General features: G+C 39.1%; 8 protein-coding genes, 1 long non-coding RNA gene and 2 pseudogenes across 12 annotated transcripts; 5 read left to right on the forward strand and 6 right to left on the reverse strand.

Annotated features, from left to right (window-relative positions):
- The first annotated feature begins 1,375 nt into the window (after positions 1 to 1,375).
- LOC133745200 (protein SLOW WALKER 1) lies at positions 1,376 to 4,334 on the forward strand. Its single transcript, XM_062173221.1, has 2 exons — positions 1,376 to 3,161; positions 3,878 to 4,334. Exon 1 carries the CDS (start codon positions 1,471 to 1,473, stop codon positions 3,103 to 3,105), a length of 1,635 nt encoding a protein of 544 aa, XP_062029205.1. The 5' UTR covers positions 1,376 to 1,470; the 3' UTR covers positions 3,106 to 3,161; positions 3,878 to 4,334.
- Positions 4,335 to 7,811: 3,477 nt separating this feature from the next.
- LOC133707542 (WUSCHEL-related homeobox 8-like) lies at positions 7,812 to 11,386 on the reverse strand. Of its 2 annotated transcripts, XM_062133194.1 has the most exons (4): positions 11,037 to 11,386; positions 9,928 to 10,287; positions 9,582 to 9,622; positions 7,812 to 8,648 (listed from the first exon to the last, which is right to left on the reverse strand). In XM_062133194.1, exons 1-3 carry the CDS (start codon positions 11,227 to 11,229, stop codon positions 9,600 to 9,602), a joined length of 576 nt encoding a protein of 191 aa, XP_061989178.1. In that variant the 5' UTR covers positions 11,230 to 11,386; the 3' UTR covers positions 7,812 to 8,648; positions 9,582 to 9,599. The 2 variants fall into 2 exon arrangements, with proteins under 2 accessions (XP_061989178.1, XP_061989177.1); XM_062133193.1 differs by lacking the exon at positions 7,812 to 8,648 and having other exon boundaries at positions 9,364 to 9,622; positions 11,037 to 11,385.
- A 13,646-nt stretch (positions 11,387 to 25,032) lies between these two features.
- Positions 25,033 to 26,316, forward strand: LOC133744643 (NAC domain-containing protein 2-like). Its single transcript, XM_062172716.1, has one exon. The coding sequence runs from the start codon at positions 25,033 to 25,035 to the stop codon at positions 26,314 to 26,316; it is 1,284 nt and encodes a 427-aa protein (XP_062028700.1).
- A 3,582-nt stretch (positions 26,317 to 29,898) lies between these two features.
- On the reverse strand, positions 29,899 to 33,676 carry LOC133744166 (arginine--tRNA ligase, chloroplastic/mitochondrial-like; annotated as a pseudogene).
- A 155-nt stretch (positions 33,677 to 33,831) lies between these two features.
- LOC133744167 (HMG1/2-like protein) lies at positions 33,832 to 35,551 on the reverse strand. Its single transcript, XM_062172310.1, has 8 exons — positions 35,435 to 35,551; positions 35,307 to 35,355; positions 35,025 to 35,129; positions 34,776 to 34,833; positions 34,584 to 34,628; positions 34,403 to 34,483; positions 34,238 to 34,318; positions 33,832 to 34,160 (listed from the first exon to the last, which is right to left on the reverse strand). Exons 2-8 carry the CDS (start codon positions 35,345 to 35,347, stop codon positions 34,143 to 34,145), a joined length of 429 nt encoding a protein of 142 aa, XP_062028294.1. The 5' UTR covers positions 35,348 to 35,355; positions 35,435 to 35,551; the 3' UTR covers positions 33,832 to 34,142.
- Positions 35,552 to 42,129: 6,578 nt separating this feature from the next.
- LOC133707470 (uncharacterized) lies at positions 42,130 to 46,587 on the forward strand. The gene is made up of 3 exons (XR_009845126.1): positions 42,130 to 44,986; positions 45,621 to 45,755; positions 45,961 to 46,587. It is a non-coding gene; the product is annotated as an uncharacterized LOC133707470 (long non-coding RNA).
- Positions 46,588 to 47,227: 640 nt separating this feature from the next.
- LOC133707469 (uncharacterized) lies at positions 47,228 to 48,607 on the reverse strand. The gene is made up of 5 exons (XM_062133040.1): positions 48,443 to 48,607; positions 48,160 to 48,343; positions 47,862 to 48,068; positions 47,592 to 47,783; positions 47,228 to 47,508 (listed from the first exon to the last, which is right to left on the reverse strand). Exons 1-5 carry the CDS (start codon positions 48,523 to 48,525, stop codon positions 47,374 to 47,376), a joined length of 801 nt encoding a protein of 266 aa, XP_061989024.1. The 5' UTR covers positions 48,526 to 48,607; the 3' UTR covers positions 47,228 to 47,373.
- Positions 48,608 to 78,133: 29,526 nt separating this feature from the next.
- LOC133744464 (uncharacterized) lies at positions 78,134 to 82,309 on the forward strand. 2 transcript variants are annotated; one of them, XM_062172570.1, is made up of 10 exons: positions 78,135 to 78,621; positions 79,117 to 79,159; positions 79,285 to 79,363; positions 79,458 to 79,503; positions 79,609 to 79,707; positions 80,176 to 80,244; positions 80,320 to 80,677; positions 80,768 to 80,916; positions 81,222 to 81,642; positions 81,724 to 82,309. In XM_062172570.1, exons 1-10 carry the CDS (start codon positions 78,247 to 78,249, stop codon positions 82,062 to 82,064), a joined length of 1,980 nt encoding a protein of 659 aa, XP_062028554.1. In that variant the 5' UTR covers positions 78,135 to 78,246; the 3' UTR covers positions 82,065 to 82,309. The 2 variants fall into 2 exon arrangements, with proteins under 2 accessions (XP_062028553.1, XP_062028554.1); XM_062172569.1 differs by having other exon boundaries at positions 78,134 to 78,621; positions 81,222 to 82,309.
- A 14,247-nt stretch (positions 82,310 to 96,556) lies between these two features.
- LOC133707142 (uncharacterized) lies at positions 96,557 to 99,749 on the reverse strand. The gene is made up of 5 exons (XM_062132682.1): positions 99,585 to 99,749; positions 98,837 to 99,186; positions 98,467 to 98,730; positions 97,943 to 98,328; positions 96,557 to 96,805 (listed from the first exon to the last, which is right to left on the reverse strand). Exons 1-4 carry the CDS (start codon positions 99,681 to 99,683, stop codon positions 97,944 to 97,946), a joined length of 1,098 nt encoding a protein of 365 aa, XP_061988666.1. The 5' UTR covers positions 99,684 to 99,749; the 3' UTR covers positions 96,557 to 96,805; position 97,943.
- A 214-nt stretch (positions 99,750 to 99,963) lies between these two features.
- On the forward strand, positions 99,964 to 117,718 carry LOC133743405 (protein argonaute 1-like). Of its 2 annotated transcripts, none has more exons than XM_062171338.1 (23): positions 99,964 to 100,088; positions 101,194 to 102,214; positions 102,320 to 102,683; positions 102,763 to 102,989; positions 103,080 to 103,226; positions 103,319 to 103,452; positions 103,578 to 103,687; positions 103,828 to 103,934; positions 104,051 to 104,192; positions 104,269 to 104,385; positions 114,563 to 114,670; positions 114,754 to 114,825; positions 114,932 to 115,054; positions 115,157 to 115,316; positions 115,416 to 115,675; positions 115,761 to 115,903; positions 116,056 to 116,118; positions 116,205 to 116,268; positions 116,382 to 116,517; positions 116,624 to 116,697; positions 116,779 to 116,873; positions 116,964 to 116,995; positions 117,131 to 117,718. In XM_062171338.1, exons 2-23 carry the CDS (start codon positions 101,199 to 101,201, stop codon positions 117,331 to 117,333), a joined length of 3,897 nt encoding a protein of 1,298 aa, XP_062027322.1. In that variant the 5' UTR covers positions 99,964 to 100,088; positions 101,194 to 101,198; the 3' UTR covers positions 117,334 to 117,718. The 2 variants fall into 2 exon arrangements, with proteins under 2 accessions (XP_062027322.1, XP_062027323.1); XM_062171339.1 differs by having other exon boundaries at positions 104,269 to 104,340.
- A 19,832-nt stretch (positions 117,719 to 137,550) lies between these two features.
- LOC133743406 (uncharacterized) lies at positions 137,551 to 141,021 on the reverse strand (annotated as a pseudogene).
- Between the last annotated feature and the right edge of the window lie 2,618 nt (positions 141,022 to 143,639).

Raw genomic sequence — 143,639 nt, forward strand, 5'->3', positions numbered from 1 at the left:
TTGTGGGGAAGCTTGTTTGATGATAATGCTACTACGCACACCGTTCTCCGAGACTGAAAATATTTTCCAAATTTATTGCCTACTCATACTTCTGTGACAACAATATCAGGCCAATCTAACCTAATAGAGGGCCATGGCAAGCCCACTTTATGGTGTCCAATGCTACTGAATTTACCATTAACGAGACCTTGTACTCTCCACGTTCCAGACAAATGTTATTGAGTTTTAAGGATATTCGAGTCAATGGTTATCATGTTGAAACCACAGGAAAAAAAAAGTGGAATATCTTTGGATAACCTCCAACTTGTATGGCCAGAAGCATACATTAGAGAAACTAAGATGCCTCTTGAGTGGTTTTCACATAACCTCAATTAGAACGATTGAGGCAAATGACATAGTTAGCCAGAAGCTATCCAATTCGAGCAACTACTTGCTACGACATGACCGTTTCGGACACCCAGGTTAAAGTATGATGCGCCATATATCCTAAATTCATCCCACGGGCATTCCCTTACTAATAAGAATCTTGTGTTTAGCAACACACTATGCCAAACTGCTTGCTGAGAAAATTGAATGTAAGATATGCAAAGACTGATAAAGACTCCACCTCTATTCCTCTCATTTTCTCTTTTTTGTTTAGAGAATTTTTATATACACATCTCAATTTGTTTAATACACACCCCAGTTTTTTGAACAATTTTAAATCTCAAATTTACCCTTTTCTCAAGTAATACAGAAAAAAAAAATCTGGGTTCACCAGAAGAACACAGCGAGTCCACCAACAAGCAATCATGCCAAAATTCATTGGCAAAGAAGAGATTTAAAAACCAAACTATTAGCATCTAATAGAAACCCAAACGGTTTTTAGTTTCCTCTACGCAGCAGTATCTAGCTATCTTGAAGAGTTGTAGATGTTGTTGTCTTATTGATCAAGCTCAAACCTTCAAAACTCTTTATATTACAGTACATACAAGAACATATAATGTTCGGTCATCATTTCATTTGGAATAGTGGCAAATAAACAAAAGGCATGCACTAGGAACTTGAGCATTGGAAGAACAACTTTAGATCACAGGACCAAAATAATAGTATTGAATTGGAAGAAATTCAATAATCAATCATTAATCAAAGAATTAAAAACAGAAAATAGGCTGGGATGGAAGAGGAAAAAGAGAGGAAGAGAATAGGTTGTTATTGCAATGACTGTATACGTTGGAAGAAAGATAAGGGATTGCAGTTGGGTATAGAGACAGAGGAAAGGGAAGGGTAAAAAAGGAAAAATTGGAGCAAAAATGACAAAAATATGTTGACGGGTGTGTATTAAGAAAAAAGGGATGGGTATATTATATAGGACGCGTTACGGCGCCGTTTGGTGCATCTCCCATCTAAACTCCAAAACCCTAACAAAGAAAATTGCTTAAACCCTTGAACGCCTAGAGGCACAAGATTTCTTCTTCTTCTTCTTGTTCAATGGCGGAACCCCAAATGTCCAAGACCTTCCCCGTGAAACCGAAGCAAAAAGCCAAGCCTCGCACCCCAAAACAAACCGCAGAATCCAAGTACTGGTCCTCCTTCAAAACCAAGCAAATCCCTAATCTCATCGCCTCCATAAACTCCCTCACCTTCTCCCCCACCGCCCCTCACTCCTTCGCCGCCGCCCACTCCACCTCCCTCACCCTCTACAACCCCCAAAACCAATTCTCCCGCTCCTCCAACATCTCCCTAAACGACGTCGTCTCCTCCGCCTCCTTCCGCTCCGACGGCCTCCTCATCGCCGCCGCCGACCTCTCCGGCCTCGTCCAAGTCTTCGATGTCAAAACCCGAACCCCCCTCCGCAGGCTCCGGTCCCACACCCGCCCCGTCCGCTTCGTCAAGTTCCCCCTCGCCGATAAGCTCCACTTGGTCTCCGGCGGCGACGACGCGGTCGTCAAGTACTGGGACGTCGCCGGCGAGACCACGATTTGCGACTTCCTAGGGCACAAGGACTACGTGCGCTGCGGCGATTGGTCCCCAAATGATTCCAACATGTTCATCACTGGGTCGTATGATCACACAGTGAAGCTCTGGGATGTGAGGGATAAGGATTCGAGCTCCGTGACGGAAGTGAATCACGGTAAGCCGGTGGAGGACGTGATGTTCTTGCCTTCCGGCGGCTTAATTGCGACGGCCGGAGGAGACTCGGTGAAGATTTGGGATTTGATTGGAGGTGGGAAGCTGGTGTATTCAATGGAGAGCCACAACAAGACGGTGACTTCGATTTGTGTTGGGAAAGTTGGGAAGCTCAGTGGGGAAGAGGCTCAGCAGTACAGGATTTTGAGTGTGGCATTGGATGGTTACATGAAGGTTTTCGATTACGCGAAAATGAAGGTTACTCATTCAATGAGGTTCCCTGCGCCGCTCATGTCAGTGGGGTTTTCGCCGGATTGTATGACTAGGGTTATAGGAACTTCGAATGGGATAATATATGCTGGGAGGAGGAAAAACAAGGAAGATGTGGAGAGTGGTTCTGATGAGGAGCTTACCAAGTATGAAAGGAGGTTGAAGAAGTTGGGTTCCGGGAATGCTTTGGGTTTGGGGCCTGTGGCGGAGGAGCCACGGATTAGGGTCTTGAAGCCTACTAGTTTTCGGTATTTTCAGAGAGGGCAGTCAGAGAAGCCGTCTGAGAGAGATTATCTGGTGATGAGGCCGAAGAAGGTGAAGTTGGGGGAGCATGATAAGCTGTTGAAGAAGTTTAGGCATAAGGAAGCTCTGGTGTCTGTATTGGGGAGGACTAAGAATCCGGAGAATGCTGTGGCTGTGATGGAAGAATTGGTGTCGAGAAAGAAGTTGCTGAAATGTGTTTCGAATTTGGATTTGGAGGAGCTCGGAATGTTGCTGATGTTTTTGCAGAGGTACTCGACCATGCCAAGGTACTCGAGGTTGTTGATGGGGTTGACAGAGAAGGTTATTGAGATGAGGGCTGACGACATTAGGGCTTCTACAGAGTTGAGGGGTCTTATGAGAAACATTAAACGTGCTGTCGAGGAGGAAATACGAATACAACAATCTTTGCAAGAGATACAGGGTGTGATTTCTCCTTTGTTGAGGATAACTGGAAGAAGATGAAACTTTCTTCTCAAGAACCATTTATGAGGCGGCTGCTCTGTGTTTACCTGCTTCAGGTGTCTTTATCTATTCTGTTTCTCTAGAATCTAGTGTATTGCAATTTTGTTTCTTTAAAATCTAATGCACGTTTTATCTTCTTTCTTAGTTTGAATCTGGGTTATCCAGATAAAGAAATTGTGAGCTCAATACTTCCTATTCTCCAATTCAGTTTTGCCCTTAAAATGTGCTCAGCGAGTTGTGTATCCTGAGAATGTTTTGGTTTACCAACCTTTATATGAAATGATACGGGTTTTATTTCATATTTTGCACTCACAATTGTTATGATTAACTGTCTGTTTGGTTCTTTGGTCTTCAATGAATGGTACATATTTTCATGTGAAGTAGAGACATGGTTGTAGTTCTGTTCTCATGTTGCCTAAGATGGCCAAAGTCCAAAAACAATAAAACTACAACTTGGCTACAACACTATGAATCCTCGAAAACCCAGAAGCATCATATAGAGACGATCATCATCTTTGCAGCTGCCCAAAACTGTGGTAATTAAAGTTGATCCTCATAAAGAGGAATTTAGATACTCAGAACCACATTTAACCTCAGGAGCATGAACACCAGTTGTCCAGGGAAATAACCCCACTTCAACCACAGAACTAATCCAAACATTAGCAGAAAAGCCTAGAATCCAAATGCCATTTGAATCCATAATACCACCCCAGCACCAATCCAAACATTCCCCAACTTCTGTAACATTAATGGCATTCTTTTTGTGCTGCAGATTCCTTGATGAAAGTCAATCTTGTCAATATTTCATTCTAGTTGAAGAGTGCATGGTCCCGGACAGAGAAGGGTTTTTGAGATGAGGGCTGATGTGATTACAGCTTCTAATCCGTTGAAGGGTCATGTTAGAACATTAAACGTACTGTTGAGGAGGAATTACGAATACAACAATGATTGCAATAGATACATGGTGATTTCTTCGTTGTTGAGGATACTGGAATAAGATGAAACTTTGTCTCTCTTTGTTTATCTGCCTGAGGTGTCTATCTATTCAGTATACTGTTTCTTTGAATCGTGTATTGCAATTTTCCTTCTCTAGGATCTAATGTATGTTGTTTCATTCCATTTCTTTTTCTTACTTCAAATCTCGGTTATTGTTGTGAGTTCAATGCTTCCTATTCTCCAATTCGGTTTTGGTTTACCAACCTATATATGAAATGATGCAGGTTTTGTCCCATGTATTGCACTCGCAATTGTTTTGAGCAACCATCTGTTTGATTTTATTTTATTTTTTTGGTCTGAACCTGTTTGATTCTTTGGTCATCAATGAATGGTACATATTTACATGTGAAGTAGAGATGGTTCTAGTTTTGGTTCATGTTGCCTCTTAATTTTTACCAAAAAGAGCAGAGCTACGACTTAGCTATAATAATGATTTCTCAAAAACCCAAAAAAAAGGCATCATCTTTGCAGCTGCAAAGCAAACAGAATCACATTTAACCTTAGCAGCATGAACACCAGTTTTCCAGGCTAAGTTTAATCCATGAAACAACCCCCACTACAAGCACAGAACCAGTCCCAACATTAGCAGAAAAGCGTAGAGTCCAAATACCATTTGAATCCCTAATAACACCCCCAGCACTAAGAGATTCATCCCCTGAACTTTTACTTTCATCAGTATTGAGCTTGAAAGTATAAATCGTAGGAGGGCACCAATGCAAAACAGTGGTCATTTTCAATTTTGCCTGAGAGGAATTTCCATCGTATTGCATTGCAGCCAATTGGGCAGGTGAAAAAGCAGCACCAAACATAAGTTTACATCTCCACTTCCAAATATACCACAAGCTGATGCAGAAAGTAAGAAACCAAGAAGTAGATTTAGAGTTGTGAGCTTTAGCTTTCAGACGAGCAGCTAGCCAGCGAGGCCTCAAAATCTGAAGATAAAGTAGAGAAAGAAACATTATAACCAAGCCTGATCCAGATTTGTAGAAAAATCTTGCATCCTTGAAATAAATTATCTAAAGACTCAATGTGCAGCTTGCATCTTGGAGAACTAGGATCACTGGATAAACGTCACCGGATCCATTTCCATTTTTCAGAACCTTGGAACAAAGAGAGGTAAGCATTTTTCACAGAAAATTTACCAGAGGCATTCAAGTTCCATATGGCTCAATAGAACTGCTACCACGGAATCCTGCATGAGCATAAGCAATTTTGTAGATGATTTCTTGTGGATGGAACTGAATCAAATTACTAAGATTGCAGCCAGAAGAAGTATCGTAATGCTGAACAGGTAGCATAGTGTCACTCGCGGATAGGGTTAATAGTTGATAGTCAACTGTTAAAGTGCACAGGCAGCCCAAGTGTCATGCCAAAAAAAAAGCGCAGACTTCCCTTCACCTATGCTGTGTACTTCAAATTTCATACATTTGATAAAATACTGACCCCATGGACACCTCTATACTTTGAGGAACAAGAAGAGTTGGAATATTCACCTGCAACAGGCTCTTGTCCTTCAAATATTTGGAGAAAGAATTTCATGCCATAACCCTTTCTCCTTTTATAACATTCTCCAGCAGCTGTGTTTCTAGTCTTCTACACCCTAAGCCCTTAGGTCTACAAACAGCATCCCAATTGACTGAATGCACCTTGGCTTTTCTTCAGCATGTCATCTAAATGGGAAAGTATGGTGACCTTATTGATGCTACTGTCGTTATAGTATGAGTTTTCTGCATTAACCTGCATGGCTGAATTGCCAATATAAGGGCATTAAGTTTTTTCATATGTCTTCAAATTATTTAATGCAACTTACGTCGGTTGGGCTCTTGATCTTTTACGTTTCATTTCAACGAGTCTTGCTTTTAATATGGCTGCATTTAGTGCTAGGCATTGTTCCATACTAAAGCATAGTTTCTTGTATCTGTAATAAATGGATGCCCCAATGTTTCTATAGTACTTAGAATCTTAACATTCGTTTCTCTGTTACCTGGATGTGTTCCTTATACATTAGCCTAATTTCATGTATCTTGTTATTAATTAGTCCCACTCTAATAACACCGATACTAGATTTCTAATTCGACCTTTCTATCCACTCCTATGCTTATCTTAACTTTACTCTTTGGTTTATTTGTTATTCTTTTGAACTAGGTAAGTATTTGATTTCTGTATCAGTTATTGACCATGGCAGACCTTTAGATAACAGGTTTTACTGAATATGTATTTTAGCATCGTTTGTTTATGCTACCTCTGGAAGTTGAAAAAATATTGTGTGTAAAATTATATATGACTTCCTCAGAATCATAAGTTGAAGTAATGTTGCTAGGTATGCTGTCCACATGTTGGGAGTGAAGTACATTTCCAAAGTTCTTGTATATTTCGCCCTTAGCACAACATTCTCAATTAAAATGAAGGAACAATCGGAGACATGGGATGGAAGCAAAGTTATTTATAATGTTCATGGGGAGAATCGGGATCTGTCATTGGGTAGACTTGAGTCTACACTTTTTTTTTTTTTTTTTTTTTCTTTGAAACAAAACTCTAGTATTTCAAATTTGATGAAATGTATCTCTCACAAGTCACAATCACAATGCTGTGTCTTGGATCACTGGCATAGCCTAATTATGCTGTTTGCTAAGTTTCCCTGTATAGATTTTTACTGTACTTTGACCATCTTAGTTTCGATCTTGACAGGATATATCAGAACCCTGTAATCATATAAGGGCTACCAGAAAAGCCTTCTGGACATCTCCAAGTAATATCAAAGCTTCTTTAGTGTTCAGGATTGACATGTTCAATTTCTAATTAAGCTTTCTACTGCCAATATGCCTTTGTGTTCCCCAAGTTCTGTAGCATTACTGGAATTCTTTTCGTGCTGTAGATGCCTTGATTCCTTGATGAAATTCAATCTTGTAAATATTTCCTTTTAGTTGAAGAGTGCAATTCAAAATACAATGGTAGCATGGTATTGAAATGCTTTTGGTGATTGTATTAAGATGCTAGGCAAGAATGTAATTACGGTGAAGAATGTTGATTGTTGTGACAATTGTGAATTATAGCATGATGCGCAAGTAAAATCTCAAGATGATTTTGCTGGTGGTGAATTGGCATGAGTGGAAAATGCAGACAATTGCAAGAAAGTTATTGATCTGAAATGCAATCTACAGAAAAAGTCGAGGTAATATTGATTCCCTGATCAATGTTTTATAAATTTTGATTGTGGATTTCCAACTCAAGTTGAAGTCTGATTCTAGTGCTTTGTTCTTGGGCTTACTTCCTTAAGCAGAGGGTTAATGACTGGACTTGTGTGCATAACTTAGTTGCACATATCTGCCTGTTCATACTTGTTATGATGATGACTGACTGCTGATCGAAGTGTGGCTGCTTTCTAAATCTGAGGATTAGTGACAAGAATGTGGACATATGATCGTGTAGCACACATATCAGCTCGGGGAGACGTCAAAGATGAAATGTTGTTGAAGTTAAAGTCTCTATAATGCTGCATAATGCATAATAACGGAAGAGGCTTATATCTAAAGCAGAGAGTTGACTTCACATCTGATTCTATTCTACATTTCTACATAGATGCAGATGATTATGTGCTGTTTTAAACTATTTACACTGCAATTATGAGGAGTCATTACTAATGAGGCATCAACTGGTTTACCCTCTGCTATGATTTCTGTCTTCTATAGGCTTTTAAACTTGAGGTGTAATATTTCAAACAAGATTCCTGAACTCATTTGGCATTTTCATCACCTTCATTATTTGAATAGTTGATCAATGTTCTTTTTAGAAATCATAAATATTCCTACAAGTCATTAAACAAGAGTCACCACATTCATACTAGATCATCAAAGCAAGTAACAATCAAGACAAACAACTGCAGAACATACTAGAAAGCATTACCAATTAAACTCCGTCTTAGGAGTGTCACCGTAAAGTAGATCATCCATTTTCGAATGAATCAATGTCTGAGCAGGACCACCACCACCACAGTTGTTGGATGCCTGTGAATGTTCTTCGAGTCTAATCTTCTCAATTAGATACTGCTTCTCTGCCGCGGCTTCCCTCAATTGTTGTTTCAGGTAGCTGTTAGCATATTCTTCTTCCGACACAAGAGCAATCTTCTGGAGCCTCAGCACCTCTTGTTTTGCCTCATTGGCCTTGAGTTGGAACATATCAGCCTCTGCAAGTTTAAGCCTCACAATCTTCTCCAGCTGTTGGACTTGCATCTTCTTTTTGTGCTTCTCCAGCATTAGTTCTACATATTTCCTGGTCTTTTCCAGAAGTTCCCTGTCACAAGCCTCAACAACCATTCGTGCTCTCTCGTACATTCTCATCTTCTCATCATCATCAGCTACCATTTCCATCTTCACTGTGGCAATCTTTTGCGGGGCCATCAGCTGTTCACCCACCTCATTTTCAAGGATCTTTGGAGACTCTACATGAGGCTCAAGCTCTTGAGGAAACATTGAACAGTTTATCATGGATGCATAATCAAACTCCTTAAAAATGTGATCCTTGAAAAGTATGGTAGAAATTTATTCCTCCTATCAAAATGATACTAGTTTAGATACTAGTTTAACTGTATAAGGCTAAACTAGGAAGGATATCCAATACCATAATGCATTGAAAAATCAAGGATTACAAATGTATTTTCTAATGTATGCCTAGTCACTTAATCGACTCCTGATTACATAATCAAAGGCCAATTAACTCATCATTACATAATCAATGTCTCATCCCCTAATCGACATGTTATTGAGTCATAATTGCATAATCTACTCCTAATCTCCCTTTAATCAAAGCATAATTACAGGGTAATAATTGGTAAATTACTTTAGTAACCAAATACATACTCTATACTTCTATAGTTCATCCGGCTTATAACATCTTACATCTATAAATGTTCAAATGTTTTGCTTGAATGACCACGGCAGTTTTGTTAATCCCCATGTTTCAGAAGTGGAACAATAGTGGTCTACAAGTCATTTGCAGTTGACCAAGTGTTTATTTATTATGTTGATGTTTGAATTCATTCTACTTTAACATAAATTTGAAGTCCTGCATCACAATATTTTAGCTTGTCCACACCCCATTAACATACATTATGCAAAATGTATACTAAAACTTGACTTATTTTGCTGCACTATCTGAAATAATATCAATGATTTTGAGAACCCAGTTCACCAGAACCAAATTATAAGGATAATACATTACACCAACCATAAATTTAAATCTATCTGTCACCTAAGAGCTAATGAATATTACCAAAGAATGGAACTTATATTCTTATTTGTATAAACGTAATGTTTGCAAGTAATCTGTGGTTCATAAGTTTAATATTATAAAAGTCTGCTCTAATATAGCTACTGCCCATTAGCCTCAACTTTCATAAGCTTCAGCTAAAACACAGAAACAGAAGAACTTCAAAACGATATCATCCAACCACGTCAACTCTTCAACCACGGAAATAACTGTACCTTGGTCAAACTTCCACATTACCATTTGAGATTCTCATATCCTGCAAAGAAAACCATTTGGAATATAAGAACAATATGTGAGTTTACATCTAACTGTATTGATGCAGTCATGCAGACATGCATGACTGCATCTATTTCATATTCACACCAAACAAATTCAAAGGTCAATATCGCTTGCAACACATTGCAAACAACAATTAAAATGAAAAAAAAAAACCAAGCAGTAGATGTAGAGTAATGATGACACTTTCAAGACTCAAACTGCTGGAATCTTATACTACAAAGTGAAGGGAACGTGGATTATTTTCTATATGTCTGTGCATCTAAGTAAAGAAATTTTCAATACCTGAATCAGGACTTTGAAAGTACATGTCTTCCGGTTTTGTCTTCTTATCCTTGGGAGAAATAACTTCGGGCTCTAGATCTGATTCTGTAATGTTCCGTGCTGGCACCGATTGCTTTCTCTTTGAACGAGCTCTTCTGTTCTGGAACCAATTGTAAACATTAGTTTCGGTAACTTGGCCATGTTGTGAGAGTTCTATGGTAATCTCTTTGACCCTGTGCTTTCCTGGAGTTCCATTGGCTTCATCATAGATACGCTCAAGGATTTCAAGTTGCAAACTTGTTGGCGTCCACCGCTGCCTTGCAGTTACCTTGCTGCCACCAGATGCCATCAAATCGCCATACACACTTCCCATCTTCGCTCCTGGACCAGAAAGACTGATGAATATGACAATATATTCGACAAAACCCTTCACAGATATGCACAAATTATGAAATGAAATTAAAGCATATCACAACCTAAAGAGCCACCAAACTCAGTAGTCCAAACAAAGTGAATCAAACAACCTTCATTAGAACTTAACTTCACGAAATGTAAATGTAAAATAAAGAAAAGGATAGCTCAGAAGAAACATGGTCCCAATGCCATAAACGCTTCGGCCTACAATAGTACTTAAGGAATGGGAAGAAAGAGCAGTGAAACAAGAAAACGAGAATGCAGGAAATTAACAGCAAAGAACAGAAAGTGCAAGTGAAACCAAAACCAGCAAAGTCCAAAAATCACAATACAAATACATTGATTTCCACCCTTACCACATGAGTACATGACTCATGACTCTAGATTCAAAATGGACATCTTCTTTTCTCTCTAGGACAACAAAAACGACATTTGGCTTAGGATAGACCAGAGCAGAGCCAAACCCAACCTTAACAATTGCTTATTTAACATTAAAGTCGATACAATCTTTGCATGCTTCACACAATTCCCAGAAACCTAAACAACATAGCAAACCATAAACCCAATGAAAACCAAAACAACAGGTCCCCATTGCGCACTTCCACTAAACCCATAAAAACCTGTCTACAATAACACTAAGCATAAACTGTAAAACCCAGAAAAGTAGTTGACTTAATGAAAGGTACAGTTGTTGAAAATGTGAGTAAGAGAAGAACCAGAAAGATCCTGTTGGGCAGTGAAGGCCTTGTGCATATCAACAAGCTGCTCACAGATGACGGCGTAGACGGCGATCTGTTTCCGGAGTTGCTCGACTTGGTCGTCCGTCATGACCTTCCTGCAAAACCCATCTGGGTTCTGAGTCTTCAGCTTCTCCATTTTCATTGCCAACACTCTTCTCTGCCCCTCCATTCTCGCTTTTGCTTCACCTTACTTAGAAACCCATTTTCTATGCGTCTGAATTGAGTCTCTATTTATATAAAGAGCGAGAGAAATGTAGAATGCAAGTAATGTTGAGGAAAGTACCAAAAAGGTAGAAGGAGAGGCGTAATTCGAGTCCGTGGTGTTTTGACCGGGAGTAATTGCTGTGGGTTTTATAAGGTATGACTCATATGACAGCTTTTTAACCGATATTAGCAAGGAAAGAAAGAAAAAAAAGATATCTTGATTGGGAAATTATAACATAGGTTCTGGATCATAATACACGTGATGGTCAGTGTGATATTATTAGCTCACGTGACTCGTAGTGATTTTTAATTGGTCTCTTAAAATTTTTTCTTTTTCTTTTTTAACCCCCTCTGCATGGTCCCCATCACATTCAAGTAATATTATTGGTTGAGACCACTACATGCCAGTGCCACGTGGTACTCCGCGACAATCTCCTCGTAAATCCCATTATTATACACAAAATCTGTTTGATTAATTTAGAGGATTGATTTTTTTTTTTTTTTTAGAAGAGAAGAGAAGAGAAAATTTTTCATTAAACTTATCTTTTTTTTTTTTTTTAGTTACGGAGGGCTAAAAGCCACTAAGCAAGAACAATTCTCGGTTTCAATAGACCCTCTTTATCTTTTTGGAGTCTTCCCTTGATACAATCAGGCGATTCCTCAAAAAAGTGTTGTCCCGCAAATTCAATCTATTACAAATATGAGAATGACATCATAAAACCTCAACTACTAGATCGAGAAGATGACCTACTCAAACCCCAAATGCATAACCGGCAGTCACAGAAACCATGAGCTGATAGAGCCCAACCTCTAACCACACTAATCGCCGTTGTAATTGGGTTACATAACATTATCTTACCCCAGGAGTCTCGAATCATCCTTAAAGCCAATCTCCAGAAGAAACCTACCATCTTTCCCACTGTATCCTGAAACCGCCAGAAAACATGCAAGTGCAGCTCCCCATTAAATCGAAAATGGAAATCGATAAATTTGACATTATCTATCTATTTATAGCATATTCATAGGTACTGTGTAAAAAAAATTAATTCGATCCGCCGTCATTTCGACATCAAACAAAGCGGTCAACCCTTTATTTTCTTATACTTCCCAAAGAGGAGGTGAACCATGAGGAGATAAACTTCTCAAAAATTTTACATTAGTTGATATAGCTCATACCCACAAGAGAGTGAGAGCTGACAGATCGAAAAAAGAAGTTGCGAATGAGCGGTTATGAGAATATTAGTTTTATGTGATATTTAGGGTTTAGGGTTGACCTAGATATCGAGACCCAAACGAAGACGAAAATAGCTAAATTTTTTACCATAACCATTTCTTCTTATCATGATAACATCTAACGGTCAATTTTGATGAATTCTATTTCCTACACATTGCTCATGGAAGGTATACCTTTTTATACAACTAATAATTAAGTTAGACCACAGTTGTAGACATATAAAGATTTTTTGCAATCCAAAAAATCGAAGTTGGAAATCGATAAATTTAATTGACATTACCCATCTATTTATAGCGTATTCATAGATACTGTGTAAAAAAATTAATCCGATCGGCCATCATTCGAGATCAAACAAAGCGGTCAACTATTTATATGCTTATAATTCCCTAAGAGGAGCTGAACCATGAGGAGATAAATTTTCCAAAATTTTGCATTAGTTGATATAGCTCATACCCACGAGAGTAAAAATCTGATCCGCCGTCATTTCGATATCAAACAAAGCGGTCAACCATTTATATGCTTATACTTCCCTAAGAGGAGTTGAACCATTAGGAGATATACTTCTCTGTTAAAGTAAATCCAGAATATGTGTCTGGCCCAAACTCTAGGTTACTTGACCTAGTGGTAATAGGGTTTTAGAATTAGAGATATTCTCGGAAATATTCATAGATACCCGATTAATTGTACGATTATTTTTCCTTGTACAACTCTGATTCTATGTCTTGTAATCCTCTATATAAAGAGACCCCTATTATCAATGAAAGCACGACTCAATTCTCTCCCAATTTTGGTTTTCCTTAAACACTTTATCAGCACGAAAGCCCTAACCCTGAAACCCTAAATTCGTAGCCTTCAAACCCTAGCAACCACCGCCTCATATATTGAAGTCCTCAATCCCAGGATTCCAGAACCGGCGGCGGAACCACCAGAACAGGCTGGAAAACTACTGAACTGGCCACCAGAAGTATAGGTTGCACCGGTTCACCACCTTTCGGACCTCCGATTGCCACCAAATTTTGCCACCAGCAGCGCCTCGATCCCAGGATCCAGGACCCGGAAACAGAACTCTAAAAACCGATCTAAAGGCTGCAGAACCGGCCTACAAAAAAACCGGCAGAAGAAAGAAAAAGAAAAAAAAAAAAAAAAAGGGAAAAGAAGACAGCCCAAGCCCAGAGGCCCACTGACGCAGCCCACTGCCACGTCAGCAACCGGACCCACTACCACGCCATCACAGGGACCCACTGCCACGTCATCACAGGGACCCACCTCCACGTCAGCAGCAGACCCCAATGCCACGTCAGCAGCAGACCCCAATGCCACGTCAGCACCAGTCAACGCCGGTTGACCATTTTCGGTCAACTTTCCGGGCACTTTTCCGGCGACTTTTTCCGGTCAAATTTTCTGGCGACTTATTTCGAGGTATTTTTTACTAAAAGTTCCCATTTTTTGAAGTTTTTATTTCTTTTCTCTTATTTTTCTCGAGGACTTGCAAACTCCCTTCTTCTACCCCCATTTCTTCATCATATGGGAGACCTAATTAAGCCGAACTGTGGGGGTTCGTGCTCACTCCAAGCTTGGAGCTTGTTGAGATCTCTAAATTTAGAGTTTGTAGAGAATTTATGATCGACCACTTACGTCATTGTTTCCATCTAATCCAATACCTCTTGGAATTGAATTTCTTGGAAGCAATTACGCTCAGAAATTCCTAATTTCTTGGAAGCGATTACGCTCAGAAATTCATAATTTCTTGGGAGCAACTACGCTCAGAAATTTTATATGTTTTCGTGGTAGCCTTTTACGCTCCAAAACTAACCCTAATTTCTTGTTCTCTTTCAGGATGAGTAACCTGAACAAATTGGACTTTGCTCCATTGGGAACAACTGGCTCTGGATATCAGAGGTGGGTTCGTGATGTCCGCCAGCATCTCAAGGCCGATGGAATCCTGGATATTATTCTCGAGCATAGTCAGGATGTGCTAACTGTTGAGCAAGCTCAACCTTTGGAAGAAAATAGAGCAGCCTTAGAGGCAAATAAGGCGAAAGCCATCATCATAATGACTCGTCATATGGATGATTCGCTCCAGTACGAGTGTATAAATGAAGAAGACCCCATAAGGCTGTGGCTCTCACTCGAAGAAAGATTTGGCAACTTCCGTGACTTCCTGCTTCCTGACCTGGAAGTGAGATGGCATAGCTTCCGCTTCTGTGATTTCAAGTCTGTTCTTGACTACAACTCAGAAGCACTTCGCATTAAATCCTTAATGAAATTTTGTGGTAAAGAGAACACAGATGCGATGTTGATTGAGAAGACTCTCTCTACCTTCCCCGTCTCTACATTGATGGTTTGCTAAGAACTATCGAATCGATGTTACTACAGGATGGATCACAAGGTTCTATGAGCTTGTTGGAGCTATGAATGTTGTTGAAAAGCATGACAACATCCTTGAGAAGAACTATAATTCGAGATCCATGGAAACAGAGCATATTCCGGAATCCAATTATAGTCGCGCCCCTAAGAGAGGGCGCCAAGAGCGAAACCCTAATCTTAGGGATACTTCTGGACGTTTTGGTCCATATAATCGCTCTACCAGGGAAGGTAACCGCCAAAATAGGCGAACACGGAACCGAAGAGGTCAACGTGGAAAGAGAGAGGGAGGCAACGCCTTTGGCCATGTTGGTAGCGCCACCAACACTAGGAGCCATCTAAATGACGCTTTCAAAGCGCCTCAATCAATGGAGTCTGAGCGAAGAGATGTATGTTCTCGATATGGAGTATCCAGTCATTGGGCACACATTTGTAGAGCTCGTGAAGAAATTGTCACCGCCTACAAAGCATATTGTGAAGCAAGAAAAGCTCACTATGTAGACCAAGAAGATCAAGAAGATGATGTAGAGTGAAGGGTTGAAGACTACAAATCTGGTTGGGATCAATAGATCGCCAATTCTGTTTAAGTCTTTATTTTTCCAAGAGATGTAATAGGCAATTGCCATATACTTTGTAGTAAATGCCATTGGTTTAGTTTTTCTTCACATAGGCTCATCCAAAATAAGTATGATGTCTAGGAAGGTTTTGAGATAAGTGGTACTTAAGCGAGCTTTGCTCCACCGACATCTCTCTACTCACTTGGTCATATGTGTTTTGGAGTTACCGAAAGAAGTCAAACGACTACCTTTAATTGCGTAGCGTCGTCTGAGAGGTGTCGTCTGATTCAATTTTTGTAGTAGTATTTGTTTTGCATTAGCTAGCATTTGGATTATATTCTCCTAATGGTTAAGAGACAATGATGTACTCCGTTGGCTTATGAATAAAATCTCGAGTTCTTTTCATTATGACTCCATTTTGATTTTGAGCATATTACTTTGTGACTACGATGGCTGGGCCATCAGTATTAATTCAAGGACATGGAATAGCCCAAGTTCCCCTTGCCAAATGGCACCTTGATTACTGTCACAAAAACTCTCTACGCTCCTAGGGCAAATCGCACTTATGAATAGCCAACGGATTCCATGCGAAAACGCATGTAGAGAACGGAAATGAGTTCCTTTGCAATACCTCTAATAATTGCAAACAAATACGCATCTTAGAGAAGTTTATGTGTCTCTCTAGTGGACTCTATGTCACTATTCGAGCTATTAAATCCAATAAAGTCATAAGAGAAGATCTCTTGGATTTAGACACATATTGGCTTTGTCACGATAGGATAGGTCATCCTGGTCCTGATATGATGATTCGTCTACTAAACACTTCGCACGGACATCCATTCTCTTGAGCGAAATTAAGCATGAATCAAAAGTTGATTCTTGGACTAAGTGTGACCGCCGCCGCTGTCCACCACCAGCCTAGGGCTGACACAGTCCCTATCCATGACCAAGGCCGGCCCTGTGAGTTTGGAGGCTCAAGGCTAAAAAAAATTTGAGGCCCCAAAACAAATGCTCAAACCATTACGAATGCACTTTCTTATTTCTTCTCAAAATCTAAATCAGAGGTCTTTATTGCCACTGACTAGGAACCCAAATCGAATTTGTGGTAATTGGAATGCATGCAAGAACTCAAATTTCTGCCTTTCTGGTGAGTAATTATACTCAGCCTTTGAACAAAAATCATTTCTTAAACCCAGAAGAAAAAAAATAGAAGAGAAAAGCAAAAACCGTGAAATTGATCACAACTCTTACCAGGTCAAGCTATTTAGACACCAAATTGATCAAAATCTTAGTAGATCAAGCTACCCAGACACCAAAGACAGAGAGAGAAATAGCACAACCAAAAACCAAAAACCCAAACGATAAGAAGAAACTGATGAGAAATAAGGAATTGATGACAAATTGTGTATTAATTTAGAGAAAAATCCAAACCAAATGAGCAGAGCAAAAGGGTTTAATTACAAGGAACGGTGAGGCAATGAGGTTGCTGCATAAAGGCAAAACAGGGGGGCTACGATTGCCGGAAGGCAGCCAAGATTCTGAATTGAATTCAAAATGATCTGGTATGCAATATTATACTGTGCTTCTTTATTTCTCTCTTTCTGAACTGAGTTCAAAATGTTCACAGACTAACACAACATATCAAAGAGAAACCCACCCTCCCATTGCCAGATCAAACCAAAACCCAGATAACTCTATGACCCTATTGACCCACATCAGTTCGAAACTTCAAATTTTCTTCTGATACAACCCGAGTCAAGTCATACTACATCTTTACAATTCGATTAAAAACAGATCAAATTTCTTCTATGCAATTTTGGGTTGTGAGAATGAAGAATGAGAGGAAAAACAGAAGAGAAAGAGATAAAAAGGGGGAAGAAAGAAACTGAGGATGGGGGATTGGAGGTGATAATGATGTGAAATTAAACTGGTGATTTGTTTGATAAGAACACAAGAGAGGGAGAGAGAGCTCTGGAAGGAGAAGAACAGGAGATTGTAACAAAATAGAAAAAGATAAACCAAGTTTTGCTATCTTTTTTTTATTATTATTGCAGGTCTACATTAAAAAAAATTTTGAGGCCCCCTTAAATATGAGGCCCTAGGCCTGGGCCTGCTTCGCCTAGGCTCAAGGCCGGCCCTGTCCATGACGCCATGGATGGCGTCCATCATGGTGATGGCACCCTAGGTGATGCTGTAATCACCAACTTTGCTTCAAATAACGTTTCAGACGCTCAGACCAAACTAAAATCCTCATTAGTTGCTTTTAAAGTCTCTCGCTCGTTTTACAAAGCCTGTTCATTAGGGAAATTAGGACTGAGACTGTCCTATGCAAAGGATATGAAAATACTCATTCTGTTCCTACATAGAATCCGTGGGGATTCTGTGGACTAGTTCAACCAACCTGCGGACGTTTAAATATCTCATGATGTTGGTTGACATGCAAACACGCTGGTCACGTGTCGTGCCATTGTCCACCTGTAAATGTTGCTTATGCTACACTCTTAGCACATATCATATGACAACGGGCTCACTCCCCGAATCATCCTATTCAGTCAATTGGATTTGACTATGCTAGAGAGTTTACATCGAAGACTTTCGATGGATATTGCAATGGGACTGATGTTGGACATCATATTCTCATGAACACACCCAAATGGTCTCGCGGAAACGACTACAATGGTAGTCAGGACATTGGTAATGCGCACCACTCTCCTTATATCTGCTTGGGGTGATGCAATATCTCATGCAGCTATGCTAATTCGTCTACGACCTACCGCCACTCAATGTATCTCTGCGTTATAGCTAGTGACTAGGTACAAGTATTTCGTACTGACGCATATTTGAGTGAGCCATTTATGTGCCAATTGCTCCGACACAGCGCATTATGACAGGTCCTTACAGACGAATGAGCAACTACGTTGGATTTGAGACTCCGACAGTCGTCCGCCACTTAATGCCCTTGCAAGGTGATCTCATTACCGCTAGATTTGCGGGTTGTCACTTTGATGAGACAGTCTTCCCATTGTTAGGGGGAGATAAGAACACGAATGTTCAGCAGGAATGACAGGAATTGTCATGGTCTGTCGTCCCCACTATGTCTCATCTCGATCCCTACTAAAGTGACGAGATCACACATATCTGCTGCAAACATGGCTACAAGGATGGACGTCCCTACGAGAGGACGTAGCGCCACCCTACACGGAAGTAGGCATGGCGCCAACTCCAAAGAAAGTGGCACTCTGGCGTTACAGGCCATGGCCCCAGCTAGGATGCATGGGAGGCTCGTGGGTTCGAATGATACTTTGGCACAACCCAATCCTTGGATCTTCGACACTCAAAATCCATCTCGTGAGTATCTTCAGGATTATGGTTATCGTTGAGAGATGCCTCAACGTCAGAACCTATTCTTGAGAATATAGAGCTCTATGAAACTTACACTAGTGTACATGAGACATGGGATAGAAACTCCATCATAATTGATGATGTAGTCGCGCATGAGTTTGTTGAGTCCGATGATATCGAACCACGCTCCGTTGATGAATGAATGCCAACGTAGAGAAATTTGGCCTAAATGGAAAGATGCGATCCAAGTTAAGATGGATTCTCTAACGAAGAGGAATGTTTTTGAGCCAATGATGCCAACACCTCCTAACATAAAACCTGTTGACTAATGGGTCTTCGTTAGAAAGCGTAGTGAGAAAAAGACATGGTAATCTCGCTTTATAGCGCAAGGCTTCTCACAAAACGCCCTGGAATCGACTTCGATGAGACATATTCTCTCGTAATGGAAGTCATTGCATTCCACTACCCTGTCAGTTTGGTAGTTTCCGAATAACTGATCATGCAGCTTACAAATGTGGTCACTACGTATCTCTATGGGGATCTAGATACGGAATGTACATGAAGGTTCATGGTGAACTTTATTTACCCAAGTCAAGTGGCTCTAGACCACGGAGCACGTTTATAATAAGGTTGAAACGCTCACTAAATTGACTACTTGATTGGGAAGGGATATGCCCACGCGTTTCCATAACAAGTTTCGGATTCTATCGCGGTTCATGTTGGACATGATTTTCATTGGAAGCCCTTAAAGAGTTAAGGGAAACCGCTGAACACTTGAAATCCTATTTTGAGATGAAGGATTTTGGGAGAACATGATTATGTCTCGGTTTGGAACTTGAGCATCGTGTTGATAGATGCTTAGGCATTTTGATAAGGTCAAACCTTCAAGCACCCCCATGATCGTCCGTAGTCTTGATCCTGAAAAAGGATCCTCTTCGTCCGAAAGATGATGACGAAGATGTGCTACAGGCAGAAGTGCCTTACTTGATTACAATAGGCGCATTATTGTACTTAGCTCAATGCACAAGACCGGACATCTCGTTTGCCATGAACTTGTTAGCTAGATATAACTTAGAGCCAACGCGACACTATTGGATTGGTGTAAAGGATATCTTTCGGTACTTGAGATGTACGATTGATATGGGTTTGTTCTATCCCTACAGAGAGATGATGGATTCGGACCCATCACACACCAAGAACGCCGCCAACACTGGCCTGCATCCACTATCCCCATCCCAAAACGACATGTGTTTTGGAAGGTTTTGCTGATATTGGGTATCTCTCTGACCCACACAAAAGTCATTCCCAAACTGGTTAAGTGTTCACCATGGGTAAAGACCATGATATCTTGGAGGTCTACAGAACAGACCCTAGTCGCTATATCTTCGAACAATGCAGAGATTATTGCTCTTCACAAAGTGGTTCGTGAATGTATATGGATTGGATCCATAGTTCCGCATGTTCGAACAATTGTGGTTTGAAGTCTACCACAAATGAGCATACGAGCATATAGGATAATGTTGTTTGTTTTGAAGTAAGGCTACATCAAAAGCGACAACACCAAGTATAATCAGCAACAACAAACTCTCCTCAAGATTAAAGTGAACTAGGTTCAATTTGAGGACAGTGCGGCAGGCTTGCTCACTAAGTCATTGCCTAAATTCCACTTTCGGGAAACATGTTGGTAGCATCATTTGCGGAAGTTATCCAAACTCCCATGACCGTAGTCATCAGGAGGAGTTGCAGACATTAGGGGGAGATGTCTACATGTATGATCTCGAAATGTGAAGGGTGTGTTGTGCTCTTTTTCCCCTTCGACCGAGGTTATTTTTGTCCCACTGGGTTTTTGTTACTCGGCAAGGTTTCTAATGAGGCAATGAGAGGAGCACCACGTTTGGGCGACACAAGGGGGAGTGTTCAAGTAAATCCAGAATATGTGTCTGGCCCAAACTCTAGGTTACTTGACCTAGTTGTAATAGGGTTTAGAATTAGAGATATATTCTCGGAAATATTCATAGGTATCCGATTAATTGTACAATTATCTTTCCTTGTACAACTCTAATTCTATGTCTTGTAATCCTCTATTATCAAGTAAAGCACGACTCAATTCTCTCCCAATTTTGGTTTTCCTTAAACATTCTCAAAATTTTTACATTAGTTTTATGTGGTATTTAGAGTTTAGGACCTAGTAGATCGAGGCTCAAACGATAAAGCAAAATATCTAAAATTTTGACCATAACAATTTTTTCTTATCATGATAACATCCAACAGTCGATTTTGATAAAATCTATTTCCTCCACACTGTTGCTCAAGGAATGCATACTTTTTGACATAACTAATAAAGGGTTAAATACTGTTTACTCCCTGACCTTTCAGGGAAAAAACAGTTCAGTCCCTCCCTTTTTAATTTCACACGTTTACTCCCTCATCTCTCAATTTTGGACCAATAGGTCCATTCCGTTAACTTTCCGTCCAAAAACTCTGTTAAATTTGTAACGTGGCAATCCTTTCGCGTCAAAAGACTATTATACCCTCACCTTTTTTTTTTCATTCTTTTTATTCTTTTATATATTTTTGGATTAAATTCAGTTTAGTCCCTCAGACTTTAGGCCAAACATCAGTTTGGTCCCTCATCTTTTTTTTTAATCAAACTCATCCCTGATCTCTCAAATTGCATCAGCCTCGTCCAAAATTTAAATCCGGCCCCAAATGTGACGTCATCTGCTAAGCTGGAGCAGACAAGGAGGTCCCACAGGAAGGGCATAATGGACATTTCGTATTTAATCTAATTTCTATTTTTTTTCTCTTATTTTCTCTCTCTTCTCTCTCTTGCTCTCTCTCACTCACATCTGAAACAGAGAGAGGAGCTCTCTCTCTCTCTCTCTCTCTCACATCTTAAACATATCCACCGGCATTCGGCCCGCCTCGTCCCACTCCCAGCTATCCAAATCCAGCCTCAGTATCAGAATCGTCGAGCACGTGAAGAGCTTCCACTGGCTCCTCCACGGCGAGCCGACGTCGCAGAGCGCGAAGACCGAGTCGACCACGAGGATCGGGCTGCGGGGCTTGGACGGAAGATTGGAAGAGAATTTGAGCCAGTGGTTGCCGGCGCCGGCGGAGAAGTAAAGCGCGGCGAGCTAGGTGAGGACCATGACGTGGGTGGCGGAGTCAACAAGGACGGAGCCGTGCCTTGACCAGGCGGAGCCGAGCTGAGGCAAGGTGAGGAAGCGGCAGGTGAGAGGGTTGCAAACGACAAGGGACTTGGTGGAGTCGGGGGAATTGGCCCAGAGGTAGAGGAGGCCGGAGGAGGAGGCGACGGGGTGGGGGGAGCGGAAGGAGAGGAAATCGAGGGGGAAGCGAAGCCAGCGGTGGAGGTCGAGGTTAGAGGTTGGTACTTGCTCTCTCTCTCACTCCACCATGAGGGTGTGGAGTTTGGTCGAGGGTGTGGAGGTGGTCGAGGGTGTGAGCAGAGATTCATGGTGGCCGGCCGGTGTTCACGGTGGCTGGGAATATGTGTGAGTGAGAGAGAGAGAGAGAGAGCTCCTCTCTCTGTTTCAGATGTGAGTGAGAGAGAGCAAGAGAGAGAAGAGAGAGAAAATAAGAGAAAAAAAATAGAAATTAGATTAAATACGAAATGTCCATTATGCCCTTCCTATGGGACCTCCTTGTCTGCTCCAGCTCAGCAGATGACGTCACATTTGGGGCCGGATTCAAATTTGGACGAGGTTAATGCAATTCGAGAGATCAGGGATGAGTTTGATTAAAAAAAAAGATGAGGGACCAAACTGATGTTTGGCCTAAAGTCTGAGGGACTAAACTGAATTTAATCCTATATTTTTTTTTATCTCTTCTTCTTCCTTCTTTCAGCTCTCTCTACTCTAGATACCTCCCTCTATCTCCTCTGCAACCTTCCCCTTCTTCTTCAAGTCTGAGACTTGTCCAACACTACCTCCAACACTTCCTGTACCCCCCTTTCTTACCTCTCTCTCTTTCTACCAAACCCATATATAACTCCAGTAACCCATCCCCACAGCTCTCTCCAATCTCCATCTTTGACCTCCCTCGTTCAGCCCAGGATCCAACCCCTCAACTCCATTTCAACCAACACCGCTGCTGTCAAATCGATTTCATCAATTTCAGATTTTGGAGCTCCCAATTTTCAATTTCGATTTCATCGCTCCCCTCACTCTCTTCCTACTCATTTCCCCATCCAATTCTATACTCCTCTGTTTCTACAATTCACTACTAAGCAACCCATCATCACTCAAACAAAATTAGCCTCACTGCCTCAAGCTCATAACAAGTTCTACAGAAAGAAAGAAAGAAAGAAAAATAAAGAGCAACATTCATCTTCCTCTCTCTCTCTCTCTTTTCTCTGACTAGTCAATTCACCGAGACCAATTCATAGCTCAAAAACGACAACCAACACTGCCTCCAACAAAGTCCAAATCTTTACAACTCCTCAGATTCTTACCTTCACGAATCGGTCCAGCCCGATCCCGATCTCGACTTGGAGAAATCTCCGCTCTGGTTGTCGTCGTCGTTGTCCTCAATGCTGTCTTTCGAAGACGCTCTCTGGCCAAACATGTAGTACAAAATCTGGGTTGTGGGATTTGGTTAAGAAAGTGGGTCGAGTACTGCGATGTGGATGTTGTTGGTTTTGGTGTTGAGCTTGAAGAGGTCGAATCAAAGAGTAATGAGGTCGAATTAGAGAGAGAGGAGATCATAGAGGAGCAAGAGAAAGTCTTGACCAACGACGTCATTTAGGGTCCTGGGCCGCATGCGCTCCGACAAGGGCTGGTGGTGGGCCGCGGCGGTTGCGGGTTTATCGGAGGTAGTGAGCGGCGGGGTTTCCGGGACGAGAAGTTTGCGGTGCTTGGGGAGTTGGGAGGTTGGGGTGGACTGTTGTTCTTCTGGTTCTTGTTTGCCTTGGGATTGTGAATTTGTGGATTGGGAGAGGAAGAAGCGATTGAGTTTGGGTTGAGAGGTGGCGGTGGAGGAATTGCGGTTGAGAATCCAATCGGTGGCTTTGAGAGCGGAGTTGCCGCCGGTTGCGGCGAGGTCGGTGGGGAAGCTCGAACTCTCTAATGGCGGAACCCAGAAAGATCCTTCTTTGAGGAGTTAAACGACACTGTTTTACAAGCCTAAGTTGTGAGGATTGATGGGATTTTGCTGGGATTTTGCTGGGATTTGAGGAGAAGGAATTGGGGTTTTGGGCAACCAGGAGGTTGTGAGAGACGCCATGAATGAAGAAGCAAGGGCGTCCAGGAAAAATTCGATGGGTTATTGGGATAAGACGAAAAAAAAATGGGAATTTGTTTATGGAGAGAGAAGAGAGGAAAAAGACATTTTTACTCTTGATTTAACGTCAAATCTCAACGGATGGACCTATTGATCCAAAATTGAGAGATGAGGGAGTAAACGTGTGAAATTAAAAAGGGAGGGACTGAACTGTTTTTTCCCTGAAAGTTCAGGGAGTAAACAGTATTTAACCCACTAATAAACAAGTTGGACCATATTATTAGACATATAAAGATTTTGTGCGATCCAAAAATCGAAATTGGAAATCGATAAATTTGACACTACCCATCTATTACTCATATGAAAACTGTATAGTCCTATATTTATTTTCTGTGGGATCATATATTACAGGGTCCTTTCCAGCCGGAATCAAACGATGAGCTAAGGCGTACATTAGAGAGATCTTGTAAGGTAATATTGGTATAATGTTCAATTGTTCATGAGCTTAATCCAAGGTTTATCGATCCCATATTAATCATCACCCATATTGTTATTGGCATAGATTTGATTGTACTGACAATATATTTTTTATAGTTCCAATTATTAAACATTACTCCGTACACAATATGGATAACTTCTCAAATTTTTCCCCTGCCAAATCAAAAGAAACGATTTCTAGTTGAGATGTATCATTGGCTATCAAATCAAGAAAAGAAAGAAACATGCAGCAAGAGTTTGCACGAGAAGAAAAATAGAAATCGTCTATGACTTGGAAATCCAATTGGCCCACGTAATATATGAAGGGGAAACGCTACTTTCAAGTAGGTTCCTTAGCGTCCAAGTCATTTTCTATAAATTGAACCATCTGAAACCTATTCATATCTTCTTTGCAGCAAAAGTCATCTGAAGCCCTAGCCATAAGTTTCTATAAACCGATTCATTAAAACCCTAGCTAGCTACTCGTCTTCTTTCATAAACAATTCTTTACGAAACCAAGAAAAGCAAGAGAAACATGCAGCGAGAGTTTCCAATGGAGAATAGCAGAGGCAATCAACTTCCTGGTCATAGGTTCTGCCCCATGGACGATGAACTAGTTCTCTTCTATCTCAAGCCCATGTTGAGCGGACAGAACGTGCCCGGCAGAAACCGTGTGGTGTTCGACTGCGACCTCTACAGTCAACAAGAACCTTGGGAGATATGGGAGGCCTTCAAGACCAGAAGACCACACGACTTGAGGCTCAACAAGGACATTTACTTCTTCACCCAACACAAGAAGATGAGTTCCACAGACAAGCGCGTACGCCGGAATGTTGGAAGTGGCACCTGGAAAGGCGACGACTCCGGCAAGCCAGTACGATCTGTTGAAACTGGTCGTGTTGTTGGCTTGAAGAAAAGATATACTTACAAGAACGAAGACTCGGTGCACAACGGCTGTTGGATCTTGCATGAGTTCTACCTCGATCAATCACTGAGAGACAAGAAACATAAGGTGAAAGACTATGTTCTTTGTCTACTACGAAAGAATGGTGAACCCAAAACCAAGATCGAAAAGAAGAGAAAGCAACGTGAAGAGGAAGAGGTTCTTGATAACAATTATGCCTTTGATGATGGAGAAAACTCGAACATGGAGCAAGAAGAGTTCCATGAGCCACAAGCGAAGCGACAACGAACCGTGCCATCCATTGATAATGCACCACTAACAATGCCATCAGAAGATGATGCTGCATTCGTAGCTGAACTAGAAGAGTCATTGGAATGCTTTAAAGATGATAATGCACCACCAACAGTGCCATCAGAAGACGATGCGGCATTCGCAGCTGCACTAGAAGAGTCATTGGAATGCTTTGAAGATGATAATGCACCACTAACAATGTCATCAGAAGATGATGCTGCATTCGCAGCTGAACTAGAAGAGTCATTGGAATGCTTTGAAGATGATAATGCACCCTCAGAAGCTCACGCAATTGGCTTTCAAGTTGAGGAAAATGGTGGACAGCAACCATTAGCAGCCGAGGTGCAGGCAGGCCCTTCATTTGGAGACGATCATGGGATATTTAATATGCTGCAGGGGGAAGATTTTCTCTTGGAGGAAATGTTAGAACAAATGGGTATAGAAAAGGAAGAACCAGTTCTTAATGGTGTGAGTAGTAATATAGATGTGGCTGAAGACGTGGTAAACAGCACCCTTGTGGAGGTCCCAACTGATGAGCAACAAAAGACAGCTGATAAAGATTGTTCAGATTGGTTGGAGTCGATCAATTTTAGTCCTAAGGAAAACAACTTCTTTTGGAGTGAAATGCAATGGTGTTCGTAGCTGATGGACATTGGCATGAAAAGCTCTTAATTGCCTAGCTGTTAAGGTTAATTGACAACAATGTCAGTCAATTTTGTCTTAATTTTCTGTATATAAAACGCGTGGTACTCTTTCCTTTGTCCGGGGTTTTACCCGGAAAAGGTTTTTACGAGGCCACATATATTTTGCGTTCTCTCACTTTTGTAAGAAAGTCTTATATTAATGAAATCCTCAGACTTTCATTAAAAATGAACAAAGAGTTTACATTTCATATTCAACTAAATGGATAAAAGCTTTTATTAGACTCCAAATAGTATTACCTGCAATTGGTTAAATTTGTGAACCAGTAGGTGCAACATTATTTGTGAGGAAATGTTTTGTTCCTCTTGATGTCACCGCAAGAAGTTAGCAGATGGCATGGTAACTAATCTCAAGATTTATGCAGCTAGTCTTAAAAAGATTATTCAAAACTTGCATCTTTGTACTTGTATTAGACTACTTTTGATGGACTATCAACTTCTAACCCTCAACTATCAAAGGCGGAAACAATTTGGATTGGAAGGTGATAAAAGTAAAAATCTCAAAATGATACAAAGTATATTTACGAACATCAAACCCATTCCTCTGGGTTGATGCAATTAGCATGTAATAGTTTCCATTCTTCAGTTCCCTCTCTTCTGGTGCTTTGGGTTGATGCAATCTTTACACTTAAATCGGGTTTATGCAGGAATGTAGAAGACTTCAAGTGTGTTAGATTGCATGAGAGTGGGTGCTTAGTCAATGGAGCTCTACATTGGATATATAGAACAGGAGAACTCCCAATTCCCAATTACATTTGCACCCTTCAATTTGTACAGATTCTTCATACACTGCTCATTGAAACCAAAACTCCCAAATGGAAACTAGATGATATTGAAAACTTCCCAACCTTACATAGACAACAATACAATGCGGTGGTATATCATTTTGTAAACAACTCCGACTTATGCTCTCACAATCTCTCTTAATTAAATATAGCTATGAACCTAGACATTTAGTTTCAGATTACATTGATAAGAAGGAAGTAACAATTATCTTAAAAGTAGCAAGGATTTGCTGGAATCCATTTGTCATAGACAGTCATCTTTGTAGTACATGTAGCTTCAATTGGAATAATTAAGAGTATTTGATAAGCTGCCCTATTTTGTATGATGCAACCTCATGTCTCTTATCACAACTGTGTGTCTGCAATCACCCTGGTCCCAAGTAGAAGTCTTGAAATCAATTAGTTAAATAGCCACATTATAAGAACAGAACTATAAACATGAGTGGAGAGGAATTGTGTATAAAGAAAACTAGACATTAATCATCGTTTTAGTGCAGTTACCACAGGTTAACAATGCAATAAAGTGAATAAACCAAGGTCATTGTGGTGGTATTATCTTGTGTCGGAAATCTAGACTTCTTAATGTTAGTATTATTGATTCTCATGCGTGTTATATTCATCGTCTGTAAAAGTTATATCACTTCAAATGTTGCTTGGTCTACAACCTTTATTTATGCTTTTCCATAGAAACATAAACAATGTAGCCATGTAGGTAATGTTCTCTATCCCAATTCAACAATCTAAAAGTGTACGTTGTTATACTGTTAAATGTATAATATCGACTGCCTACCTATTGAACATTTCCATTGGCATCACCATAAGAGAGGGACAATATATAATGTAAAACTAGATTACAAACAAGCTCACACAATTACATGTTCTTTATTGACTTTAAACATACCATTGACGTCATAAGTAGAAGCCATTGCTGCAGCTGCAAAAACAAGGATGAAGACGAGGTTGAAGTCTTCTGCTATTCACCAACTGTAGCTTCTGAATGGGCAGAACACAATGCTTGTAAAACGGTGGTGATAACAGGGACCCTAACCTCTTATTTATACAAGTACTAGTCCTAAGAATCCTCCCATAAAGGTTTTCTTTAAGGATCAAGTATTGTATCTAAGAATCCTAATGCATCACAGTTTAGGACTTTCTTGTAGTCCAAATAATGGATTCCTAATCCAATGATAAATACACTATCACATTAGATATCTAGGTTGATTCTTTTCCAAATCCATGTTGTATACGATTTAATGTATTTGATGGTTTCCTAGTTACTCTAGGATAACTTGTGATGAGTCCACTTTTGATCTTACATATAATGCTAACAATAAATTACATACTCAACCATCCTGGAGGGGGAGATTGGTTTGTTGACAAACTGATAGATTCTATAAGAAATTGACCTAATATATAAAGCAGTCGAATAGAATTTAAAATGCATTAATCATGAAGATTTTCACATAGAGCTAATTATGTAATTATGTAAGTAGATACAAATTATAGGGCATGAAAAGGCTATAGAGGTGTAGTGTACCTGGTGATAGTATAGATATCCAGCACCAAGTTAAAATCTCAAGTTGCAAAACTCTGTCTCTTGTGCATATCAGCAGCTTGGAACTGAGGCAAGAGCCAGTTATGTTGCCTACAACTGCTTTTTTCTTCTTTTGCAATTTTCCAGCTAAAACATGCTCCACTTTCTAGATTTTAAGAGCATCATCTCTTGAATTTCTAAGCCAATCAAATATAGATTCACTATAATATATTGGAGAATGATCCCTCAGGTCGTTGTAGAATGTGTCCTACATAGGATAAGCACTTTAATAGGATTAAGTGGAAAGACCATCTTCATTTGAAACTAAACACTAAATGGATCCAACTTCTTACTTCTATGAGGAAATATCCTGAATGATTATGCCTTTCCTTCGCCAAGGTGAGCTATCAGTAATTCAGTACACAATCAAATATGAATAGCAAAACCAAATCACTAGAAGTAGAAAGAAGCCACATAAAATCAGAGAGTTTTAGGGGTATGTTGTATTCAATATGGAATTCCAGACTTCATATGAAATGTTTTTAAGTAACAGGCTCTGAGAGTTCATGAATTTTTATTTTCTATAGGAAACTCGTTGAATTCTACAGAGTCTCCTAGAGTTAAATATAACTTTTACAGATCGAAGTTGTGTATATTACAGTCAAATAATCGATGTCACATATATATGGAGAGACTGTGGAGAAGTAGCTATCCTCAAGCTTGTCTGATGCACTTGCCGAGCACAAAATCTGATCATTGACTATATCAATTTGTTCCGCATGCAAATAGTCTAGATTCAGTATTAAAACAGCATATATGGTTCGTTTGATGAATGATTGGCAAGATTTCAATTTGAACTTCATCTGGTAATAAATGAAAGCGCCTCAATTTGAACTTTATCTGAAAAATGAAAGCGCCTCCTAACATAAAAAAGAAATATCAATCTATATGTGGTCAGTTTCTTACTACACTTACGAACAAAGAGTCAGGGAGAAGACTTGCTCAAGTTTCATCTTGTAGTTTGTGTTCCTTGCATACCGAAACCCTGTGCTGTATTTTGAGAGACTATGTAAGATCTGGGATCCGAAGTTCATTCCTTGGTTATTGGTAATCTGGAAGTTCATAATATATGAAGTGATGATATACCTTGGTTCTCTATTTTGACTTTTGTATGTTGGTGCCATTTAATTTCTGTCATTTCATATAGAGAATGTAAATCAAAACTCTACACAAGACAGAATTCACTTAACTGAGTAACTAGGCTTCTGAAGATACAGGGGTAGAAGAAAAAATCCCTTCTAAAACTATTAATTTCAAAAAGATAGAAGTAAACCTTAGCTACTACATAAGAAGATTGCAACCTCTGCTCCATACAGTTTAATTATAGCTTGTAAAGCATTTCCTCATCACTAAGGCTGTTGCTTCACAAGGCAACAGTCTACTTGTTTCCTGTGAACTCCCAACAACCTTGCAGTCTTCATAGAACTTAGTGAAGATTTCTGATAAACTGTAGAGGTAGTCAGTCAAAACATTCGGCAATAGAGTGGTGCAGCTCTCCTCCACAGCCTCAGAAAATTTTAGCAAATGAAGCGCCAATTGCCGTTCCCCAACATGATCCAGCACAATTTCTCCTGTTCTTTTCAATTCCTCTATGTTTCTGCCAGATTTGCTCATTATAGAACAGATCCGAGCATGTAAACTGCAGTGTTTCCCTTATCATTTAGCATCTGATCAAAATCGAACTTGTATTTGCTACATCTACTATTCTTCAGGTCAGCATACTTAACAGCACCATAACCAACAGCCTCTGCGGTTCGCTCAAGCTCATCTTCATCCCACTTTTTACCTTTAGCTTTACCCCGCTCAATTAGAGCTGCTTTGCTGCGGTTCTTCGCTTCATCCAGTAAATCAACTAATCTAACCACATTGGCGCAGCAAGTCCGGAGGGGTTTGGCATCTGCTCCACAAACAAGACCAAAACCAACATGGCTAGCTTTTGGATATAATGACCTGCCTTCATCAGCTGGGAGCCAACCTGCACACTGAGCTGCCTTGAAAATCTTATGCAAGTAATCCTTCTGGGATGTCTCATTACCAGTAACATATATAACCCACTCAGCTTTCTCTTCATTTAGCCGATACCAAAGAGCTGCCAAATCGGTTGTCGCATAGTTGTAGCCTCCATCACTCTTCACAACAATCAGTGGAACATTACAACCTTTAATAGAGATCACAAGAGGCCTTAAGTTGCACTTTTGCATTGCACTCTTGCTTTTCCCTTCCTCATCACTTGCAACACTCTTGCTTTTCTCTTTCGTATCACTTGCATCACTCTTGGTTTCGTTTCCATTGTCCTTAATCAACAACTCTTTGTCAGTCAACTCCTTTAAAACCCCAGGAATATACTGGTTGTAAAAGCTTTCTCCCTTTTCCTCCAACTCAACTCCAAGGCGTTGATAAATCTTCTGAAATTCTGTCCGACTAGTTTCACAGATTTGCTCCCACGCCTAGCGGTACTTGCGGTACTTAGACTTCCCACTCTGAAGCTTAACCACTGCCTTTCGTGCCGAATCCTTAAACTCGGGATCACTTTTAAATCTATCATTGGCTTCTTTATGCAAAACCTGCAGATCTCCAATGGCTATTCCGCTAAAATCTTCCAACTCCGGGTACTTTTCCACAAGGGACTCGATCAAAATACCAAACTGCGTTCCCCAATCACCTACATGATTCCTTCGAAGAACTTGAACGTTCGAAAACTCAAGCATGCGTGCTATTGTGTCCCCAATGATGGTGGATCTCAAGTGACCAACATGCATCTCTTTTGCTATATTTGGAGACGAAAAGTCCACCACAACCCTTTTCATCTGCAGCTGCGGCGCCCATGTTTCAATGCCATCAACAAGCATCTTCTGTAGAGTCTTAGCCATCCAACTCTTTGACAATATAACATTCACAAATCCAGGCCTTGCCAGTTGCCACAGAGCATGATTCTACGATTTCGGATTGTGGAAGGTTTTGAATTATGGCATGCCCAATAGACTCAGCGTCTTTAAACTCATTGCCCTCCTTTGAGTCATTTCCTTTTATTTTGGTCCATAAAGCCATGGCATTGTTGCACTGATAATCGCCATGTTTCCTTGTGGAGGCTGCAACAGACGGTTTAAATTCCCCAGAGACTATTGCTTTCAGTGACTCTTCAAATAGTTTTGCTAACTGTCGCTTTACATTCCCCAAATTCTGTGCTTCCATAGCTACAAGAATGGGGTGTGTATGTCGGAGTTAGAGAGTGAAAGCAGAACCCCTCCTTGTGATATCAGCTTAGTAAACCCATTCCTGTTGGTGGAAGGCAATTATGCCTTCTTCTCTGTAACCGACAAGGATTACAGGTAATCTACATCGATAAGGATAGAACTTCATTCATCAATTGGAATCCAAAACCTACTAGTAAACAATTCTCATACCCTTTGACATTGTCAAAATCTAGGGGAAAGTTGCATCTTCTCCAAATCGATCAAAACTTGCAACTAGTAAATCGTAGCTTGTTCAACTATTATGAACTCTGTCTTTGGATCCAAGGAGTAATCGTGTTTGCTGCTAATGTTTCTGCTAATCCAAAGCTTTATCAGAACACGAGTTCAGAGCTCATTTGAAGCTAATCCATCTAAGCTTAATATGGATGGTTCTCGCCTTCTCACTTTCTCAGTTAATTTGAACCTGTTGATGTCGGTGGAAATTTCATTCTGTGGATTGATGATATTTCTAAACGAAAACTTTTTGAGTATAGATTGAAATTTCAAAAATTAGGGTCAATGTTAAAGGTTAATACTTAAAAACTATTATCAAACATATTTTCAATATCGCTCAAATATGAAGTATTTAATTTCAAAAAAAATAAAATTTATACCCTTGCTTGAAGCACTTAAAATTGATGCCCATGACTCATTGACAGTCCTAGATACTCCCCTTGGTTGCTAACTTGGAGAGGTGAAGACACAGAAGCTGAAAAAAAGTCGGTTTGGACTTGGCTGTGGCTAGCAGAATACTAATCTGATGCAGTGGAGGACAATTATCATCCTTTAGTTAGGTGCTGATTGCAGACTCCAGCTACAATAATTCAATAAATACCCCAGCATAAATTGAGAGTGAAAAAAACAGATACAACAAGTGATGTAATCCAATAGACCAATACCAATATAGCAGTGGCAGCACATACCCATACAAGTTTTACTAGTTGCTGAACAATAGTGCTGAAATAAACTTTTGACCATACATCTCATAACCATAACATTTCATACCTATAATACTGAAACACATGCTCAACAGACAAAAATAGATCGCTGCAAACTCATCACAGAAAACGAACAATTACTAACTCGTACATGCTACGCCCAAGACAGTCTGATAATGAAAAATGCCAATAAGACTGAAACAGAAAGCAACACCAGCATCCTTGATGGATTCACAATGGTTATATTCATATATTGCATGTCCCTTCAACAGTATCTAATATAAGTTTGACTCAAACTTATAAAAGAGCCAAAAATTTACAAACCTATGTTATCATAAGAGACAAATATTGTAATCCAGGAAAAGAACATGATCAAGTTCAGGTAAAAGCGAAGATTACTTCAATCAAGGGTGCAGCCTTTGCAGATGTTAGAGGACTTCTATCAAACACATCATGCAAAATAAAAACCCAATGGTTTTGATAGATATTTCATAACAAATTCCACGACTGCAAGTGTCCCACTTAAGCTTAATAGAGAAAGGTCCACTGCGAAGGTAAGGGTTCTATAAATCCTACGATGCTAAAGTTCACTACATAAAAGCATTTTTATGTTTATTTCAGCAGTGGGAGGGCTGAAATGAACTCTCTTTCTATTACATTTTCAAACTTTTTCCTACAGGACCACAATTTTTAGAGTACATAAAAGCATATAACTTCCACAATTACACAACATGACCCACCATAGCCATGATAATAAAATTTTAATCACATTCATGTTTAAAAGCCATCAAATCATTAATCAATTAAAACTTGCAACTAGCTCACAGGAATTAATGTTACAATTAATTAATCGTAAAGACTTGTTATAATCAATTATAACAAACAAGAGGTGAGAAAAGCAGAGGATCAACAGGAATTAGAATTCATATATCAAATCACTGCATTATCATAAGAATGTAAATCAAACAGTCTAGCTGCTCTACAGAAGATAAATTCACTTAGCTAAGTCACTAGGCTTCAGAAATTACAGATAGAGTAAATCTCCCTTCTACAACTATTAATTTAGAAAACAACAGACAATTAGATAGAGGGAGACGAAATACATTTTCCTTAAAGGAAAGAAGGCGAAACGAAAAGTAACATTGAATAATCGAACCATCACATGGAATGATCAAACAGTCACAAGCTAGATCCCTATGTTATCCTTGTGCCATTTTCTACTCATCATCATCCTCCTGAAAATGACAAGAAAAGAACATCAACAACTCCACTGATAAAATAAATAATCACAAAAGAATGAATGGAAACAAACCTCATCACTCCCTTCTTCATCTCCATCCTCATCATCATTCACCTCAGATCCTTCTTCCTCCGCTGCAGTGTTGCCTTCAGCCTGATAATCAAGCATGAACCAATAAGGATAACAATCTTATGCTCAACAGAAAAGGAATGCAGCTACAAATTACAGAGGAATTACCTGTTTCATGTTATAAGCCTTCATTAACTTCTCATACTCAACCTTCCTCTTGTCTGACTTGGCCACATAAGGTGCCTTCTCCTGAATTGTAAAAATAAAAGATTTTAAGTAAAAGCAGTCTGCACAAATCAAAAATCACAATGTAACACCACGGGTCCAATGTTTTTCACGTGATACTTACAGCCTCAGACATTGACTTCCATTTTGCACCAGCAGCTTTGCCCACCTGAAATTTAAAAATTAAACTTTTAGGATTTACTGAATAGACCAAGAAAGTACCATACTGCCTTTTCATTCTTCAAAATTCAAAGTAAAAACAGCTCAATGTACTACTCGTTGACTGGCATATGTATCGAATAAGCAAAACACTTACAGCGGAAACTGCTTTGTTGTTGGGGTTTTCCTTATTGAACTGCTTCCTGAACTCTTCCCTGTAAAGTCATCAAATTAATTAAATTTTATATTTAAAAAAAAAAAAAAAACAAGCAAAAAGTTTGACCACAAAATATAGACAAAATCTATCAAATCTAACAGGTTCAAAAGCAAGGATAAAAGCTCGAAAGCATATTCAACTGAGCAGATCACAAATTGAGAAGAAACGAAAAAGTCAAGAGTTGCTTACATGAAAACGAAGAAGGCACTGGCCGGCCTCTTAGGCTTGTTAGGGTCCTTGGCCGCCTTCTTACTCGCTCTAGTAACCTTAGCAGGCTTCTTATTCACAGCAAGCCTACCACACCACACGAAAAACCAACCAAATTAACAACAGAAACCACAAAACCATCGCGATTCAACTCTATAAACTAGCGCGGGGCCACGAGTACTCTCAGATCTAGAACACGAGGCACCAGCGCAAGTGAGTTTCGAGCATGAACAAAAAAAATTGACCGAATTGAGAGAGACTTACTTGGAGTCGGCTTTCTTGGTGTTGGATTTGCCTCCTTTCATGGCGATTCCTGCAGTTTGAAGATCGGATCAGCTGAAATTGAAGCGAGAGCGTTCGAAAACCGATGGCAATAATGGAGGGGGACCTACCTGGTTGGTGTAGGGTTAGGGTTTGAAGGAGAGGGAGATAGAGAGAGAGAGAGGTGTGCGTGTGGAAATGGAAGGGACTTTGTTTTTGTGAGACCCAAAGGCGGAGAGTGGGAGATATTATTATTAAGAGAGAAAGAGAGAGAGAGATTTGAGGGAAATTGAAATTCAATTGCGCACGAAATGAAAACGTAGGGGTTTAGGCGGGATTTTAAAATTCATGCCACCTCACTCATCCACGACCTCTCTTCCCATTGGATTTCCCCCGCGTTGGACCTAAGCTTTTTTTTTTTTTTTGACAAAGGCGTTGGACCTAAGCTTAGCGGCCTTTAGCCTTCGTCTTTTGCTTTCGGCTTTTTATTTCCCTTTGTTTTTTTTTTTTTTTTTTTTTTTTTTTGAAATAGGAAATCGACGCCAACCTCTGAACTGAACATAAAACCGGTGTAGTGTGTTTGTTGGAGTTTGGTGGCGAAAGTGCTATTCTAGAAAGAAATTAGTCCTGTTAGTTATGCATTGGAAGCTCTGTGTCCAAAATATGGAGAGACCATATATATTGATAAGAATCAAGAATGACATATCTCAATGTTGTGTATCCAAGAGGATAGAACCTTGCTCCATTAGAGATTGTTTCTTTATAAGAGCATATGCCGTTTTCCTTGAGATTGTGCTTAAGATATACTTTTTCAACAAAATTGTATTGTCTGTGACTATTAGAAGTGAACATTGGTCTTTCTAGCTCTGGGAACATCTTCAAAGTCTTTAACAAAAGCGTTGTTAGCAGTGTTTAGAGAGCATTCAAACTCAATGACTTCATAAGCATGTAAGGTACTACTATCTTTTGGCGCGCGAGGCAGTTAGCAACCATGTTGTTTTCCAATAATATGCTTGAAAGAGAAGGATTGGAAGCTGCCAATTAAGTTTCTACAGCAAGAAATAAGAGACAAAAGGATGAAATTAAGGAGACATCAATATTCAGCACAAGCTTAACAAGAATGGCATAATCAGATTCAGCTTCAAGATTTCGAATGGTACATTCCATAGCAAGTTTAAGGCCATGAAATAGCCCTCAAGCTTCAACATCAAGAACCTCACCAATACCTAAATTAACTCGGAAACCTTTTATCCAATTGCCTGAAGAGCATCTACTAGTTTCTCCAATACCAATTCTTCCAAAAACACCATATTTAGAGCTATCAACATTGAGCTTGAACGCTCTAGGAAGAGGTTTCATCCAACGAAGCATACTAAGACGATAGATCTTGATCAGGGATACTTATGTTTAAGCATTGATCAACTCTTTAACAGCAACAGCAATAATAACTATAGCAAGATGTATAGGTCTTTGAAACTTTTTTGCAAAAACAGTTTTTTTTCGCCACTTCCAAATGAACTGACAAATAAAGACAAAGTATGAGCACCATTATAAGTTTAGATCACTCATAGTGCAAATGAGTATTTAACTAAGGGAAAAATCTATGGTACATTAATGTACCAATACATCAAGTAGACTAGTTCGATACAGAGATAGACTAACTCGATATAGAGGTAGACTAATTTCAGATCAAGTCAAGCTAGTTTACTTATTCATAGAGTTAGTCTACCTCTATTTCAAATCTAGTCTACTTGATGTAACGATATATTCATATACCGTCTACGAACCCTTAACTAGAGTGCAATCCACTCTCCAAATTACAAATCACACTCCCTTTTATTTCTTAAACTAAATTTAATTTGCCTCCTTCAAATTTAGGTCGAAAATCGTGTTAGTCCTTGATTATTATTATTTTTTTAATCAAGTGCACTCCTGCACTTCTCAAATTCATCTCCTGTGTCCAATCCTCAATGCTCCGTCTACGTCGTCAAATGATTACGTGGCACCGACAGTCTGACACCTTTGTTAGTAGTTCAACGGTTCAACCCACATAAAGGGCAAAATGGACAAACTATACAATGCGTCATCTTCTTTAGCTTGTTCATTGTCGCGAACTACTCCAATCTCAGTCTCAACCCAAAATGGAGGCAACCCACTTAACAGAATATACAAGATCACTCATGCACTCCACACATCTTATCCAGGCCCACAGTGTTTGCACAACACCTCAAGGGCAACATAGTAAGGACTACCTCGATCCAGCACCCGATCGCCGACACTATACCGTGGCAAACCTCCGCTCAATTCGACTTTGAGCTTTTGGCAATCTCTTCAAATATCAGTGAACCTCACATCCCAGTGATGAGATTCTTGAAATGAATTCGAAAACACATAATGGAAAATAGTGCTGGGGACTGAACGACATCGTCCTTTAAGTTAAAGAGGCAGTGGATCAGCCGTTGGAGGACTCGGCTGTTCAGGCGGTAGTTGTCCTCGTGGGCATGGAAGTTGAAGACAACGAAGTCAACCCCGAGGAACTTGATGACGAATTATTCTTGGTTATCTCTGTAACTTGGGATTTTTGTTTTTCTGTTGATATCTAATTTAAAAGTCATGGCCTCTGTTGAATGTATGACTTTTTAGCTGTTGGGTAGGCCTGGAAAGATTTTTCTTTGCATGTTTTAGGACCTTTTTGTGGTTTTTGGTAGGGGTGGGCACGGTTCGGGCCGGCTCGGTTTTGGGCCCAAACCGTTTTCGGACCGCCCATTTCGGTTGGGCCAAATCTTAAACCGCAGCCCGATTCATTTTGAGGTGGGCCGACATGTTCGGTTGGGCCGAAATAACGGTTCGGGCCAGTTTGGTTTCGGGTTTTTTTAATGGGCCTAATTAACATATTTTTTTAAACTAGTTGTCCAAATATCCAAGCCCAGTTTATTTTTTTTATTTTTTTTGGTTACAAGTCCAGTCTCATATTTAGTTAACAGATTTAAGTCCATTTCCAATTTAGCAACATATTTAACAGCTTCAGACTTCAACGATAGATTAACACCAATTCTTCAACCTAATTGATATGAACAATAATCAACCTGGGAAAAACTAACAAGAACTAAAGAAAATGATAACTTATTACAGACCAAATAAATCAAAATGCCATAGTTAATTCAAACAAACAACAAAAGATTAAAGGTTCGATGATAGTGTTTCAATTCCCAGCTTCATTTCTCTTGGCTCCAGTAGATGAACACCATTGCAGATACCTCTGAAAGCCACCGATCCTAGTTTACAAAGATACAGAAGTATTAGAACATCAAATTTCACAATATCTCAATAGTCTAATAATCAAATCCTTAATCGAACACTAAATCAAACACATGCAATAGCCTGATATTCAAACCCAAAATCGAAGACATGCAATACCAAAATCAGAACACTAAATCCATGATTCATTCATTCAATAGCATACAAATCAAACCCAAATCTTTAGAAAAAAAAAAAAACCATAATCATTCAATCAAAGTTCAAGAGAGAGCGAACCCCAGACGGCTAGATCTATAACATAATTTATACTAAAAAGGTAGAAACTTGCCAAGAGAGAGTGGCGAGAAGGAGTCAAAAAGAACTGAGGCCTTACCGAGTCCATATCAGTGATGAGACAAAACGGCGACGGCGGCGTTGTGCAAAACTGCAGATTGAAGGAGGTTTGAAGGTCAGCGTTGTGCAGATCGAAGGCTGAAGGTCGGCGTTGTTGAAGGCGGAAGGCTGAAGGCTCGGGTTGTGCAGATCGAACTCCAGTAGTTCTTCGAATGAGAACGGCTGAGTGAGAGAGAGGTCTTCGAGTGAGAGGCTGAGTGATAGAATGAGAGGTCGAGTACTCTCGCATAGACCTAGGGTTAATTTGTGATCGGGTGCGAGTGAAAGTATGTGGAACCTTATCTAGACCACTAAGAAATTAACACCTAATAAAATTAATAAAAATAAAAATATAATAAATCGGCCGGTTCGGTTATTTCCGGTCGGTCCAAAGAACAAACCCGCTTCCGACCCGGTCTGATCCGGTCCGGTTCGGAAAACTGAACATTTCCCACTGTTTTTTCCGGTTCGGTAACCGCCACTGTTTTTCCGGCCCGGTTCGGCCGGTTTTGCTCGCCCGGTTCGGTTTTAGCCCACCCCTAGTTTTTGGGATGAGATTTGATCTGGGTATTTAGTGGGTGATTGCATTTTTGTCCTTTTTATTACAGAGAGAGAACGTCACAAACAATATCCAAATTTTAGTTCATTCATCACAATGGTACCTCAACTTCATAAAGTATCACTTTGGTACCTCAATTTCTTATTTTTGACTACAATTCATACATGCCGTCTTTAACGCTGTTAAGTCAAATCACGTGCAATCACATGTACTTTTTTAATGGTATTTTGGTCTTTCTCTCTCTTCCTCGTTCTCTTTACTCTGTTGCTTGTTCTGAAATTATGCACACTCTGCATAAACTAAAGCTAATGGGTTCCATCACTTCCATGAGTGTCCACCGGTGGTTCAAGGAAACAAAAAGAAGATTGCAGGATTGGATCATGAAGAGGAAATCAAGGAGAATCGTCTCACTGATCTTGAGTTAAAAGTGGTATTCATTCCATATCATTCATATGATTTTGAAATTGATATGCATATTCTGAGATTGAGAAGAAGGGGAAGCTTTGGAGAAGATGAACCTCGTCCTTCCCATAATACCCTTCCAAAAATGGCACATGGTAGCCCATGTGATTTTACTTAACATTGTTATGAACGAAGGTACTAATTAATGCTAATCAGAAGATATGATTTCAGGTACCAAAGTGATAGTTTATAAACATGAGGTATGAAAGTTTTGAATGGCTTAAAGTTTGGGAACTATTCGTAACATTTTCCCTTACAGAAATAGAGATGGAGATGGGTTTAGGTGGTGGGGTTTGGAAAGATGAAGATAAGGCCATGGCGGCTGCAGTTTTAGGCACTCGGGCTTTCGATTACTTGAGTTCGAACTCTATGTAATTACTTGAATTTTCTTTATTAATTTCTTGTAATTTTATTAAAATTAATGAAGGATCAGTTTGTACAATGTCTTATTCTTGTGCCTTGTTTTTATGTTAATTGTGAAATAAAAATATTTCAAACGAATAATTACTCGGAACGTTTTGTTTTCAAGAGTTCAAAGGTTGACTTTTATTTGTTATGTTTTTGTGAAGACTTTGTTCATGGAAGTCGTAGAGCACATAAATATGAGTTCGTAGATATGCGGCATGCTAATTTTCATGATTGTATGAAAAAGTTACGATCAGCAGAAGATTTACTAGTTTGGGAAAATTTTCAATTTATTGAAAAATTTACAGAAAAAGCCAAGACTTTCAAAATCTGGAAAGAAATTATGTCCCTAGAAAACCCAAACCTGACTCGTTTTGCTTTCGACCTGACCCGGACCATTCTCCACCGTTCGGCGTCACACGGCAGCGCCACCACCACCGTTTTCTCCCTCCCTCTCTCTGATCTACCTATCTCGACCACTCACCTTCCTTGGAACTCACCGTGTGACGGGTCGCCGATGTTGCTCTACCCGATTCCAGCAACTTTAGGTCACAAAATAGACTGGATTTTGTAGCTCTGTTCTTGCTCTTTCCATCCACACTGGTCTTGTAGTTCATCAATTCTTGCAAGGGAGGTTAGTGGTAAACAATCTAAATCCTAACTTTCATTCATTTGATCACTAGTTTAGTTTAAAGTAATTTAGTTTACATTTGAGCCTCTAATTGTTTTCAATTCAAAACTATCTTCAAAAACCAAAATCAAATCACTCCATCTTGCATATACTCACCATGAGCCTAAATTTTCTTGTGATTCTAGGTTCGTGATTGTACATTTGCATATTCTAGCTCTCTAGGGTGTGCCTAACTAGTAAAAGCAATCCAATCCTCGTGGGTTCGACAACCTTTCTTAAATCCCTATACTATTACTTGTACCTCTTATACTTGAGGGTGGCTATTTGGCTAACAGAAGATGATTAAGATGATGTCTTAGATGATTTGAAGATTTTAAATAATTATAAGCATCAACAACTTTGCCATTGACGACAGTTGTTGCTGTCATTGGGTGTGATAGTGGTAAAGTTGAAAAAAAATTATATATAAGATTATAGGGCTGGGTTTGCTGAGAAATTTGCTGGGTACATTTAGAAAAACTCTATAATTATATACTGAAAACTTTAGTTGGTAATTAGTAGTTCCATTTTAAAACCGGAGAGCCCTTATAATGAGGACTAGTTAATGACTTCTGTGTTAGACCCACTTTTAGATCACATTTTCACAAATCAACCGTTAGATGTTTAGATATTTATGTGTAGATCATTTCGAAAATCGTTAAGACATTCATAATCGTGATTTATCAGTTATGAACATGAATGGTTCATGTTTGACAGATGTGGTATGTCAATTGGTTTGATCTAGTTTGATACCTTAACGATTAACAATTTGGAAGAAAATTTTCAGAAATGATATACTCATGCATACATAAACATCTAACGATTGATTTGCGGTAATGTAATTAAAAAGTGGGTCTTCCAAATCGTTGATTAGAAAGTCTTCAATTAGTTCTCATTTTAGTGGTCTTTATTAGGAAGGCTCCCTTAAAATCCAAAGTATTGATTTGAAGTTTTATAACCGATTCAAACAGGGCCAACTCTAGATTAAGTGTAGGCGTGTAGCTATTGGTAAATCCCTCTTTTTTTAAATACAAGGACTGTTTGGGTCGTACAAGAGCTTATTCGTGAGGAAGAGCCCCGAACCATATATTATTACAAAATACTCCGGGTATAGTCTTTACCTCGATGATTCCTCCAAAGTCCAACCTGAATAACTTTGCTAGCAATAGATAGCATCTCATCATCTGGCTGTGGGCAATTGCTATGGCTTTCCCTTGCTGGGTTTTGCGATCATCACCCATAACCATAAAACCACAAGTGTGCACACCAAGTGTTGGACGAAATTCGTGTGTGAATTATCTGTGCCCTGGTGCTGGTGGAGGTAGGTTGAAGATAATGGATTGCATAATCTTTGGTATAATTCCCATTTTGTGCCCGCAGACTTTTGCAAGGAATGGTAGGGTGGCTTTCATGGTGCTTCCTAGTAGTACAAGGAGAAGCCTGCCCAAGAACCTTCGCTACCCGCGGCAAGCAAAGCTTCCTCCTGATCTCGGAATCAACCAATTCTTGAACAAGACAAGCAATGATTCCAGTGAGCCCTTACAAGGTTCGACCTTCGGGACTTCCTTGGCCCAAGAGAAATGCTGTTAATATTGGACCCATATCTAAGCAAGTGTACAAGAACCCCAATGCCCTTGTTGGTTTGGCAAGGGAAATTAGAAGCCTTGGAGCAGATAAAGATGTGGGGATAGTTCTGAACAAGAGGGTTCAGTTTCTGCTAAAAGGGTCTCTCTCCATGACAATTCGGGAATTGGGTCACATGGGGCTTCCTGAGAAGGCTCTGCAGACCTTCTGTTGGGGTCAGAAACAGCCTCAGCTCTGCCCTGATGACCGGATTTTGAGTTCGACAGTGGAGGTCCTGGTGAGCTGAAACTGCCGTTTAATTTGGACAAGTTCACTAGTTCTGCAAGTCGTGGTGTGATTGAGGCAATGGTGAGAGGTTTCATTAAAGGAGGAAGTTTGCATCTAGCTTGGAGGTTAGTGTCGATAGCGGAAGATAATTAAAGGGAGCCCTTAAATATATCAACTAATTCAGCTTCTCAATTTGTAGTTCAGTCCGTTACTTCGACATCTTGTGGTCAATATAGATCTCAAAAAACTAAGGTCCCCATTTTGTCTTGCTGTTATTGCACCCCTGCTCCTGGTGTCATAATGTCCCTGCATTGAAATAAGTAAGCTATAAGGTACAATTTGTATGCTTTGTCACTGTATATCTCGTATGCTTTTCCAGTGGAGTGTCAACTCAACACATTTGGAGCTGAAGTTAAACTCCCAGTGAAGTGCACCTAGACAAGCTAATTTGGTTCTATCAGCTTTATCTCTCCCCCTTTACTAGGTTTTCAATCATTTCTTTCACAGCTGTTTCACCTTTCCAAGCCTTTAATTCACTTTTGTCTTTCTAGCTTGTGCTTGATCATTATTGCTTTTCTTCTTCAAATTTGGTCCGTTTTAGGCTGTTTCAGTCTTTTCTGTGTCTGAGAATTAGACCACAAATTTGAGGTATAAGTAGCAATGCGGTTAATATTCTGATTCATTAATGAGCAAGCATTCCTTAATTTGGGTGTCCTTCATACTTGTCACCTACCATTCGTTACTGAAAAAAAAAAAAGTCTCTTCCAAGAATCGAAACAGAAAATATAAGAGAGTAAAGAAAACTAACATGGTTTTTAGTGGACCCTAATTGCTGTATAACTTTCTAAGTTAGATAATGTAGTTTAGTTTGCTTTGTCTGTAGATAGACAGTGACAATACATAACTGTATTGATTTGTATGTTGTATTGTATTACCCTTCCCACTGTGCTGGCATTTATGAGTTGCTAAACTTCACTTAAGAAAAAGAGATGACTAATTCATATCACAAACAGATACAGATAGTGACATTGTTAAGCGGTGTGAAGTTCTCATTCAGAATGGTTTCAGTCAGATATTGTATCTTTCCTATCGATGACTTTATACGAAAAAGCATGATTAATTGTCTTTCGACGAAGACTGATTTCAAGAAGAAGAAGCAAAAAGGATTGTTTGGGAGCCGGAAGCTATTCAGTTACTCATCAAAAAGAGTATACCCCAAAAGCCTGGAAGTTTGAATAGACAAAGGCCGATCCCACTTTCAACCTTTGAGACTTCGTACGCCAGAAGAACATATTAACATGGGAGTGGGACCTGCATCAGAGTAAGTCTGCTGAACCCAGATATGCTTTCAAGTTTCAAGGAAGTGCAGATGAAGATGTGGCAACCTAAACAAGTGAGTTCAATTTCACTGAAAAGTGTCTGTCTCTCATTTTGTTGTGTTCAGAACGCCTCAGCTCTACCCTGATAACCAGATTTCGGGTTGGACAGGTGAGGTGCCGTTCAATTTGGATGCTTTCAGTTGTTTGGCTGGTGGTTGTGTGAGACGGTTCATTAGAGGAAGCTTTCACTAGCTTGAAGCTTGTATTGCAAAGGATAGTGAAAGAAGATCCGAGCATATAAGAAGTAGCTAACACTGAAGCTTGGGAGGAACCTTCTTGTAATGAACTTACTGGACAATCTTGGAGAAAGAGAAGACTTGAATTTAAGCCAGCAGCAAAAAAGGCCCATCTCTCTGTGAAAATCTGGAATCGGTTCATATGGGGCTCTCTGATAATTCTCTGAAGTTGTGTTTTTTATTTCCTCAGCTGTACCCTGATGATCAGATTTGGGTTGGACAGGTGATATCCTGCCAAGGAAATGAACTCAATTCAATTTGGACACTTTCATCGAGGCAACATTTAGACGGTTCATTATAGGAAGCTTTCATCTGCTTGGAGGCAGATAGCCAAGGATAGTTAAAGAATTCACTTGATGTATTGCGAGATTTGATCAAAATTCACTTGGTTTCTGGGAGTCTGGCAAAAATGTTTCCTAGGAGGTAGAGATGGCATCACTCAAGTGAGATAAAGGAAAAATATTTCAGTTGTTGCAGTGCAGAGAGAAAAGGTTTGCTTTTCTAAATTCCAAATTTTCTGTTATAACTTGTAAATTGTAATTACCAATTCCTGATGCATGTTTGTTCATCTTCACCTTGTGAAGTTTCAAAGACATCAAAAACATTTCAATCTCAACTTGTTATTCTCTATGACTTACAGAATAACATTTTTTTTTCTTTTATCCAACTTTCAGAATTACATAATATTTATGGTTCTGTTTTTATTTATTTTATTTTTCTGTGGCCGACTTACTGCAGCATCAAAAGAATGCATGCATACAAGTTAAAAATGAGCATATCTCTAGATTAATTTTAAGCTTTGTCTATGGATTCTACCTACTATTTCAGCTTCTGAATTTGGTAATTCAGTCCTTTACTTACACATATTGTCGAGATAGTTCTAATTAAAACTCAGGGTCCCCATTTTGTCTCACTGTCACTACAGCACGTTGAAGTTTGAAACTATATGGTTGATTTTGTATGTGTAATTAAAATATTGAATAGCTAATACTGTTAACCAGCAGACTATCAACTTCAACAAATATGGAGCTCAGTTTATGTTCCATAACTTTGTTCTTCGATATTTGATCGAGGATGGAAAGATGAAATCTAATATTTAGATGTTATGTTCAAACCTTGTGCCAGGGTGAGTCAAGCTTTGCATTGGAAAGCACATGAATGCCTGGAGAAACCTCTTGAATGAGAACCGGCTTTCCTTTTGGCCTGTTGGAGAGGTAAACCATGGTTTTGGACTGAAGACCTGCGAATATCATTATACTGGTGAGTAGTCAGTGGTGAGCCGCTTTAACCAACTCCTTTGAAAATTCCTTTGGACTCTTCAAGCTCTGCCATAGTTTCAGAATTAATCCAAACAAACCGTATCATAATTTGAAGATTGCAGACCATTAAGAAAACTACATGATAGACATTAGTATAGTAGTGACACTATTACCTTAAGACAAGCCCTGTGCATGATTTATTGCAGGCCAAGGTTTGGAATGCTAATCTTCTCAGGGCTTGTCTTCCTATTGATATTGTTGATCACATCATCAGTATTCTCATTTCTCTTTGAGGAAATGCTCACAGAAGTGTCAAGAGTGGCACGTCTAAGGGAATGTTCTTTGTTAGGTGTGGAACTTTATTGCAATTGCACCTCACTATAGGTCGAAAGGTATCTGAAATCTTCCTATCCCACCCAAATTGAAAAAAAATTCTAGATTTTTGGTTCAAGGTAGACTGCTGAGAGATGAGCAGAGATTTAGGAGCAAGCTTAATCTGATCCTTCTTGCCATTTCTGCCACGGGAAACAAGATTCTATGCTTCACTTATTGTTGAATTTCCTGAAGCTCAGCAGGTTTGGTTGAATGTTGGCATTCCTGCTAGAATGCCTCCTTCATTTACTCTAGGATGGACTGAAAAGCTTGCTGCAAATCTCAAGCAGAAGGATTGTTTGTTGAGGGATATTACGTAGCTTTTATTTTCTGCTTCTGGTTCACATGGAAGTGGAGCTGCAAAGGTGTGTTTGACCCAAACTTTTCTCTTCCTCATATCATTCCTGCCCCTCTTTTTAATTATGCTAGTGAATGAGTTGCTGCTACTAGTAAGAGTGCTACTAAAAAGAATGTTCAAATTGAGATGCTGGCCAGGTGTAAGCCTCCTCAGGGTATTAGTAAACTCAATGTTGATAGGTGAAGATCCTGTGCTGGTTGAGTAATTAGAGATAATACTGGTGCTTGGATTAGTGGTTTTCTGCTCCACATTGGTCCTAGGGATGTGCTGCAAGCTGAAGCTTGGAGTTTGTTTCATGGGTTGCAGTAGGCTTTTGAGTTGACGATCATTAAATTAGATGTAGAGTCTGATTCTGCGGTGTTAGTTGATCTCATTCAGAGTCGAGATGCTGGCAGTCACCAACTTGGGACTTTGATTGATAATCGCAGAATGTTGATGGGAAAATTCTCCTCCTTGCAGCTGAAGGATATTCATGGAGAGAAATGGAGTGGCTGATATCCTTTCCAAGAACAGTGAATAATGCTCAGGGGGTTTGCATTATCAAGAGGCCTCCTGCTGAAGATATGCCTCCATTGTAACCAAAAAGAAACAAAAACAAAAAAAAATTGTAATGACCAATTACTGATGCATGCTTGTTCATGTTCACTTTTTTAAGTTTAACAAAGACATCAAAGACATGCTCTGTCTTTCATATATTATTCTTAGTTTTTCATTCTTAATTAATAACTCATAGAAGTACATAATGTTTAGGGTAATGTCACTGTATTTTTCATTGTATTATTTCGTGCCAGTCTTTCTGCAGCATCAAGAGCATGCAGGCATATATACAAGTAAAAGAAATGAGCATATCTCTAGTTTAACAGTAAACTTTATCTATGCATTCCATCTACTATTTCAGCTTCTGAATTTGGTACTTCACAGTCCCTTCCTTCCAAATGCCATTATCAAGATAGCTCTCATAAAAACTCACGTTCCCATTTTGTCTTACTGACACTGCAGCACTGCTCCTGGTGCCATAGCGTCCCTGCATTGATGTTTAAAAGTATAAGGTTCAATTTTTTATGCGTAATTGGAAATCTGGAATGTTGAATAGGTAGTAGTGTTTACCAGTGGAGTGTCAACTTCAACAAATATGGAGCTCAGTTTATACTCCCAGTCGAGTTCACATATACGAGGTAATTTGCTTTTATCAGCTTTAACTTTGTCCTTCATTAGTTTTTGGATCAGTTCCTTCACTGGTATTTCACCTTCTCCATACTTGATAAGCTCTTTCTGAAAATTTAGCCGCAAGCGCTGGGCCTGCAGGAAATGTAGTCCATAATTTGATTAAGGATGGAAAGATGGATAAAATATAAGATTAAGATGTTATGTTCAAACCTTGTGCCACGGTGAGTCAAGCTTTGCATTGGAAAGCACATGAATGCCTGGAGAAACCTCTTGAATGAGAATAGGCTCTCCTTTTGGTCTGTTGGAGAGGTAAACCATGGTTTTGGATTGAAGATCTGCCAATATCAGGTTAAACCCATTATACTGGTGAGCCTCTTTAACCAACTCTTGTGCAAATTCTTTTGGACTCTTCAAGCTCTGCCATAGTATAAGAATCAAACACAAAACAAACCATATTATAATTTGAAAAGTGCATATGATAGAATTAGTATGAGAGTTAAACTTTCACCTCTAAGAAAAGCACAGGCAGGTCTCCCCGGCTCTTTGCCTCCGGTGAGGTATGAAGCTCGAGCACGTTTGTAAGCAAAGCAACTCTCCCTCCTCTTGAACAAGCCAGCCATGTCCCTCCTGCAACCTCATCTCTCCCGCCTAATATCTCACAACCTTCCCACCATCCGACCGGCTTCGTAGGCCTGTACATATTTCAAAAAATAACAAAGCAAAACATAAGCAGTAACCCATATGAATAAATAACAAATCAACGATCTTAGTCAGGTCATTTCATCACTTGCCTGTTGTGGTATTCATCTCTGTTTTGCAAGAGAAGGAGAGGGTACAATGGGTGGTCTTGCCATATGAACACTGCTATACACATATTTCTAGAACTCAAAAGATACTGGTTAGCTTCAAGTTTATTAGATTAATTACTTGGCACCTATATATAAGCTCTGTCCAAGACTAGAGGAACTGGGTATGCTCTCTGGTTTATGTATAACCGGTGGCCAAAGCCAAGTAGCCAACCTAAGCTTAGTCAGCTGCATTAGTCATCCTTATCTGAGAGGTCCCCAGTGAATAATTTAACTTTCAGTCACTGAAGTTGGTCATATAGTTAAGAGAGTCATAGTATATGGACACATAGATTTCCTATTCCACAAGTACTTTTTTGGCGGTCGAAAACTTGGTGCCAGCGGTTTAGGACTTGCTATAGATAAGCACTGGCAATCCTAGTTTTGGCTGCTGAATTGAAAATTGTAAAAGACAGTGACCGAATTAGCAGGTAAGCATAAATAGCAGCAGTCTAAGGAATCAGAGGCGCCGCTTCTTTATTGATTTACTATTATCTTTTGGATAAAGCACGTAGCGTTATCCAAAGGTGACCCCATCTCACTGTAACACTGTTCATGTCATTTGATAGTTAAGCTCCATTTGCGAGTATTTTCTTTGCTTGGAAGAGAAGCAGAGGTGATAAATCAAAGCAAATACAAACAAGCAAATTAAAAACATGAAACGTTGAGGCAACCAAAGACCGATATCAAAGGATTAGGGTTTTCACTCTCTAATCTCTTGGCAAAGGCGCAAAGAACAACTGTGCAAGTGTACATATACTTTAGACGGTGAAAAATATTAAAACAGGAGAAAATCGTACTATAAGAATGAGAAGAAAGATTCTTAATACTTAAGAGAGAAACTATGAACGCTTTGTACACATTCACAATGTTTTGATCGAAGATGATATTTTGTTTTAGAAAATTGTTCAGTAACTTTTTAATTTTTTTTTCTTTTTTTTTCGGTTTTTTTTTTTATCACATCAATAACTCGAGAAATTTTAAATACACACCCCTAATCACTTAATACACATCCCTATTATTTTATATTTCAAATTAGATTTTGTAGGTAGGTTAAATAACCAAAACAAACATTTATCATATTTTCATTATATTAAACTATTTACGTATAAATTGTTAGATAAATACAACAAATTTCTATACATGACTTCCTAATGTAATACAAGAATAAAGTTAGAAACTATCTAATTTAATTTTTCCTTATATAAATTGTAATTAAATGAGGTTAGAAACCATAATATTTAGAATTTCAAAATCAATGACATTAAATGTTTGGGACTGTGACCACTTACCCAATTTTTGGCCAAAAATTGCCCACTTACTCCACCAAGAGTTTTTTAACCCCATTTACCCAATCTAACAGTGTTTGACAGTATTGCCCTCATTTTAATTAACAAATTACACTCATATCTCTCTCTCCTCCCCCTCATCGATTTCTCTCTTTCTCTTTCTCTCTCTTTCTCTAACCTCGTCTCAGGCTCTCTTTCTCTCTCTCTCTCTCTGAGCCACCACGCCCACCACTCCACCGTCGATGTCGGCCTCCACCGCCGCCGCTCTGTCCCACCGTCGGACCACCAGAGGATGACGCCATCTAACTCCACGATCCCAACCCTTCTGGGCTTCGCCGGTTTTGTTCGTCAGATGTCCGGAAAGCTCTCCACGCCGGAATCGGGTCTGGGCTTCTCCGGTTTTGTTCGTCAGATGTCCGGGAAGCTCCGAAGCTCCACGCCGGAATCGGGTCTGGGTTTCCCTTGCAGGTCTCGGACGACGTCAAAATTGTGGTCTATTGGGGGGTAATAGACAGATTATTGCCCCCCACTAATTTCTTAATTATGGTTAATTAATCACTAAAATTAGAGTTTTGATAAGTCTTATGTTGTTTTGAGTTTATTAAAGTACAATAATCTGTCAATAATAGTTAAGTGAAGGGTTCTGACTTAAAATGAAGACATTATTTGGGGGCAGTAATGTGTCTACTGCCCCCCACTAAACCATTACAACTTGCACCAGTTTCAAGGATTCACAGTGTATTGCACTTTATCACAAACAAATCAACAAGAGATGATTACTGTCTCCTAAGAAAGACATTATTGGGTGGCACTAATGTGTCTACTGCCCCCCAATAGACCATCAAACATTACACCGCTTCCTATGTTTCACAGATTATCGAAGTTATTCACACTCAAAACAACAGATAATGTCTAAAAACCCACATTATGAGGGTCAATATTCTGTCTACTGCCCCCCACTAGACTGACACAAACCACACAATTTTTTTCATTTATCGGCTACTGCAATTTAACACTACATTTACTTTGGAATAGCAGTTTTCAGTCCGTCAATAAATAAAGCAGTCATCATTAGCCCCCAATACAAAGTCTACTGGGGGGCACTAATGTTACAATTTTTATGGTTATGACTGCCCAATAGCAGATAGCAGTTTTCAGTCCGTCGTCGATTCCTTCAGAAGGTCAACGCCGGTCTCGCCGAGCTTCTCAGCGACGAGGACCGTCGGCTTGGCGTCGAGCCTGACAGCGGAGAGCACAACGACGAGTTTCGGCGCGGCGATGGCGAGAGCAGGCGTCGTGGGCGACCTGCTGGAGGGATGGAGGGAGGGAGAGAGAAATCCGACGTCGTCTGGATATAGAGAGAGAGAGAGAGAGAGAGAGAGAGAGAGAGAGAGAGAGAGAGAGAGAGAGAGAGAGAGAGAGAGAGAGAGAGAGATCGGTGAGGGGGGAGGAGAGAGAAATCGGTGAGGGGGGAGAGGGCAAAAAAGTCCCAAAAATAAATAAAAAGAAGAAAAAAAGAATTAATTGGGTAAAGGGGAAATAATCCCTTAGAGTGTTTTGGGTAAACGGGGTTAAAAAACAGTTAGAGCAAGTCCACCGGTGGTGGATTGCCCGGGCAAAAAGGAGGAATCTTGACGTGGTGACCGGGCTTTGCAGAAAACAACTTTCCACCGGCCCAAGCTTGACTGGGCAAAGCTTGGCTTTGCATGACTGAGGTCAAAAAAAAGGGCAAGTCTGTGACTTTTTTCTTGCCCAAAGTCATGGAGCTGCCAGCTTGATATTGTGAGGAACGTGGGTGACGTCAGGAAGAAAAGCAAAGAGGCAGGACACTTGGCAGCGCTGGGTTGGCTTCTTAAGTGATTTTGATTCCAATGCGAGTAATATGAACAGTGAATAGTAAATGCGAACCGTAACAGTAAACAGTAATATATGAACAGTAATGTGCTCAGCTAAATCCAATGGTGAACTACGTGAACAGTAATATGAACAGTGAATTACGTGAACAGTGTTGACCGGGCAAGAAAAACAACGGGTGTAAACCTATGTCCAGTGGCAGTGAATAGTAGCTTGACTGGTCGAATTCTTGACTTCTCGACTTTGCCTTTTCTTGACTACGGGTGCACTTGCTCTTAGTGGAGCAAGTGGGCAAATTTTAAGCTAAAATTGGGTAAATGAGCATTCCCCCCCCCTAAATGTTTTTAAAACGGATCCCATTTTTTAGTTAATTTCTTCTTCTTCTTCTTTTTTCTAAGAGATATGATTAATCCATTTATTTTTTTAATATAAAACATCACGGGTGAAAAAACTTTGTAATTGTTAATTTGTTTAGCCCCTCTAATGACAACTTTGTAGTTCTGCCATTGTGAATAAACTACTGATATAGTTTTGGTTAAATGTTCAACTCATAATTTTATACTTGATTAACATGGTGTTTGGTGGATGAGAACTCAAATAATACAAAACCTATTTATATGCATCTATTTAAATTGAACAATAATAAATCTTTATGGATTTCTCAATAACTAACACAAGTAATCAATATGGTCATTTACAAAACATCAATTAATATACTAGAATATACTAATCATATTAAATAGTAGCCTTAATATAGTCAAATAATAGGATATTTCATTATTTTTGAGATTAAAGATATTTTAGGTACTTTAGGTTGTGTATTTAGTAAAATATTAGAATGAGAAATTAAATGAGTGGTGTATTAAGTATGGAGTGTGATATTTTTTTTGGCTAAAAAACAAAACTAATATTCATAAGTTTCTCTCGTGGAAACCCTAACGTCGTCGCTTCTCCGACGTGCACTCTAAGATTTCCCAACATCGTCCATCCATTTTTCATGGAGATCCTGGCATGGAACTGTAGGGGAATGGGGAATGATTCTGCTGTGCAAGCGCTGGGTTTCCTGGTGCAGAAACACAAGCCGGATTTTATTTTTCTCAGCGAGACGAAGGTCTGAGATGTGGATTACATGGCAAATCTTAGGCTGCGCATTGGATACCTGAACTATGAGGCGGTATTCAGTGAGGGGCAGTCAGGGGGTCTGGCACTATTCTGGCGAGACGGTCTTGACGTCCGTTTTCGGTCGAAATCACGGAATCACATTGATGTTGAAGTTAGGGCTACTGATGGCTCTTTTGTGCACTGGAGGTTGACTGGATTCTACGGTCACCCTACGACTTCTGAACGACATCGGACCTGGTCTCTACTTCGGGACTTGGGGGATGAATCATCGCTGCCGTGGGTTGTAGTAGGGGATTTTAATGAACTGTTGAATGCAGCAGAGAAGCAAGGAGGTGAATTGCGTAAGGAGAGTCAGATGCAATTGTTTTGGGATGCACTGTCTCATTGTGACCTAGCTGATCTAGGTTTTTCTGGTGCACCGTTTACCTGGCAGGGTGGGGGTGTACGGTGTCGTCTAGACAGGGCAGTAGCTTCGCCCTCTTGGGTGGATGTTTTTGCAGCATCTAGGGTGTCAAACTTGGCGCCTATTCATGGGGACCATGTGCCTGTTTTGCTGAGTGCTTGTCAAATGGTTGTTATGCCCAGTAAACATCTACAGTAGTTCCGGTTTGAGAGTTTTTGGATCCAGCATGCTGGTTGTAGGCCGGCTGTGGAAGAGGGTTGGGCTACCCCAGTTCAAGGCTCCCCTATGTTCCAAGTGTCTAAGAAGATTATGTATTCCCGATTTGCTCTTAATCGTTGGCAGCGGACCACGTTCGGGACCAGGAAAAGAGAGATAGATTTGTTGAGGGAACGTTTGCAAGAACTACTGAACTCTCCACAGTCTGATCAATCTCACCAGGAATGGTTGGTTTTGTCTTCTAAATTGGACACTCTATTGTCTGACGAGCATAACTATTGGAAGCAAAGAGCTAAGGTCACTTGGTTAACACAGGGTGACCGTAATACAAAATACTTTCACCGTAAGGCTTCGAACCGCAGGGCTAAGAATAGACTTCAGGGTTTATTTGATTCAAATGGTCATTGGCAGACGTCTAAGGCAGGTATGGAGGCTGTGATCTTGGATTACTTTTCAACTATGTTCACATCTCAAGCGGTGGATTCTGAACAGATGCAAGATGTTGTGGGATTATTACAGCCTAAGGTCACTAGTGATATGAATGAAGAGCTGTGTGCTCCCTACTCTGCGGAGGAGATTAAAATTGCTCTTTTTCAGATGTATCTGACCAAGGCTCCAGGTCCAGATGGGATGCCTCCCATCTTTTTCCAGCAATACTGGGATGTTATTGGGACTAATGTTGTTACAGCTGTTCAAGACTTTCTTCATTCTGGAAGGTTGTTGGGGGCCATTAACTATACTCATGTATGTTTAATTCCCAAGGTGAAAAGTCCTACCACTATGTCTGAGCTGAGACCTATAGCTCTCTGCAACGTTATTTATAAAATTTGCTCTAAGGTTGTGGCTAACCGGTTCAAGAAGATTCTAGATTTATTGATCTCTCCAGCGCAAAGTGCGTTCATTCCGGGTCGATTGATTACTGATAACACATTGATTGCTAACGAGGTTTCCCATTTCATCCATAATTGGAAGTCTAGTACGGAGGGTGTTATGTCTCTGAAGTTAGATATGAGCAAAGCATATGATAGGATGGAGTGGAGTTTTCTAGAGGCAGTATTGTTACGACTTGGGTTTGATGACAGTTGGGTCCGTATTATTATGCAGTGTGTTTCTACAGTCAAATATTCTTTTTTGATTAATGGTCAACCTTGTGGCTATCTCACTCCTTCCAGGGGACTTAGACAAGGGGACCCCCTCTCTCCATATCTGTTTCTGCTTTGTGCGGAGGTATTTTCTAGGCTTCTTGAGCGTAAAGCTGAGTTGGGGTTGTTACAGGGTATTCAAGTGTGTCCTGGAGCACCAACTGTTCACCATTTGCTTTTTGCTGATGACAGTCTGTTGTTCGGTAAAGCTCATCCGGAGGAGTTTATGCATATTCAGTCTGTTCTTACAGATTATGAATCAGCTTCGGGTCAACAGGTTAATTTTTCTAAGAGTAGTGTGGTTTTTAGCAAGCGAGTCGATTCCAACTTGCAGAATCAGTTGGCGGATTTTTTGGGTGTTAAGATTGTGCCCAAGCATGAAGAGTATCTGGGCCTTCCAACCTTTTTGGGGCGGAATAAAACTGAGCCGTTTGCTTTTATTAGAGAACGGCTTAGCAAGAAATTAGAAGGTTGGCAAGGCAAGCTACTAAGCAGTGCTGGTAAGGATTTGTTGATTAGAGTAGTGGCCCAGTCTTTACCAACTTACTCTATGAACTGTTTTCTTTTGCCACAAAGTTTCTGTGATTCTCTGCATCAATTGTGTGCAAGGTTTTGGTGGGGCAGTAAAGCTGAGAATAAGAAGATTCATTGGCTTTCTTGGTCTAAACTTTGTCAGCCTAAGGAGCTTGGGGGGATGGGGTTTAGAGATCTTCATGCTCATAATTTGGCTCTTCTAGCTAAGCAGGGATGGCGGTTGGCTTGCAATCCCACTTCTCTTCTTGTACGTTTGTATAGTGCTCTGTACTTCCCTAATGGGGTTATATGGAGTAGTTACTTGACTTCCTCTCCTTCTTCTTGCTGGCGAGGGATTTTTTCTGCTTTGAGTTTGCTTAAAAAGGGTGTACGGTGGCAAGTTGGTGATGGTGCAGATATTCGAGTATGGGATGACCCGTGGATTCCTAGGCCGGTTTCATTTAGGCCTATTATCCGTAGGGAAGTTGGCTTTATTTGGGTCAAGGAGCTGATTCTGCCAGGGATGCTTTGGGATACTGACTTGGTACAGTCTAGTTTTGATCAAGAGGATGCAGATGTGATTTTGGCTATTTCTTTGAGTCATCGATCTGTCTCTGATCGATTAGTTTGGCATTATGATCCTAAAGGTAAGTTCACAATGAAAAGTGCCTATTTGCTTGCCTTTGATCACCTATATGAGTCTCCCTCTACTTCGGTGACAGGGAATGTGACTGATTTTTGGAAGAGAATTTGGTTTGCCAATGTTCCAGGTAAAATCAAAGTTCATTTTTGGAAAGTGTGTTCTGCTATTTTGCCTACAAGTTCCCAACTCCTGTCTCGTAGAGTTCCTGTGGAGGCTGGGTGCCGTCTTTGTAGTGCAAGGGAGGAAACGATTTTACATATATGTGGGGAGTGTCCTTTTGTGAAAGAACTACTGGATTTGTTTCCGGCTCTACGGGTAGTACGGCAGCTCAACCTGCCTTCCCAATGCAGCGTGGTGGATTGGTTTTCTCTGAGCATGAGGTTATTGTCCAAGGTAGGGTCCTCCTTGTTTATGACCTTACTTTGGTTTGTTTGGAAGGAAAGAAATGGACGACTCTGGTCTGGTAAGCGGGGGACTCTTAATCAATTAGCCTCTCAAGTACACTCTTTTCACCACCTTCATCTGTCTACAAGGTCTGTAGAGAAGGTGTCTCGAATTCGGCGTCCTGCCCAGTGGCATTATCCGGCACCTGGATGGCTCAAAGCCAACTGTGCTGGAGCTTTTGATCGGTCTTCATGTACTGGTGGCCTTGGGGTGATCATCAGGGACAGTGATGGTGCTGTGTTGGGAGGTGTTTGCTCAAAGGTTGGGTCTGTCCTGTCTCAACAGACTGTAGATGCTTTGGCATGCAGAGCTGCCAATCATTTAGTGCAGCAATATGGGATTTCCCCGATTTGCTTTGAATCTGATTGTCAAGGAGTAGTTAATGCTATTTCTTCTCCAGGTGTGAATACCTCGATATTGGGAAGGATCTATGATGACATCTCAAGTTGTCTGGAGACTTTTCCAGGGTCAAGTTTTACTTATATAGATAGAGATGCTAACAAGGTAGCCCATAAGCTTGCCAAGTTTGCACTAGGTTCGGATTTTAACTTGTATTGGAGTGGGTTTGTTCCCATGGAGATCAGTGGTTTCTTAGCCACGCTATGTACACAATAGTTCTATTGGTCTCAATATAATCTGACGTCCTTATTAAAAAAAAAAAAAAGTATGGAGTGTGTATTAAGTAATTAGGGGTGTGTATTTAAAACTTCATATGCAACAATTAGCTCACCGAACTCACAATGTCTCGCTTGCAAAGGGGAGACTTATGCCACTAAACCAAATGGTAGTGGACCTAAAAATGATTTTCAAAAAATAATTTTTAAAAACAAAAATGAGAAAACGAGATTGTATTTTTCAAATTTGAAAAATGTGTTTGATAATTTAGTGAGAAAAAACATATTCTTCATATTTTCTAAACTTGGATAAGAAAAAAAGTGAAAACGTCAGATTGTTGTTTTCAGTTTCTCTAAGTAAAAGTTGAAAGTATTTTCTATTTTTATTTTTCACGTTTTCAGAAATAAGTTGCCGAACGCATTTTAACCCTAATTTTCATTGTCTAAAAGGAAATTTTATGTTTGAAAACGTTATCCAGATAGTTATATTATAATGATTCTTTATTATGGATATTATGGATATAAACCTTTTGTTTCGACGTACACATGATGCCATTGTGTTTATCGTTTGATCTGAGTTCTTCTAAAACTTATCATTTTGGTATTTGGTGATAAGAAAAAGCATGATCTAAGTGAGCAAATTCTGAATTTGGTGGCTTTCATTTTTTTTTGGGGACGCGACCTATATATACCAATCCAGTAGAGTCAGGTTTCTCATTATGGCCAGCCACCCTTGCGGCGCCCCCTGCCCTTCTACTGCAGCCGGGTTCCTCTGCTGCTCTCACCACAATGCACTCTTCACCTGGCATATCCAAGTAGCTCATATATAAGCAGAATAACCCATACGTTAGTTTGCTGAAGAAATAACCTACATGATAAACCCAAAAACTTTTGAACCAAGGCGTATGGTGGCTGGGGGTGTGTGGAGGAGGAGGATGAGATGCAGGACTAGGAGCCTTTGAGAGTAGCCGAAATGGTGTGGCTAGCTCTCCTGGACCATTCGAGAGTAGCTGACGTGTCATTGTAAACACGAAAATCTGAAAACAAACAAGATACAGACACGTGTACAAAAATAATAATTTTATTAATTTAAGTGCGGGTTACAATCTTTGGTAATCCTCTGATTCGATCTCCGACGATGAATTTCGCTCAAGGGCTTGACGCTTGATCTTGAGTGGTATGATGATCACGAGAGTTGACACGTGACGAACGCTTTGACTTGAGGTTGGTGAGGAACCGGCTATTTGGCAGCTTGAGGGTTCTTCACACGTGCTTGGGAGGCTTCAGAGATTCTGAGAGTATTTTCTTCTCTATTTGAGCTGAAGTCCTTCTCTTGATTTGAGAAGGGGTATTTATAGTATCGGCGTCTCGATGACATAGCATTAATCACATTCCGTAATTGTGTAATTAAATCAATCAGTTTTAATTAATTGATTTAATTATCTTTTATTGGCATCAGCTCGGCTCTCTATATTATTTAGGGCAAATTACTGGTCACTCCCTCAACTTTTGGGGAGTCGACAGTTCAGTCCCTCGTATCATAATTTTAACAAATAACTCCCTATACATTCAAATCTCACACAATTTGGTCCAAAATGACCATTTTACCCCTAACTTTTTTTTTCTTTTCTTTTTTTTCTATCCTCTCTCTCACTTCCTTTTTTTTTTTTCTATCCTCTCTCTCACTTCCTCTTCGACTCAGAACCCGAAAGGGGTTTTCTGGGTTTCATGGAGTTGCTCGGCAACACGAACTACGCTCCTGTGGTTGATTTCGGGACCCAAACGATGTCGTCTGACTCGTTGATGACGATGATGATGCCACCTCGGCGGCAGCAGCATCAAACACAAGCGCTTCCATCACCGTCGCCGGTGTCGTCTACAGTGCCGGAGAGTGGGACTAACTTTGAGGCCTTGAACTCCAGCGCCAATACTGCTCCTACTACACCCAACTCCTCTTCGATCTCATCCTCGTCTAATGAAGCTCATGCGGCGAATAATAATGAGGAGCAAACCACAACAAAAGCAGGAGATGAGGAAGAAGATGCTAACCAAGATCTGGACAAGACCCAGAAACAGTAAGCTTCATTTCCACGCCTTTCTTTTTGTCGACCAAATCTGTCGAGTCCAATACCTCTTCCTCTTCGTCGTCGTCACATCTCCGGTCTCAGTTCGTCAAATCGTTAAGTTTGGAGAGAGAATCGACGGCGAGAAGTAGCGACTGCTCCGACGGTTCTGTGGTGTTTTCCGGCGGCCGATTAAGTTGCATGTGGTATGAAACTCACTCCTCTCGTCATAATCTTCAAGTATGTGTAATTAGTTTTCGAATTGGATTAAGTTTTGATGGTTTACGTTTCTGGGTAGCTACGGCTCCGCCGTGTTCTTCAACGTCCGACTACTCCGGCCTTTCTGGGCTCCGTCTCTTGCTCAGCTGCACTTATAGGTCAACAATCGAGAAGTTTGTCGAGTTGTTGATGTGAAAATCATCAGTTCATCACCATCCCCGTCTCGGCAATGAGTTCTAGGAACTGAGTTTGGGGCAATTGAAGTTGAATTCAGATTTACAAAGGTATAATCCCGACCTTGAATCAAAGTTTTGTACTTGGTGATAGTCGGATGTTAATCTTTGAAAGATGAGGAATTGGATTGGCTATGTGATACTGCGATGTTGTTTGCATGTGTAGAATGGGTGTTTATGTCTTGGTTTGAAATGTGCAGAATGAGAGAGAGAGAGAGAGAGAGAGAGAGAGAGAGAGGATAGGAAAAAAAAAAAAAGAGGAAGTGAGAGAGAGGATAGAAAAAAAAAGAAAAGAAAAAAAAAGTTATGGGTAAAATGGTCATTTTGGACCAAATTGTGTGAGATTTGAATGTATAGGGAGTTATTTGTTAAAATTATGATACGAGGGACTGAACTGTCGGCTCCCCAAAAGTTGAGGGAGTGACCAGTAATTTGCCCTATTATTTAATGGCTCTCCAGTGGGATTTTTTAGTTGTAGCCGTGGAGTTCGACAAGGTGATCCACTGTCTCCTCTTCTTTTTTGCCTTGCTGAAGAGGTTCTTAGCCGTGGTATCTTGCGTCTGGCTGATATGGGGCATGTCCAAGCTATATCCTCTCCTCGTGCTGTGAAAGTCCCTTCTCATGTTTTATTTGCTGATGATATAATGGTTTTTTGGAAGGGAGATAAAAGAAGCCTACTAAATCTTATGGCTTTCTTTGAGAAGTACGGACTCAACTCGGGTCAATTGGTGAACAAAACCAAGTCTCATGTTTATTTGGGGAAGTCAGCTCTTCATCGTCGTACTCTAATATATTCTTGGTTGGGTGTTTCAGTGGGTAAATTGCCTTTCATGTACCTTGGTGTGCCAATTTTTGTTGGCCGTCCAAAGCGAATTTACTTCCAAGTCTTGGCTGATCGAATTCGTAATGTTATGTCTAATTGGAGAGGGCATTCTCTTTCCATGGCAGGACGGGTAACTCTGGTCAATTCTGTGGTGGTTAGTATGCTTTCCCATAGTTTCACAATTTATGCTTGGCCAAGGACTGTATTGCAACAAGTTCGAAATTGGATGAGGAATTTTATTTGGACCGGCAATGTGTCTTCTAGAGCCTATTATCCAGTCTCTTGGAAAAAGTGTTGTGCTCCATTGAAGGAGGGTGGTCTTGGAGTTCGTAATATTATGGCTCTTAATAAGGCTTTCCTCCTAAAAAAATTTTGGGATTTCTTAACTAAGTCTACACCAGCGGCTGCTTTTTTTTCTGCTCGATTTCTTCAACGTTCAGGTCAGCCTTGTTCTTACTATAAAAAATCATCTATTTGGCCTGGCATGCGACCCTTGTTTATGGATATTTTCTACAACTCTAAATGGTTAGTGGGCAATGGTCGATCAATTGATTTTTGGCATGGTAATTGGCTTAATGGTTCAATTGTTGATAGATTGGGTATTGTGCATCCGCTTGGCAAATTATTATGTGCCAAAGTTTCTGATTTCATCAGAGATGGCTCTTGGTATTGCTCTACAAATTTGATTGCTGATCTTTCTGCACTTTGGTCAGAAATTTCAGCTGTTAGACTTCCTTATTCAGACATGGAGGATAAGCTGGTGTGGTTGGATTCTTCTGATGGGAGTTTATCTTTATCTATAGCCTATGAGTTCAAGAGGAGTAAACAGGCAATTGTTCTTTGGGATAGATGGGTTTGGCGTCAATGCTTTCGTCCTCGAAACTCTGTTACTTTATGGAAATTTCTTCATGGTAAGCTTTTAACAGATGATCTCTTACTTCAGCGAGGCTTTTCTTTTGCTTCTATGTGCTCTCTCTGTCATGCATCTGCTGAGACTACCCACCACCTTTTTTTTGAGTGCTCTTTCTCTATGAAGGTATGGTCTGCAGTTTTATCTTGGTTTAAAGTCAGTATTCATTTCCTGGATATATATGATTTCTTCTCTTACCCACTGCAACATGGTTTTGGTACTCAATTGCAATTGCTATGGTGGGGAATGATGGGAGCTGGCTTCTACTCTCTTTGGGAGGCTAGAAATTCTATCCGTTTTGATGAGCGTCGCTTAACTACTGATTATTTGATTCTCTCTATCAAGCAGCAAATTCGAGAGGTTGATTCTTGGGGTTTAGAAATTATGCGTAACTCAGTAGATGAGCTTTGTATTTTCAGTGCTCTTAGAATCAGCGGTAGAGCCTCAAGATCACATCAAATTCGTGAGGTAAATTGGCATGCTCCTTGTGCTTTTCAATTCAAGGTTAATACAGATGGTGCTGCTCGTGGGACGCCTGGACTCGCGGGCTATGGAGGTATTTTTCGTGATCACTTGGGTAATTGTATGGGTTGTTTTGCTGGTTCCTTGGGTATTGCTACTGCCCTAGAAGCAGAGCTTCAAGCCATTATTCATGCAGTTTCAATAGCATCAGGAAAAGGATGGACTTCTCTCTGGATTGAGTGTGATTCAGCGGTAGCAATTCACTTTCTTGCCAATAAAAATTACTCAGTCCCTTGGCGTCTAAGTGTTGATTGGGTCAATTGTTGTACCATTCTCTCCTCTATGCAGATTCAGTTTTCACATATTTATCGAGAAGGGAATCAAGTGGCTGATTGCTTAGCTAACTATGGGGTGGATCATGAGGGGCATTATTGGTGGGACTCTTGCCCTCCTTGTGCATCAGCTGCCTTTGTTCACAATCTGCAAGGGTTACCGAATTTCCGTATTAGCTAATTCTGAAGTGCTTGATTGATTTCATGCAACGGTGGTTTCTGCTGCATGATTGCTCTATTCATTAGTTCGTAACTATTTTAGCTCAGTGCTCACTTTGAGTACTTTATTTCATTTTGTTTTCAGAGAGGTTTTGGTTATTGTCCCCCTCTCTCTTCTTGTGTTTTCTTTTCCTTTTTTAATAAAATAAAATAGAGGGATGGGCGGTGGGTTCCCGGTTGCGATGGCCCCCTTTCTTTCGAGATTGTGGGTGGGTGCCAGTCACCCCATATCGGCTGTCGCAGAGGAACTAATATCGCCTAATCCTCTATTTAATTGCTAAAAAAAAAAAAAAATCTTTTATTTAAGGAATATGTCAATCAATTTCGATTTGATTTAATGCCCGATTTCAATCAGAATTTAAATAATCTAATCTGATTGATATTTGAATTTAATACTTGATTTCAATCAGAATTAAATAATTTAATCTGATCGATATTTGTATTTAATACTTGATTTTCGTCAAGATCAATCAGTTTAATACGATTAATCCGCTTTAAATGCTTTACTCGAGCAACAATCAATCAACGATAATTTGAAGATGCTTCCACGTCATTCAATCAATGGATCACTTGTGTTTTGACATGTGTCATCCTCGAAGCTCACATAATTTTGATGACATATGAGCCACGTGTGTCTTTTGTAGGACCCATGTGCCAACTAAGCTTGTTTAGTCAAAATTTCAAACATTGACCGATTTATTTAATGAATTTTATTTTCATTAAATTTCTTGTGTCTACAGTCATGGCTAGCTCTGTTGGATAAGCAAGTGCAGGAGTAGAAGCCTTCGAACTAGTCAGCAGTCCCAGCAAGAGAAGTATTCTAACATAGGGCTTCATCAGGAGATTGGGAGAAAATAAAGTAGTAAGTATTCTAACAGAAGGCTCCATCAGGAGGGATAAAATAAAATAGCTTTTGAAGGACCAAGAATCCCAATTTAAAAGGAGTGGAAAAGGACCACCAAGTAGAGACAATTTTTTATTTTATTTTTTTGATTGATTGAAGTAGCAATTTTATTAAGGGAAAAATTCATGAATAGTACCCGAAGTAAGGACCCCTACGAATTTCAGTACATCAATTTCCAAAACATAAGCTTTGGTACATGAAATTTCAAAACCGACCCAATAAACATACACGACGTCAATGACGCACGCCGTTAGTTTCGTGCCAGCTGTCGTATTTCAAGGGGTAAAATGGTCTCTTCAAATTTTTTACTCAGATCACCCAGCTGTCTCTCTTCTTTTATTCTGGGCACCCAGCTCTCTTACCCTCACTCCTTTTTTTGTTTAATTATTTTTTTAGTTTTTCTTTTTATCTCTTCTTCTTCTACATCTCTCTCCTCCTCTCATTGAACTCTCAAAAACGACGATCTTGGTTCCTTGCTTTCTTTGAAGATTGAAACAAACTAATGAATGATTTCCAGCACTTCCTGTTCCTACAAAAACTTAACAAATGCACCAAATTTCCAATCAATAAGTAATCCAACAAATTATACTACTCCTCAAACCTTAAATTAAATATATCGCAAGGAGAAAAAAAAGAAGAGAAGAAGACTAGGATTAATCTGAGCTGAGCGACTCACCACTATACCTTTGAATTAGAAGCCACTAGTTTTCTTATCTGGGTTGCTTCATATCTCTCTCTCATTGTGGTCCAAAAAATATACACCCTCTCATCACCATCCAGTCAAACAACAACAAGAAGAAGACCCATTGCCCTCATCCCTTATAGACTTTCCTCTATAATTCAAGTATTCGATTTCCATGATTCCAATGAAGGCCGATTAACAAAAGAAACAACGAGAACTATAGCACCTTAGGTACAATTACACGAACCCAAAATTCCCAATTCATTGGATTCATGAATCCCTAATCTTCTGGGTTTGGTTCTTCACCCAGATTTTAGCCCATACCTCCAACGCACTGATTGGAGCCCTCACTCTCTTCTTCTCCGCTCCAATCTCCACAACTCTTCTTCTCTATCTCTCCGATTACCCGAAACCCAGCCCGGAACAAAACCCATTATATTTTTTCTTTTTACCTCCGCCTTCTGCTTTTGCTACATCACTGTCAACACCTGAGCAATCCCAAGGCTCACAACCTTACTGCAAAACACATCAAGCCCACCTGATTCACAAAAACAAACAAACCAAAACCGAAAACAAACAAAATTAGGGTCTTACATCTTGGAGAGCTTGTTGGGTGTTCAACCGGTGACCTTGGCGACATGAAGGAGGGCTTGAATTGAGGTCGGGCTGGACTCAGTGAGAGCCTGGGCACAGTGAAGATCGGCCCTCAAGGCGGTTGTGGATGTTGAGGTGAGGGGTTGTAATCGGAGGTGGTGAAAGGCGGTGCAGAGGCGTGGTTATCGATGACAACGAAAAGAAGAAGGAAAAGAGATCCCAGAGTTGCAGAGCCATTTCGAGAGAGAGAGAGAGAGAGAGAGAGAGAGAGAGAGAGAGAGAGAGAGAGGAAACCATTGACAAATGAAAAACCTATTCTGCCCTTCATTATATGTGTAATGGCACGACGTCTGACGGAGTCATTGACGTCGTGTACGTATATTGGGTTGACTTCATATTTGATGTACCAAAGTTTATGTTTTGGAAATTGCTGTACTGAAATTCGTAGGGGCCTTTACTTCGGGTACTATTCATTAATTTTTCCCTTTTATTAACTTAACAACAAATACATCAAACTGGGCAAAGCCCTATATCTCAATACACCTCACCTACATCAATAGACTCATGGAGCCATGGAGGCCTTATTTCATTCATACCACTAGGGGTGGCGCAAGGGCGGCCGGCCATAATGAGAAACATGACTTTGCTGGATTGATATATTAAGGTCGCGTTCAATAACATTTTCATACATATAATTTTCTTTTAGACAATGAAATTAGGGTTCAAATGCGTTTGACAATTTACTTCTGAGAATGTGAAATATAAAAATAGAAAATACTTTCAACTTTTACTCAGAGAAACTGAAAACAACAATCTAACGTTTTCACTTACTTGGATTGAAAGTAAGTTGAAAATCTTAAAAAGAACAAAGAAATTGTAAATATGAATTGAACTTTGATGGAAGATTTGGGTTCAATGCTATTTACTAACCAGTTTCAATGGGTGAATTTATTGATGCATGCAACTTTAAATATGAGTTAAATTCCGTATTCGAGTTATATTATTTAGTCATGGACCTAAGTTTCCTTACAGGATATCAATTTAACCATTTTATAAGTCTATACAACTTGAATTGCTAGTCCAAGTCATTTTATGAGTTTGAACCAACAATTAAGTAGACACATAATGTCGATGGCGATTTGGAGCAGTTGTGGATTGACAGTGTTGACATTCGGGAAGTGATGGTGTTGGGTTTCCTTTAGTCTCAGGTCTAACGGTCCAGCAATTCATTTTGGTCGGGTTCGAAGTCACAACGAGTGCAGGCTTGGTCGATCAAAGGCAGGTCAAGTGGATTCTGGGTGGCGAGTCTGTGTTGACAAAGTTGAGTGTCAAGGATTCACTGCTTCTGCGCATGTTGTCTTTGCTGTTTAGTTGTTGTGCAAGTTTTCTTTTAGTCGGAGCCTCTTTGGCTCATTCAGTCAGTCATTATAGAGTTCCAGTGTGAAGTCTAGTGGTCATTTCTGTGTAAGGAATGTTGCCCAAAATTCGTTGTAACCAATTCATTATTAATGAAGTTTCTTCTTGATCAAAAAAAAAAAAAGTAGACACATAATGTTTTCGAAACTAGGAATTCAAGCTAATTATGGAATCATTCAATGAAACACATGAACCACTACACCTAATGCCTATTGCCTATGAAACCTAGAAGAATCACCAACTGAATTTATGTTAACATTATTGGCGAATGCACAAAGATAAATTGATTAGGTTTCTATTATAAATCTAGCACATATAAAGTTAGACTTACTTAGATATGCTCGTGTTCTAAATCAACGAGCTCAAGACTCTTCCTCTGCAACAACTTCCGACCCTCTCATCACAAGGAACTTTAGGAAGCAAGTCTACAACTTATGGATCTTTCTTGCAAAAATGTGGAATTGGTCCCGTGAACCTTGAGTAGTCCCCTTGTTTCATTGTTTTCCCTCCTAAATAGACCATGTAATTTTATTTTCGCCTGTGAAAATGAATTTGAAAAAGATGATTTGGTTCAATTATGGGCAGCAGAAGGCTTCATTCAAGCTCAAGGAAGACAAAAAATTGAAGACGTTGGAAGAGAGTACTTTGGTGGCTTGTGTTCAAGGTAGTTTTTCCAAGTTTCAGATAGTGGTCAACCAACATATAAAATGCAACCAACAGATAGTGGTCATATCAGATTCTTCTATTTTTTTGTTTTGTTTCAGAGCTAAAAACTGAACAGAGTAGCGAAAACAGAGTAGCATATAAGCCAAACTTCATAGCATGATCCATTTTGCTTCTGAATTTGATTGGAATGTTAATACAAATTTTATATGTTATAGATTGAAAATAAATGATTGAATGGAGCCTATGGATAGAGATGACTCGATTAGTCCAGATTATAAGCCAAGGAATGGTATGTAGTTTGACTCAAAAGAATTAGCATATGAGTTTTATAACATGTTGATACGCTAAAAGTAAGCGCGCAATTTAACCCTGCATGTAGTTGTTAGTATAGAATAAGTAGGGATCGTTCTAACCGGGGATTGAGGGTACACCTGTAATTGCAAAAAACAATTAATTAATTAGTAAAAGTAAAAAGTATTATTTACAAAAAGAATATATACAAATAACGAAATAAAAGGGGGGTTTAAGAATTATAAAATCAAAAGTTAAATCAAATAAAGAAAACGTAAAAACATATATACAAGGGTGGAACGCAAGGAACAAAGATCAAAACCAATTCCATGTAATCAAATTCGATTCAAACCCTATAATTGTTCATCTAAGTCATGAGAAAGGAGTTGATCATGTGAAACATTCGAAAGCAAATGAATTCCCATTTTTTACTTTTCAATGCTAATTAATCTAAGCGAAAGCACCTAGATTAATCCTATCAAACATGCAATCAAACCCTAGAAAGCTAGTCAATCATGTCATGTTTAATGCATTACACATAAAGAAAGGCTATCAACTCAAGTGTACAACTTAGTATGGAAAAGTCCACCTAATTGCAATCCTCGTTAATTAAATTCGATTCTTGTCCAGAACCTTTACTACTTTGATTCAAGTTTACACAAAACGAAAAGTCGATTTCATGTTCTTAAACCTAGCACCAATTATATCGAAACCCTAAGTGTTTGCAACCACATAAGATTAAAATACAAAAGTTATCTATAAAGCAAATTTAATTAAACAAACTCACATAAGCAACTTCGAATCACAATTATAGAATTAAAAAACTTTATTTAAACATAGAAATTGGGCTTAAACTTCGCCCTAAACGTTAGGTTAACTAGAAACAAGTTCATACGAAATCAAACAAGGAAACCAAAAAGGTTACAAGGAAAAGGAACGAATTACACCGTGAGTGGAGATGGAGATGGAGAGCTAGATGGTTGGATCTTGAATCTTGGAAGCAAGCCTTCAAGGTGGATGATGGAGGATGTGATCTTCACGGCTCCTTCTTCTTCTTCCTCTCCTTGCTTGAAAACGCAGAACTTTGCAACTAGAGAATGGAGAGAGAGAGAGAGCTTATGACGTTATGGAGGATTTTCTGAATGAAAGGTGTGTGTTAAACGTCTAGCATAGGGGGGTTTATATAGGGGAACGACCAAGCTTTGCCACACAGCTTCGACCAATCACGTAGCGCCACGTCAGCTCTGTGTGTCATCCAACCAATCAAAAAGCTCCAAAATTAATCCCTAATATATTGTTGCTGATTTTCCCAAGATTATTTCTGATATTTCTCTTAATTTTCGGCCAAATATCTAGGCATGAACCTAGACAATATATCCGGACTCATTTTGGACCTTTTCTCCCTTAAATCTCTCCAGGGCTTTATCCTTAACATCCTCCCCTTGATTTTCTCTTGATTTTCACATTAAAATTGCAGATTTTATTCTCTAATTTCAGCCAACATATCTTGAGGGAATTAAGGAACGAATCTGGACTTGTTTTGAGCTTTTTCTTGTTGCACAATCCCTTGAAACTCTCCCTTGATTTTCTCAACATAATCTCCTTGATTTCCCATGCAAAAATCAGATTTAATCTCCCATAATATCTCCCACGTCATCTTCAAGCCATGTGGTCTCCTAATGCCTTCAGGTTTCCTAGCATCATCAGGATTCCTGCGTTGACTGGGATTCCTAGTCGGACCAGGAAAACTCCATTTCTTCATTTCAGCTTTATTTCCTTGTCATTTATTCCAATGTACCTAGAAAATAGAAACTTTTATTAAAATTACTAAAAATAGAAACTTTCTAAAGATGGAAACTTTCCTAATCAAGAAGGATTTATTTAAGGAAATAACTAAGTAAATATGAGGTAATAACAGTTAAAACGTCGCATTAAAATGCTCCTATCAAATTCCCCCACACTTAGCTTTTGCTAGTCCCTTAGCAAAATCAAAACAAAGAAACTAAAAACAAAGACTCAATGACTCATCAAAAATACTAAGAATAGAAAATGTAAAAGACTCAAGGAAACTTAACTCAAAAACTACTAAGCCCTCCAACTATTTGTCTCATAAATCTCTTACTTTCATAGCATTAAGATTAGCACTCAACCAAGAATCAATGTTTAGGCATTCGAGAGTTAATTGAAACAAATAATCCACATATACACAAGTAGGACTTGGTTGTAACAATGGTGATGGGGTGGAGCTCAGCATGTTTCAGACAAGTATGATTCAAATCCTCACAAGGTATATCCACTCTTTCTTCTCTCAGATCATGGCAATGCTTAAAAGCTTATAATCACTCAATTATATGTGAGAGAAAATATTTTGAGGCAGTCAAATAGCTCACATATATAAGAAACGAAAAGCACTTTGTGAATATAATTTTTATTCAAAAGATCTCATGAAGGATATCAACTACTTGCACGAATGGACTGCCATAGGTTCAACTCTTGTAACTCATCTCCACATCAAGGGCTGTCCCATCTTAAGGATCAAGAAGGTCTTCTCAAAGGTTGTAATGGGGCTAAGGCTCAAGGTTTTAAGAAACAAAGAGATAAGGAATTTAACAAAGTGTCCTAAAAACCTAGTAGAGCTCATGTAAATGTAGAGACTTCTAGAAATCCCACCAAAGCATTGCAAAAACGTCACTTCCCCTAGAGGTAACATAAAAGGGCCTAATGTCTTCATTTTAAACTTCCCTTGAACTCTAGTGAAATGGACAAAGGCCAAATTTTTCTGTAGTGGGCCTTCAATTCAAAACAAACTCCAAGATCACTAAGTATGGGGGACTAAAATCCATAAACATACATTTTTCTTTCTTTCTTTTTTTTTTTTTTTTTTTTTTCCTTTTTTTTTTTCTCTCTTTTTTTTTCTTTTTTTTTATAGATAAGTCTACCCCCACACTTGAGCTTTCACCTCTTCTCAATCTTCATCCTTGCCACCAAATCCATGTAGTAAGTCTCAAAAGATAGCTCTACTAAATTTTTAGAACAAAGGGTAAGATTGTAACTATACTAAGGTTCAAGGGTTAAGGATTTTAAGGGTGATGAAAGAAAAGGCTTAATGTAGGCTCAAAGGGTTTTATCTAAGGGGGTCCCACGACGGGCACAATTAAGGACACAGGCTATATCTGGCAATGGTGGTAATTCCTAGGGTGCCTCTATCCTTTCCAGAATCAGGGCCATGTATTGATAAAACGTCTCAACAAGCACAAGAGCGAATTCTAGCATTCTCTAGTCCATTAAACTTAATCTATGGCAAGCAGTCAATCAAGATGAAAGAATAATGAGATCATCAAAACATCGCCAAGAAATTAAGAATATATTTTTTTCTCATTTTCACTCCAAGAAAAAGGGACATGGGCTCAATTATTTCACATGGGCTTTATGAATCAAAACTCATCCTAACATGCTCATATTCTGTACCAGGGTCACGAGATCCATATCCACTACACATGCATGCATTTTTCATATATCTCAATTAACCAAAGAATACCATTTAAAATCATCTCAATATTGTGATCCTCTTTTAGCCATAATTTCAGAGATATAGAATCATCCTAGACAGTTGAAAGGGCATCCTATGACTCAAAACAAAAACAAAAGCAACGAATTTTTTTTTTATTTTTGACATTTTTCGATTTTTTTTGTGTATTTTTCAATATATGACTCAAAATGAAAATATAAATCCCTTCCCCCACACTTAAATATTGCATTGTCCTCAATGTAATCAATCATAAGCATGCAATGAAACAAGTAAGCATAGATAGAAGGCATTTATGAAAATAAATTCTAAAATAAAAACAAAAGAGAAAAATTGAAAAATAAAAAGAAATAGGGAAAGAGAAAGCAAATCTGTGTAGGTAGACTCCTTCACAGCTACTTCTGAATTGGGTTGCCTCCCAAGCAGCGCTTGAGTTTAACGTCTTTCAGCCAGACGGTACCTCCATTAAATAAAGTTAGTGACTAAAATTAACTAAGAAATACAAAATATACAAACAAGTTTAACTACGAATTACAAACTACAAGTAAAATTAGCAAGTACATTGTACACAAGACACAAGTTAGGTACACAAGTGAGTAAAAAAAAAAAACATGAAAAATATTTACACAAATGTTTTTTTTTTTTTTTTTTTTTTTACCTTAGTGTATCACAACATTTTGTTACATTTTCTTTTGTCATAAATATTATTGATATCAAATCTAATTCCAAGCGGTAAATCAAGTGGACGTGCGGCCCACGTATAGTTGCCTAGACACAAACTCCCTCCTACATCCTTTAGGCAACCTTACTGAAATGGCCAGGTAGGGGAGGACGACCACAAGAGGCAGAATCCATTTTGGCATGAGCTAAGCCCATTTGTAAGCACTTCTGGATTCAAAACCCGTTATGAACGTTGTCCCCTTCCTAGACACCATTCCACATAGGCTATACGTACTAGGATGAAAAAGATCATAAGTGTGAAGACAGTTCAACAAATGTTAATAAAAGCCGCCCTCAACCTTAAGGGGTACCAATAAGGGGTTTAGGCCAATATTAACAAAAGAGACTTCACCTATTCCATTCAATTTACAACTTACAATTAAAATTCGTGTTCAACAATATAAAAAACATCCTAGTTAATTTATACTAAATTCAAACAATTTATATACAAAAATTATAAACAAAAACAAGTGATTTTTCAATCCCCGGCAACGGCGCCAAAAATTGATACGCTAAAAGTAAGCGCGCAATTTAACCCTGCATGTAGTTGTTAGTATAGAATAAGTAGGGATCGTTCTAACCGGGGATTGAGGGTACACCTGTAATTGCAAAAAACAATTAATTAATTAGTAAAAGTAAAAAGTATTATTTACAAAAAGAATATATACAAATAACGAAATAAAAGGGGGGTTTAAGAATTATAAAATCAAAAGTTAAATCAAATAAAGAAAACGTAAAAACATATATACAAGGGTGGAACGCAAGGAACAAAGATCAAAACCAATTCCATGTAATCAAATTCGATTCAAACCCTATAATTGTTCATCTAAGTCATGAGAAAGGAGTTGATCATGTGAAACATTCGAAAGCAAATGAATTCCCATTTTTTACTTTTCAATGCTAATTAATCTAAGCGAAAGCACCTAGATTAATCCTATCAAACATGCAATCAAACCCTAGAAAGCTAGTCAATCATGTCATGTTTAATGCATTACACATAAAGAAAGGCTATCAACTCAAGTGTACAACTTAGTATGGAAAAGTCCACCTAATTGCAATCCTCGTTAATTAAATTCGATTCTTGTCCAGAACCTTTACTACTTTGATTCAAGTTTACACAAAACGAAAAGTCGATTTCATGTTCTTAAACCTAGCACCAATTATATCGAAACCCTAAGTGTTTGCAACCACATAAGATTAAAATACAAAAGTTATCTATAAAGCAAATTTAATTAAACAAACTCACATAAGCAACTTCGAATCACAATTATAGAATTAAAAAACTTTATTTAAACATAGAAATTGGGCTTAAACTTCGCCCTAAACGTTAGGTTAACTAGAAACAAGTTCATACGAAATCAAACAAGGAAACCAAAAAGGTTACAAGGAAAAGGAACGAATTACACCGTGAGTGGAGATGGAGATGGAGAGCTAGATGGTTGGATCTTGAATCTTGGAAGCAAGCCTTCAAGGTGGATGATGGAGGATGTGATCTTCACGGCTCCTTCTTCTTCTTCCTCTCCTTGCTTGAAAACGCAGAACTTTGCAACTAGAGAATGGAGAGAGAGAGAGAGCTTATGACGTTATGGAGGATTTTCTGAATGAAAGGTGTGTGTTAAACGTCTAGCATAGGGGGGTTTATATAGGGGAACGACCAAGCTTTGCCACACAGCTTCGACCAATCACGTAGCGCCACGTCAGCTCTGTGTGTCATCCAACCAATCAAAAAGCTCCAAAATTAATCCCTAATATATTGTTGCTGATTTTCCCAAGATTATTTCTGATATTTCTCTTAATTTTCGGCCAAATATCTAGGCATGAACCTAGACAATATATCCGGACTCATTTTGGACCTTTTCTCCCTTAAATCTCTCCAGGGCTTTATCCTTAACATCCTCCCCTTGATTTTCTCTTGATTTTCACATTAAAATTGCAGATTTTATTCTCTAATTTCAGCCAACATATCTTGAGGGAATTAAGGAACGAATCTGGACTTGTTTTGAGCTTTTTCTTGTTGCACAATCCCTTGAAACTCTCCCTTGATTTTCTCAACATAATCTCCTTGATTTCCCATGCAAAAATCAGATTTAATCTCCCATAATATCTCCCACGTCATCTTCAAGCCATGTGGTCTCCTAATGCCTTCAGGTTTCCTAGCATCATCAGGATTCCTGCGTTGACTGGGATTCCTAGTCGGACCAGGAAAACTCCATTTCTTCATTTCAGCTTTATTTCCTTGTCATTTATTCCAATGTACCTAGAAAATAGAAACTTTTATTAAAATTACTAAAAATAGAAACTTTCTAAAGATGGAAACTTTCCTAATCAAGAAGGATTTATTTAAGGAAATAACTAAGTAAATATGAGGTAATAACAGTTAAAACGTCGCATTAAAATGCTCCTATCACATGTATGGGCGAAGAGTTGGGTTTAGTATTAGAAGACATACACATTACAAGAACAAGCATTCCGGTAAGCTCATCTCAAGAATATTTGTTTGTTCTAAAGAAGGTTTACGTACAATAGATAAGCGAGACCATTTGACTAAGAATCCTCGAGCGGAGACACGAACAAGTTGTGATGCTAAAATGATCATTAAGTTGGATAAATCAAGTGGTAGGTACAGAGTTGTTCAATTTGAAGAAACTCACAGCCATGATCTTGTAATACAAGAGTGTGCTCACATGCTACCATCTCAACGAAATGTTCCATATCCACCAAGATTTCATCTCGTGCCGCTGAGAGAGAAGAGACATATAAGTTTGCTATTCATCATTTGGGGGAACTAAACAAAGCTATTGAAGACATGTTATGTTCAAAAATGGATACATTACATCTTGGTAAGGATGACCAGATTACAGAATCGTGTACTGTGATTGAAGGTATTAATATGGCCAAAAGTAACTCGGATAAGGCAAAAGTTGTTCAAGCCAAGGGATTCAAGAAAAGGGAGAGTGCTCGAGGAAGAAAAAGAAGAATTATAGGTGATTTTGAAAAAAGTTTGGCCAAGAATCGAAAAGGGAGTACTCTTGAGCGAGAAAAGTCATCTAGTTCTGATTCAACCAAGGTATTTCGTTTTCTTAAAAGTTATTCATGTTTGTTTTTTCTTTTTTCATGTCCTCAGTCTGGAAATTGTGGTGCGCCAATTCCAATGTTATGGATGCCATTTCAAGAACCTCAAAGTTTTAGTTACCAAGCATTACTTAACTCTCAAGATTTTCCAAATGATGGGAAAGACTCATACCTTGGTGATGAATGATTTGAACTCAGAGTTCAGTTTCTTCTTCTTTTTGCCATCTGTGGTGAAGCATATCACAGAATCGTGTAGATATTAGGCTTTGTACAACTTGCTGTCTTCTTCTGCAATTTGGGAGTTTCATCAGTTTGTGGAACTGTTTGGGACTTTCATCAGTTTGTGGAACTGTTTTTGCTGTTCATCAGTTTGTGGAACAGAGATGCTTGTTTGTGGAACTGTTATTTAACTCTGTGCTTTTATAGTTTGAACAATCTGTGTTTGATAATGATCTGTACAGGTTTTAGCTTTATGTAGTTCCTAGCCAATTCCAATTTGACCATCAGTTTGCCACTTTCTGCTCAATTTGTTGTGTATGTATGGGAGTTTTGGTAACAAACTTTTGAGTTTTGAAGTTTTCATATTGAGTAGCTTAACAAGGAGGCAATCACTTAAAACAAGCATTCCTGTTCTTCAAACCTGCTTCTATGGTACACCTATTGACAAAGCTAGTTACTTTACTTAAAGAAGCTTAAGAACTTTGAATAACATGGCTGGTCATTCATGTAAATACTCTGCAGAATTTCCTCATACATAGAAACTTTTCATATTAATTCACTCCAAATTGGAGTCATGCACAATCTTTTCATACATAGAAACTTAACAATTTACTCCAAATTGGAGTCATGGCCAAAAGTAAAAGTTTACACATTCACCAAAACCCAACAACCTTTAACAATAACATTAGCTCCAATTTGTTAACTTCATCAGCTCCACTTCCATATCCTAACCAACATGTGGTGCTCTAATTTTCATTCCTTCACGGGATCTTTCGTTGTAGAGATCAATGCAAAACCTGCAACAACATGGCTTCTTGTACAAATTGTCATTGACAACATGAGCATGATAAACCTGATAAGGTGAAGCTGAATAACATTAGCTTCATAGACTTCATGATTTTTAAATGCAAGATAACATTAGCTTCATAGCTTGAAGGTGAAGATGAATAACATTAATAACATTAGCTTCATAACTTACAAACCAACTTCAGCATTTTCTCTCTTAGTCTGACCAAAAGTTTCGAAATTGGTAAAATTACAACATCTATACCAAATCCTTACAAATTTCCAATCTATCCTCTACTTCACACCAATGGTACCCTCCTACTCCAAATCAAAGCTCAGGGCGTACAAATGCATTATTTTTTTCCACACTCAACCCATCAATCTGTAGACACAAGAAATTTAATGAAAATAAAATTCATTAAATAAATCGGTCAATGTTTGAAATTTTGACTAAACAAGCTTAGTTGGCACATGGGTCCTACAAAAGACACACGTGGCTCATATGTCATCAAAATTATGTGAGCTTCGAGGATGACACATGTCAAAACACAAGTGATCCATTGATTGAATGACGTGGAAGCATCTTCAAATTATCGTTGATTGATTGTTGCTCGAGTAAAGCATTTAAAGCGGATTAATCGTATTAAACTGATTGATCTTGACGAAAATCAAGTATTAAATACAAATATCGATCAGATTAAATTATTTAATTCTGATTGAAATCAAGTATTAAATTCAAATATCAATCAGATTAGATTATTTAAATTCTGATTGAAATCGGGCATTAAATCAAATCGAAATTGATTGACATATTCCTTAAATAAAAGATAATTAAATCAATTAATTAAAACTGATTGATTTAATTACACAATTACGGAATGTGATTAATGCTATGTCATCGAGACGCCGATACTATAAATACCCCTTCTCAAATCAAGAGAAGGACTTCAGCCCAAATAGAGAAGAAAATACTCTCAGAATCTCTGAAGCCTCCCAAGCACGTGTGAAGAACCCTCAAGCTGCCAAATAGCCGGTTCCTCACCAACCTCAAGTCAAAGCGTTCGTCACGTGTCAACTCTCGTGATCATCATACCACTCAAGATCAAGCGTCAAGCCCTTGAGCGAAATTCATCGTCGGAGATCGAATCAGAGGATTACCAAAGATTGTAACCCGCACTTAAATTAATAAAATTATTATTTTTGTACACGTGTCTGTATCTTGTTTGTTTTCAGATTTTCGTGTTTACACAATCAACAATGAAACTCCCTCAAAACAGACCAACCCAGATGATAAAATGCTTAATACAGATGGAAAATACTAACAATATGCAGAACAAACAAAAGGGTAATCATAACAGACCTGAGAAAACGCATCAACAAAGTAGTCATCTTCAAATTCGATCTACTGCATCAACAAAACAATTTAGAATTCATTCCTACAACCTCCCAACAAAACACGCCCAAATCCAATAAATTGAAATACACTGAAATCAATTTGATTCAACGAATAACATAACACAAGATGGTGAGGGGAAGGAGGAAATTGGGCGAAGAGAGAGAGAGGGAGATGTGAGGAGTCGAGAGATCGTGTTCGATTCAGTTCACGACTAGATGGTGAGGGGAAGGAGGAAATTGGGCGAAGAGAGAAGGGAGATGCGAGGAGTCGAGAGATTGTGTTCGATTCAGTTCACAACTAGATGGTGAGGGGAAGGAGGAAATTGGGCGAAGAGAGAAGGGAGATGCGAGGAGTCGAGGGATAGAGATCTTGTTCGATTCAGTGTTGACGTTAAAGTACTATTTGAGATCGTTAGTGAAGTTTATGGCTTTCTGTGTTGTCAGTTTAATGTCCCTTAGATTGAACCATGCTGACGTGGCGAGCTCACAATGTTATCCAAGCAGATTATAGCAAAATGAATTCTAGAAGCCGAATCCAACACCATAAATGTAAGGGAAAACTTTCACAAAAAAATTTGACAACAACTTTCTAATTTTTTCTTTTCCAATTTTGTTTCTCTTTACCCCTATCTTATTATCTACAGGTTAGATCACCGATCTCCTCTACCTCCCATCACCCTGCATTGACAAACACCTCCTTTGACAAAGCCTTGGAGCACCTCCAGTGACTCAATTGGCCAGCTCCAACGGCAACAGATAATTGTCTCCAACATGGTGACTTTTGGTGAAAATCAATCGTATGAAATTTGGTTGTGTCCATCAAAAGTAATGGTGAGAAGCATATGAAAATCATGAATATGACATTTTAAAATGAAAATCCCATATTAGCAACTACTCATCAAGACTTCGTACCACTTTTGGTTGATATTTTTCGCTAGGTGTTAAGATTTGCATTAATGTTTGCATCTTCAAAACAAAGATCTTGAATAGAGGATGAGCTCAAAACAAGTACAAATTGATTTTATCTTCTCTCTTTTATCAAGGTTTAATATGAAGGAGACAAAGAGTGGCATCCGTTGAAGACTTGTTTCTTGGGCGTCAAATTTTATCGATGGTTTAGTCCTTGGGCAATATTTGACGACCTCAACCTATTTAGATACGAGATGGAGAATTTCTCTCTCTCTCTTTCCTCTTGCAACGAGGTAGAACATACAACCTATATGGTACTCATTTGCCAACTGATCAACATGATCTATAGATCTTGATCTCAAACAACCCAAAGACATCTTATTTCATTTATTAAAACCCTCATTTACAGTCCTCTACATCAAAAACTAAGATGAAAAATATTAAAACAAAACAAAAGCCTCTTATAGAACCAAAAACTCAACATGCTTTGAAGAGCGTACTTAACGAACTTTCTTAACCAACGTCCATAATTTCTAACTCTAATACCTTATAAACGGTAGAGATCAATATAAACTTTGTCTACATTCAAGTTACAAAATCCGATTGATTAAGGTTACCATTAGATACTTTAAACTTGATGAGAAAATTTAGTGAACAGAGTAATTTACTAGTGAAATTGTTAAGAGCATAAAATTTTTGTTGCATTTGTCACGTTATGTGTGATTCTGTGAACAAAAAAGGAGAGCTCCAATCTGAACTCACACACCTCAAGAGCACTATTCTAGATGACAAATGCGGAACACGTGTCGGACCCTCTTACCTCACGTGAATCCCACGCGCGTGCGACCCACGCACCAATCCCCTCTCGAGTCTTCCCCCAGAGAAAAGATAAAAAGATAAAAAAAAAAAAAGAGAGATGAGAATTAATATATGAAAAAGTACAGAGGGAAAAGAAAGAGAAAAAAGAAAAAGAAATAGGGATTTAGAAAGAAAACAAAGAGATAGAACTGTAGAGAGAGAAAGAGGAGAGAGAGAGAGAGAGAGAAGCGCAGAGAGGGAGAGAGAGAGAATGGGGGAGGCATCAGAAACGACGATGACGATAATGAACAATCAAGCCCCTCCTAAAAAGAAGAAGGGCCGACCTTCGCTTCTCGATCTCCAGAAGCGCTTCCTCCAGCAGCAGCAAAACCCCCATTTCCTCAACCCTAGCGCCGCCGCCCGCCCCGCCACTCGCCGCAGCACCAACCCTAACGCCCCTCCTCCTCCTTCAGACGACGACGACGACGACGACGAGCGCGCCAAGAAGAAGCACAAGCTCCTCCTCGGAATCAACCACCAACACCACAATCGCAAACCGACATTGTCGCCGTTCAATTCCGGCCCCTACGGCTCCGATTCCAATGCCGACGACGACGATCCGGACAAGATCGGATCCAATCATACGGTGATCATCGACCTCTGATTGATTGATTTGATTTTTTGTTCTCTGTGTGAAAAAGTGAAAAGCTTTTTATTTATTTATTTTTTTGGGAAAATTGAAAACGAATCGAGGTTTTATTTAAAGAGGGAGGAGAAAATTTCAGAGCTTTTTGGGGATTTTCGCGCGAAAACTAGGAGCTAGGGAATTATTGGATCAAAGGGGTTTGACTTGTCAAGTCTTTTGGACATTCTTTAATTTTTAAATTTTATTTTATTTAAATTGAATTCTGGGTTCCGGTTTTCTCTTGTTTCCTAAATTAATTTTTTTTTTCTTCTTCTTCTTCTAAAGTTTGATTCTGGTGTATTTACGTGAATAATCGGAGGGCCTTTATGTTCCATAACAGGACGGGGAAAAGCTTGAGTTTGTCTTTTCTGCTTTAGTTTGTTCAATGATTGCAGAGTTAAATTTATATTCCTGGGTAGTTTGAGCACTGACAATGGTCTAATAATCTGCTTGCAGAGCCAAAGCGTGTTGAAAGCGACTGACAGTAGCAGTATTCATGGTATCAAACTTGTGTTATCAAGTCCCAATTCTTGCTCAAAAGTGGTATCTTTTATGTAGATATATATTTATATATATATATTCTGGTAGTTAAATGTTAATGAATTTCCAACTTTTTGTGGACAGGGACGCAGGTGGAGTTTGGTCCCACTACGCCTTTGCCAGACAAAAAGTTGTTGGTGTTCATCCTTGATAGGCTTCAAAAGTAAGTCCTCAGCTGCAAAGTTTGCATCCTTTTCCCCCATTTACTATTTTGAAATGGGTCTTCACTGGTTTGCTTCCAAACTTTTTCTGTGCAGAAAGGACACTCGTGGAGTGTTTTCGGAGCCTGTGGATCCAGAAGAGGTGCATGTTCTGTTGTTGAAAGTGCTTGATATGACATTGATGATAATGTTTTGCTTGTCTTTTTGAGTACCCGTTTGCTGATTTGATGTTAACATGTTGGTTCAGCTGCCTGATTATCATGAAATCATTGAAAACCCGATGGATTTTGGAACTGTCAGGGAGAAACTGGATCGGGGAGCCTATGCCAACTTGGAACAGTTTGAGGTTTGTATTACAATCTCTTCTCTTGCTTACTGTTGGACAGTTACGTGTTTATGGAATGAGTGCTGCTGAGATGTGGGTTTTGAATGATTGATAACTACAACATTGAGTGATAGCTGGGGAGAGTGCTTTTTATAGTAATGCAAGGTAACTTAATATGTCTGGGTAAATAGGAAACAAGTGGCTTTTTGATTCAAGATTGAGTATGCAAATAATGAAAGGACTAGGAGTAGGAACTTGATGACAACTTATTCATTGGCTTTATTTCTCAACCGTCTATTTAGGAAACTGTTTTCAATATTTGGCATCTGAATTGAAAGTAGATATTGATTGGTTGTGATTAGATTCAAGAGATTCTATTCTGAGTGAATCAAGCTCCTATTACATCTTGGTGTCTGGTTTTATTTTTTTAATAAGATTGAATGATGTTCATGTGGAAGGAATTTAAAACCTATTTTCTAATTTTTGCAGAAAGATGTCTTCTTGATATCTTCAAATGCAATGCAGTATAATGCACCAGACACGATTTATTTCCGACAGGTTTGGCCTTGTTCAACTTACATTTCTTACGATTTAGGGAATTGGTATAGGTTCACATAATTACTATTGCATCAGGCACGGTCTATCCAAGAACTTGCGAAAAAGGACTTTGAAAATTTGAGGCAAGACAACACCGGTGATGGTGGAGAGCCCAAACCAAAAGTTGCCAGGAGAGGCAGGCCACCCGGCAGCAAGACCATGAAAAAGTCGATTGACTTGGCTCCAGTTGAACGTCTTGGTCCTCAATATTTCTCAGAAACGACTCTTCCCCCTGGAGGAGAGACTTCGAGCTTGTCCAATAGTTACAATTTGAGAAAAGGACCCGCTTCATACAAGTTTAGGACTGCTGATGCATTAAACAGAGCTCCACATGGATCTCTTGGTGGTGATACTAATGCTAACTGGTTGTCTGAATTGGAGAATGAATTTCCGGGTATGGGATTTAAACTAGGTCTGTTTTATTTTGATTATCTAGGTTATTTAATAAACATGAAGCCTAATCTTTTATTTTCTTGTATTGCAGCTTCAGTATTGAGGAGCGTGCTAAGGTATGGAAAGAAACAGTTTCCAGTAGACGAGAACAGACGTGAAACCTATAGGCAGTCTCTGGCTTCAGAACATGAACCATCTGAACTTACTGGTCTCGAAGGGGAGTGGAACCAACTTATGGCGGTACGTATATTGAGTAATTTCTTGTATTGTGCTCTAAATGTGGATACTGGACTGCTAATGTGCTAGATGATGGTATAGAGATTGCAATGAGACTGAAAATAAGATAATGGACTTTAGTATGGAAATTGTAGAATGTACTCGTCTAAATTTCTTCGCTTGGATCTAGTTTTGTAGCTCGATGAATGGCTTTTTTCAACTGCAAACATTCTATGGCCTGACAGTGACTCAGATATTCTTCTTTTCTATCTTTGTCGGATTTATAACATGATTTCTTATTATTATATTATTTCTTCTATATAAACCAGGTAGGTGTAGCTGCGGAGGAGCATGGTTATGCAAGAAGTATGGCTCGATTTGCTGCAAATCTTGGACCTGTTGCTTGGAAGATTGCTTCTAAGCGGATTGGAAGTGTTTTGCCTATTGGAGTTGAGTTTGGTCCTGGATGGGTAGGAGAAAATGAGTCATCAAGGTTGCAGCAGTTTTCATTCCGTCAGGGAGAGGATAAGGTTCAATGCAACCCTGCATCTGATGACCATAAAGACAGACTTCGATGTCAAAGTACATCAGGCCGCCTAAATTATGTTGCAGATAGATATTTGCTGCAAAACGGTGTTAACATGGAAAACTGTAGAGAATTCAATTCCCAAAATGGGTTGGCGTCGCTTAACAGTGGTGTTAGTGGGATACGACCTGTGCCTCCTTTCCAGAATTCCATGATTCACTCTGGTAATCCTGGTTTGAATAGTAGGTTTATGTCTAGTGTTTTACCTCAACCTGAGAATGTTAATATGCCTGCCACATTAACAGGGATGTCAAGTTCGACCAACACTTCAGTACCTTCTCATCATCAAATGGTCGGCATGTTTTCAGAGAGGAATATGAACACACAGTCGATGCCTATAGGCGATATTGATTCAAATGAAGCCAGATCAGAAATTTCAAGTAGATCAAGGAATCCCTTAGCCCAAGCACAACCTCAATTGGCGTATGGTGGGGAAACTTCTTGGCAGGGTTTATCGATGAACAATAAACAGGTTTCTTATTCATTACCCCCGGACCTGAATGTTGAATTCGGTGCACCAGGCTCTCCCAGTTCTCTTATTCAAATTGGCATGCCACAGCAACCAGATTTAGCTTTGCAACTTTGATTACATGGCACATTGGTTTTCTTCTTTTTTCTTTTTCTTTTTCTTTTTATAAAGTGCAATTATAGCGAAGGTGGACTCTGAATGCCACAAAATCATTACAAATTTACAGTAGTTGAGAAAAGTTTTGTACAGTTAGTAATTTTTTTTGTTGAAATGTATTGTTTCAACAATAATCCACTGTGGGTGTACTGTCAACATATTATTCAATCGATTAAATGAATGCAATGAATAGTTCGGTTGATGAATTGGAGTCGGGCCCTTTCATTCAGTGTTAGTTGATTAGGTGGGATTGGGAAGGACACTGATCTACAAAGCTCAGTTTTTTCAAGTAAACATTGCCAGTGCAGATGCAGATTGCTAAGTGAGCACTCATCACCTGGGCTATGTATTTTAGAATGTGGTTCCATAATGAAGACTTGTTATTCACATCTACTTATCCTGCTGACTATGCCATCAAATTCTTGGAACCTACATTTCGCCTACCAGAGTTCGAGGCAATAATTGAGAGTGAGAGTTAAGAAACTCTGGTAGCTAGTCTGGTTATTCACTGGACATGGGGATATATAGCAGATAATTTCTCTTTGTTTTTTTTGAAGGGATTTCTTCGAACCGAGGATAACGAAGGCCGAACGAGCCAATTGGTGTGCCAACGTATCAATGAGTGATCACATCGAGAGGATACAGTAGCCTAAACGACTAGATCAGTAGATCATAAGCCAATTGGATCATGCTTCCACGAAAATTTGCTCGCAAGTTCTTTCTTTGGAGTTGCCCTACAAATCGTATGCAGTTACAATACCTCTGCCCTATTTATGCTTTGATCACACAAGTGAGTACATTCATCTTTCAAAAATCACATTTGCATATCCATGGATGAATATGCAGATGGGATCTCACATGAAGAAAGCATTTTTTGAACAGAAAACAGTAATAAAAGGCTCTTAAGAACTTGCAGAAGGCTGCAAACAACGGAAACAAGTTGAGCATCAAAGGAGGAGGCATGCTTCTGTTAACACGGGTTTTTGAGCAGAGAAAAGTATAACGGTTCATCACCACTTCATCTCCTAAACAACCAAAAGTACAGGTCCAAACAATCGGACCTTGAAAGAGCACTTGATAATCAGATACCATTCTATCTGAGATAGAGGGCAGCTCTGCACATGGTCGTGGGAATATCAATTAATGCGTTTGAAGAGAAGATCATAATGCAGAAAGAAAGGAAGGACTGCATAGCGCTTTTCTTATTAGGATTTACTTATTTTAGGGATATCAAGTAATCCTAGTCCTAGTTATTCTAGAATTATCTTAGCCTCTCTATATATAGAGGCCTTTGTAGTCTTTAATTTACAGGTGTTTTTCTGTATGTTCAGAGTATAGGAAGATGCTAAAGCATCTTTGCAGTGGTGACTTATATTGAGGGGAACCTGCTTTGGTGCATTATTTGAGGTAAAATTTGATGGACAAGGTAAAGAAGGTTCAGCAACTCATGAAACCCAACCACAACCAGTACTTGAAACTGTATCATGATTCACTACAAAGGATCTGGGTCGCGGAATGTGGAAAATTTGTACCTTGGGTGTTCTATATTTTGCCAAATGGTGGTCCTGATTTGTTTGACATGGATGTGTGTTTTCCCTCATGCAGTGGACATATTTTCGACATCAAGACTGGCATCATTCAAACCCCCAGCTACCAAATGGTTTGGAACTCATGTGTCTGCATATGGGAAAATTTGAAATCCATATTGCTCATCTGATGTACCAGAGCCATCGTTCGAGCAGCATGACCCTATCACTCAGTCTTGGCAGGAGCTGTGCTCTTTTCCATATTCATCAGAATATGGTAAAACAGAGATACAGAGCTATGCCGTTTGTGATGAAATCTTATTGTTTAGTATATGTGGCGGTAATGAAAACTATGGTGCACTATGGGCTTAAGATGTAATTAAAAATAAGTGGCGTCCAGTCCAAGTGGAGAATACAGGTTGCTATTTCCGAAGAAGGGCCGTGGTTGTGGACAAGACTATCTATGCCTTATCCAAATTGGACATGGTTGTCGTGGCATTTTCTATTACGACTTACGAGCAACCAGAATGAGGAAGGGCATATTAGGCTATTAGCTATTCAATAGGCTCATTGTTTTTTTTTTTTTTTTTTTTTTTTGGAGAAATGCATCATTTCATAAAAGGGGCAATGCCCAACAACAAGGTCCACAGCAGGGTCTGCGGCCCAATTACAACAACAAACATAAAGGCATACACTCCAGCTATACCGAACACGATCTAGCAGAAGGAGAGAACAACCAGAAACAAGGAAAAAACAGCACGAGACAAAATAAATTACAATTACAGAAGCCCTTCCATCTTAAAACACACCAGCTGGTGGACATGGAAGACCATCATTTCGGAGCACAAGGGTGAGGGACGGTGGTGGCCTGCTGGCCCATCTGTTAAGACCCACCGACTGATGACCAAGCAAGGCTGCCGTATGGGCTGCCTGATTTGCTTCACGGGGAATCCACTCCCAAGAGACATGATCAAAGTACTTGCATCTCCACTTGATTTCTTCGATGATCTGGGTAATCTTCCAATTCTTGCATTTCTGATTAGATTTTAGTTCAGTGATAACCTCAAGAGAGTCAGATTGAACTTGAATCTTCCTCAGATTGAGATCGGTGGCTAAATTGATCCCCAGAAGGATTGCATTGGCTTCTGCAGCTTCAACGGAGCAGTTCTGGGAGAATGCAGCCGCTCCTCCAATAACTCCGCAACCATGGTCGCGTAGCAAGACACCAATGCCACCGGAGACTGGGCTAACCCAAGCTGCATCGCAATTGATGGCAATGTTGCCTGGAGAGGGAGGTTTCCAACTGTATATAGCACCAATCGACGGGATTGTCGGGCTTGGTTCAGCTGCTCTTATGTACTCCAGAGCTGATTCCATCCCAATCTGAAGAACTCGGGAAGGAGAGATCATAATGTGTTGATAGACAAAGCTACACCTAGCCTTCCATATTGCCCAAGCTAGAAAGCTGATCCAGGTAAACACCCACTTCCTTTCCTTACTGTTGTGATGAGAATCAGAAATTAGTAAGAACCATTTGTCAAAAGTAGTAACCTGTTGTTTATCGATCCTTAATCCCAAAGGGGAACCAAACCAGACCATTTCGACCCAAGGGCATAACAGAAGAGTATGCTCTATAGATTCATCAAAATCACCACAAATCGGACAGACCGAGGCATCTGTTAGCTTACGCTTGTAGAGATTAAGGAAACAGGGGATAGCTCCATTTAGGACTTTCCATAGAAATATCTTGATTTTTGGCAGAGAGGCAATTTTCCACAATAACTTCCAACACCTACTATCCACAGAGTGGGAGGGTCCACTTTTATGAGTAACAGGGGAAGCTTTCTGCTGGTTATGGATCAAATGATACCCTGACCTAACAGTGTATTCTCCACCTTTGTTCCATGGCCAAATTAGCTTGTCATCTCCATCCCCCCTGCCTATAGGAACAGACAGTATCTTTTCAACCTCCGAGGGTAATAAGATGTGGAGAATATGGTCTAGAGTCCATGTCCGGGTGTCCGGATCAATAAGTTCTACAACCCGAGTAGGAGCATTACTAGGGATAGCATCAATAGTATGAACTAGACCAAAATTAGGAGGTGGAACCCAGTAATCAGTCCATATATTGATGGATGAGCCATTGATGACTTGCCAGCAAGAGCCTTTAAGAGCTATGTCCCTTGCTTCCAAAAGACTCGACCAACCCCATGAGGCCCGGTATCCTTTTTCAGCCTTGATGAAATCACAATTTGGGTAGTACCTGGCTTTAGTCACCCGAGCCCATAGGGAGTTAGGCTGCTGTATAAGGCGCCAGGCCTGCTTGGTAAGGAGGGCAAGGTTGAAATGGTGGAGGTCCCTGAACCCTAATCCTCCCATGTCCTTAGACTTGCCCAAGTGATCCCAACTCTTCCAGTGGAGCTTGTTGCCATTTTCATTATAACCCCACCAAAAGTTACCAAGGGCTGAATTAATATCATCGCAGATGCCTTTAGGGAACTTGAAACATGACATAGGATAAGTGGGCACTGCCATAGCCACCGACTTGATCAAAACAGATCTTCCAGCTTGCGACAAACTCTTCTGTTTCCATCCATCTATTTTGTGCCTGATCTTCTCTTTGATAAAAGAAAGGGCCTCATTCTTAGACCTGCCCCATATAGTTGGGAGACCAAGATAAGGTCCGGGACTGTCCACCCCAACAATCTTAAGAAGGGAACACATGAGGTACTTCATTTGATCCGGAGTATTAGGGGAAAAGTAGATGCTGGACTTTTCATGATTAATGAGTTGTCCCGATGCAATACAAAACTCCGAGAATACCCTAGTCAACTCCCAACAATTCAGGAGGGTTGCCTTCATGAAGAAAAGGGCATCATCAGCAAAGAAGAGATGAGAAATGGTTGGGCATGATCGAGTAAGCTTTACACCAACAAGTATCTTTTCTTGAACTGCCTTTGTCAATCTCAGCGATAGAACTTCACTAACAATGAGAAATAAGTAAGGGGAGAGGGGGTCGCCTTGCCTAAGGCCCCTACTTGGGCGAAAAAACCGGCCCGGATTCCCATTTAACACTATAGAGAAGGAGACCGTGGTCACACAGGCCATGATCAAGTTAACCCAGCCTCTAGAGAAACCAAATTTGATTAAGGCTGCTTCAAGAAAATCCCACTCCACTCGGTCATAAGCCTTGTTCATATCGAGTTTCAATCCAAACTCGTGATTGTCACCTTCTCTTTTCAGCCTGAGATAATGAAAAGCCTCGTGAGCGAGCATCAGGTTGTCTTGTATCAGTCTCTCTGGCACAAAGGCGTTCTGATGAGGGGAGATCAGCTGGCTTAGCAACGGCTTGAGGCGGTTTGCTAACAACTTTGATAAGATTTTGTAGGAGTTATTGCATAAGCTGATGGGCCTAAAATGAGTGGTTCTATCCGGGTTTGGGACTTTTGGGATCAGTACAATATGTGTTTGGTTGAGACCATGTAGGCTGGTCCTTCCATGTAGAAAATCCTTAGAAGTCTTAAGAACCACATCATTAACAATCTTCCAATATTTATGATAGAACAGACCCGGAAACCCATCAGGCCCAGGGGCCTTTAGAGCACCCAACTGAAAGGCAGCTTCTTTTACTTCCTCTAAAGAAAAGGGAGCGATGAGGCCGGAATTCATTTCAGCAGTAATAATTGGGCTGACCCCATGGAAGACCTCACCCCAGCATCTAGGCCCCGAACTCATAAAAGTTCGCTGAAATTGGTATTCAAATTCACGCCTTATTTGATCATCCCCCACTATCCAAACATCCGAGTCATTTTGTATCTTTAGAATCCGGTTCCTTTGTCTACGATGGAGAGTAGACAAGTGAAAAAATCTGGAATTTGAGTCCCCCGAGTTAAGCCACTGGATCCGAGACCGCTGATGCCAATATTTCTCCTCTTTGATCCAAAGATAGCCTAACTTGTCTGTTAAGGCTTGTTGCTGATCAGAAGTGGTGAAGGGGGAATTCATTTGGAGCTCTTCCAATTCCAATAAACACTCTTTGATCTCTTCCTTGTTGCATTTTGGAAAACGCTGCTTACTCCATAACAAAAGTTTCTCCTTGCAGCACTTTAGATTTCTTTTCCATTGCACAAGATTTGAAGTGCAAGGGTGTCGTTGCCAACTATCCTTAATAATGGGATAAGAGTCTGCTTCGTCTGCCCAAGAAGCTTCAAACCTGAAAGTAGGCTTGTGTTTAGGAAGGTTTGGGTTAGTGTTTAGGAAAATTGGGTTGTGGTCAGACCCAATTCTAGGAAGGTGAGTGAGACAGGTATTAGGCCACTTCAATAACCAATTCTCACATAGCAGACACCGGTCCAAGCGTTCTTGTAGCACCACAACACCGCCCTCCTTTCGAGCCCAAGTAAATCTCTGCCCCTTAAACCCAATGTCCATCAGAGAGTTTGAGGACATGAAATTGCAAAGATATAATTTACGATTCGGACTCCAGGGCACCCCACCATCCATCTCGAATTGGGAAGCCATTTCATTTAAGTCACCGATCACAAGCCAGGGAATGGAATCATTCTTACTCCTGTTGCACCAAGCATCCCAAAATTCCCCCTTATCGGCTCCATAGGGAGGGCCATATATCCAAGTAACTCTAACCATCTCACCATTAGTAGGAAGCTTAATACTTGTATCAATAAAAAATCGGGAGGAGTCAATAATGTCAACTAGGAAATCAGATTTCCACCAGAGACTTAAACCTCCTGCCGAATTAATAGGCTCAACACTAAATCCCTTGCTGAAACCCAGCTGACTTCGAATACGATCGACATAGACATCACCTTGATGTGTTTCAGACAGAAAAACAAAATTAGTAGCATGGGAGTGGGTCATCTCCCTTAGTGTTTGGACTGTCAAGGACTTCCCCAAGCCTTGACAGTTCCATGATAAGCAATTCATTGATCCCTTGCAGCTGTTTTCGGCCAGCCGCCACAGCCCTGGAGGTGGGTAAAATCCTCCATACCTATTTTGCCCGAGATTTGGGCCGAGATGAATCCATTCTCCCCTTGGCCAGTTGGCCCTTCATTGGTAATACCTGGGAGAGAGTGTGACAGAGTACTAGTACATGATTCACTTGTAGACTTCCCCCTGCCTCTACCTCTTCTTCCTCTACCCCTACCTCGGCCGGATGACAAACGGAGGCCAGGGCTTTGTAAGAATTTTGCTTTTTTGGTACTAGTCTTTGTGCTAGTTGTCTCCTCATGCTTGAGAGAAGAACATAACCTGGGGTTGGGTGGGACATTAGAGATATCTAAGTTGTCTGTCACCCCATCATCAGTTTTCAATTTTGGCTGTCTCTTCCTCTTTGTATGTATAGTCCTGGAGGCGCTCTCCTCTCCCACAGGGCCCATAGGTAGTTCAACTAATTGTACCTTACTGGGTTGTATCCTATCTATCCCGTCCCCACCATCAGTGCACATAGGGATGGGAAAATAATAGTTGTCCTTGTGATAATCCTCATTGCTGCAGAAGGCCCAAGGTGGAATGCATTGTGGGTCAGCCCACCTGCCAGCATTGATATTCAGACCTCCCAAGGCCCTGGTCACACTCCCGTTACGATACATGGCCCCATGGGCATCCGGGTCCCATAAACTAGGTCCTTGGTTTGAGAATCTGGGTCTCTGTATTAACACAGATGCAACAGCTTTATCAGTAGTGGGTGATGCAGGTAAAGAGGACCCGTCCCTTTCACCCTCAGCATTCACAGGACTCGATGTGAAGTCACCATCAGCTTTGAGCGAAACCCGAGAATTTGAATTCCTGAATTCTCCTCCCTTTCTGCTTCCCCGTTGGAAAATTCCGGTCACCGGAACATATGGATATTCCAGCGGGTAATTTTTCTGTGTGAAAACTGGTTTCCTTGGGGATTCTGCAACCAGAGAATGATCATATATAACCCCCAATTTGACCAGAAGAGGATGCTTTTGATATCTGCATGAGCTGTTCATGTGCCCCAGCCGACCACAGTTAAAGCAAAAGCTTTTGAGATTTTCATATTGTAGTCTCACTTTGGTCACCACCGTGTTAGAACGCGGTAACTGAATGAAGGTAGCAAGAGGTTTCCTAGTGTCGAAATCCACCCTTAGCCTCAGGAAACCCCTATTACCAGTAATCCTAGGATCTTCCACTTCTAGAACAGATCCAAGAATATTACCCAATTTCCGGCCATTGTTGATATTGATCTGATCTCTTGGGACTCCATGGGCCTGGATCCAATAAATGGCTCGATCTGTTTCAAGATCATCAATAGATTGGTGTGGAGGCCAATGTCTGACAGTGAAGCAGTAGCCCTTGACGTTCCAAGGGCTATCATCCAACAACCTAGCAGCAAGTTTCTCAGAACCTACAGTAAGGCTGTAGGTGTTCTTCTTAACCCAAATGATACGCACTTGGCCAAGAGTTTTCCAGATGCCCATGAGGGCAGCCTTGACTCCTCCCAAACCAGGTTCTTCATCAGCAATTAGTGTGCCAACCAGATCAATGCCATGTTCAAGATCAAGTAAGTCTGCACTTTGTTCAAAATTGACCGACATTGCCTCAATAATCCCGTCATCCTCAAACGGGATCTCATCATTCGTAGATGAGTGAGTAGCCATAAAGGAGATAACAGAGGGGATAGAGCCCTTAAAAAGGACACAAACTAGAGACAGAAGCTCTAAAGTAAACCACAGAAGGGTATAAAGCCTAATCTCAACAGAGTAGGTAAAGACCGTAAAGTAATAAAGGAAGGATACACAGTGCAGGATCCAGACAAAAGGAACTAAGATAAAATGTTTGGTAGTAGGCAAGAGCAGTCAAATCGTAGCACAGGGACAAGTATCCACATCTTTTGTAGGATCTCTCCAAGATATGGAGGTTCCAATGCACAGAGTGGATTGCTCCCATCCTTGGTTCAAAGATGGGCTCATCCCTTTCGTACAACTTAACACTCCTTACCCCAGTAAAAAATCATACCTTGTCATGGTGAAAGATCAGGAAGTTGCAGGACCTTTTGTTTTTGTTATGGAAGCAGCAACTTGGATGACTAAGGCTGTGCTTCCGGGAATGCTATGATTTCCAGCGTTTTTGCTCCCCTCTTACTTGAGCGTCGGAGGAGCAGAGTCCGGATAACTAGGGATTTTCTCTGTTTAAGCTGGAAAAAAATGGCAGTTTGTTGCTTTGGGAGTCCATCGGAGTTTCGTTTCAGTTGGCCAGGTTACTAAGTTTTGAGTTTCCACAGGTTATAGACTGGAGAAGTGATCCCTGATCATCATTTGGTTCATCTGGGTAACCTGGTCTTTTATCTTGTCCAGAATGGCTTCAACTCTTCAAATGAAGAGGCCAAGAAACCTTCAAATGTCTACATTTAACACTTGTACGGTTGGACCTTAGAGACATGTACTTGAATTCCTCTTTCTTCTATACCATAAACTACCTGCATAACTGACCAGAACAAGATTTATCTGCAGAACATTCAACATGCGATATGACACGGAACTAAAAGTATCCCCCGAGATTGTTTTTTTTGAGAATGATCCCCCGAGATTGTTTCCACCACATCTAATTGCAAAAGTGAAACTGATATAACATAATTACATAAACATAACCCAATTACATATTTAACCCTGTTACTTTAGGCATGTACCAGCTAAATATCAATTAGCAAATCCCCTGCCTACAGAGTAGTCTCAAAAGAAGCTTATATTGATAGAATTAATGCTTCCCTGCTTCATCCGCGAGCGTATGAGGTCAATGCGGGGAAAAAGTCACCGCGACGAAATGGTCGCGAGGTGAAATGCTCGCGAGGTGAAGTCGCTCGCGAGATAACGTCACCGCGGGGAATAATAGGTCGCGAAATAACTAAGTCTATCGTCGCGAAGGTTGAGTCTTTTAGCTGCCGCGAAACATGCTGCGGTGAAGGTCTTAGCTGCGGTGAAAGATATTTTACAGCAACTTGCATTACTATTTGTTCCACTCAAATTAAGCTAGATATTTTGTATCTAAAGTACTTTTAATCTAGTTTAAATATGCTTTTTGCTTAGATATTTTGTAGGTTAATCTTGTATCCTATATAAGGGAAGTGTTGGTTGATGTAAAAGGTAATCAGATAGAAGAACAATTCTGAAACTAAAAGCACAACGTTTGCTGAGGTTTTTGTTCATCTGTTCATACTTCATTTGCTACTGCAAATTAATCAAATCAACAAGTTGTGGTTTTGATTATATTTTGTTCAAATACAAAGTAGAAGAAATTAAAATTTCACAAATATATTTAACATGGTATCAAAGCTCTGTTGATCAATATCAACTGGGTCGTATCAACTGTTAAAAAAAAGGAAGAAAAAAATCAAACACAAGGTACTGATCTAATATGGCTAGTTCAAGCAACTCATCAGAAATCAAAGTTCCAATCTTCAGTGGAGAGAACTTCGACTTCTGGGTGATCAAGATGAGAACCATGTTCATCTCACATGAACTATGGAATTATGTGGATGAAGGCTATACAGTTCCAGAAAGTGAAAATATGTCTATGCTCAGAGAGTGGAGCTGAAGACAAACATAAAGAAAGATGCAAAAGCTCTAGGGATACTACAAAACTCAGTCTCAGAAGAGATCTTTCCAAGAATCTCGAATGAAGTAACCGCGAAAGCAGCTTAGGATGTTCTGCTACTTGAGTTCAAAGGCTCAGAAAAGGTTAGAGCTGTTAAACTTCAATCTTTGAGAAGAGATTTTGAGTATACTAGAATGAATGAGACTGAATTGCTAAATGATTACAGTACTAGACTAACTGATATTGTAAATCAAATGAAAACCTATGGTGAGTCCATTACGGAGAAGAGAGTAGTCCAGAAGATCCTTATGAGTCTAAATAGAAAATATGATGCTATAATCTGTATTATAGAGGAGACTAGGGATATGGAAACTCTTGGTGTTCAAGATGTGATGGGAACACTTAAGGCTTTTGATCAGAGGTTAATGAGCCATGACGAACCATCTGAGAAAGCTTTTCAAACACTGAGTCTTAGCTCAAATCAGAAAAATGATGAGTCATCTAGTTCTAATTCAGAAAAGGGAAAACAAAAGATGAAGAAGAACTGGAAAAATAAAGGCAAGAAGTGGGAAGGCAAATCAGATCAGTTAGCGAAGAAAAATAATGAAGGGAGTAGCAGTTCAAGTTATTCAAAGTGTTCTATTTGTTCAAAACTTCATACTGGTGAATGTTGGTTTAAAGGAAAACCAAAGTGTACAAATTGTAACAGGTTTGGTCATGTCAAGAAGGATTGCAACTACAAAGGCAATCAACAAGCAAATTGCATCGAAGAACAAGGTGATAACAACATGTTCTCTGTCAGCTATGCTGCAACTACACAAGTGAGTGAGAATGTGTGGCTTGTTGATAGTGCTTGCAGTAACCATATGACTGCGAATGCTAATCTTCTGTATGATATCGACTACAACAACATCACAAAAGTGAAGATGGGAAATGGAATGTTGGTTGACACAAAAGGCAAAGGAAGTATTGCGGTGGAAACCAAAAATGGAAAAATGTTCATCAGAGATGTTATGTTAGTTCCAGATCTTGATTCGAATCTGCTGAGTGTTGGTCAACTCATTGAGCACTCATATCACCTACACTTTGGTGACAACACTTGCAAGATCTTCGAGAGAGGGAGCAGCAAGAAGCTGATGGTAGAAGTTGAGATGAAGAGGAACAGAAGTTTTCCAATTTGACTTTCAAATATGCAACAGAGTGTGCAAAAAAAATGGAGCTACAGGATGATCCTTGGCTCTGGCATCGAAGACTTGGACATTTGAATTTTCAAAGTCTCAAGCAACTGCAGCAAAATGAAATGGTGCAGGGATTGCCAAAAATTAAAGAAGTTACTGATGTATGTGAAGGATGTGCACTGGGAAAGCAGCACATAATCTCATTTCCAAAAGGGAAAGCATGGAGAGCCAAAGTTCCACTTGAGTTAGTCCATTCTGATGTATGTGGCCCAATGAAGACCATAACAGAAGCTGGAAACAGATACTTTCTGACGTTCATTGATGATTATTCAAGAATGACCTGGGTTTATTTCCTAAGGCAGAAGACTGATGTGTTCTTAGTATTCAAGAAGTTTCAAGCAATGGTTGAGAGACAATCTGATCTCAAGATCAAAGTGCTAAGATCAGACAGAGGAGGCGAATATACATCAAATGAGTTTGGAAATTTCTGTGCAAACATTGGTTTGGAAAGACAACTCACAGTAAGCTATACACCGCAACAAAACGGGGTAGCTGAAAGGAAAAAAAAGAACAATCGTGGAAATGGCGAAATCAATGCTGCATGACAAGAAGATGCCTCAAGAATTTTGGGCAGAAGCTGTCAACACTGCAGTATATTTGATGAATAGGCATCCAACAACAGCTGTGCAAGGAATGACACCAATTGAAGCCTGGAGTGGAAGAAAACCAAGTGTTAATCACTTGAGGGTGTTTGGTTCAATTTGCTATGCACATATTCCAAAGGAGCTGAGAAAGAAGCTTGATGAATCAAGCGAAAAGTCTGTGTTCATGGGATACAGCTCACATACAAAGGGCTATAGGCTCTACAATTTGAAAAAGAAAAAAATAATTATCTGCAAAGATGTTCTCTTCAGTGAGAAATCATCTTGGGATTGGAATCAAGGTTCAGTCCTGAAACAAGATGTGCAAGATAATGTTGTTCAAAATGAACAAGAGGTTCCAGAACAGTTGGAACTTGATCCACAACAACAGTCACCGCCTCACAGTCCTCAACAACCTTCACCAGCACCTTCAAATGCACAATCAACTCCAAGCTCAACACCGATCAGGTTAAGAAGCTTGAATGATGTGTATGAAAGCTGCAATGCATGCTTGTTCGAACTCGAACATTTTGAAGAAGCTGTGAAAGAAGATGAATGGAGAACTGCGATGAAAGAGGAGATCGATGTGATTGTGAAGAACAATACATGGGAGCTGGTTGATAAACCAGATAACAAAGATGTTATTGGTTTAAAGTGGATTTACAAAACCAAGCTAAATGCTGATGGTTCTGTACAAAGAAACAAAGCAAGATTGGTAGCAAAAGGGTACTCGCAGATACCTGGAGTCGATTTCAATGAAACTTTTGCACCAGTAGCAAGGCATGAGACCATAAGAGGTCTAATTTCCATTGCTGCACAAAAAGGCTGGTTTCTTCACCAGTTAGACGTAAAGTCTGCATTTTTAAATGGAGTGTTAAAAGAAGAAGTACTTGTGGAACAACCACAAGGTTTCATCATCAAGGGTAAAGAGCAGAAGGTTTACAAACTGAAGAAGGCTCTTTATGGTTTGAAACAAGCCCCAAGAGCTTGGTATGGTGAGATCGATTCCTATTTCACAGGAAAAGGGTTTCAAAGGAGTGAAAATGAACCTGCCCTTTACACCAAAACTGAAGGTAAATCAAGTATTCTTATTGTCTCCTTATATGTTGATGATTTGGTATTTACTGGAAGTTGTGAAAAAATGATTTCAAATTTCAAGTCTGATATGATGATGAAATATGAAATGAGTGATTTGGGAATCATGCATTATTTTCTGGGAATTGAAATAGTTCAATCAGTGGAGGGAATCTTCATTACACAGAAAAAATATGTAAAGGCAATTCTAGAGAAGTTCAAAATGCTTGGTTGCAAATCTGTCGCAACACCTCTAGTTGTCAATGAAAAATTCCAAAAAGAAGATGGAAGTGGTAGTGCAGATGAGAGTATATACAGAAGTTTAGTGGGAAGTTTGCTTTACTTGACAGCAACAAGGCTAGATCTTATGTATGCTGCAAGTTTGTTATCCAGATTTATGCACAAGCCAACCAAAGTACACTATGGAGCTGCAAAGAGGATCCTGAGATACATTCAAGGTACAATTGACTTTGGAATCATGTATGAGAGGAATGTGGAACCAAAACTCTTTGGTTTCTGTGATAGTGATTGGGGAGGCAGTGTAGATGATTTGAAAAGCACATCTGGGTATACATTCACACTTGGAACTGGTGTATTCTCTTGGGCTTCGAAGAAGCAAAAATCAGTGGCCCTATCTACAGCTGAAGCTGAGTATGTTTCTGCATCTATAGCTACTTCACAAGCAATTTGGCTCAGAAGAGTCATTGAAGATTTTGGTGAGAAACAAGATTCTGCAACAACCATTCTCTGCGACAACAAGTCTGCAATTGCCATGAGCAAGAATCTGGTGTATCACAGTAGGGCGAAACACATTGCCTTGAAGTTTCACTACATCAGGGATGCAGTTGAAGAGAATGAAGTGGATTTGGTCTACTGCAATACTGAAGACCAAGTTGCACATATCTTCACCAAAGCTCTACCAAGAGAGAGGTTTGAATACCTCAGAGGCCTACTCGGAATGAAGAAGCAAAGCATTAAGAGGGAGTGATAGAATTAATGCTTCCCTGCTTCATCCGCGAGCGTTCGCGAGATGAGGTCAATGCAGGGAAAAAGTCACCGCGAGGAGAAGTCACCGCGACGAAATGGTCGCGAGGTGAAATGCTCGCAAGGTGAAGTCGCTCGCGAGATAACGTCACCGCGGGGAATAATAGGTCGCGAAATAACTAAGTCTATCGTCGCGAAGGTTGAGTCTTTTAGCTGCCGCGAAATATGCTGCGGTGAAGGTCTTAGCTGCGGTGAAAGATATTTTACAGCAACTTGCATTACTATTTGTTCCACTCAAATTAAGCTAGATATTTTGTATCTAAAGTACTTTTAATCTAGTTTAAATATGCTTTTTGCTTAGATATTTTGTAGGTTAATCTTGTACCCTATATAAGGGAAGTGTTGGTTGATGTAAAAAGTAATCAGATAGAAGAACAATTCTGAAACTAAAAGCACAACGTTTGCTGAGGTTTTTGTTCATCTGTTCATACTTCATTTGCTACTGCAAATTAATCAAATCAACAAGTTGTGGTTTTGATTATATTTTGTTCAAATACAAAGTAGAAGAAATTAAAATTTCACAAATATATTTAACATATATGGTGCGGAAATTAAAATGGCGTGAGAGCAACTTCCTAATTTAACAAAAAGTTGACCTTTTCATTCCCTTCAAAAAACTCCATCAGTTTATCATTGCAATTGATCTACCTCTTGTTGGCCGGATTCTGCAGGTAAGAAGCAGACATGTTTGATTATACCACTCAATCAATCACAATTATGCAATTACTACACAACATACGAAAAACTGATCAAGTAACAAACACTAAATAAAGGAACCCTAATAAATAGCCGTGTACTTTCCTATCTATTGCAGAATAGTAATCAATCAGTACCTCCCATTCCATATGCAATTATGCATACAAAACAATAACATATGAAAAAAATTCCCAATGATCAAGCTTCACAGCAAACTGAAACCGAAACCCACCCAGACATGATTCAAGTGGCGTTGAATAAGTTTTTACTGTGATATTATATTACACCACAGGAAATAACTAATCAATTTAAGAATAAAGGAAACTTAAATTACATTTTACATCACTGTAGTGTGGTATTAATCGAGTTTCATTTTGAAATTTCAATATCAGCACTAATGTCTAAAATTTAAGTCAACGCAAAACCTTTGTACTTTATAGTTTTTGTCTAGGAATTAAGACGTGGGTACAAACAATATGCTACAAACAATTCAGAGAAAACATATTTTGAATAAAAACAAAAATCTAATAGCACATTGATTGTCCCAAGTTGAAGTTAATTTCACCAATTTGAGAATAGAAGAAACTATTAATTGCATTATACATCCCTGTAGTATCAGCTGAGTTTCACATGAAACTTCAATATGAGCTCTAATGTTTCAAATTCAAGTCAATGAAAATCCTTCATTTTTTTGTTATAGTTTCTGTCCACGAATAAAGATGTGGCACTCTTGAAGCCCATGGTTGTACTGGCGTGGATGGCAAGTTTTTGTTGCAGGACTAATTAATACTCGTTTATTAAGCTGTCTACATGGCATCAATACATCCATGTGGCACAAACTTCACTCTCATACCAGCAAAAACATGACCGACATAAGTGACGCATCACTGTATAACACTTGGCCAAATTAATGAAAAGCTTACAGTAGGAACAATGTGAATGATTTCAAAATGAGGCTTTCTTAATTTCTCAAATGCATATTAGTGTGAAATCAGGAAAATACCAAGAAGATCACTACTAAACAACATTACACATGAAAAACACAACACAAGTAGAAGATTTTAACATAACCAAATCAAACCAAGTTTAATTATAAATCCACTAACCTCAGTAGTAATAAAGTAGTCTTTCCAAAAATCCAGGCCATAATTGTCTCATCTCATTCTCAATGATCTTTACATTACCAGTATATTGGTAATAATGTTCGAAAACATTGCGGCAAAACTTCAATAAGCTCGTTATTTGTTGTCCATCGTACTTGTTGGAAAACTGGTAAACTTGAGACAAAACATTGCCCATGGGAACCTTGTCCCATCCTCCATTAGTAATATAACAGTTAAACACTCCATTTGAAATGGCATTATTTAACATATTGCAATTGCGACTACGGTCCTTCCATTCGTGATGAATTTTTGAAAACATTTGAAGTCGATCATATGAAGATTTTGTGAATACATTGTCCAATAGAATCAGGACAAGTCGATTAGGAGAACTGAGAACAGAAAATGTACACGTCAGTCAAACAAAAAACAAATAGTTAAAGAAGTATACTTGGCTGTTTTGGAAGTTGAGAAGATATGGACAGTCTAGAAGATAATTTTTAATATAAAAAAACAAACAACTCACTTACACATTATTAGCAAATGTGTTTAAGAAGTCATTTCTTTCTCGCCATGAAGTGTCTAAGAGAACATTTTTCTCAAGCATGTTACCAAAATTTTGGAAGTCCTTTATGACCATCTGCTGTCTATTGGATAGGTTAAGAGTCTTAAGATTGCCACCGACATTAATAATATACCAATTGTTGTCAATAACAACATAGTTAGAGATATCAGAGAGTGATAGGTGAAGCAATCCGCTCTTGTGAATGTTATTCACAGATTTCAATAGCTTGCTACATAACACAGTAGGATAAAATATATTAGTTAACTTATATAGTGAAGTGTGTGTGTACAGAAATATTTAGGCACAATTAAATAAGAAAGATAGCTATTACTAACCTGATTTGTGTCTTAATTACTGAGTGAGGCAAACCATATGCATCTTTAACACTATTGAATTTGGTCCACCTTGGCAGCCAATATCTTAAAGAGTAGTGGAATCGGTCATAGCAAATAATGTGCTCGCAAATATCTTCACAATACGAAATGTACCAGGGCCTAAGAACCCTTTCATCACAGATATTTGTGCTATAAGTGTATATATCACAAACTTTCTTGCCTTCTGCTTTATCAAAGGGAATAAAAGACACCTCTTTTGTGTCACCGTTCTGAAAAATAATTGTGCCGTTGTAATAAGGGCTCCCACTGATGTAATGAAGCCGGTACTCCATTATGGAGGCTCCGAGAACCTTGACTCCAAAAGATTTATAATAAATTATAAAAAGTGAATGTTTATTTCTCTCATAAAAAAAATAAAAATAAAAGTGAATGTGAAAATAAAGCAATCAGTTCGTCTTAAAAATAAATAAATAAAGCAATCAGGATCCTAAAATTATGTGATAACAGAATTACGTACGGTGAAGAAAAAAGAATCGTAATTAAAAGTAATTACATAGCTAGAAAATGAATCTATATATAATAGTGATCATGTACAGATATACAAAACTAAAAAATAAAAATAGAATTACAGGGACAAAAATAGAATCCTAATTCAAAGCAATTTGCATAGCTACAGATATAAGCCCTGCTAAAATGGTTTTGCAAAAACAAACAAATCTAATCGTAAGAAATTAGGAAGCATGCATACGGTATTCTGATCGGTATTCTCGAGCTTTTTCTGTAATATTTTCGTGAGGAGAACCTCTTCCGGCGCAACTTCCGGCGCAGTTTGGATGTTGGAGATCATGGGTTTAGCCGTTTAGGTGGAGAGGGTTTCAGCATACAGGGGGTTTTGACGAAGAGACTGAAGTCAGTCAAGTGTCGTTTTGAGGCATGCATAATGGACGGAAAGTATGTTTTATAATGGAGGGAAAGTAAAGTGCTTTTCTTTTTTCCAAAAAAAAAAAAAAAGTGCTTTTTTTTTTCTTTTTTTTTTTTGAAGTGCTTTTCTTTTTCTTCGAAGGGAAGTAAAGTTCTATTCTTTTGGTCATCATAATTACTTTCTTTTTTGAATATACTTAATCATCCCTCCATTTGTGCCCAAAAAATTCCTAACCCGAATTTCATTTCCATACACCCGAAACGTAGTCTGATGAAAAAAAAATTTCTGTCTCTGGCTCGCTCTCTATCTCTCGTCGCGCCTGACTCCTAGGTCAGTTGTCTACTTTGTGTATTGTATCATTTGTCCCTGAAGACTGATTATGGGTATAGAACTTGGGAATTCTCTCAATATGGGAACATGAATATGCCTTTTTCTACACATTTGATTATGATGATCATTTCATGGTATATAGCGTAGATGGTGGGCTAATTATTACGGTGTCAGAAACTTTTAGTTTTTCTTTTATGAGAACAATATATTCAGAAACTAGATATCCTGCTTATTCTTAAGCTGTTGTCATGAATGTGTTTTACTGTAAAGATTTTACTTGCTGACATTTATTTTTGAGGTGTTTCCCTACAAACAGTTGTTGTATTTTGATTCTGCGTTTTCTGTTACTACGGCAGTTTCTTTTGTGCCACAACTTGATTCTATTGCATTTATGTGGAATATTTCCCTTGTATTTGTCATCATATTCTGCATGTAATTTTCAGTAATTACTCCTGTAATTGATTGATGATGCATTTTACTGGTAAACTTTGATTTCTTTGTTTTGTAATGGATTGACAAGATTTAGAATTTGCATTCTTCATTCCTATGTTTACTGTAGTATACTACAATATGGCTGTGGCCTTCTTTACTCTCCAACTGTTTCAGCTAGAACGCTAAATTTAACTGTCCCAATTTGAGGATATCTCTTTCACTCATATTCTTCGTGAAGCTAACTTTGCAGCTGATGATGTTGCTAATCTTGGTCACAACATGTCTGGAAACCAAGCCTGGTCTAGACATCTTCCTTCGGTCGCTGTTTTTGCTCTCAACTTAGATTTATGTAATTTTTGTTGCCTTAGGGGCTTTCGCTTGTAATTGATGTTTGCTCATTAAAAAAAAAATTGTATTGTCTACGATAAGATCTCGATAAATGAATGTTTGGTAAATTAGTAACCTCGGTGAAGAATACGAGTGGAATTTTTAAGTCACCTCGATTTGGAAAGTTCAAATAAAATCTAGGCTCTTATTATTAGGATTTATTTTTAGAATTCTTTTAAGCATGGGGATATCAAGTAAGTCCTAGTTATTCTAGAATTATCTTAGCTTCTCTATATATAGAGGCCTTTGTAGTCTTTAATTTACAGGTGTTTTTCTGTATGTTCAGAGTATATGAAGATGCCAAAGCACGCAGAAGCAAGCTCTGTCTTTGTACTGGTGACTCATTTTGAGGGCACCTGCTTTGGCTCATTATTTGAAGTGAAATTAGATGGACAAGGTAAAGAAGGTTCAGCAACTCATGAAACCCAACCAGTACTTGAAACCGTATCACGATTCACTACAAAGGATTTGGGTCGCGGAATGTGGAAATTTTGTACCTTGGGTGCCAAGTTATATATTTTGCCAGATGGTGGTCCTGATTTGTTTGACATGGAAGTGTGTTTCCCCAAATGCAGTGGACATATTTTCGACATCAAGACTAGGAAAGTGGTGTCATCATTGAAACCCCCAGCTCCCAAATGGTTTGGAACTCATGTGTCTGCATATGGGAAAATTTACTCTCTTTCAGATCCATATTGCTCATGTGATGTACCAGAGCCGTCTTTTGAGCAGTATGACCCTAGCACTCAGTCTTGGCAGAAGCTGTGCTCTTTTCCATATTCTGAGGAATATGGTAATACAGAGATACAGGGTTATGCTGTTTGTGGTGAAATCTTATTGTTTAGTATATGCGGCTGTAAGGAAAACTATGATGCACTGTGGGCTTATGATGTTATTAAAAATAAGTGGTGTCCAGTCCAAGTTGAGAATCTAGGCTGCTATTTCCGAAGAAGGGCCGTGGTTGTGGACAAGACTATCTATGCCTTATCCATATTGCACATGGTTGCTGTGGCATTCTCTATTACGAGCAACCAAAATGAGGAAGGGCATATTAGCTATTCAATAGGCTCATTGTTACAGTTGGATTTTCCACAGGATATAGACTGGAGAAGTGATCAGCATTTGGTTCATTTGGGTAACCTGGTCTTTTATCTTGTCCAGAGTGACGAAGTTGATGTTCGCCAACCTCTTTCGATCACCAAATTTAAGATTGTGGGAGGAAGCAAAATCAATATCATAAGTTCAATGCTTTTTGAGGTGGATCTCGGGGATTCTGGGCCATTCCGTGTTCAATTATGCGTCACACCGTAAGTTTATTTCCATTTGGTTTTTCCCTCTATATTTTTAATAAATCTGGATTCTCATTTATTTCGCATTTCACCTCTACGTAATCTCTGATTCTTTTATGATAGAGAGTGGGAGGATGTCACGCTCATAGAAGAAGAGATTGCTACCTCCGTCAACCTGGCAAAACAAGTTTCCGAGCTGCAACAAGTAATTCCAGTTCCTTACCAAGCTGGAATCACCCCTCTGCCTGCACATGAAGCATGTTCCTCATCTCAGCCACCTGAGCCTTCAGAAGTGGCAGAACAGTTTCAGCATGTTTCCATCCAGCAAGAGGAAGCACCTAGTCAGTCCATTCAACAAGTGTCAGTCTCTAGCAAGTCTATGATGTTCGCTCTTCGCCCTGGTAAGGGTACGACTGGCAAAAGGTTTCTAGTCAAGGCAAACCATTTCTTTGCTGAATTAACAGACAAGGATCTGCACCAATATGATGTGAGCTCTCTTGCCCTGTGTCTGTATTTTGATACTGACTTTGTATGAACGGTAATATCTTTGGTTTACTATGTATTAGGTTACTATTACACCAGCTGCAGGAGTCACATCACGCAGTGTAAACCGTGCTGTGATGTTTCAGCTAGTGAAACTCTACAGGGACTCCCATCTTTCAAAGCGGCTTCCTGCTTATGATGGGCAGAAGAGCCTGTATACTACTGGGCCTCTTCCTTTCCAGTCAGAGGAGTTTAAAATCACTCTTCTGGATGATGATGGTGAGGGACAGGGACTCCCATCTTTCAAACCGTACGTATTGATTGCTTGTATTTTTAGTTGCAATTATTTTCTTATACTTTACCATGTATTTGATGATGGCTTTCGTCTTGTTGCTCGAAGGGAGAGGGAGTTCGGAGTTGTGATCAAATTCGCTGCACGTGTTGACCTGCACGATTTAGTTCTCTTTTTGCAAGGGAGGAAAGCTGATGCACCCGAGAAGGCCCTTCAGGTTCTGAACATTGTTATGAGAGAGTTGCCTACTTCTAGGTACAATGCTTCTGTTTTATTCTTTTATGACATGGCTAAATATATCCATGGTTGATATGTGCGCAAGCTGATACTGCCCTGTTTGGTTGAAGGTACTGTCGTGTGGGTCAGTCATTTTATGACCCTGGCTTGGGGAGAAAACTGCCACTTGGTAACGGTTTAGAAAGCTGGCATGGTTTTCACCAGAGTATTCGTCCAACTCAAATGGGGCTATCTTTAAACATTAGTACGATGCGACATTCTAACTTACAGTAGCCTATGTCCCTTCATAAAGTCAAGTGATGTATTACTTTATCAATACTCCACGTACCGTCCTTGCACTGACAGGTATACTATATATTGATTGTCCAGATATGTCATCGACAGTTTTTATTGAGCCATTGCCAGTTATAGAGTTTGTAATCAAGCTACTGGATTGCAATATTCAAGCTAAGCAACTTTCTGATTCTGATCGTGTAAAGGTTAGATTTCTCTCTTGTCTTGGTCCGGGGTAATTTAATTGTGTCTTCTGCATGTATTATAACATTGGGATATAATAATTTTTGACTTCTATTAATTTTACATATTAATGTTGGCATTAAAACTCTTCTTCTGTAAACAGATTAAAAAGGCTCTACGTGGAGTGAAGGTTGAAGTTACACACCGCAGAAACATGCGCAGAAAATACCGTATTTCTGGTTTAACGGCCCAGGAAACAAGAGAATTGACGTGAGAATAAATATCTTATAGTTATTAATTTCTTAGTTCGTATTTTTTTATGATATCCTGTTGAAAAATGATTTCATGACATTATTTTTGTTCTTTTTGAATTTTTGTGTCTTCAGTTTTCCTGTTGATGAAAAAGGCACAATGAAATCTGTTGTTGAATACTTTCTTGAAACCTACGGTTTTGCCATTCAATATCCATATTTGCCTTGTCTTCAAGTTGGAAATCACAAACGACGACCGGACTATTTACCCATGGAGGTGAGTTGCTGTTTTATAACTGTTACTTTTAAATACTTCAGTTACATGCATTCTAATAGATTATAATTGCATTCAGGTCTGTAAAATTGTTAAGGGACAAAGGTGCTCAAGGATATTGAATGAGAGACAGAAAATTGCATTGCTCAAGGTGAGTGCTCCGCGCCCTTTTAAAAAGGAACGTGATATTACACAGGTTAGTTATCTTTTCTCTTTGCTCCCTCTCCCTCCCTTGAAAATCAGTTCATCATATCTAAAATACAAGATTCAAAACAAATCTTGGAAGTTACTACTGCACGACATCATGTACACTACCAATTCAAGCCCCAACATTCAAATTCCAATGCATAAAAACCTAAATTAAAGAGCCGAACTTGCTGCTCTAAAAAAAACACCTGAAAAACCACGCAGCCCCAAACCCTAATATCAACTCAGAATCGGCTAAACTTCCAAAAGTTTGTCTGAAGTTTGTTATGGGCTTTGCTTTTTTGTAGAAACTGGAATCCAATAGCAGGTTTATCTCAGTACTTTGTTCGTTTTTGTATTTGATACGTGTATCATAAACTCAATGATATTCTTTGGTCCCTAAAATCAGATTTTAACCGCAAAAATCTTGGCTATTCTATGACAATTGTGATGTCACATTCTAGTTTTCTCTGTGTCTAAAACACTCAAACAATTTAAATCCAGAAGCACATTGCTTCAGTTGTGTTTTACGCAAATGCAGTTGTGATGCTTTTATTTTTTAATTTTTGAAAAGAAATGACTTTTATTGAAAGATCAAGAAAAGAAAAATACAAAAAGGTGGACAAGGAGTCCACATAGCAGAAAGTTAGGCAAACAACCTGATGCAGTATACAAACTCTGAAGTATAAAGCTTATAACACACACCTTTCAAAAAAAAAAAAAAAAAGCTTATAACACACAAAATTTTAATTCAATAAACGAAACCAGGCGTGGGGCTGAGCCTCCCAGCTAGGCTGAGTTCCAAACCCTTTTCAAAAAAAAAAAAAAAAAAAGCTTATAACACACAAATTTTGTAGGATAGAAATAGAAAACTATGAACTAGAAAATAGAAATCTCTCCCAGGCTTATCACCAAACTAGGCTTCACATCAATACTCCCATCTCAGATAATAAAAAAAAAAAAATTGAAATACTTTGATAATGTTTATTCATCAAGACATGTTTGGCCATTTGGCACATACACTTATTTAAACTTGAGCAGAAAGCTCACATTAACTAGCACTAAAAACTATCATAGATAAGACTCCCAAACCAGAAGCATAAAAGACTTGATAAAGGAAACTTTAAAACTCCTAAACTAATACTAAAGTATTTGAAAAGACACCAGACTCAAAAAGACTTCTAGAATCAGATTCATTATTCTTTCCCTCAAAACTGCAGTAATTATCTTGAGAGCGTTTAACAAAGCCATATGGATAGTGAAGGATTATGTGCTCTCTTTTTTCATTTTTGCTCATAAACCTTAATAGGTTTGACTATGATGTCCTCATCAATTCTCCCATACTGAGAAGAACTCGCCTCTGGTGAGATAAAGTTGTAGTATCTTTCTAGGATATTTGGATCGATGCACTGCAGCTCCTCCTTAGTTACCCAAGTGTTGACAGAATCTGGTCTGTCCTTCTATTTAATTAGGTACTTCTGTTAGCCACCTTGTCTTGTCAAAACCACCTTTTCTACGATATCTCTCTCAGGAACTTTAGAACAAGGTAGAGTGGAGTTATAGGTGAAAATTCAGAGGAAAATGGAAACAAAGGCACCACAGTTCTCTATAGGGAAGTAAGTCCTCCACATTAAAAGTGGACTGATTCCCATTTTTGGAGGGAGTTCTAACACATATGCATTGGTTCCAACCCTTTGCAATATTTTAAAAGGTCCAATGCTGTAAGCTTGCAACTTCTTCGCCATCCCTTTGGAGAAATGTTTAGGTCTAACTTCAACCATGACAAAGTCCCCTACTGAAAATACATTGAATGCTTGATGAACATCAGCAGCCTTCTTATATATATTGCTCATTGCTTCTATTAATCTGCCGATTAATCGCAGCATGCATGATTTGCAAATTCATTGGCCGACTCTGATGGCCTATGTGAAACTGTCATGGGAATGAGATCTATTGGAGCTCTGGGCTTGTGATCATAAACAACTTCAAAGTGGCTCATGCTTAATAGTCCTGGACTGAATTTTTATTTGCAAAATCAGCAATAGGTAAAATTGAATCTCAAGACCTGATCTGCTCACCAACCAAACATAGCAGCAGATTTCCCAAACTTCTATTCAACACTTCAGTTTGCCCATCTGTTTGCGGATGGTAAGCAGATGAAAACTATAGTTTGGTGCCCATCATGTGCCAAAGAGTCTTCCAAAAATAACTTATGAGTCAACTATCACAATCAGACACTATAGTTTTAGGCAGACCATGCAACCGGACAACTTCATCCATGAAAAGCTTGGCCACTTCAGAAGCATCAAATGTCTTAGAACAAGGAAGGAAATGAGCCATTTTAGAAAAACCATCCACAATCACAAAAATGGAATCATGTTGCTGTATAGTCTTAGGCAACCGAAGCACAAAATCCATGCTAATATCTTGCCAAGGACTATGTGGACATGCAGCAGGGTGTATAACCCTGTGTTTTCCTTTTTTGCTTTGCCAACTAACAAGTACAACATTGTTCAACAACTTTGGCAACATCAAATTTGAGACTAAGCTAATAGAAGTGATCCTCCACAAGAGCAATGGTTTTGTCTCTCCCAAAATGTCCAACCCACCAGCATGTAGCTCTAAGATTAGGAAGTCTCTCACTGATTTGCAAGGAATACATATACATAGTTTGGTTCCTTTGAAATGAAACCCATTTTATAGAACAAACTCAGTGATTTTGGATTGGTTTCCCAAGAAAGATGAATATATGCTTCCAAAACCTGGAGAACTTAATTACTCCTCTTTCAGATTATCGAATCTGGCCACTTCTGCACTTACTCTCCTACCATTGCCCACTACCAGCTGTAAATTAACAGTGAGAAAACTGTTTCAAACCAACTGATATTTGCTTCCAGGAACTTCTACTTGAACCACTAACCTAGCTTTGCATCCTAACCATTTTCATCATATCCATACTTCTAATCACGGAGTGCCACAAGGAATTTCTCTCTAAAGGGAATCAATAAAGCCATTTTCCCAAGAGAGATTCTTGCTAGCTAGTAGATTCCCAATTCCCAGTCCTCCTTTCTCCTTGGTTTTTGACACAACCTCCTACTTTACTAAATGATCTCTTTTATCCTCTCCAACACTACCCCAAAAACAAAATTCCTCACTATTGACTCCAGCTTTTTTGCCACTCATCGGAATCTGAAATAAGGACAGACAGAACGTGGGTAGACTATTTAGAACAGCCTGGATTGAAGTCAACCTATCACCTGGGGATAAATAAGCCAGGCCTCATCGTTTGGCCCACGGATCAAATTGACCAATGGAGGCCTGCAAGACCCGACAGGTAAAAGCCCGGTTCGCTTAAAAGCCCGTAAATACCGGGCCTGTAAGCTTGCAAATTAAATACTATACTATGTCTATATATATATATATATATATATATATACATATCCTATCCAGAGCGGAGTTCCACTTTGAATTAAAGTGTGAAGTTCGAGTTTTGGGTCACTTTTCGGTCGCATATCCACATCTCGACAGTTCAGTTTTTAGGTACTAGTGTATAGATCATCTCTGCAAATTTTCAGCCAAATTGATGATCGTTAAGGTATCTAACTAGCTTAAACCAATGGACGGATTGAATCTGTCAACCTGAACCGGACTAGCTTTAAGGCAGTTATCAATGCCTTAACGATCATCATTTTGGCTGAAAATTTGCAGAGATGATCTATACACTAGTACCTAAAAACTGAACGGTCAAGATGTGGATGTGCGACCGAAAAGTGACCCAAAACTCGAACTTCACAAGTTAATTTCAAAGCGGAGCTCCGCTCTAGATAGGATCTATATATATATATATATATCCTATCCAGAGCGAGGCCTCGCTCTGAAATTAAAGTGTGAGGTTGGAGTTTAGGGTCACTTTTCGGTCGCATATCCACATCTCGACCGTTCAGTTTTTAGGTACTAATATATAGATCATCTTTGCAAAATTTCAGCCAAATTGATGATCTTTAAGGTATCTAACCCGCTTAAACCAATGGACGAACTGAATCTGTCAAACCTGAACCGTACTAACTTTAAGGTAGTTATCAATGCCTTAACGACTATCAATTTAGCTGAAATTTTGCAGAGATGATCTATACATTAGTACCTAAAAACTGAACGGTCGAGATGTGGATATGCGACCGAAAAGTGACCATAAACTCCAACCTCGCACTTTAATTTCAGAGCGAGGCCTCGCTCTGGATAGATCTGTGTGTATATATATATATATATATCAAGGTTCTAAAAATCGCTAGGCGGTGAGCAAGGGAGTAGCGCCCAGAGGCCTAGGCCGGGAGCCTAGGCGGTTTTCTAATTTTTAATTTTTATAACATATATAATTATATAAATAAGATATTAATCATATTATTATTGCATAAATAATTAATCAATGAATAAAGAAATATAATAGTTGAATTTGCAACCAAAAAAATAATATATATATACACAACTTTTCTTGGCTAAGGATCTCCTTAACTTAGCCTTAGGAACGGATTTCCTAATATATATATATATATATATACACACGGATCTCCTTAACGGATTGCCCACTATAATATATATATATATATATATATATATATATATATATATATATATGCACACACATACACATACATACAAGGATGATCAGAGGCGCACGTCCGTGAAGTTTTAAACTTGCGGACGAAATATTTGTCAGGCATTGGTTGGTTTAAAGAAAATCACCGAGTCAACTTAATTTTCAAAGCTCATAGCGGGTCCCACATATCATCTTCTCTATCTCTCTTGAAGCTAGGATCCAGATCGAACGAGTTCGACTCGTGTGCCAGGTCGCTGTGCCGGTTCTCAAAACATTTCTCGACTTGAAATTCTGCATCAAGCCGAGGGTGGATAGCTTCACCCACATGGTGGCCGGTTTGTTTCCTGTCTTTTTTTTCGGAGGCGGAGCGATGAAAAAACTAGACCCATCTCAAATGGTATGCAATTCCTCAAATTTCAGTCCCTTCTACCATTGGGTTTCCATAATCGTATCTCATCGATGAATGGCGACATAGAAGATTTTTTTTTTTTTTTTAATGAGTTGGTAGTTTGGTACGTAATGCTCCTCTAGACTCTCTTCTAATTAATCATCGTCTCTCAGATACTGGTCCTCCCTTTTTGAGTTTTAATCTTCTATCTCAAAATCAAGAAGTTATCTGGGCATCAGTTTCTCAACTACTTAGTTTTCTTTTTTGTCGGCATCAATTTCTGGGCTCAACTCTATTAATTGGAAATTCATGTTTGGATTTACAGAACTGTCTGGGTTTGCTTGACTGTGCTTCAATTAAAAAGAAAAAGAATTCATGATGAAAGCTTTACATCAGTTACTCCAATACAACCAAAAGCACACTATTCCATTCTTGTAGATGTTTGAAGGTTAGAGAAGATCGATGAGAAGGTCAAAGGGGATGGGATTGTGAGAATGGTGGAAGGGAGGATCTAATGTGAAGTTTGAGCGGAACTAGAGCCGATGGTGGTTGGTGGGTTTCTTTGGGGAATGAGAGATGTGCAGCGACACTAGAACTCTAGAAGTGCTATGGCCTATGGTCATATATATATATATGAATATTGAGGCCCTGCCCATTTCAAGATTTACAGTTTCTAATCAATCTGTTTCTTTTTCTGGATTTGGAGATTGAAGAGACAGAGGAAGATTAGGATCAGGAGCAACTAGAAGAGTTAGAGACAGACGAGGAGTGTTGACTAATTGGACTGGGCGAGAGATAGAGAAGATGATGCGTGTGGGACCCGCAGAAAAATTAAGTTGATTAGTTGACTGACACGTATTTCGTCCGCAAGTTTAAAACTTCACGGACGTGCGCCTCTGATCCTTGCTGTACATATATATATATATATATATATATATATATATATATATATATATATATATATATAATTGTTGAATCAACGAAGGAGATCCGCCCATATTTTTTGCTTTTCTTTTTTCTTTTTGTTTTTTTTTAAGTAAAGATAATCATGATTTGATCCTCACGTGAGCTTAGCATTATCTTATAGTTAGTTATTAAGATTACAAGCTCCCAAGACGAGCATATCCATTCAATATGATACAGTATTTAAAAGAACGAAGAACTGTTTCTCATCTTCTTCCTCCTTCTGCACTTCATCGCCGTCGAGTCGCAACCATTTTTAAATACAGATCTTTCCAACCTTGAAGCCTGCAAAAAATTGAGGTGCACAACTACCCACCCTCGCCCTCCCTTAAATCTGCCCTTGGCGGTGGGTGTTGGAGACCGAGGAAGAGGAAAGAAAAACAAAGATGGTAGAAGGAATGGGTCGCTGTGAAGACCGCTTAGGCACGCCCATAGCCGCCTAGGACCGCCCAGCCCCGCCTAGTACCCGCTTAACATCCTCATCGCCTAGTTCCATCGATTTCCAAGAAATCGAGTCGGTGCTCTACCTCTCAGCGCCTAGACCGATTTTTAGAACACTGATATATATATATATATATATATATATATATATATATAGATGGCCCTTCCAATAAGGGATCCTTTTTTTTTTTTTACCATTTTAAGGGATCCCTTGTGGGACCTACTTTTCAATCGTATTTTGGCATCTCTACCGTTCGGTTTTTACGTGCTAATGTATAGATCACTTTTACAAATTTTCAGCCAAATTGATGATCGTTAAGGTATTGAACGAGATTAAATCAATGGACGAACCAAATTTGTCCAACATGTTTATAATTGTAAATTGTAGTTATGAATGCCTTAATTATTATTAATTTAGTTGAAAATTTGCAGAGGTGATCTACTCATACAGGCCTAAAAACTGAACGGTTGAGATGTGGAAATATAATTGAAAAGTGGGTCTAATATGCGATCCCTTATAATGGCCCAAAAAAAGGATCCCTCACTAGAAATGCCTTGTATGTAGATGGCAATTTTGCCCTCAACCTAATTAATAAACTACAGCCACTCCATCATCTCTCTCTCTCTCTCTGCTCCGCGCTGTCGTTGAGGCTCGGTGTTGTGTCTCTTTCTCCTCTGTGCCCCCCCTCTCTCTCCCCTATCTTTCTCCTCCGCATCTTCGTTGAGGCTCGGTGGCGTTTCTCTCTCCTCCGCTCCGTCGTCTTGGCTCGGCGATAGCCACATCAACAACCACGAAAACCAGACAGTGTACACCACGCACCAGGTCCTCGAGTCGTGGGTCTTCGCTTGCCACTCTCACGACCTCGTTTCCAAATCCCGATTCAATTCTTCTTTCAATGCCAGCGGCTCTGAAATTCGATGTGAATTTGATATTTTGATATGAAATTTCAGGACCTTTTGACCATGGGGAAGTGCTACCTAACTGTCAGCGAGGAGTACAAGAAGGCCATCGACAAGGCCAAGAGGAAGCTATTCATAGGGTGAGGGGCTTGGTCAGGCCCAAGCTCTCTCAGAAACTTCAATTTCATTTGGCACTGCTGCTTCTCTGTTGATGGTGTGTTTGATGACATAGGAAAAAAAAAAAATATTAGAAACTAAAATGATTCTTTGCTAGTTGAAAAAAAAAAAGAAAAACGCCTTGTCCTTCCTCTTTCTTTTATCTTATTTTTGGTAAAATGAGGGCAGAAGGCCCAGAAGGAAAGGAAAAAAAAGGTTTTATTGTCTCTTAATAAAACATTTATTGGGGGCAATAAACGTTAATTAAGGGACAATAGAACCTTTTCAACATTTATTATCCCCCAATAAAAGTTTTAAATTGATGTAATCTTCTCATCTTTTTCTTTAATCAAAGTTTTATTTGTCTAATTTTAGCGAGATTAGTTCTCATTCCAACGACCTAAAGGTTTATTGGGGGGCAGTAAAGATTTATTCTTGGGGAGGGGGGGGGGGGGTTGGTGGGCAATAAACCTCTCCGGTGACCTATGAGATCTCCAACGACCTCTTTGGAGACCTCAGGCGAGATTTCATAAACTTTTATTGCCCCCAACAAAAGGATTATTGAGGGGGGGGGGGGGGGGGGATAATAAATGTTTAAATGTTTATTATGGGGGCAATAAACCTCTCCGGAGACTTATGAGACCTCCGACAACCTCTTTGGGGACATTTGGCGAGGTTTTCAGAGAAGTCCGGCGGCCGACGATCAATGACCGGATTCTGGCGAAGTCTCTAATAGCTTCTCTCTCTATTTTTTTTTTGAACCAAACCCCAAGTCGGGTATCCATAGGTATATTCATCTAAAGCCAGAATAGGCTGTTACATACCCTTCCGCTGTCATTTAAGGACATAGACAGACAAGAAGGTAGTGGTAGTACCCACAATGGTACATAGAAATAGACCTACTCATTAGATATTCATGTGCGTAGATATAGCGGAGATCCTCCTTTGGTGCTACTCCAGAGGTGCTAGAGATACATAGAGTGCACATAACGTGCATTAGCTCCCTAATACAAGGAATTATTGTAATTAAACTAACTAAAAACATAGAGATGGGCCTAGGGCAAAAAAACCCTAGCCCAAAATTCTGCAGCCCAAGTAGCCCAAGAAAGAAGGCCCACTCAAGGCCCAACAGGCTTGGCTTGGCCCAAGCTCCGGCCACCCCCTCCAGACCACCAACTTCCAGTGCAGCCCAACCCCATTGCCTGCTCCGTCATGTTCCCGCCGCCCCGAGTCCGCCACGCCTGAATAACCGACGGACATGCCGCCACAAGAAATACAACAAAACAACCACCGCCACAAGCTGCGTCATGCCCAGTGTTTGCTCTGTCATATCCCCACCGACTCGAGTCCGCCACAGTTCGCCGCTCCTGCAAACCCGACGAACCACGCCGCCACAAGAAACACGACGAAACCAGCGCCTCCACGAGCTGCAGCACCACAAATCCGTCTCAATTTCATCGAACCCGATCGACGCCGCCACAGATCGCGCCATCAATCCAAGCCTCCAACAACACAAGATCGTCCACCTCCCAAAGATCTCCTGCCAGAAACTCAAACCCGACCCTCACTTGCCAGAACACATGAGCAACCCAATCAAAGGACTACAGGAACCCTAAAATTTAGTCCCCCTCCGGCAGCAAAACCACGTGACATCGGCGAGGCCAAGGCCAGCCGAGGTGCCAGGGCCGCCGCGTGACGAGAAGTTTGCACCTTGGTCGCTGGCGAGCTAGGGTTTTTAGTCGATTATTGGTATTGAATGATGAGAATGGGGAAGAACTCTGACAATAGCTTCTCTCTCTATGTGAAAAAGGGGTGAGGGAAAAATAATCTAAAAAATCATTAAAAAAAAATTAATTGGGTATTAAGGAACAGCTTATTAGAGTTATTATGGGTAAGTGGGGAAAAAAGTCTCTAGAATTAAGATAAATGGTCAAACCCCTATTTTACACAACCAACTTCAGCGGCCAAATCCTCCACTCTATTTATTCCAACCAATAAACACTTGGATTTGTTTATTTTCATCCCTGATAACATGCAAAAGCTCTCAAGGATCAGGTTTATGTTCTTCCAAACTTAATCATCGTCCTTTAGAAAGAATATAGTGTCGTCAGCGAACTGCAAGTGAGTGATTTTAATCTTGTCTCCCCACCGATAACCGTTCTATCAATCTGCATTCTTTAACTCTCTCCGCAAGACTGCTTAGAATATTCACCACAAGAGTAAAAAAGAAAAGGAGATAAGGGATCACCTTGTCTTAATCCCCGTGTGGCATCGAATTTACCTCTTGGTCTTCCATTTATCAGTATTAAAAATTCGCAGATCTCACAGTCCCCATCCACCTTCTCCACCTCTCTCCGAAGCCCTTGTTTGCCAAAACATAATCTAGAATGTTCCATTCAACATGATCATAGGCTTTTTCAGTCTTTTTTGAAAACTAACCCCTGTTTTTTCTTCGTTTTTACTTCATCGACCAACTCATTAGCCACCAAAATTTGTCTTCCTTTTACGAAAGCACCCTGTGTACTGGAAATGGTGTCTCCTAGAACCTCTCTCAATCTCCAAGCCAATACCTTTGCAATAACCTTGTACAAGCTTTTTATTAGGCTGATAGTTCTATAGTCTCCCACTTTTAATGAGTTTGGGGCAAATGTAAGTCTCATTCGTAGCAATGTTCTCCATTTGTAAAGAAATTGGCAGATGTGATATTTTAATTACCTAACTTTGCTTTTCATGTTAATATTGCAGATAGTACGTCATAATGCCTACAATCAAGATCCTTATGCAAAGGAGTTCGGAATTAAAATTAGTCAGAATATGGCTCAGGTTGAAGCTCGTATTCTTCCTGCACCACAGGTAAATATAATCTGTAGTTGCCTTTTTGTTTCTGCAGCTGTTTTGATAGTATACATCTGTAGTTATTCTTCTGTTGCTTACAGCTTAAATACCATAATGCTGGAAAGCATAAGAATTGGGTGCCCAGACTTGGACAGTGGAGCATGATGAATAAGGTATTTTCAATGCATCAATATCTTTACATACAATAACCTAAACCTGTATGTCTGTTTTTTTTTTTTTTTTGGATTCTTTTCATAAGTTCTTGTGATATTGTTGTAGAAAATGGTAAATGGAGGAAACGTAAGCAATTGGATCTGCATAAATTTTTCCCATAATGTACAAGAGAGTGTGGCAAAAAGATTTTGTTTTGAACTTGCTCAGATGTGTCGCATTTCTGGCATGGTATGGGACTAATTTTTGTTCTTTTACAGTTTTGTTGACCTCAGTTATATTCTACCGTTTTTTCTGTTTGGCATCTGACTGTTGAACAGTTTATTTTATTAGGCGTTCAATGCAGAACCTATGCTTCCACCAGTCAGTGCTCGACCAAATCAGGTGGAGAAGGTCTTAAAAACTCAGTATCATGATGTGATGACTAAGATTCCGGGCAAGAAGCTTGACTTACTTGTTGTCATCTTGCCAAATAATAATGGCTCTCTTTATGGTATGTAAATGAAATCAAATTCTTAGTGCAGTATTTGATTTTTGTTTGTTCTCCATACAAGTTGTTTTAGACTCATAAATGTTTTGATATCTCATCCAGGTAATTTAAAAAGGATTTGTGAGACAGAGCTTGGCCTGGTATCCCAGTGCTGTTTAACTCAACATGTGTTTAAAATGGATAAACAGTATTTAGCAAACATTGTCTTGAAGATAAATGTGAAGGTTGGGGGACGGAACACAGTACTTGTTGATGCAATCTCCAGACGTATTCCCTTGGTTAGCAACCGTCCTACAATAATTTTTGGTGCTGGTATGACGCATCCTCATCCAGGGGAGAATTCAAGCCCATCAATTGCAGCTGTATGGCTTAGCTAGCATAATGGATATTGTTATTTTGTTCTGCATTGGAGTAACAATTGATGTTCAGACTGTATTTGTGACTTAGGTTGTGGCTTCTCAAGACTGGCCTGAAATTACCAAGTATGCTGGTTTGGTTTGTGCTCAAGCCCATCGTCAGGAGCTCATCCAAGATTTGTTTAAACAGTGGCAGGATCCAGTAGAAGGGACAATGTCTGGTGGAATGATAAAGTATGAGTCTCTCTCTCATGTGCTTCTTTTCTTCATTTTATACTACTTAATTTTATTTTGCTGTAATATATGAAGGGACATTTTGTTTTTCTAGTATGTGATGTTATAAATTATGGAGTTGATTAACATTTAGCTATGTTTTGAAAATGCAGGGAACTGCTTATTTCATTTTATGGAGCGACAGGGCAGAAGCCTCAACGCATCATTTTCTACAGGCATTTTCTACCTTCTTTGGCATTTTCTCATCCTACGTACTCGTGTATCTAATTGACTGTGTATAACTGTATATCTTTCTTTCCAGGAAAAGTGTCAGCGAGGGGCAGTTCTACCAAGTTCTACTGTACGAATTTGATGCAATTCGTAAGGTAATCATTATTGTTGCTGTTGCACTACTTATGTTCACTTACATACTTTCAGTTTTTCATGTCTTGTATTGTAATCGATTAACTAGTAGATTCCTCTTACACATGTTATGTAGGCATGCGCTTCACTGGAGCCAAATTATCAGCCTCCTGTGACTTTTGTTGTTGTTCAAAAGAGTCATCGTACAAGATTGTTTGCCAACAACCATGGTGATAGCCGTGCAGTTGACCGGAGTGGGAACATATTACCTGGTAAATAGTCTTTTCAAGTATCAAAATGTCTAGTTTAAATATTAAATATAAAAATTCTCAGAAATTTAGTCTAGAAATTGAACTCTTGCTACCACTAATTTATAAGGTACGGTTGTGGACTCCAAAATCTGTCACCCAACTGAGTTTGACTTCTACCTCTGTAGCCATGCAGGAATTCAGGCAAGAATCATTTCCTGCCCTGTGTTTATGTGTTTTGTAGGTAGATAGTTTATTAAACCTCTAGCCAACGTGTTATGACAGGGTACAAGCCGCCCAGCTCATTACCATGTGTTGTGGGATGAAAATAAGTTCACAGCAGACGCACTGCAGTCCCTTACCAATAATCTTTGCTATACGTAAGTTGGCTAATCTAGCCATATGCCTAAGATACCCTGATCTACCATCTCAAATGTAGTGCTAAATAATTGATTTTTGAATTCCTGCAGACATGCAAGGTGTACACGCTCCGTTTCAATTGGTAAGCTTCTGCGGTCTCTGATGCTTGTGTGTTATGTCAAGCATGCATCTATTCCTCTATTGTTGCCTTTCTCAGTTGGCTCATGACTGGGGCCACTAGTCCTTAGAATCTTTACTGAGTGGTTATCTTTTCCAGTGCCTCCTGCTTATTATGCTCATCTCGCCGCAATCCGAGCTCGGTTCTATCTGGAGCCCGTGACTTCAGACAGTGGTTCAATGTCAAGTGGTATGGGTGTTTCTGGTGGAGGACGGAACTCTCGAGCACCGGGTCCAAAAGCTGCTGTGAAGGTGTTGCCTGCGTTGAAGGAGAATGTGAAAAAGGTCATGTTCTACTGCTAGGGGATGTCTTAACTCTCAACTGATCGAGTAGAATCTAGGCAGATGGAATGCACTGTTGCTGCACCAGTCTGGGTAATCTAGTTTAGTTAATATAGTCCTTACAGTTAGTGACTTAGTTATTTAGGCATGGGATGGTCAAACCTGAACATTACCACCGAGCTGGCAGTATGAAAATGGTAGTGGAAAGAAGCAAGCTGTGTATTTGTAATGGTGACTTATTTTGGGGCACCTACTATGGTGCTTTATTTAAAGTAAAATTGGATGGACAAGGCAAAGGTGGAGCAATATATTCATGAAACCCTACCATTAGTTGAACCTGTATCATGATTGATTAAGAGTTTAAGAGCCTGGGAATGTGGAAATTTTGTTCCTTAGCTACCAAATTAGGATTCGGCTCCTCTAAAGTGAGGAGGGTGTGAATTTACTTCAATTTCATAAAATCTAGACTCTCGGTCTAATCTAAGGTTTTGATAAATGACACATCATTCTTTCACCAATTTTTATTTTTTTTGTGTAATTCTCAGTTAACTTGCCGTTAACTTTACAAAAAGTGAAAAAACAAAAAAAAACAAAAGTTGGAGATTTCTCCTCTGCGTTGAGTTCCTTCTTTGTTCGTGATTTATAGAATTTCTCTTTGTTTCTATGGCTGCGCACTAACCATGGAATGACTCCTTGCACTTGTTTAATGGTCTTCTCATCCCCCTTTCTCCCCATCCCCCTTTCTCTATTCCCCAACTCTATTTATTTACCGTTTCAGCTTCGGCTTCATTCCTCTAGCGAATTCCTGAAATTCCAGGCCCTTATATCCCTCTTCTCGTTTTCTCTGAATTTAACGAACCCTAGGGTTTCCGTCAGCAGAGTGAGTGAGCCAGTTGTACTGTACCTTTTGATTTCATGGAGGCTACGGCCGCCGCGCGAGGTGGTTTGATGTCGTTGATGACGCAAGCTCAGACGCACAAGTAGTGGCGCGCTGTGTGGAAACAAACTTACTGACTTGCGATTCAATTTCGCATAAATTGCAGCAACGGATTGAAGGGTTAAACAATAGCTTTATCAATCAAAGTTTTGTATTCTGTTAAACAATAGCAATGATGAAGACTCTTGAAACTTCTTGGCTTCCCAGTACAACAATCGGAGGCCTCATTTTTGTCATGTTCACAATTAAACATGATAGAATATGACAAAATTGATTATGTATTTTCCCATTTCTTGGGTAAGACTTAAGAGGAGAGAGTACCAAAGAAACAATCATTGCAAAATATTGTGGAATAAAGAATGAGGCCAGGCATATTGGCAAAAGACTTGCGATTCCAATAACAGAGCATGCAAACAACCACCATATATACATATACTAAACCTTCACACATATATATACATGTATACCTGCATAACATACATACCTTTTGACGTGGTTAAATATAAGAAGACCATTTCTTTGGTTAATGAGCAGCCATGGAATCAAAGAGAAATAGAAAGGAGGCACGTACAAAGAAGAAACGACGCAGAGGAGAATCTTAACCTTTTTTTTTCTTCCTAGAGTTAACGGCAAGTTAACTAGAGTTTAGACAAAAAACCAAAAATTGGTTGAAGAGTTATGTGTCATTAATCAGGACCCTTAGATTAAACAGAGAGTCTAGATTTTATGAAATTGAAGTAAATTCACACCCTCCTCACTTTAGAGGAGCCGGATCCACCAAATTATGTATTTTGCCGGATAATGTCCTGATATTGACATGGAAGTGACTTTCCCTAAATGCGATGGACATATTTTTGACATCAGGGAATCATGTTGCAAAAAATATGAGGGAGAGAAGAAGGAACGATGGCTACCTGTACGGTGCGTTAGTCACCGAAGCATCATCCACCCTCAATGACGACAACGAAGAAAGTGAAAGTATCTAAGCAAACCTCATCTCGTTCTCGGTCGTGCACAGAGAGAGAGAGAGAGAAGCTCTCTAGATGTTTCACTGCCCTTATATTGCTCCTTGAGTCCTATTTTATTCCTAGTAGGTTTGAGACTTCTAAGTCAAGGAGAAAAGCCAACTTCTTTTTCTTTTATTGATTTTGGATTATCCACATCACTTGTCTAATGAAAACGGGCCATGTTAACAAATTCCTTAATGGTCTTCGACCCCGTTTGGGATTGCTTCATTTTTAGAAAGAAAGAAAAAAATTAGCTTTTGTTTAAAATTTTAGATTTTATTGTGTTTGCTAAATAAATAAAAAGTAGCTTTAATTAAAAATAAAGATTACTGGCAGTAGATTTTAGTAGCAACTCAAATGTTACTTTTAGAAGCTGTTTTCAATTAAAATATGATCTGAAGTTGTTTTATGTACTGACAACACTTTTAAATAGGCCTGGGCTCGGGTCGGGCCGGGCCAGAAATTTGGTAGAACCGAGACCGAACCCGAAATAATCGGTTCGGGCCGGTTCGGGCTTTTTCAAAAGTGGAAACCGATCCAAACCGAGCCCAAACGGGCCGGTTCGGTCTTCGGGCTTTTCGGGCCCAAAATCAAGTTTCCCAGCTCTGATGCAAAATACACACAAAATTCGGTAAGAGGCGAGGTTTGAACCCCCGACCTCTTACACAAAAGCTTTGCTCCCAACCACTGCAGCACGAGACAATCTTGTCATAATATTTCCAAAGTTTATATTTATTCTCGTCCTAGGCGAAACAAAACTTACAAAAAAACTAAAACAGAACCCAGATCTGCTTTTGCCTCTTGGTTCATCTCTGTTTTCCCCATTCGTCTCGTTCCTTTCTCTTTCCATCTTGCCCCAATTTTCTTTTTGAACCTTAGCCCCAAATTTTCTCTAACCCATTCCTCACCACCCATCACCTTCTTTTACCCACCATCTCTCATCTCCATATCTTGTTGCCCAGATTTTCCTTTTCCTTGATTCAATCCCTTTTCAATTACCCAGATCCTGAAAACAGGATAGGGATAACAAGTTCAGTGCTTTATGTGATTTGGGTGGTACTGGTTGGGTTGTGTGGAGCTTTTGCTCTGTTTTGTTTGCCTTTTGAGTTGGTCTTGCTTGATGGGCCTCGTGAATTTGTTTCGTCATATTCATACATTGAAGCCATTCAGGATAAGGTCTGATATTTATGTGTTTGTTTTTCACGTGAGCTTTTGTTCTCTGATTCCGGTGGCTAAGTGCTTTAAATTCGTCTGCTTTTGGGTGGTTCCCTGGTTTGTTTAGAAGCATTAACGACCTTGTTTGATCATCAATTTGTCATCCTCAGTCTCCAGTAGTCCCGTTTCGGTGTAAGCTTCCATAAAATTACATGTTTCTTCTGGACTTGGTACCATGGCAATCTGTGGTTGTTGCCCAGATTTTTCTTTTCATTTTCCAGATTTTTTTACCCACCCATCACCTTCTTTTACCCACCGTCTGTGGTTGATGGGCTGCTGTCTCAGGTCGTCGGAGCATTTAGGTTTGTAAATTGAGGGGAAAGGTTTAGGAGGAGGAGGAGCTGGCTTGGGAGGAGAGTGAGAGAGGCTGAGATGAAGGAGAAATCGGTTTGTCTCTGTCTTTCGTCCACTCCCAATCAACCACTCGGCTTACAGAGTAAAGACACGCAGCGACGACAACCTCTCTCTCTCTCTCTCTCTCTCTCTTGCTTGATAACTGATAAAGATGGGGAATGAATTGGGGAAGAACTGAAGCCATGAAATTTGGGGAATTTTTAATCTGGAATGGGGTTGAAATTTGGAGATGGTTTCGAGATCGGGCTGAGATGGTTTTCACTTTTCAGAGACTGGGTTTTCAGAAAATGGGGAAGAACACGAGTGTTAATCTGGAATGGGGTTGAAATTTGGAGATGGTTTCGAGATCGGGCTGAGATTGTTTTCAGAAAATGGGGAAGAACCGAAGAACACTAGTGTTTACTCTAGGTCGATTTAGACGACTGGTGTGACTCGTGTGAGTATTTTAGACTTTTAGCTTTAGGGTTGTTTATTTTTTATTTTTTAATATTTGACATATTATTATAACACCCAATTATGGAGCGACATGTGGCATATGCTAAATATTCGGGTCGGTTCGGGCCCTGAAAATATGAAGACCGAGACCGAACCGAAAATATGCATTCGGGTCGGGCTTCGGACCGAACCGAAAATTTCAATACTAAAACCGAACCGAATCGGGCTTTCTTCATCGGTTCGGGTCGGGTCCTCGGTCTTTCGGGTCCGGACGCCCAGCCCTACTTTTAAAAGTATTATCTACCAAACACGAAACTATTTTAATTCACAGCTGATTATTCTCATAACAAAACAGCAATTTTTTTTTTTTTTTAAATCACAGCAATCCCAAACTAGCCCTTCATCATCTTTTGCGCAGTTTTCATCAATTGGACTTCACTCGGTCCATCAAGAATACCTTCCTAGGTGAAGACTTCTAGCTTTTTCCCTTAATTCACTCATCTTTTCTCCTCTTTATCTCCTTTTTACATTTTTCGTCCAATAAACCTAATAAACAGAAAAAACAAGTAAGCTTCTAGAAGATACAATAAGCTAGAATAACATTATTAACGTCGCATATTATGCTCCTATCAATTGAAGATAAGCTTTGCGAAAAGTGTATTTTTTTCCATCCTTATACTGGGCGTGGTAGATAGATAGATAACTGAACATGGTAGATCCCTTTCTAAATTGATAATTGATCATATTACAAAATCGTAATTTGGCCCTTTTTTTGGGTTAATGGGCTTGACGGGAACTAATTTTTTCTGTTGTGGTGATGGAGAAAGTTTTCATTGGAATTGGACTTATGAGTCAAGGACCCTAAAAATATATGGTAATTAACTTAATTGATAATATAAGTCTTTGAACGACACTGATAAGTAATTTGCTATATTTAGCTTTATGGTTTGTCAACGGTAGCTTTTCAATATATTATCGGGAATCACAGTAACTTTTTAGAGAATGACAGTAACAATATTTGAATAGAGCGAGAGATAAACATCTATGTGTACATTTTTAGGTAACTTCAACGAAAGAACCATTTGAGCCCTTATGAGTTACTGTAGAATCGCTGTAAATCTGTATCTAATTAGGATTTTATTTAATTAGGATATCCTGTAATTATGGAAAGATTGTTTCCTATTAGAGTTAGACTACTCATTTGTACTTGTATATATACCCTCATTGTGGGATGAATAGAATTATCTAATTAAGCCTGAATTGAAGTATTCTTTTCTACTTGGTATCAGAGCAGGTTCAATCATTTGAACTTGCGCTGCATCCTTTGAATCCTGAATCCCGAAGAACACCACAAACCGCTGCGTACCATCACCGTTGAAATCAAACCACCATCACCCTACCTTTTTTCGAAAAAAAAAAAAAAAAAAAAACTTTTTTTTTTCAAAAACATTCATATCCATCTTGAAAACCTTGAAAATCCAATCCTGCTAAAATCATGAATTCCTCAATGATGCAATCAGAGAAACAGGCTATGGGGCATTCGGTGACTATCGAATTTTCTGTTATGGCTCAACGCAAACAGGGTCCTCCAGGCTTCTCAGGACATTCTCCACACTGTCCTCTAGGTGTTTGGACCCAAAATGAACATTTTGGCCTGACAAGGCACGTCTTGGAGAAATTGAGCCAATATCAGTGGCTCAAGCTATATATTGTCGACAAGCTCGAAATATATATTTAGAGGTTAAATAAAGCCTACTATGGAAGTATGACAAGTCAACTTTAGCATATTTTTCTACTTCGGCTAGGAAAAACCGAGCTAGACAAGGAAGCAGGGGTGGCAGACTAACCAAATGAAATCGAAATGTGCTGAAAATTTCCAGATCCATTCTAGACAGCCAAAGGATCATTTCTTATGAAGAGTGCAAGAGCTTTTTTTGAGTGGAAGGCCTTCAAACAATCAGCCCAATTTTCTACAGAAGCAAAATTGGAAAACTGGACCTGTAAGAGGTCGAGCAGCATTTTCGGCCCAACCACATGGAATAAAAATCTGAAAATTTGTCAGGATGATCTACACTCATAGTGGAACATTTCATATGAATAAGTCGAAGGCATATAATGAAGTCTTGTTGGAGAAATAATTGAAGGAATAAAGGGGCAGAAACAGACCTAAAACCAGCTCAATATTCACATGTTCATGTTTCCTACCCACATGAAGAAAGCTAGATGCTTTTCTCTTTTTCCTTGGATATATTTTTCTTCTACAATCTCTTTAATAGATCATCACCACTTCCATGTTGCTGCACCTTCATGCTTTGCTTTCATTTCATCTTTTCTCTATCTTTTCCATATTTTACAAGTGAACTTAGATCTACTTTCATTATTTTTCTTCCACTCATCATTTCACTCTTCTTTTTCTTCCCTATATAAACACATTCTCCTCTCATTCTAAAACACCCATTCACATACAACAACAACATCTCTAAGATGATCTAAGTTCTCTCTAGAGCAAACCTCTCTAAGAGCAACTCCTCTCCCTCTCCTTCTCTTTCTCTTAGCGGTGATCTCACTCCTAGTCCTAGTCTTCTCAGAAGCCGACTTTCAGTGCCACCAAACCCTCTGTCAACGTGCTTCGGTCCTAGTCTCCTCGGGAGCCGACGGTAGTGCCGCGACCACAACGGTTACAGAACCAGCCAAGCAAGGGTAACGCCCTAGCAACCCAGCCAAGCTAAAGTCACGCTTTAGCAAGTTCTCCTCACTTCCCGGTGGTTCTCGCTCTGCTCGATCTACAACATCGAGTATCGATTTGGTGATTTTCAAGAAGCTCAGCAAAAGTCCTCGACACGAGGCACAAAGAATCCCACGACGAGGTTGGTGCTCTCCTCGTCCACAATCGTTTGAAAGAAGTCAGGTCAAGGGACACCCCCGACGACCGCACCCGAACGGTGCTGGCACGCCCGCGCAAGAAAAGAGACTGTTGACCAGCTGCAGCAAAATTGGAGCCAAACACTAGGTAAACCAAATCCATATGCAAACAAAAGGTGCATTATCTGTAGGGAATTAGGTCATAGCAAGGAGCGGTGCTATGAAGTGATTGGTTACCCTGATTGGTGGGACTTCACCAAGAAACCGCGAAAGAATCTGGGCAAGGCCGCTGTTGCTACTAAAGAGGAAGTTTACCTAGACAATGTCTCCGCTAATGTAGCGCAGTCAGGTATGAAGGGTAATGTTACTTTTAATAGTACATGGATAATTGATACAGGTGCATCTGACCATATGACCAATGACCCAAGTCTTGTGAAAAACCTTAGACGTTCCCCTCAAGACGTTGTCTCTACTGCTGATGGTACTCCAACTCCGGTCACCGGAGAAGGTTCTATTGTTTTATCTGATACCTTAACCCTTGAATCTGTCTTAGTTGTTCCATCACTAGCTTATAATCTCCTGTCTGTTGGTCAAGTTATTTTAGCTCTTGCATGTATTGTGACCTTCTATCTGTCTTTCTGTGTGTTTCAAGACATTCTGACTCGACGGATTCTTGGTTATGGTGTTAGAAGGGGGAAATTATACTATCTGGATCTGACAGAGACTGGAAAGAAACAGAAGCATCTTTTGGGACAAGCTAATCAGATCAACGGGGTAGAGAATGCGAAGGAAGCTGTATGGTTATGGCATCGCCGTTTAGGTCATCTATCCTTTCGTTATCTTAAGAAGCTGCAACCTCAATTGTTTTCAGTTGTTAGTGATTTGGATTTCCACTGTGACATCTGTGAACTGGCCAAGAGTCACCGTATTTCATATTCACCAAGTCTTAATAAAAGTCCTGTTCCTTTTATGAAGATTCACTCCGATGTCTGGGGTCCTGCGAAAATTCCTTCTCTTTCTGGAGCTCGGTATTTTGTAACGTTTATTGATGATTGCACTCGCATGACATGGGTGTCATTACTGAAGAATAAGAGTGATGTATTTGGAATGTTTACCGAATTTCACAAAATGGTGGCAACTCAGTATCAACAATCCATCAGAGTGTTTCAGTCTGACAATGGTGGAGAGTTTGTGAATGGCCCTATGATTGAGTTTTGCCGGTCACATGGAATTCGTCATCAAACCTCCAATTCTTATACTCCTCAACAGAATGGTTTAGTAGAACGGAAGAACAGGCAGTTGATGGAAGTTGTTCGTGCTTCCTTATTTGGCATGAATGTTCCTCGGTCCTATTGGGGAGAAGCAGTAAATCAGCAGCATATCTTATCAACTGTACTCCTTCACGGGTGATTGAGTTTCAGAATCCTCATCAGAAGCTTCATACACTTTTGACCATCCCTTCTATGCCTAATTTGGAGCCCCGGGTGTTTGGGTACACAGCCTATGTTCATATTCCCAAGCCTCAACGCAGCAAGCTTGATCCCTGTGCCTGTAAGTGTATCTTTGTTGGTTATGCTAACTTCCAGAAGGGTTATCGATGTTATGATCCCCTTACTGGCACTATACATGTCTCTCTTGATGTTGCTTTTCGTGAATCTGAGCCTTATTACTCAGGGGGAGCTTCTCAGTCTTCCCTTTAGGGGGAGAGAGGTTGTGAAAGGAATCCTCGTTCTATTATTGATTTTGATGTCTTTGAAGACTTGGAAAATTTGGAGGATACATTTAAGGGTAGAAATTTGGAAACAGAAAATGCAGTTGCCGAAAAGAGCATTGTGAATTCCGAAATAGACAATGCGACTGCCGAACGAAGTGTTGCGAATTCCGAAACAGAAAATGCGACTGCCGAACAGAGTGTTGTGAATTTGGAAACAGAAAATGTAACTGCCGAACAGAGTGTTGTGAATTCTGAGACAGAAGAGACAACTTTTCTGGATAGTTTGAATCAAAATCAAGACGTATCTGAAGCTCACACACAAGATATTCCCCCTTCTGCATCACCAACTGAAGATCCCGGTCAGAATGATCCTCCTCAGGTAACCCTAAACTTTAATGAATCTTCTGGGTTAGAAAGTGTCGAACCTAGGAAATCACAAAGGGTTACCAAGGGAATTCCTAAGAAACAATATGAACTAGATATCAAAGCCAAAGCTAAATACCCTATAGCTAATTTTATGTCTAACCATAGGATTTCTGGGTCACATGCACTTGTTGTTGATCAATTATCTACTGTATTTATTCCTAGTAACGTACAGGATGCATTGACGGATCCAAAATGGACAAAGGCGATGAATGAAGAATTGGAAGCTCTTCAAAAGAATGCAACATGGGAGCTAGTACCTATGCCGGTTGGAAAGAAGACTGTAGGGTGTCGTTGGGTATTTACTGTGAAGCTTAATGCAGATGGAACTATTAATAGATACAAGGCGAGGTTGGTTGCCAAAGGATATACACAATGTTATGGGATTGATATGAGGAGACTTTTGCACCTGTGGCAAAGATTAATACTGTCCGGATTCTAATCTCACTTGCAGCAAACAAAGATTGGCCCTTGCACTAGTTTGATGTGAAGCATGCGTTTCTTAATGGGAATTTGGAGGAAGAAGTGTACATGGATGTGACCCCAGGTGTTAAGAATTACCCAAGTGACGTTGGCAAGGTGTGTAAATTGAAGAAGTCTTTGTATGGCCTGAAGCAGTCTCCAAGAGCTTGGTTTGGAAGATTTTCAAAGTCCATGAAAGCCTTTGGGTACAGACAGAGCAATTCTGACCATACCTTGTTTATCAAACGCAAGAATGGTAAGATTACAGCTCTTATTGTGTATGTTGATGACATGATTGTTACAGGGGATGATCCGAAAGAGATGAATGAATTGCAAAAGTATCTTTCAAATGAGTTTGACATGAAGGATCTGGGACAACTGAAGTATTTTCTGGGTATTGAAGTTGCAAGGTCTAAGAAGGGGATTTTGCTTTCACAAAGGAAGTATGTCCTTGATTTACTTGCTGAAACAGGGATGCTGGACTGCAGACCAATGGAGACACCCATTGAGATGAATCACAGACTTGCTATTTATCCTGATCAAGTTCCAACTGACAAAGGGAGGTATCAACGTCTTGTAGGAAGGTTGATTTATCTTTCACATACTAGACCTGATATTGCTTATGCTATGAGTGTTGTTAGTCAATTTATGCATTGTCCTAGTGAAGAGCATATGGATGCAGTCTTTCGTATTTTGAAGTACTTGAAGATGGCGCCAGGTAAAAGGTTACTGTTTCAGAAAAAAGATGAATTGGAAGTTGTTGGGTACACAGATGCAGATTGGGCTGGTGATAAAACTGACAGACGTTGTACATCTAGGTAGTTCACTTTTGTTGGAGGGAATCTTGTCACTTGGCATAGCAAAAAGCAGAAAGTTGTTGCCAGATCAAGTGCAGAAGCTGAGTTCCGAGGTATGGCACACGGAGTCTGTGAAATGTTGTGGATTCGTAATGTCTTGAAAGACCTGGGTTACAAGCTTAAAAAGCCTATGGATTTACATTGTGATAATACAACTGCCATTGAGATTGCACATAATCCAGTTCAGCATGATAGAACAAAGCATGTGGAGGTTGACCGTCATTTTATTAAAGAAAATCTTGACAGAAAGGTTATTCGCTTTCCATTTGTAAACTCAGCGGAGCAATTAGCTGATGTTCTTACTAAAGGAGTGTCCAGGAAGGTATTTGACAGCTCAGTTGACAAGTTGGGCATGATAGACATCTATGCACCAACTTGAGGGGGAGTGTAGAATCGCTGTAAATCTGTATGTAATTAGGATTTTATTTAATTACGATATCCTGTAATTATGGAAAGATTGTTTCCTATTAGAGTTAGACTACTCCTTTGTACTTGTATATATACCCTCATTGTGGGATGAATAGAATTATCGAATTAACCCTGAATTGAAGTATTCTTTTCTACTGTTACTAGCATATTACTGAACATCTTGTTTTTACATATTTGGTTATACAAATCTTGAATGAAAAAATAAAAAAATGATTTAGCAAAGAATGCAACCTGCATTTCTGTTGCATCATTCAACTCGATATGGTAGGAAAGGCCACTGCGACATGTGATAAGCAGGCAATATTGCACTGTTTCAATTGAGACCATGGCTTGCCTTTGCTATCTTTAGATAGTTTTAAGTAAAATGTCTAAGAACAATTCGGCATGAGCATATCAACGTGCAGTGATGACTTTATTTGTATCAAACATTATTATAGAGAAACTGATTATACCTAACCTATTGTCTTTCTATTTGGTTTGAAGCATATATACACAAACAATTTACAGTTGAATTCCCTTCACTGGCCTTGGTAGAAAGTAGAGTTGGCCATTTAAAATGACAAACCAAAATCAACAGCTATTACAACATAACATATGATGATTTTTATTTTATATGAGATCAGTCTTGTGACTCTTGTGAGAGCCGGACCGTCATTACAATAATTTTATGATAACAATAGAAAGAATAATAAAAGTCAAGCAAATGCAGAGTTAAGAGTAAAGAAAAAAGAAAGAAGTTGTTCAACCTTTGGAAGGAGCAATTCCAAATCTAGAGATTTTTGTTCGACAACAAGACTACTAGTTTCCAACTCAAAACATCTTTGATAACTAAAGATTCCAATACCCGGCCACAAACATTTAAACTTTATAATCTCTCCGTCGATCCAAACAAGACCTAACAGATTTCAAACGCATCTGAAGCAGCATATATCAAAATGTAAATAGAGTGATAATGAGGAGTAAGAGCAACTCCAACAGCTTCCCTATAATTTCTGTATTATAGGGAAGCAAAAGTCAAAGCTTTAGCCATTTTTTCTTCTCCAACTCCAACAGATTTCCTATTTTACAGCAATCTCTAAAATCTTCATATTCTTCCTTAAAATTTTAGAGATTGCTGTAAATATAGGGAATTTAGTTTTATCTTTCCTCACTTTCCCTAAAATAGGGATAGTTATAGGGAATTTATTGGAGCAAAAGATGCTAATTTTTCCCTAAAGTGGAGAAAAATCAAAATATGGAGAAGCTGTTGGAGTTGCTCTAACTAACCATACGTAATTATTCTTCTGGATATCAGCTTTAGGACCATGCCATCTGTTGGGTTTTGAGTCTCTTCTTCCCTTTCACTGCATGATAATCAGTAATCTGGAGTAAACTCTCCTCATACATAATCATTTCAGAATAGGTCCTGTCAGGCATATCCATAGCAAGCGGCTTGCCTTTATGTTCAATCCTCATCATCATCATCTCCATCTTGGAATTTGTCAGCCTATCCTTAGTCAATTTTGCCACAATTGTACTAGTTTCCTACTTCCCATAGCCAAGAATGGGAAGAGAACCACTGGGGGATCAGGTTGGTAAGTAAATTTCAAATCAAAGAGCTTAGTCCATGAGCCACTCACACCATATTCTCTCATGACCCATAACTCAATATAATCCCAACCAAAGGTATCCCCCGATTTGGTTTCCACAACATCTAATTGCAAAAGTGAAACTGATATATGATAATTACATAAGCATAACCTAATTACATGTTCAACCCTGTTACTTTATGAGTTTAGACATGTGCCAGCTAAATATCAATTAGTGAATCCCCTACCTACAGAGTAGTCTCAAAAGAAGCTTATGGTGCGGAAATTTTAATGGCGTGAGAGCAACCTCCCAATCTAAACAAAATGGACCTTTTCCTTCCTTTAAAAAAACTCCTTCAATTTGTCATTGCAATTTATCTCCCTCTTGTTGGCTGGTTTCTGCAAATAAGAAGCAGACATGTTTGGTTATACCACTCAATCAATCACAATACTGCAATTACTAAACAACATACGTATATCTCAAGTAACAAACACTAAATAAAGGCATCCTGATTAATATTCGTGTACTTTCCTATCTACTGTAGAACAATAATCAATCAGTACCTCCCATTCCATACACAATTATGCATACAAAATAATCTTTAAAAAATTCCAATGATCAACCTTGGCAGCAAACCCAAACCCAAACTCATCCGGCCACAAGCATGAAGGGGTCAAACTCATTTTAAACCATGCACATGATCGAGGTTCTAAAAATCGCTAGGCACTAGTCGGGCGGTGGCTATGGGCCTAACGCCTAAGGGACTAGGCGACACCTAGGCAGGGACTAGGCAGTTTATTATTTTTTTAATTTTTAATTTATTTTATAGCATATAATTATATAAATAAGAATATATAAAGCAGTAAAATTGGCTGAAAATAGTCAAAATTACTCAAAACTGAGAGAAAATGTTCCGCATATATTGTAACATAGAGTACTAAGAAGTTAGAAATAAAATAAAAAGACAGTTGTAAGCCTACAAGTTAGAAATAAACAACTGTAAGCTGTTGCAAACCATTCAGCCAACTCATACCTGCTGTAGGAAATTTTTTTGAACAATTGGGCACCCATACTATTACTCTGGACACGCATAGCATGAATCTACTGCATCTAGCACTCCATTGAAGCTGGAGCAACATTGAGTGCAGACTGCAGAGCATACCAACTACTAAAGCAAGGCATATTGTAAATACTAAAAACAGAACGAAAAAAAATAAAATTAGAAAACTATGAACAGTTGCATTAGTGCATTACTACATTAGGCATATCAGAGTTAACTCAAATAAGAGATTGAGAGAGAGAGACGGAGTTAGAGATGTGCTTTAGAGATATGGCGACTAGCCGACCATAGCTCGGGAGTTATGGGTTTCGAGAGCAGACAACGATGTGGTTTAGAGTTCTGGGTTTTTATTCGGAAGTGAGGAAGACGATCGAGATGCCCAGACCGACCAGACAGCCTAGGTTCCCATAATGTCTGCCCCCGCCAAAGCTCCAACCGACTTTCGGGATCGCCTAGCCCAAAATTCGGGTCGAGAGTGAGCGCCTAGGCGTGGCGGCCACTTTTTAGAACATTGGACATGATTCAAATGGCTTTTAATAAGTTTTTGAAAAATGATGTTGGCTTCAATGAGGCCTAAGATTTGTAGCCTCAATCTTAGGTGTCATGCCATGTCACCTACACACATCACCTATTTGCCAAATCATGTCATGTAATTCTTGAAAAAAAAAATCAATCTTATCCCTCCAAAATCTAATGGCTCTAAATTATTTTGGCTTTCTTCTAAAAAATAATAATAAAAAAAAATAAATTTTGGTTTTTTGTTTTTTGTTTTTCTTTTCATCACACTGTTGCTTAGATTAAAACAATAAAAAAAATTTCTTCAGTCAAGAATAGAAAAATTTTCATGTAATTCGATCAATAGATTTGTACATACATTCGATCAATAGATTTGCATAACATGTATATGAATTAGAAGTTTGTTGGCTTCCTGCAAATTATGAAAATATAATGTGAAAAATACACATGCATATGAATATATATATATGGTTAGTGTTTTGGTGTAAAAAGTTGTTTGTAAACAAAATATATAAAATTAATTTGGAGATACGTAATTTTCAAATTCAATTTATTAATGTTATTTTTTGGACTAAATTAACTAATATTTCGAAAGAAAAGTTATTGCCACCTAATTTGATATATTCATGCTATTTGGAAAGAAAAATTATAGAAAATAAATTAATTAGATGAAGAAAAATATTTTTTTTTTTGAAAGGAAAGACGTCAAACTATATTAAATGATAACAGAGGTTACATGAAGCGATGCAAAAGCATCAAAAGAAAGCAATAAAACATAACGAGGAGCACAAACGCATCCATAATAAAGAAAAAACAATAAATGATAAGAAGATGCACAGACGCATCTAGAATGAAAGGTAACCAGGATGTGACTTGATGTCGAACGACATCGCTGCACTGCATATGTCACGAAAGCAGTGTAAATGTAATAGTAACTGTAACCGTAACCGGCGAAATGATCACCTAGGAGAGGTGATGCACTCACCAGGAGTTCGAAAGTAACCGAGGGTGTCAGAAACTTGAAAATTAGCAAACGAACTCCTAAGAACCAGAACCAATACCAGATCAATATGAGCAGCTGTCTCGGATCCAAGATCCGTATTTGTAAGCGACCAGGATCCCAAATCCGGATCCAAATTCGGCTCGAGACCCAAATCAAGTCTGCAAAAGCAGTTTTGACAAAAGCCCAAACCCATGTGAATATGATTAGGGCACCCAAACTCCTGTGCATCCTAGAGTCATCTCCAATCTTGACACCCCAATGCCTGCACACCCAAATACCACTGATCAGAGCCGCCGCGCCGTTATCTCCGCCTGAATCAATCCGGGGCTCCCTCAAAGCTTGAAGGAAGAGATCAATTCGGGGAAGGTATCCGCACCATAGACCTGGGAAGACTCTCAACGTCAATTGGATCTGCAAATTCTGCCAAAATCGGCCCGAACGCATCTCCTCCAACCCTCGTCGAGAAAGACTCAACCATGGATCCATCTTCTCGCGCCGGGCGGAATCGATCTCACCTTTTACCGACTCGGTGACCCCTCCGCCTGATCGATCTGGTCTGGGCATACCCCAAGCATCTGAGCACAAGCCAACCCGACGCACCTTGCTAGATTTGAGACGCGCCCGCTGAGGCCTCGAAAAACCACCGCTGTGAGCCGCCATCCGCAATGATAGATCAGCTAACATCCTCAACGCTGATCGAGCCGGTAAAGTGCACGCCGCCTCCTGCTTAGCACACGGCATCAGCCGCATTGACATAGGATAAAGTGAAACGGAGGGGAGAACAGAGTCTCCACTCCAGAGAGCCGACACCGGAGAAGGTGAGGGAATAGAACCCCATTGAAGAGGGAAGGTGCTGTAAAACCGCGCCCAAGGGCAGCGGCCGCTCAACCCTAGCAGAGTACTGCTAGGTCTCATCAAGGGATAAGCTTTCTAGTTATAGTTATATGTAAATTACAAAAAAAAAAAAAAAATATTGATCAAAGAATCTGTAGACATCTCCCTTAAATTAATACATAATTAATGGTTGCTATTAATACAGAATATTTTTTCAACACCTAATTAAATTCATTAATGTCATTAAGTCACCCCCTAAAAGTCGAAAAGAAAATATAAAAGGGTACAGTTGGTGTCGCAAGATTATGATTTGGCAAGATATATGAATAGAAATCAAATTTGTATTTGCTTACATGTCGTGACATTTAGGATTTGAGGTCACAAATATTAGGCCTCATTGAGATAAGCTTTTTCACTGTGATATTAAATTACACCACAAGAAATTACTAATCAATTTAAAAAAAAAAAAAAAAAACTCTTAGCCCACCCCACCCTTACATATGTCAATGAGAATCGAACATATGACCCTTACAATAACTTACCAACATGTCTATGCTGGCGTGGATGGCAAGTTTGTGCTACATGACTAATTAGTATTATTTCATTAAGTTGTCTACATGGCATCAATACATCCACGTGGCACAATCTTCACTCCCATACCAGCACAAGCATGACATGCATAAGTGACGCATCATTGTTTAACACTTGACCAAATTAATGAAAAGCTTACTGTGGGAACAATGTGAATGATTTCAAAATGAGACTTTCTCAATTTCTCAAATGCATATTAGTGTAAAATCGGGAAAATACCAAGAAGATCACTACCAAGGAACATTACACATGAAAACCACAACAGAAGTAGAAGATTTTAACAAAACCAAATCAAACCAATTTTAATTATAAATCCACTAAGCTTAGTAGTAATAAAGTAGTGTTTCTGAAAATCCGGACCAAAATTGTCTCACCTCATCCTCAATGAGGTTTATGTTACCACCATATTAGTAATAATGTTCAAAAACATTTCGGCAAAACTTCATAAAGCTCGTTATTTGTTGTCCATTGTACTTGTTGTTGGCAATTGCTGTGCTTATACCAGTACACTCAAAACAAAACATTGCTGATATGAACGTCCCATCCTCCAGTATTAATATATCGGTTAAACACTTCGGATGAAATGACAATATTTAACACACTGTAATTGCGACTATGGTCCATCCATCCGTGATGAATCTTTGAAAACATTTGAAGTCGATCATATGAAGATTTTGTAAATGCATTGTCCAATACAAGATTTTAACAAAACCAAATCAAACGAAGTTTAATTATAAATCCACTAACCTTAGTAGTAATAAAGTAGTGTTTCTGAAAATCTGGACCAAAATTGTCTTACCTCATCCTCAATGAGATTTATGTTACCACCATATTGATAATAATGTTCAAAAACATTTCGGCCAAACTTCATAAAGCTCGTTATTTGTTGTCCATTGTACTTGTTGTTGGCAATTGCTGTTCTTATACCAGTATACTCGAAACAAAACATTGCTGATATGAACGTCCCATCCTCCAGTATTAAAATAGCGGTTAAACATTTCGGATGAAATGATAATATTTAACATACTGCAATTGCGACTATGGTCCATCCATCCGTGATGAATCTTTGAAAACATTTGAAGTCGATCATATGAAGATTTTGTGAATACATTGTCCAATACAAGATTTTAACAAAACCAAATCAAACCAAGTTTAATTATAAATCTACTAACCTTAGTAGTAATAAAGTAGTGTTTCCGAAAATCCAGACCAAAATTGTCTCACCTCATCCTCAATGAGATTTATGTTACCACCATATTGGTAATAATGTTCAAAAACATTTCGGTCAAACTTCATAAAACTCGTTATTTGTTGTCTATTGTACTTATTGTTGGCAATTGCTGTTCTTATACCAGTACACTCGAAACAAAACATTGCTGATATGAACGTCACATCATCCAGTATTAATATAGCGGTTAAACACTTCGGATGAAATGACAATATTTAACACACTGCAATTGCGACTATGGTCCATCCATCCGTGATGAATCTTTGAAAACATTTGAAGTCGATCATATGAAGATTTTGTGAATGCATTGTCCAATACAATTTGGACAAGTAGGTTAGGAAAACTGAAAACATAAAGTGTATACGTCAGTTAAACAAAAAATGAATAGTTAAAGGAGTATATTGGCTGTTTTGAAACTTGAGAAGATATGGATAATTTAGAAGACAGTTTTAATATAAGAACATAACAATTCAATTACACATTTGTATTAGATAATGCGTTTAAGAAGTCATTACATTATTGCCAGAAAATGTCTAATAGAACATTTTTCTCAAGGATGCTACTAAAATTTTAGAAGTTTTTTTTATGACCATCGATTGTCTATTGGATTGTTTAAGATTGCCAACGATATTGATAAGATACCAATTGTTGTCAATAACAACATAGTTAGAGATATTAGAGAGTAATAGGTGAAGCAATCCGCTTTTGTGAATGTTATTCACAGATTTCAATAGCTTGCTACATAACACAGTAGGATAAAATATGTTAGTAAATTTTTATAGTGAAGTGTGTGTGCATAGAACTATTTAGGCACAAATAAATGAGAAAGATAGCTATTACTTACTTGATTTGTGTCTTAATTACTAAATGAGGCAATCCATATGCATCATTAACACTATTGAATTTGAACCACCTTAGCAGCCAATCTTTTAAAGAGTAGTAGAACTGGTCATAGAAAATAATGTGCTGGGAAATATTCTCACAATATGAGATGTACTTGGGTCTAAAAACCCTTTCATCACAGATTTTTGTGCTTTAAGTGTATTAGCATGAACTTTCTTGAAAGACACATGTTCAGTGTATAGAGCCTTCTGCATTATCAAAGGGAATAAAAGACACATGTTTTGTGTCACCATTCTAAAAAAATTGGGTCCCACTGATGTAATGGAGCTGGTACTCCACTATGATGGCTTCGAGAACCTTGACTTCAAAAGATTTATAACAAACTAGATATATACAGTCATAAATATCTTTATTTATAATTTGTCACAAAGTTTTTAAGGTTTTAAAGCATGGTTTTTGCAACACACTTAACATAAAATGGAGAAGATGTGTGTCACTATTAAAGCAATTTATGCTGCTTTTAGATTATATCAGATCTTGGATGAATTGTCGTTTTATAAATAACAAAAAAAAAATCCTTTTTGGGAATAAAAAACGGCGTTCAATGATCATCTTAAAAGTTTAGAGGATGAAATAGTTGTATTTGCATGTGTTTCGAAGCAATTTTAGATATGCATGTCTTAGATATACATAGTGCAGTATGATTTGTAAAACCAAGACTCAATGGAAATTTAATAGAAGTGAAAAATCTTAAAACAACTTGAAACGCTGAACAACTATTATTGGGAAGCGTTTATAACCATGAATTACTATTGATATAGAACAAAAATTGAAAAATTGTCATTTCTAACCTCGTTGCCTCGCTAGGGCAGACAAGGCACTTAGAGTGCAAACATAGGCACAAAGCCCGACTTGTCCTACTGTAGTAAAGTAGGAACATATTGCCAACAAAAAACAACAAACTAAAAGCAAAAAATAAAACTTAAGAGGCCCAACCCAACTTCCACTCAACCCTGTAAGGAACATCAGCAACCACCTCGTGCAGCGCCACCGGAATTGAACCATTTTCATGTCACTTCGCCATAACCAGCAATGATCACCGGTTGACGATGGGGGCCTAACCCCCAAGCAAGCCAGATCGAAGTCTGATCCAGATTACATCTCAAGTCTAGCCTCCAACCGTTCATCAGCACTCCAAGAATCCGAGAGCATTGTACTGCAATTCCTTACCGGCTACAACATAACTCATCGTCCGTAACCGGCAACCATCCGTCGTTCCTTGCTTGCACAAAAGGACCCGAGAAAGGCCAATCCGGAGAGTTCTGTGATAGGAGCATAAAAATGCGACGTTTACACTATACTTTTCTCTTTATTCTATAGTATTTATGTTTGTTTTGTTATTTTAGGTCTTTGATGGAGCAAAGGAGAAAATAAAAGACATGCTTACCTGAGATGCACGTATTTACTAAGGAAAATATAGAAAACGGAGAGGACTTGTACTTGGTATGTGATTTTGGCACAACAAAGGCATGTGCAAGGCTCTACATGTATGATGGAGAATTTAAAACATGAGTTTAAATCATTTCTATCATACAGCAGCACGAACTTTCTGTGGTGGTAAAGCATGTCAAAATCCTGAACTGTAAACATAGCGACTGTTTTGTACTATTTATCTTCAGTTACTCTATTTTAACCTTCAATTCAGAAGTAGCAATTGGGGAGAGGACTAAAGCTACAGAGACCAGACCAGGAAAGACCCTCAGAAATTGCTGGATTCTTATTTGCATCGTCACTTTCCAGCTTGAAACTGTTAATCATCACGGAGAGTTGTACAATATCAAGAACTTTATTTTGTGATGTATAATTTAACTTGGATCATCACAACATTACGTAGCAGTGTGCAAGGAAGAAAAAGGAAAGCTAACAGTATCATCACTTCAACAACCTAGTTTAATTCTGAACATTGAATTCAGAAGTTATGGTTCAGGCGGATAAATAAACAAATTTAAAGAACTACTCTAAGTTATCTACAATCAAATCCTACATTCATGAACTTAATTAAACTTTGAAATCAGCAAATTGAAATAAAAGAGGACAAGAAGAATTATAGAGGTAGATGGTGCTCAAGTATCTGGCTATAAATGTATCTATCATGCCATGGAAATAGCCTTCATTGTTTGCCATTTGCTGATTCCATTTCTTTTCTGACTTCATGAAAATTGGAAAGCATCAACGATCGCATGTTAGCAATCTCTACAAGTGCTTCCAGCGCAGTTTCGAATGAGAGCTGAGCCGCCCGTAGCTTGGGGGAAACCAAAGCGCCAAACACCGAAAGTGATTTAAACCGCTCCTTCTGAAGTTGCTGATGATGGTCATCTTCAGCTGTAACAGGGGCTGGATCTCCATCCTTGTCCTTTCTTTGTCGTAGCTGCGGACTCACATCTCTATGTGGAGCTCCATTTCCATTATCCGATGAGGCCCATTTCAGCAATGTAAAATGATGAATTTCCCCTAACCCTACTCCTGGATTGGATTGTTTGCTGACTTGCAAAAAAGTAGCAGCTGAGTGGGGCTTCATATCCAACACCGCACTGCTCACCCGCGACCCACCCATTGAGTGGCGCGCACTCGCTAGCTGCAGCCATCCCTGTTTGTGTCGGAGTAAGATTCCAATTTCATGTTACTCTTACAATATAAGTCAAAGAAGTGCATTGAAAAATACCGATAAATTTTAGCGAAATTATACCTGCCGAAGTGTCCAAGACAATGAATCCATTAGGGTTAAATACCCATCCATTGAATCCAGGAATTGCAATGCATTTTCATTGAATTTAGGGTCTCCCAAGCTATCTCGTCCTTCTTCTTTCAAGCTCTGTGATTTAGGCTCTTCCTCTTCCAAGCTCTGTAATTTAGGGTCTTCTTCTTTCCAGCTCTGCGATTTAGGGTCTTCTTCCGAGCTGTTTAACTTCAGGTCTTCTTCCGAGCTGTGCGACTTACATTCCTCTTCTTTCAATCGCTGTGATTTATGGTCTTCTTCTTTCAAGCTCTGTGATTTAGGGTCTTCTAGTGATTTAGAACCGTCTTCTTTCAAGCTCTATAATTTAGTATCTTCTTCTTCCAAGCCCTTTGATTTAGGGTCTACTTCCAAGCTCTGCAATTTAGGATTGGCCTCTTTCAAGCTCTGTGCTTCCATTGAGAATATTCAGTAGCACAACCTCTTACTTATAGATTCCTAAGCCATGGAATAATTTGGGGTGTTCTGCACATCTGAATTTTCTTAGTTAGCAAATTTTTGCCATCGAATAAATTCAATCACCAATTTAGTTCGCTTCAATATTTTTTTTTTGGGAGGTCAAAGATACTTCCCATGGAACCATTAGCAAGTCCGATAATGCTTACAGCTAAGTTAAAAATATCTAGCACCTCAGTGAGGAATACTTAAAGAAACTAAACAGAAAAAGAGGGGAAAATAGCAACAAAAACCAAGTTGTTCCTCTAAGAAGAAGACTCCTGCTAATTGAATAAATCATCTACACCAGTTCAGTTCATTCAGGGGATCTATAATCACCTTTTCTTTTTTCTTAAACTACAGCAGCATGGGAAGCAAGAAAACGCTAGCTCTTAAAGCCGTTGTCATTTACATCCGAAGAAGAAGCAAACATGCAAAACAGCTTAGCTAAACACACAACCTCAAAGACCCACAAGAGAATCATACAACATGAAGCCCAACCAGAAATTTGCAGCTAAATATCAGCTCCACAACTTCAAACTAACAATCATAAATGTTCAGACAAAACAGACTATTGCCACCAACAAATACCCCAACTGTTCCTTCAGATAATTCTCCACGCAACCCAATGACCACGTATTGTTTAAAGAATGACAACAGAAATAGAAACACAAACAAAAAATGGAAAATCTCACAACATTAACCATTGTTATGTCTGTTTCCTACCCAAAACTAAGCAATTTATTGCAATACGATAAAAAAAAAAAATCAATACGCTCAGGCACACAAACCCAATAACAGAAAAATCTACAAATCGCACATAGAAGCAAATCAACAAACACATCCACTACAGACCCAGTACATGCCTACATGATCTCCAATCGATGTCTATAAGCTAACAAGAAATACCCAGCCATCCCCAATCTCAGGGAGTTGTGCATCGGCGACGAATAACCAAAAGAAATTTATATATATCCAAACCAAATCATATAATGTGAAAAACAAAAAGGGTGGCTGACCTGAGGAGAGAGGTGGCGCCACAAAAGAAAGATGGGAGAGGGGGAGGAGAGGTTTTTGATGTTGTTGGGGAGACAAAGATCCAGTCTTTTCTCTTCTCTGAGGAGGAGGTGGGAGAGAATGAGCACACAGGACAGACTAGTATAGGCCTATTTTTCCGAGTACAATTATTAGAAAACCGGTCATTCATAGATACTAGAAATTATGCCTGCGCTTTGCCGCGGGTTTTGGAGCTAACACAATGTTATGTAAGGACTAAATTCAGAAGCATCGAAAATATAGGTGACATGATCATTATATTAACAAAAGATTAAGTCTGTTTTACAACAAAAGATGAAGTAGATCATGTTCTAGTAACATCACCACCAGTACAGATGTTGTGGTACTTGTTCATGCAGCATTAACCTCGGCATTTCTGTTATACAACTTCTGAGGAAAGTTCAATGAGTTGAGGGAAACAAAACAAATTTTCTGATTTTGGAAGTATTTTAAGGAAGCAAGGAGTTAAAATGCATTCAATGCACAAAAACATTCATGTACCTAAAATTTTCTACACCAATTTTTCTGAGCTTCCTGCTTACAGCTTCCACAGTGAATGTTCTCTCTGAGCAGACAGCTCTGCAAGTAACAGACAACCTCAATTTTGCAAATTATAACCAAGAACTAAAAGTAAAAACAACACAGGTACTGTACTGATATGCAGAAAACACGTGATGTTTCAGGCCTACTTCCTCAAGATCTAAACTCAAACATCAAAAGAGCAACATGAAGCAGAAATACTTATGTGTCCAAATAAAAAGGTTATACTAAAAAACAAAACCCATGTAGATTCACACACAGTACAGAAATTTGTTTAAAATGAATGATATGCTTCCTGACATCTAAAAAAAAGGCACCACCCTAATATCAAGTGCTAACCTATATTTTTCGAAATTACCGCCTAATGGCGCCTATCATCCTGTCAAATTTGTTTGATATGACTCAGTGAAATACAAACAAAGCTTCAAAAGAAGAAATAAAGAACACACAGCAAAACAAAAAAAAGAAGAAGAAGAAGAAGGCAGCAACAGAGGAGTACCTACTTCGAGATTCTAATAACTTTTGCTAGACTGAAACTCCTTTACCTGTATTGGAACACAATATAGTATATATGAGGAATGTAAATAAATAGTAAAATGAATAAGTGCAGAAAGCGGCAAAATATACAAACCAAAGAACACAAAGAAGAAGATGGAACACTTTCGGATGCAACTAAGAATGAAGTTTCTTCTATATATGCAATGCAAATGTGTACGTTATAATAATTATAAAAAAATACTTTATGAATATCATGCATGTGATGTGGGAGGTGCCATTGAAAATTTACTTAATTTTCATGGTCTTCAACAGAAGATTGGTCAGCAGAAAATGACCTGTACAGACCACTCCATTCAGATTACTGAAAATAAACCTAATCCATTCCAATGGATGATTTGCTGAATCGAAAATCAAATACTGAACTTTGATAAATTTCATTCATCGATCAAAAACTCACAAAAACTTGGAGAGAATGCAAATCTAAGTACCTGCCAGGTGTTGTAATAATTAAAAAAAAAAACTCTAGTATGAATTCCTTGAAAAGCACTGCACAAAGAAAAAGGAAGAGAGCAGTTAGTGAATCTACAAACAGCCTTCAGTTATGAAAACCAATTATTCCTGCCCCCAAATTTATCAGGTAGGCTGCAACGAAAACTATAGCCTTAACTAATTGGGTATCAGATAATAATCAAAACCAAATCAACATCAAAAGCTCTAAACCACATATAGATATTAATTAATGGGAATTGGGATGGAGTCTAAACTTCTTCGGAAGCCCTTTTCTGTTCTCTAAGAGGGTTTTGGGCTTTAAATCAAATGTCAAATTTCACAAACTTAATGAAAAAAGTTTTCGTCTACACGTATACTTTTGATAATTTAAAGTTAACCACTTAGAGAGCTAGCTGCCCTTTATCAACCCGAAAAAAACAGAGCCTTAAGCACACAACACAGAAAGTAAATAAATAAAGAGTACTCATAAATAAATGTACCTACAAACCCAGAGCAGTAAGTAGAAAGTTTCAATCCATGTGCATTTCCAGAGCAAAAAATCAAACAAAATAGATAAGAAAGTGCTGTTGATAATAATGAGATACCATACAGTCTAAATGACTTGAAACAAAAACGTAAAGTATAATTATTCTTATTTCCAAACTACAGTTTTAATTCCTCTATGCAAGAAGTCAATTGAATGCCTTCAGAACCTAATATATAAATCAATTAATGTAATTACAAAATGGATGTATGCAATTAAAGCAAACATATCAATTCATTTGGTATCAGAGCTGCAAATGTATGTGTATAGTTTCAGACTTCAATATAGCAAGGAAATAAAGAACACGTGGTTATCTTGTTCTTTCTAGTTAATAACCTTTTGCAGACAAAAGCAAAAAACCCTCAACAATCACATATTGGTCTAATTATTGGTAACACAGGCATATAGACCAAGTTGAAAAGTTTGGAGTGAATGAAATGAATTGTACACTTGAATAAGAAATAAGAGATATAAGATCCCATATAAGAGATTATGTCCTGGTTACCAAAACCCTGACAATTAATCAGATTGCATAGAGTTATGGTAATCAGTGGTAATCAGATTGCATAGCTGCTAATCAGATTGCAAAGAGTCTAAACAATTAATCAGATTTGGAAAAAATTGAGCCTAAACTTTTTTTGCATAGAGTCTGCAAAAGAAAAACAGAATAATAATGAGATTTTGAAATTAATCATAAAACTACGAAAATTAAGCTGAATACAAAGTTTATAGAGCGAGAAGTAAAGGAAGGGAAAAAAAAAAAACAAACAATGGAAGTCTTGAAACCAGATTCAAAAAACATGTAAGATTTCATCAGATATTACTTGCATTCTATGATGCACACTTTCCTACCCAATGATCAATTGACGAAAAACATAAACATAGCAAAGACCAATTGCAATATCTTACTATAAATACAACCTTTCAATTATCAATGAAATTCCAGAAATACAACATTTCAATTATCAATGAAATTCCAGTAATTACACTACATATTATCAGCAGTATCAGAAATCAAGGTTTCAAAAACTCACTCACTTTGCTCACTCAATTACCGATATCACATATCAAAACCTCTACAACTGAATGACTTTGGTTCTTAGACAGTTTCCTTTACTAATTGAATTCTCAACCAAATGTCTAGCAATTCCCCGACATTTCAATGTTTTTGGTTAATCAAATTTGTGTGTTTAAAAACACACAAATAATTTCTGCTATTCATAACTCCTCCTTTTTGTTCTAATAAATATGCATACCAAAAGCATGATCACCTATGATGTCCATTCAAACCCAAAGTGTTTTTGTTATTCAAATCTTCATACAAAAATATATAAAATTGAGAAACAAATAACCCAATCAAGAACACAAATTGACACAGCTAATAGAAGCCCAAATCATACCAAAAACAATCTTAACTTAATAGAACTGAAAAAAAAAAAAAAAAAACCAATCAAACACATACATACCTCTTTTGTTCTCGAAACCTATCTCCTAAACTCGATCAAAAGCTTCCGAAACAAACCCAAGCCTAGATCACACAGATGACAATCAAAATCTTCCTGAAAGCTCCCGCCCAATCTCTCTCTCTCCTCTCATCACTTACTAATTATTCACAGACATCAGTGACAAAAC

The sequence above is a fragment of the Rosa rugosa genome, chromosome 4, assembly GCF_958449725.1.
Source record: "Rosa rugosa chromosome 4, drRosRugo1.1, whole genome shotgun sequence".
In the NCBI taxonomy this organism is placed as follows: domain Eukaryota; kingdom Viridiplantae; phylum Streptophyta; class Magnoliopsida; order Rosales; family Rosaceae; genus Rosa; species Rosa rugosa.

Excerpts from the sequence above, each read along its gene's own strand:
- LOC133745200 (XM_062173221.1), top strand. The coding sequence starts at position 1,471 with ATGGCGGAACCCCAAATGTCCAAGACCTTCCCCGTGAAACCGAAGCAA.
- LOC133707542 (XM_062133194.1), bottom strand. The coding sequence starts at position 11,229 with ATGGAGGGGCAGAGAAGAGTGTTGGCAATGAAAATGGAGAAGCTGAAG. Across the intron at positions 10,288-11,036 it reads TGCCCAACAGGATCTTTCTG|GAGCGAAGATGGGAAGTGTG; the intron begins GTTCTTCTCTTA and ends TTTCTGGTCCAG. Across the intron at positions 9,623-9,927 it reads CTTTCAAAGTCCTGATTCAG|GATATGAGAATCTCAAATGG; the intron begins GTATTGAAAATT and ends TTTTCTTTGCAG.
- LOC133744643 (XM_062172716.1), top strand. The coding sequence starts at position 25,033 with ATGGAGAATAGCAGAGGCAATCAACTTCCTGGTCATAGGTTCTGCCCC.
- LOC133744167 (XM_062172310.1), bottom strand. The coding sequence starts at position 35,347 with ATGAAAGGAGGCAAATCCAACACCAAGAAAGCCGACTCCAA. Across the intron at positions 35,130-35,306 it reads ACCAAGAAAGCCGACTCCAA|GCTTGCTGTGAATAAGAAGC; the intron begins GTAAGTCTCTCT and ends GTGGTGTGGTAG. Across the intron at positions 34,319-34,402 it reads AGGCTTATAACATGAAACAG|GCTGAAGGCAACACTGCAGC; the intron begins GTAATTCCTCTG and ends CTTGATTATCAG.
- LOC133707469 (XM_062133040.1), bottom strand. The coding sequence starts at position 48,525 with ATGTGTATAGCAGTGTTCATATGGCAAGACCACCCATTGTACCCTCTC. Across the intron at positions 48,069-48,159 it reads TGCCTGTGCTTTTCTTAGAG|AGCTTGAAGAGTCCAAAAGA; the intron begins GTGAAAGTTTAA and ends ATACTATGGCAG. Across the intron at positions 47,784-47,861 it reads TTGACTCACCGTGGCACAAG|GCCCAGCGCTTGCGGCTAAA; the intron begins GTTTGAACATAA and ends CATTTCCTGCAG.
- LOC133744464 (XM_062172569.1), top strand. The coding sequence starts at position 78,247 with ATGGGGGAGGCATCAGAAACGACGATGACGATAATGAACAATCAAGCC. Across the intron at positions 78,622-79,116 it reads AGATCGGATCCAATCATACG|AGCCAAAGCGTGTTGAAAGC; the intron begins GTGATCATCGAC and ends ATCTGCTTGCAG. Across the intron at positions 79,708-80,175 it reads CCAACTTGGAACAGTTTGAG|AAAGATGTCTTCTTGATATC; the intron begins GTTTGTATTACA and ends TAATTTTTGCAG.
- LOC133707142 (XM_062132682.1), bottom strand. The coding sequence starts at position 99,683 with ATGATCTCCAACATCCAAACTGCGCCGGAAGTTGCGCCGGAAGAGGTT. Across the intron at positions 99,187-99,584 it reads AGAATACCGATCAGAATACC|GTTCTCGGAGCCTCCATAAT; the intron begins GTATGCATGCTT and ends TTTGGAGTCAAG. Across the intron at positions 98,731-98,836 it reads GTAATTAAGACACAAATCAG|CAAGCTATTGAAATCTGTGA; the intron begins GTTAGTAATAGC and ends TGTGTTATGTAG.
- LOC133743405 (XM_062171338.1), top strand. The coding sequence starts at position 101,199 with ATGAAGATGCCAAAGCACGCAGAAGCAAGCTCTGTCTTTGTACTGGTG. Across the intron at positions 115,676-115,760 it reads CAAGCCCATCAATTGCAGCT|GTTGTGGCTTCTCAAGACTG; the intron begins GTATGGCTTAGC and ends TTTGTGACTTAG. Across the intron at positions 116,874-116,963 it reads ACCAATAATCTTTGCTATAC|ACATGCAAGGTGTACACGCT; the intron begins GTAAGTTGGCTA and ends GAATTCCTGCAG.